The 140,464-nt window shown below is 51.1% G+C and overlaps 4 protein-coding genes and 2 long non-coding RNA genes across 6 annotated transcripts; 3 read left to right on the forward strand and 3 right to left on the reverse strand.

Annotated features, from left to right (window-relative positions):
* Nucleotides 1-11,298: 11,298 nt before the first annotated feature.
* Nucleotides 11,299-23,341, reverse strand: MRPL21 (mitochondrial ribosomal protein L21). Its single transcript, XM_058439042.1, has 7 exons — nt 23,202-23,341; nt 20,050-20,107; nt 17,481-17,566; nt 16,085-16,248; nt 12,942-12,994; nt 12,429-12,532; nt 11,299-11,416 (listed from the first exon to the last, which is right to left on the reverse strand). Exons 1-7 carry the CDS (start codon nt 23,299-23,301, stop codon nt 11,352-11,354), a joined length of 630 nt encoding a protein of 209 aa, XP_058295025.1. The 5' UTR covers nt 23,302-23,341; the 3' UTR covers nt 11,299-11,351.
* A 22-nt stretch (nt 23,342-23,363) lies between these two features.
* On the forward strand, nt 23,364-61,912 carry IGHMBP2 (immunoglobulin mu DNA binding protein 2). The gene is made up of 15 exons (XM_032153727.2): nt 23,364-23,532; nt 25,550-25,719; nt 29,259-29,451; nt 29,636-29,733; nt 32,538-32,701; nt 35,882-36,082; nt 38,814-38,961; nt 50,608-50,782; nt 54,559-54,741; nt 55,056-55,174; nt 55,731-55,825; nt 56,556-56,679; nt 57,494-58,375; nt 59,483-59,655; nt 60,835-61,912. The coding sequence occupies exons 1-15, from the start codon at nt 23,447-23,449 to the stop codon at nt 61,030-61,032; spliced, it is 3,009 nt and encodes a 1,002-aa protein (XP_032009618.2). The 5' UTR covers nt 23,364-23,446; the 3' UTR covers nt 61,033-61,912.
* A 39,218-nt stretch (nt 61,913-101,130) lies between these two features.
* Nucleotides 101,131-102,610, reverse strand: MRGPRD (MAS related GPR family member D). Its single transcript, XM_032153728.2, has one exon. It carries the CDS (start codon nt 102,598-102,600, stop codon nt 101,635-101,637), a length of 966 nt encoding a protein of 321 aa, XP_032009619.1. The 5' UTR covers nt 102,601-102,610; the 3' UTR covers nt 101,131-101,634.
* Nucleotides 102,611-123,891: 21,281 nt separating this feature from the next.
* MRGPRF (MAS related GPR family member F) lies at nt 123,892-135,522 on the reverse strand. The gene is made up of 3 exons (XM_032153729.2): nt 134,936-135,522; nt 131,714-131,817; nt 123,892-128,147 (listed from the first exon to the last, which is right to left on the reverse strand). The coding sequence occupies exons 2-3, from the start codon at nt 131,759-131,761 to the stop codon at nt 127,164-127,166; spliced, it is 1,032 nt and encodes a 343-aa protein (XP_032009620.1). The 5' UTR covers nt 131,762-131,817; nt 134,936-135,522; the 3' UTR covers nt 123,892-127,163.
* Nucleotides 133,082-134,942, forward strand: LOC116469111 (uncharacterized). The gene is made up of 3 exons (XR_004248197.2): nt 133,082-133,535; nt 133,872-133,947; nt 134,272-134,942. It is a non-coding gene; the product is annotated as an uncharacterized LOC116469111 (long non-coding RNA).
* A 62-nt stretch (nt 135,523-135,584) lies between the features above and the next one.
* LOC131383502 (uncharacterized) lies at nt 135,585-139,765 on the forward strand. Its single transcript, XR_009213579.1, has 2 exons — nt 135,585-137,544; nt 138,965-139,765. It is a non-coding gene; the product is annotated as an uncharacterized LOC131383502 (long non-coding RNA).
* The last annotated feature ends 699 nt before the right edge of the window (nt 139,766-140,464 follow it).

Raw genomic sequence — 140,464 nt, forward strand, 5'->3', positions numbered from 1 at the left:
ACAGATGGAGAGAGCTGCATGTGCAAAGGTCTTAAGGTGGGAGGAAGCTTGGCTGATTCCCAGAACAGCAAGGCCAGTGCGGCTGTAGATGCTGGGGAAGCAATGAGGACAGGGATGGGTTCCTAGAGGGGCCAGGCCATGTAGGCCTGGTAGGTAACTGTGGAGTCTGGCTTGGATTTGGGCTCTAATGGTACCGAGGAGCTGCAGGTAAGATCTTTAAAACTGTTCACTTGATAAGATAAGACCCAGAAACTGGGGGGCCTAAGGGTACGGACAGTTCACATTTTGCTGCAAATTGGCTGGGCATGGTGGCTCACACCTATAATCCCAGCACTTTGGGAGGCCAAGGCATGTGGATCACTTGAGGTCAGGAGTTTAAGACCAGCCTGACCAACACGGTGAAACCCCGTCTCTACTAAAAATACAAAAATTAGCCGGGCGTGGTGGCGGGTGCCTGTAATCCCAGCTACGTGGGAGGCTGAGGCAGGAGAATCACTTGAACCCAGGTGGTGCAGGTTGCAGTGAGCCAGTATCGTGGGACTGTACTCCAGCCTGGTGACAGAGTGAAACTCCATCTCAAAAAAAAAAAAAAAAAAAAAAATTTTCTGCAAATTGATGAGTTGTTCTCCAAAAAAGCTATATTATTTTCCCTCACCTTTCACTTTATGTAATTTCTGTATCATTTGCTATTTTGTTAAATATTTCTGAAGCATGGTTTTTAATAACTGCATGGTTGCTTAAAAAACATATTTATTGAGATATAGTTGATATATAGTAAACTATACATATTTAGAGTGTACAGTTTGATAAGTTTTGACATCTGTATATACCTGGGAAACCATGACCACAATCAACATAGTGAACACATCCATCACCCCCAAAAGTTCCTTGTACCCCATTGGGGTGTTTCCCTCCTGCCACCCCCCTCCCCAGGCAGCAGCCCATCTGCTTTTTGGTAATGATTGCCTGGTGCTTCTCACTATATGGCTGCCTTGTAATTATTTGAGCATTCCTCTACCATTAGACATCCATGTTTATCCCATTTTTGCTATTTCAGCTAGGAAGAGCATTCTCATACATACAGATATCTTCATATACTTGATTATTCTGTTATGACAAATTCTAGAACTGGTATCTCCAGACCAAAGGTTATGAATGTTAAGAATTTGGAAGCAATTTGCCCAATCTTGTTCACAAGGCTTGCTAGGTATGACATGCACTTTCCACTTGATTTTCTTTCTGAAAAGTTGAATCATTGTAATGCTTAAAAAAAAAATACTAACCCTCCAAGCATGGCTCAGATGTTTCTGCTTGGACCTAAGAGGTGGCCATTTTTGGAAAGGTCCTTTTGTGGCTGTGAAGGAAACAAATATTCCCTCTTCCTTCAGATCCTAAAGTACTCAGTACCTTGGTGGAGTTTGCTGTGGGAGCACCCAATAGCCTGCCCTCAGCCATGTCCCTTTCTACAGAATTCAGGAGGCTTCTGCGACAAGGATAGTTCAACCCCCTTCAACTCTGCAGGCTTCTCTGATGGAGGCAGGGACCTCCAGAGTGACTGACAGTAGTTTCAAGGCAGGGGGAGTGGGAGAACTGGCCTCTCAGTAATATTACCTGCCAGGGGCCCTCCACTTCCCAGTTGTGGAAACTGAGGTTTAGAGAAGGGCGAGGACTGGCTGAAAAATCCCATAGCAGATGAGCAACAGAACTGGAACGAAACCCAGCTCTGCTCCACTCTGACGGCCACAATGGCCCAGCAGGTGGTCTGAGTGGTGATGGGGACACCGGATGTGACTCAGGTGAGATGTGAACACATGGGTTTTATATCCACAGCCAGGTATTTATTTAATGTGTATCAATAAGTAGCTGTGACATCAAGGCTAGGATTTCACAGCTCCAGTGATGTATGACAAGGTTAAAGGAGGGATTTAAGCTAAAAAGTGGCTGGGTTCACGCCTGTAATCCCAGCACTTTGGGATGCCAAGGCGGGTGGATCCCCTGAAGTCAGGAGTTAGAGACCAGTCTGGCCAACATGGTGCAACCCTGTCTCTACTAAAAAAATACAAAGGCCAGGTGCGGTGGCTCACACCTGTAATCCCAGCACTTTGGGAGACCAAGGCAGGAGGATCATAACGTCAGGAGATGGAGACCATCCTGGCCAACATGGTGAAACTCTGTCTCTACTAAAATACAAAAAATTAGCTGGGCGTGGTGGCACATGCCTATAGTCCCAGCTACTTGGGAGGCTGAGGCAGGGGAATCACTTGAACCTGGGAGGCGGAGGTTGCAGTGAGCCGAGATTGCGCTACTGCACTCTAGCCTGGCAACAGAGCAAGACTCCGTCTAAAAACACACACACACACACACACACACACACACACACACACACACACACAAATTAGCTGGGCATACAGTAATCCCAGCTACTCGGAAGCCTGAGGCAGGTGAATCGCTTGAACCCGGGTGGCGAAGGTTGCAGCGAGCCGAGATCGCACCACTGCACTCCAGCCTGGGGCACAGAGTGAGACTCCGTCTCAAAAAAAAAAAAAAAAAAAAAAGTGAAAAGAATGAAAGAAGTGTGAAGTGATCACACCCATGGTCATAGGCTGCCGCAGAAGAGTCTGGAAATAGTGAAAATAGGCAGGGGCCTCACTGCTCCACCTTGACTCGGGCAAGCCCCTTCCCCCTGCAAAGACACCAGGTAAGATGAGTGGCTGCAGGTGGCAGTCCTGGGCTTGCAGGTGCCCCATCCTCACACACACGCATACACACGCAGGGGCACACACTGCAGAGGCCGCAAGACAGGCCTCCTCTCCAGCCCTACACCCGAACTGAGCTTCTCCCCACGCTCCAGGGAAAGACAATGACCACTGGTCCTAGGTGCCAGGTGCATGTGGCCACGTGGAAGGCTGGGGACGTGACAAGAAGGAGGCAGGGCTGGAGAGGAGTCTCTGGGGGTGACAGGGTGTTTAGAGGCCCTTAGGTGCTCTGTCCCCCACATCCAGTTGGGTCAACACTGGTGGGCTTTGTCTTGACAGGATGCCAGGATGAGGGACAGGACTCTGGGACCATGCCTTGTCACAGCAACACCAGCAGGCCCTCCTCGGCCCCAGCCTTCTGATCGCCCTGGTCTGTGGGAGCTCTGGGCCTTCCCGAAAACCTCCCTCTGCTACCTGCACTGGCACTGCCAACAGCCCACCAGGCTGCTTTACCTGTAAACCGCTCTGGACGATTACCAATACGCTAGTTTCCTTTTATCTGTTCTATACCGTACATCCTGTACCGCCATTCCCATACTTTTTGCTTCTTTCTTTCCCTCCTTTCCTATCTTCCCTCTTTTCCTACCTTCCCTCCCTCCCTCCCTCCCCTTTTCCCTCCCTCCCTCCCTTCCTCCCTCCCTCCCTCCCTTCCTTCCTTCCTTCCCTTCCTCCCTCCCTCCCTCCCTTCTGTCTGCATTTGGTCAGTTACTCTCTACCTTTTTGTTGCTGTTCTCACACCGTTGGGCCCTACTTTCATTTTGATTTCTTACTCTTTAAAAGAAAAAAAGTAGCCGGGCGCAGTGGCTTACGCCTGTAATCCCAGCACTTTGGGAGGCTGAGGTGGGTGGATCACCTGAGGTTCAGAGTTCGAGACCAGCCTGACCAACATGGAGAAACCCCGTCTCTACTAAAAATACAAAATTAGCTGGGCGTGGTGGCGCATGCCTGTAATCCCAGTTACTCTGGAGGCTGAGGCAGGAGAATGGCTTGAACCCGGGAGGCGGAGGTTGCTGTGAGCCGAGATCGTGCCACTGCACTCCAGCCTGGGCAACAAGGGCAAAACTTTGTCTCAAAAAAAAAAAAAATATATATATATATATATAAAGAGAGAGTCATCATTCCAGCATCCGCCCCTGTCTTCTCCTCCCCAGATTCCACTAGAGGAATGTCTAGTGGGGTCTCTCCTCTAGCCCCATTCATGTTGAGTGTGAGCACACGCATGCACACATATGCACACACAAGCACACACACACACAGGCACACACACACCCATGAAGGCATGTAGGCCAGCCCTTGAGGGCTTTATCTCCCTGTGTGGTTTTTTTTTGAGATGGAGTCTCGTTCTGTCACCCAGGCTGGAGTGTAGTGGCGCGATCTCGGCTCACTGCAAGCTCTGCCTCCTGGGTTCATGCCATTCTCCTGCCTCAGCCTCCCGAGCAGCTGGGACTACAGGCGCCCACCACCACGCCCAGCTAATTTGTTTTTTGTATTTTTAGTAGAGAAGGGGTTTCACTGCATTAACCAAGATGGTCTCAATCTCCTGACCTCATGATCTGCCCACCTTGGCCTCCCAAAGTGCTGGGATTACAGGCTTGAGCCACCGCACCCAGCCTATCTCCCCATGTTTTAGACAACCAGTGCTTCAGTTCAATTGCTCATTCCAATTTTTTGCCCAACTATTCCCCTGAGGATAACTCTCTGCCCATCGTTGGACATGATGGGGTGCACAGGATGTTCCTCGGGCTGAGGAAATGTGACTCCACCATCCAAATTGGTGCAGTATCTTCTGTTCTCCTTCTTTTACGCACTCTGAACATTTGCGTCCACCACCAGGCAAGTCAAGCGCAGTCCCGAGTTGACACCCAGGGCTCCCACATCAGCCTGACTTATAGCTGTGTCCAGGGCCTACCCCACGGAATTGGCCACACAGCCAGCAACAATGTCTGTCTCTGTTGCTGGCTGACAGCACTGTCCTTATTGGCATTTTATGTCTCAGACGGTGCAAGAGGGACACTGACTAGGGGCATTTACTCACGTGCTATCATGAGGCAGAAATTTAAATAATAATAATAATAATCAGTACTGCATTTATTCACTCCCAGAAAAGTAAAAGCTAAGGCCCAGAATATGGCAAGGCAAAGGCTAAATTTTACTGTTACTCTTTTCCCAGGCTTCTTAAGCATGATTAGCATGACTATGTTTTACAAATGTCTGTATTTAGCCAGTTCTTATTTTTCTTTTAATGCAGCTACAAGGCCACTGGCTAGGTCACAAATTATGTTATGCTATAGATTACGTGACCTGTTACTGTATGATTAACTGCTTTTATTTTGCTACTGTTTTTATTTTGCTTCTGTAAGGCCGCTTATAAAAACCCTGCTCTGTCTTTGTTCAGGGCTCAGCTTTTGGATGTGAATCCTCTGAGCCGGTGCGTACCTAAAATAAACAAATCCTCCTGTACTCTGTATCAGTTTCCCTGTTCCTCAGATTACCGCAACAGCCATACATTGATTGAAGCTACCCCATGACTGAAGGACATAAAATCGTCTTGAAACCTGAAATACCTACCAATATCTTGGGTGCCATCAGAGAAACCCTCTAGTGGGGATGGCAGTGCCAAGAAGAGTTTCCTAACAACATGGAAATGGTTCGTACAGGATGGTGCCACCTGGGGAAGGAAACCTACTCATGAGCAGGGTTCAGTTCAGCCCATCCCTGCACGGCGGCAGTTCCCCCCACACCCATTCATTTCGCGGTCCCAAGTGGTGGCCATGTTAAGCCAGTACGCGCGAGTTCTTCTGTTGGGCATCGATGTGTCCTACTTGAAGGAACCCCCACATTTCCACAGGGCCATGCCCCAAATGGCTACCCCTTCAATAAGCCAGGTTTCCACCACCCTCCTGCCTGACCATGTGGCCGCTGCCCAGGAGCCAGTAAATGCCCAAACACAGGGGCTCCCACCACTGTTCGATTTTATTCTATGTTATGTTATTTTATTTATTTTATTTTTGAGATGGAGTCTTGCTCTGTCACCCAGGCTAGGGTGGAGTGGCGAAATCTCGGCTCACTGCAACCTCCGCTTCCCGAGTTCAAGCGATTCTCCTGCCTCAGCCTCCTGAGTAGCTGGGATTACAGGCACCTGCCACCACGTGTGCCTAATTTTTGTATTTTTTAGTAGAGATGGGGTTTTGCCGTGTTGCCCAGGCTGCTATCAAACTCCTGACCTCCAGTGATCTGCCCACTTTGGCCTCTCAAAGTGCTGGGATTACAGGCGTGAGCCACTGCACCCGGCCCACCTTTCAATTCTTCCACCACTGCTAGGAAAACAGTGTGCAGTTCAGCCCACCAGCTGATTTGTTTCCACTCTTCTTTGATCAGAGTGGCATCCCTCCAGACCGGATGTTTTCTATTCACCACTAACCAGGCAGCTCTTTCTTGGCCAGTTGACAGCTGTGTATGGGGCATTCCCCAAGCGATGATCCGGCAGCTCAAATGAGAATTTATGAACACAAAGAAGCAAACAACGGACACTGGGGCCTACTTGAGGGTGGCGGGTGGGAGGAGGGAGAGGTGCAGAAAAGATAACTATTGGGTTAATGTGGTTTGGCTGTGTCCCCACCCAAATCTCATCTTGAATTGTAGTTCCCACAATCCCCACATGTTGTGGAAAGGACCCAGTGGGAGGTCATTGAATCATGGGGCAGGTTACCCCCATGCTGCTGTTCTCATGGTAGTGAGTGAGTTCTCACAAGATCTGATGGCTTTATAAAAAGCTTTTCTCCCTTTTGCTTGGCACTTCTCCTATCTGATGCCATATGAAGAAGAACATGCTTGCTTCCCCTTCTGCCATGATTGTAAGTTTCCTGAGGCCTCCCCAGCCATGCTGAAATGTGACTCAATTAAACCTCTTTTTAAAATAAACTACACAGTCTCCTGGGGCACGGTGGCTGAAGCCTGTAATCCCAGCACTTTGGGAGGCTGAGGCAGGTGGATCACATGAGATCAGGAGTTCAAGACTAGCCGGTCCAACATGGTGAAACCCCATCTCTACTAAAAATACAAAAAGTAGCCAGGTGTGGTGGCACATGCCCATAATCCCAGCTACTTGGTAGGCTGAGGCATGAGACTCACTTGACCCTAGGAGGTAGAGGTTGCAGTGAGCTGAGATCATGTCACTGCACTCCAGCTTGGGTGACAAGAGTGAGACTTTGTCTCAAAATAAATAAATAAATAAATAAATAAATAAATAAATAAATAAATAACCCAGTCTCAGATATGTCTTTATTAGAAGTATGAGATACGTGGGTACTGGGCTTAATACCTGGGTGATAAAATAATCCGTACAACAGGCTGGATGTGGTGGCTCAAGCCTGTAATCCCAGCACTTTTGAGAGGCTGAGGTGGGAGGATCACCTGAGGTCAGGAGTTCTAGACCAGTCTGGCCAACATGGCAAAACCCCATCTCTACTAAAAATACAAAAATTAGCTGGGCGCAGTGAGAGGTGCCTGTAATTCCAGCTACCTGGGAGGCTGAGGCAGGAGAATCACTTGAACCCAGGAGGCGGAGATTGCAGTGAACCAAGATCATGCCACTGAACTCTAGCCTGGGGGACAGAACGAGACTCTGTCTCAAAAAAAAAAAAAAATCTGTGCAACAAACGCCTGCGACATGAGTTTATCTACGTAACAAACCTTCACATGTATCCCTGAACCTAAAATAAAAGTTAGAAAAAAATCCAGCAGCTCCTCACACAGTTCCAGAGTCAGTCCTAAGGCATTCTTCCTGCTTGTGAGTCTCCTCCTTGCCTCCCCCAGGTGGCACCATCCTATATGAACCATTTTCGTGTTGTTATGGAACTTTTCTTGGCGCTGTCATCTCCATTAGAAGGTTTCTGTGATGTCACCCAAGGTATTGTAGGTATTTCAGGTTTCAAGATTATTTTATGTCCTTCAGTCATGAGGTAGCTTCAATTAATATCTAACAGCAAGTTAGTAAATGCCCCTCCAATGGAAATTCTCTAGTCCAAAGTCCCAGGTGGACCGGGTGTGATGGCTCATGCCTGTAATCCCAGCACTTTGGGAGGCCATAGTGAGAGGATTGCCTGAGTCTAGGAGTTTGAGACCAGCCTGGGCAATATGATGAAGCCCTATCTCTACTAAAAATACAAAAATTAGCTGGGCATGGTGGTGTGTGCCTGTAGTCCCAGCTCCTTGGGAGGCTGGGGCAGGAGAGTCACTTGAACCCAGGAGGTGAAGGTTGCAGTGAGCCGAGATTGCACCACTGGACTCCAGCCTGGACAACAGAGCGAGACTCCGCCTCGAAAAAGAGAAAGGAAGCAAATGGTTGTAGTTCAGGGCTTCCCTTTCAGCAATTTTTTTTTTTTTTTTTTGAGAAGGAGTTTTGCTCTTGTTGCCCAAGCTGGAGTGCAGTGGTGCAATCTTGGCTCACCGCAACCTCCATCTCCCGGGTTCAAGTGATTCTGCTGCCTCAGCCTCCTGAGTAGCTGGGATTACAGGCATGCGCCACCACACCCAGCTAATTTTGCATTTTTAGTAGAGAAGGAGTTTCACCATGTTGGCCAGGCTGGTCTCGAACTCCTGACCTCAGGTGATCCGCCCACCTCGGCCTCCCAAAGTGCTGGGATTACAGGCGTGAGCCACAGCACTTGGCCTGCTCTGTCCCCATTAAACACTCACCTCCTACTCCTCCCTCCTCCAGCTCCTGGCACCCACCATCCTACTACTTTCTGTTGCTAGGAATTCGACTACTCTAGAGACCTCATGTAAGCGGAAACATAAAAATGCTTGTCTTTTTGTGTCTGGCTTCTCTCACTGAGCACAATGTCTTCAAGGTTCATCGGTGTTGTGACATGCATCAGAATTTCCTTCCTTTTTATGGCTGAATGATATTCCATTGTGTGGATAGACCACATTTTGTTGACCCTTCCATCCATGGATGGACACTTGGGTTGCTTCCACCTTTTGTCCATTGTGAACAGTGCTGCTACGAACATGGTTGTACAAATGTCTCTTTAAGACCTTGCTGTTGGCCGGGTGTCATGGTTTACGCCTGTAATCCCAGCACTTTGGGAGGCTGAGGTGGTGGATCACCTGAGGTCAGGAGTTCAAGACCAGCCTGGCCAACATGGTGAAAACCCATCTCTACTAAAAATACAAAAAATTAGCCGGGTGTGGTGGTGCACGCCTGTAATCCCAGCTACTCAGGAGGCTGAGGCACGAGAATCACTTGAACCCAGGAGGTGGAGGTTGCAGTGGGTCAAGATCGCACCACTGCACTCCAGCCTGGGCAGCAAGAGCGAAATTCCATCTTAAAAAAAAAAAAAGCCCTGTTGTCAATTCCTTTGGGTATAGCCCCAGAAGTGGAACTGCTGGATCCGATGACAATTTGAGGAAACTTGTCTAGTTTTTAAAAGGAGTTAACTTTCACCAGTTTGATATTGATAAGATTTTATTTATTTATTTATTTATTTATTTATTTATTTATTTATTTATTTATTTTTGAGACAGAGTCTCACTCTATCGCCCAGGCTGGAGTGCAGTGGCGTAATCTCTGCTCACTGCAGCCTCTGCCTCTGGGGTTCAAGCGATTCTCTTGCCTCAGCCTCCCCAGTAGCTGGGATTTCAGGTGTGTGCCACCATACCTGGCTAATTTTTGTATTTTTAGTAGAGACAGGGTCTCACCATGTTGGCCAGGCTGGTCTCGAACTCCTGACTTCAAGTGATCTGCCCACGTCAGCCTCCCAAAGTGCTGGGATTACAGGCGTGAGCCACCACACCCGGCCAATATTGGTAATATTTTATAGGCATGTCACCAAACAGTTCCCCAGATGGCAGTGGCTGTAGATAATACAAATAGTGAACACTGACTGAGCACTTGCTGTGGGTGGCTTGCTAACTGCTGGATTCCTCACAGCAATGCATTAGGTTTGGTGCCAGGATGACTCCCATTTGACAGACGAGACAGGGGCTGTGTAACTTACTCAAGATCACACCCAGCTCACTGGGGTGGGTCTGGGATTCACACTCAGCTCTCTAGCTGCAGAACCCATACATACACCGCACCCCACCAACAAGCTGAACTGCCTGACTGCAGCGGGTGTCTCCAGAACCTGTTTTTTATTTCAAGCATAGTAAGAAACGGAGATGTGTTTATGTCAAAGAATATGGAATAGGCCAACGATTCCCGTCTTAAACATCCTATATCCTGCACATAGAACAGAGACCACACGAGACGCTGCTGGGCTGGCTGGGAGAGAACCCAGAGAGGGGTGGGTAAGGGGAAAGGATGCGAGGCCTCATGATTCTAGAGACATCACTTTCAGATGGAGAGAACATGAGCTACCGTGTTTAGAAATTTACTACTTCCAGATGCGGCTGCATTAAAGACGCAAGCACACCACAGCCCCACCCACCCACCACCCCCAGCTTCGCTGCAACCCACGTGGAGCCCTGGAGGCCTGACTCTCTGGGGATTCTCACGTCTCCAAATTCAGGCTGCCCGGGATGGGCGGGACCGGGAGCGCTCAGCCCGCTGGGCTGGCGCCCCCTGCTGCACACGGAGGACACGACGGGGGAGCCAGGCCAGCACTCACCAGGGCGCGGGGCACCTGAGGGGTTTTCTCATCTCCAGATCTCAGAGCGACTCCCTGTGGGACTCTTGGGGGAAATACTTAGCCTGGTCAGATTACAGGTTTGTATCTGTCACTTGAAGCCCTAACTCTTCTTTTGGAGGATGGCTCTATCTCTGTGAACGAACCAAACCAGGGGCCTGGCATCATCTGAGAGCCCCTCATCCCCACGCCCAGGCCCTTCCCTTTGCTGGTTCCTTCGCCACTCTGGCTCGAGCACCCTGTCCTTTCTCACCTGGGTAGCTCCCAGCAGCCCCTGCTGCCTGCCTCAGCCACCCCTATTGATTCCAGCAGCCCAAGCCATCTAGGACTGCCTGCTACTTCCAAGACTGAGTTCAGCACAGCCTGGGCCTCTGCTCGGTCCCTGCTGTTGTCAGTTCCCAGAATGTGCTGTGCCCACTCCCCAGCTGTCCCTCCTCCTGTCCTGCCCAGCACTCCTGGGTCCCTGCTGCGCTGTGTCACTACCCCTGCAATGTGATCCCTGCCCCCTGCTCAACTGTGTGAGGCGGAAGGGCCAGGAGCAGGGACCCAAGGCCACCTGCTGTGAACCCCAGCCTTACAAAAGCTCCGCTGGCGACAGGTCCGTTTCGATTACTCAGATGGAATTTGCTGTTCTTGTCCATCTCGTGGAATCTAGGTTGCACCTCTCTTGATGTCAGCTCCAAGTCCCAGCTGCGTCCCCACCCTGCTCCCCTGGGCCCTGCCGCCGCCGCATGGGGTGGAGGGCTGCCAAGAATACTATTTATCCAGCCCTGGGAGGGCCATGCTTGTCATTCTCCCCGAGTTCCTATTTTCTCTGGCTTAGGGGGGCTGGTGCTTACAGACATGCTGCTCCAGTTAAACTATCTACAACAGGCATGCATGGCTTTAAACCAGAACACAGAAACCTGGTCTCCTTGGGAAGCAGGAGTTTATTTTTATCCTTTTGTAAGTATTAACTCGGTAATCACAACAAACACGGAGCAATCTCAATGCTGTTTATCCGGAGGACGGTCTGCGGGGTCGTGATGACTGAAAGAAAGGATGTCACAGGCTTGACCACAGACTCTGACTGTTGTCATCAGTTACAGCAGGGGCTCTGCACACAGCCCTCCCCAGCCAGCGTGACCCCGGCAACGTCCCCTGCTGCACATGGCCGTGTTTATCTCCAGGTGTGCACTGACTGCCTCGCTAGCTTGTTCGTTCACTCTGTTGGCAGGTGCAGAGGCTGGGACACCAGACGCCTCGTGGCCAGGAATGCCCTGCGCTGGCACCTTACCTCTCCTCCCACACTGTCTATGCTGTGATCTCTGGAGTGCGTGGGAGGATGGCCCCATCTGAGTGACCTTGAGGCTACCTGGACGTGTCAGAAGGTACACGAGAGGCTCCCCTACCCAGATGACTCTAAGGTGACAGCCAATACCAGTATTCTGGGTATGTTTAACTATGCCCACTGTTGGTTTAGGCTGGCAACTGCAGTTGTAACAAGAGCTGTGAGGAACAGAATTCTGCAGCCGCTCAGCTGTGTGGCCCATGCCCCGTGGGTGCCATCCCTCAGGATGCCCACTGTGGGGGCTGTCCTCAGTGCCGACCTGCTAGGACAGCCCTAGGCCTGCTCGCGGATTCACTGCTGCTTTGGGGGCAGTGCTAGGCGTCATGGGTTGCAACAAAGTGGGGTCATGCGTGGAGGGTGGAGGAGGGGAGTGAGGTGGGTTCACGCATGGAGGGTGGAGGAGAAGGGGAGCAAGGTGGGTTCACGCGTGGAGGGTGGAGGAGAAGGCGAGGGAGGTGAGGTCACGCGCGGAGGGTGGAGGAGAAGGGGAGAGAGGTGGGGTCATGCGTGGAGCGTGGAGGAGAAGGGGAGCGAGGCTGGACCCTCTGGGTGCTCCCTCTAGGATGAGGGTGGCAAGTGGGCAGTGGCAGCCAGATTGAGACCTGCCTGGGCTTCCTGTCCCGAGACCCGCGTGCCCCACACCCTCCGTCTGCATGTGCCTGGACAACCAGCACCATGCAACAGGGCCCAGCGGTACTTTCTCTTACTTACTTCTTTTCTTCTTGAAGTTTTTCCTTTTCCTGAATCTCATAATGATTCTTGGCCACGATTCTGTCTTTTCAATGACTGTGGCTTCTACTCGAACAAGATCCTTTCTAGAAGGAAGCAAAATCAACAGTAATGTGCCTTTTGGATTATTTTTCAAATGCCTTAGGTGAGAATTTCTAAAATGCAGTTATACTTTCTCTTTTGTTGATTATAAAAGTAATATGCCCTCAATGGAAACATTTTGAAAACCATGAAAAAGAACCACAAAGAACAGTTCCAAGGAGTCTGAACAAATCTTAAGAGGACCACACTGTCATGAAATAGCAAGAGATCAATAATTTGGTCTGGATGTTCGTATGGGCCCTAAATGTCCACTATTATTAAGTATAAATGTTGTGTTTGGTGTCAACAAAGAATACGAATGCAACCCCCCACCCGGCCTAATTGCACTGTGACCACTATCTGCATGTCCAGCCCTGGAGCCCCAGACAAAGCCCAGCACTTCACAGCCATTACCCGAGGAGTGGCTTGCCAAGCAGCGTGAAGTTGTCTGCCCCAACCAGCAGGACCTGAAAAAATTCAACAGGTGTGTTTAATCAGTGGCTCATTACAATGAGTAAGAGAACAGTCGCTAATAACAGGCAGTGACGTGAACACCACACAAAATGAGAAAGACTGAAAACATTGTGACATGAATTTCATCTGCTGTCTAATGATCTCTTTAATATCTACAACCGGGGCTGTGAGCTGACAAGTGGCAGCACTGCACAGCCGTGCGGCTGCCTGAGGGAAACGCTCCAACCCTCAGAGGCAGGAGACGCATAATTTGATTATTAGATACCATGGATATGCATCCAGATAGCTGCTATAATCCTCATACCAACGGTGACTTCAAAAACCCTTCCTATCTCCGGCCAGGCGCCGTGGCTCACGCCTATAATCCCAGAACTTTGGGAGGCTAAGGCGGGCGGATCACAAGGTCAGGAGATGGAGACCATCCTGGCTAACATGGTGAAATCCTGTCTGTACTAAAAAAATACAAAAAATTAGCCGGGCGTGGCAGCGTGCACCTGTAGTCCCAGCTACTCGGGAGGCTGAGGCAGGAGAATGGCATGAACCCAGGAGGCGGAGCTCGCAGTGAGCCGGGATTGCTCCACTGCACTCCAGCCTGGGTGACAGAGCGAGACTCCGTCTCAAAGGAAAAAAAACCCTTTCTATCAAAGCATAACATAGAAAAAGCACAAATTATACCATCGTGTCCCTTGGCGCAGTTTACAGTTCTGCTAATATTGCAATGATTGAGGCTCTCCCATATTCTTTTAACGACTGCAAACTTCTCAAGAGCCAGGCAACCATTCTCAATGCTGGGAAATCAGGACACCAAATGTGGCTGGAGATGAAGACATCCTTGCCTTCCAAATGCAACAGCGTTCTTTCTTCTTTTTGAGAGCCGGAGTCTCGCTCTGTTGCCCAGGCTGGAGCGCAGTGGCGTGGTCTCGGCTCACTGCAACCTCTGCCTCCCAGGTTCAAGTAATTCTCCTGCCTCAGCCCCCTGAGTAGCTGGGACTACAGGCGCCCACCACCAACTGCGGCTAATTTTTTCTGGTATTTTTATTAGAGACGGGGTTTCACCATGTTGGCTAGGCTGGTCTCAAAATGACCTCAGGTGATCTGCCCGCCTCGGCTTCCCAAAGTGCTGGGATTACAGGCGTGAGCCACCACGTGTGGCCTACAGTGTTTTTATTAGATGTTGGAGATCATCTTAAATTTTACTTGTAAGAAAAAATCCAATCATACTCAACTTAAATGTCTAGAGACAAAGTATATCATATAACAAACTCAGCGGACACGCATATTAGATGGTGACAAATAATAAAATAAGTATTTTTAGAGTTTGTTTCAGCATGACATGCGCACTCCCACTGGGTTTCCTGTTATAAAAAACAATCTGCTTAGGAGGGGCTTTCTAGAATTTTTTGTTAATGTGAAATGTTTCAAATATGCAAAGGTCTGCCTTAAAAGGAGGAGCTTTAATTCATAAAGAAAACCATGTAACTTATATTGATAATTAAGCATCCCAGAAAAATTACCTGTTGCAGAGGTAATTATAATTTTATAAAAAGAGTGGGCAGGCCGGGCGTGGTGGCTCACGCCTGTAATCCCAACACTGTGGGAGGCTGAGGCGGGCAGACTGCCTGAGGTTGGGAGTTCAAGACCAGCCTGACCAACATGGAGAAACCCCATCTCTACTAAAAATACAAAATTAGCCAGGCGTGGTGGTACATGCCTGTAATCCCAGCTACTCAGGAGGCTGAGGCAGGAGAATCACTTGAACCCGGGAGGCAGAGGTTGCAGTGAGCCGAGATCGTGCCACTGTACTCCAGCCTGGACAAAAAGAGCAAAACTACTTCTCAAAAAAAAAAAAAAAAAAGGAGTAGGCATAAATCAAATAGACGCCCCCAGCAAACAGAATCATAGCTGAAGGCTAGAAATGCCTAGCTAAGTAAACAGACTGGCCAGGCACGTTGGCTCACGCCTGTAATCCCAGCGCTTTGGGAGGCCGAGGCGGGTGGATCACCTGAGGTCAGGAGCTCAAGACCAGCCTGACCAATATGGTGAAACCCCATCTCAACTAAAAATATAAAAATTAGCAGGGCGTGGTGGCATGTGCCTGTAATCCTAGCTACTCAGGAGTCTGAGGCAGGAGAATCGCTTGAACCCAGGAGGTGGGGGTTGCAGTGAGCCAAGACTGCGCCACTGCACTCCAGCCTAGGTGACAGAGCGAGACTGAGTCTGAAAAATAATACTAAACAGACAAACCACGCAGTTTTTTTTGAGACAGGGTCTCGCTGTGTTGCCCAGGCTCGAGTGCAGTGGCCAATCACGGCTCACTGCAGCCTCAACTTCCCAGGCTCAAATGATCCTCCTACTTCAGCCCCACAAATAGCTGGGACTCCATGTGTGTGCCACCACGCCCAGCTAATTGTTTGGAATTTTAGTAGATTAGGTCTCTCAGGTCTCGCTATGTTGCCCAGGCTAGTCTTGAACTCCTGAATTCAAGCAATCCCCCACCTTGGCCTCCCAATGTGGTGGGTCACCAGTGTGAGCCACCATGCCTGGCCTAGACCATGCAGTTTGGAATGGTCTGTGAGGTAAATTAGCACCCAGGGAAATGCCTGTCAACCAGTGTTTACTATTTAAAAACAGCAGCAGCTGTCAAAGCTAATGGCAGAGTAGTGTCTTAGCAGAAACTTAACAGTGTTTTCCTCATAGACAGGGGCTAGAAAGTGCACTACATCCTTAGCCGGGATTTTTATTATCTCTGCAATCAAGCATTTTTCTATGGGAATACATTAATAAGACTGGAACACAATAAAGACATGTTTCTGCCCTCAGCACTGTTTAATGTGCTGTCTCCCTTTCTCCAGGGAGCAGACCTGCTGGGCCAGGCGCTGCCCTCAGAGCAGCGGAAGCCTGCCCTGCCCTTGGACCCCAGCCCCGCTGTGGGCGCCCCCCAACGTCCCTTCTGAGCCTCAGCTTTGTTGGCCTCCACCTGAGACGGGATCGGCGGGGGTCCCTCCTCCGTGTGAGCTGGGGCGTGGGGATTACATACTTGGTGGCTGAGCCCCTGAATATCCAGAGAAGCTCGGTGGTCTCACCTTCTCTAGTCGAATTCTCTCTCCACACGCAAGGTCTAGTTCATTTCCAATTAAGATCAGGTCTTCAGAGGTCACCTTCCACTGGCGGCTGGCAAAGTGCACCACGGCAAAGAGCCTGCCATACTGCCCCGTGGCGATCAGCTCATTCACCTTCTTCACGACCTCTGCAGGGGAAGGCGGGTGGGTGGGCAGTCACCCTCACCTGCTCCCCCATGCACTGCAGTGTGATGTGCAGCTCCTGGTGGTGGGGCCCTAGGGTGGACCTGACAGCCAGCACCGCTTGTGAGCACCTCACTGCTGGCGGCTCAGCCCCTGCTATACCCCCTGCAGGCACAGGGTCAATCTACTGCTTCAGGAGCACCAGCACCGTGGCATGTGGGGCTTTCACAGACGGAAGCTCCCCAAGACTGCAGAGAACGCCCAAACCGCCTCATGCAACTCCCTCGCCTAAGCACTCGGCACGCCTGGCTAGGTTTCTACAACTCTAGGGTGGGCGAAACCCTCCACCTGGTTCATTCTCATGAGAATGAGAAGCCAGCAGACCAGAAGTGTGCAAACCCTGAGAAGCGAAAGGAGAGGACTTTGCAATGAGGAGCCCCCCGTATCCCAACCCCATATCCCACCCCCAGGGCAGGACACATTCCCCCTGCATGCCTGTGCCCACAGGGACTCCACGCTCAGTTCCTGTAATCTCTGCTCTGACTCAGGTCAAAGTCCCTTCTCTCCTGCACTGTTTACTCTGAACAAGCATTTAATGGGCACCAACCCCCTGGCTTGAATGAGGGCAAGACACACAGAAGGGACGACAGAGTGCCTGCCCTGGAAACACTGTCAACACCAGAAGCACCAGCACCGAGGGCGAGACTCTCGGCGGACTTGTTTCACTCCCATGGAATCTGAAACAGTATTTAACATATAAGAAGATTCCACTCGAGGATCTTGATTTCCAGTGTTCTGGAAAGCGAGGATCATGGCAAGAGTCCTAATGATCCTGTCCCTTCTGACACGGGCTCCAGGTCGACATGAGTCCTGATACCCCTGAATGTTTCTCCAACAACCCGGGTGGCACCGGCTTCCAGTAACTGTGCTTAACTGTGCTAACTGGGGAGAGCTGTCCCTGCGCCCACCAACAGTGGGAGACGAGATAGAGCAGGGGCCCCCTGCTCTCACTTATGCCACCTGCCTGCAGTGTGGCAGGTGTTCAAGTAGTTAATGAAAAACTTCTGAAATTCTGGTGTTAGCTGGTGAAAATGGACATGAGTGCTGGCACTGTGCTGTGTCTGGGAGCATCTGGAAACATGAAGCCTCGTTCTGTGGCCTGGTGACAACCTCTGTGGGTGACTGGAGCAGGGAATGGGTAGTGCCCTCTAGCTTCTGTCTCCCAGGGAGGTCTTACCTGCATGGTGTCTGGTCTCCTCAACTGGGTCTGGCAGAACAACTTCTGGCCAAGGTGGTGAACTCAGGGATGTTTTAGGAACATATCTGTAAAACACATTTCATAGACAAATGTCACAAGCACCTGAAAAGGCAGCTCAAATCCTCTAAGAAATGGCCATGCACAAATGTTAGGAAGGGATCCTGGGTAACAAAAGTCTCGCTCTTTAGGACAGGCCCCGCCCCTCTGGGATAACCCTGAGGACAGGCTCCCTGTATCCTTTTAGAGCCACAGGGAACAATGGCTTCTCATTCAATAATCAAAGCAGGAACTCTCAGCGTTCTGCAAAAGAGCCCTCACTTGGGTGCTTCTCAGTGCTGGAAGGGTGCCCATCCAAGAAGGCTGGGCTTGTGGTGTCTTGGGGCACATTTATCTTGGAGGCACAGGCCAAAATGCCCAGCCCTCTACTTTCCCCACAACCTCTACTGTCCCACAACCCGGGACACAGGGCCAGCAGCTCTCCCGCCTCCCTTGGCATCCAGTGGCCCTGGAATGGCAGCTCCAATGACCCTTCACCACATCCTGCTCAAACAGGACCATGACGTTCCCTGCTCCACCTCCACCTCCTCCCAGGTAGGTGCCTGCTCTTCCTTCACACCCAGGTGAGTGCCAGGCAGAACTGGCTCGGAACCCCAGACAATTCTGTGTCCTGGTGTCTGTAACTGAGCAAATAGGAAAACAAGCACCCGCCTGAAAGGGCTGTGTTAGGATTAGATGGCTACTGTTCACAGCCGGCCCCAGCACAGCCAGTGAGGGTCGGGTGTTAGGAGTGCTCAGTCCCAGCAGCTATAGCACTGTGGTCCCCAGCCACTTCCCCTCCCCACTCTCAGGATGCCAAGCTTGGTGTGGGAAATGCCTTTTTTTTTTTTTTGAGACGGAGTCTCGCTCTCTCACCCAGGCTGGAGAGCGGTGGCATGATCTCAGCTCACTGTAACCTCTGCCTCCAGGGTTCCAGTGATTCTCCTGCCTCAGTCTCCTTAGTAGCTGGGATTACAGGCACATGCCACCACACCTGGCTAATTTTTGTATTTTTAGTAGAGATGGGGTTTCGCCACATTGGCCAGGCTGGTCTCGAACTCCTGGCCTCAAGTGACCTCGGCCTCCCAAAGTTCTGGGATTACAGGCATGAGCCACCGTGCCCAGCCCAAGATCTTCTTCATTTCCTAACTCTCCCCTGCCTGCTCAGCCTCAGGTAGGCTGGGGGAAGAAGAAGGCAGGAAAGAAAGGGGGGACCTAGATTCAAAAGGAGGTGGGGTCTTTCTGTAGTCTACAAAGAGGGTGGGTAGGTAGATCCCAAACTGAATTATTCAGAACGGTTTTTAAGCTTTTATTGCTGCTGTCACTGCAAAGTAAAATTTCAGTCTTTCTACTCCAGGGTTGCATTAGGAGGAAGAAAACGACTTGCTCTATATGCAAAACGCGCCGGCCTCCACACGAGTCTGGGAGAGGAATGAATGCTTTCCCAGTGGGGTAGGGCTTGGTGCTCCTAGAGACATGAACTCCATGGTCTGTGGTTGGTCAAAGACCTTGAGAGACAAGGACAAGGAAGGTGCTGCTCTCTACAAAACATCTTTGACCTGTTTGATGTCTAGTCTCCCCATATGGGTCCAGCAGTGCCCAGTGTGAGAAGAACACGCTGGCAGGAAGGTGCTAACCTCTCACACAGGACACAGGGGTAGTAAGTACAACCTACCCACATGCTCACTTACAACTTCTTCCTATGCTCAGACTGTTTTGCCACTTCTTTGAGAAGGAAAAAGACTCCCATATCTCCCCACTGCGGAGGATCCCCGGAGTCCCAGCAGCAGTTACAGCAGCCAACGTTTTGTGAGTGCTGACTGTATGCCAGGCACTGTTCTAAGTGCTTTAAATGTATACATTTACTTAATCCTCTCCAACACCCACGCAGACAGAAATGAACACTACTTCCATCTTGCAGAAGCCTGGTGTCCCAGGCTGTGAGGGGCAGCCGGAACTGCACCCCGGGGGGTCCCTACAGTAACTGCTATCCCTGCACTGCTCCTGTGTCTCCCACCAGTGAATGGAACTTTGTCACATGTTTTCTGTAGTTTATGATACCTAAAAATGTTTTCTCAAGTAACACTGAATGGGCTTTTTCAAATAATCAGTTTCTCTTAGAGACTCTGATACAACCTTCCTCATCAGAAATCTTGAGTTAAGACTTCAAGCTCCTCCATAATAAAAGAGCAAACACATACGGAATTGCTCTTTGGTCTCTTGCAGTTACGTCTTCTTTTAAGGGTCTGAGAAAAATACAGTCAAAAAAGTTAAAGCCGAAAGTGGTGGTGCATGCCTGTAATCCCAGCTACTCAGGAGGCTGAGGTGGGAGGACCACTTTAGGCCAGGAGTTCAAAACCAGTCTGGGAAACATAGTGAAACTCTGTCTCTTAAAAACAAAAGAGGAAATTTAAATATTATTGAGAACCAAAAGGTAGGAAGTTTTGACTTTAGAAAGACGGTTCTACAAATGAAAGGAAAAGAGGCACCAAAACCCACATTTTGATATTACCCTGGTAGATATGAAGTGCTCTGTGAATTGAACCTTCGAGAAGCAGACCAAAGGGAGGCTGAGGGAAGAAGAGAAACACAGATCATTACTATTAATACTACAAATGCAAACCGCCCTTTATGATGCTAAATGCACAGCTGTTGCTCCTGGTACGTGGTATGAACCACTGCATGACAGCCTGCCCACAGAAACACCTAGGTGAGCAAAACCACAACAACGTCACTTACAGCTACTGGTTATATGTGTTGAGATCAGTTTGCCACACCATCTACAAGCGCCTGAGACCAGAACCACCCGCCCACTAACTCATGCCTTGACTAAGTGCCCGGTAGGTTCAAACCCTGATCTGTGCCCAAGTGTGGGAGCAGCCTCCAAGATGGCCCTGCTGGGCCCCGCCTCCTGCTATTCTTACCCCTGTCAGCCCCCTGGGAGTGGTCTGCGTGTCCGACAGCTAGTGACAGTCATGCTAGCATGTGGTTTCTGGGATTAGGTGATAACCAACTGGGACTTCCATCTTGGATGCCTGTGCTCACCCTTTCTGATCTGTGGCCTTAGGGCTGCCCTGCTGTGAGCAGCCCTTCCTAGAGGTCCACATGGCAGGGAACTGGGCCTATCGCCAACACCCACGGGAACGACCTTGCAGGTAGATTCCCCAGCTGCTGGCGCAGCAGGGTCTTGAGATAACTGCAGCCCCTGCAGACTTGCTTGCTGCAAGCTAAGACCCTGAGCCAGAACCAGCCACTTAAGCTGCTTCTGTGTTCTTGACTCGCAGAACTGGTGTGAGTTAATAAATATTTTAAGCTGCTAAGTTTTGGGGTAATTTCTGATGTAACCGTAGATAACGAATACACCAGGAAACAAAGACATTCAATCTACTGAGAAGACAGGGGATCAAAATAAGTGCTTAGGTGTAAAAAGCAGAGAGCAATTTCTCAATAACCACTTTTAAAGAAACTCAGCTATAATTTACACACCATAAAAACCACCCTTTTAAAGTTCACCCATTAGCACTGGCTCCCCATTTGCATCACCTCGGCTGCTTTCTCCTCTCCTCTCCCATTTGGGTGCCTGGGGCTCAACCCTTGCCCTTGACCTCTTCTCCACCCATGGCCATTCCTCTGGTGACTGCATCCAGTCCGATGGATTTAAATGCCCCCAGTGTGCTGGTGACTCCCAAGTTTACACCTCCAGCCAGGGCTTCTCTCCTGGATTTGCATACCCACCTGTCTATGCCTTAGCCACTCATGTCTGACGAGCACCTCACACCTCCAGAGGCTCCTCATTTCTTCCCATGCCTGCTTCTCCCACACTCCTCCCTCTCACATGAGGGCAACTTCATCTTCCCAGTTGCTCAGGCCCCAAACCTACATCAGTTTTGACCCTTCTCTCGCACACTACTCAGCCAATGCATCGGCAAATCCATCCCATTTTAGCAGGCTTCGGTACCTAATTTGCTTCTAGCTTTGTTTTTGGGTCCACAGGGAACAAACACTCTCCCTTCCTCTCCCACAGGATTTCCTTTGGATCGTCCTGGAGACTGTGACTGTGTACTTCCATCCTGTCTCCTTTGCTCACTCTTCAAGGCCCCAGCTGCTCACTGTTTTGGTCACCTTGTCTCTACTCACTTCACTGTGTGTCTTTCTCTCTTAACGCGTGAGTCTGTACTTGAACATAGCATTGGAGGGGTGGTTCCATGTAGGTAGGTAGAATGGAGTAAGTCCCACTGCTTTCGTAAAAACTTTCCTGCCTACTTAAACCTAAGTTTTATTATAGAAAATGTCAAGCATACAAAAGAGACCAGAATAGTGAACTCTCTCTCAATTATCCCTTTCCAGGTTCAACAGTTACCAACTCATGGCCAATTTTGGCATCTACATTGCCTCTGGCCCAACTCTGTGATTATTATTAATTTCTTAATAGACTTTATTTTTTAGTGCAGTTTTAGTTTCATACCAAAGTTGAGTGGAAGGTACAGAGAGTTCCCATATGTCCCCTATCCATGTGTCCACAGCTTCCTATCAACATCCCCCACCAGAGTGGTACAATCCTTACAATTGATGAACCTACATTGACACATCATTGTTATCCAAAGTCCATAGTTTACATTAGGGGTTCATCTTTGGTAGTGCACATTCTATGGATTTGGACAAACTTATAATGACATGTATCTACCATTATATCATACAGAATAGTTTCACTGCCCTAAAAATCCTCTGAACGCCACCTATTCATCCTTTTCTCCCCCAATCCTTTTATCCCCCATCTATCTTTTTACTGTCTCCTTAGATTTGCCTTTTCCAGAATGTCATAGTGGGAAACATACAAGATGTAGCCTTTTCAGGTTGGCTTCTTTTACTTAGTAACGTGTATGTAAGTTTCCTCCATGTCTCTTCATGACTCATTTATTTTTATTGCTGAATAATATTCTACTGTGTGGATGTGCTACAGTTTATGTAACCATTCATCTCCTGAAGGACATCTGGGTTGCTTCCAAGTTTTGGGAATTATGGTACAATTCTTTTAATATCGTCCAATATAGAGTTAGAACCAGTTTTCCATTTTTTGGGGTCATGGTGAGACATGAGACCCAGGTTTAAAACATACGTAAACACTCGTGCACACAAATACACACTCCAACCATTTTCAGGCAGAGATTTATAGAGTTTTTAACGAACATAACCTTTTTGGAGCCTCGTATCAGCTCAGCACCTTAAATACGGCTGTTTCTTTTGCTAAATGAGTTCAGATTAGGCGAGGATAATCCATCATCATTTTTCAGACCGGCTCGCAGCCTGGGGGCAGTGATTGAAGCACAGGCTTCGGAGCCGAAATGACTGCGCCTGAAGCACTCTTCTTCCACCTCCCCGCTGTGTGACCCTGGGCACGTTACCTAGCTCCTCTGAGCCTCACTCTGCTCCCCCGTAACATGGGGCCTATACCAAAGTTCAAGGGCTATTGTCAGTATTCGGGCTACTAATTGAAGGAATCAAAATCTGAACCCGGGTTCCCCCGACTCCAAAACCCGTGCTATATTCACCACAAATGCGATCAACACACAAGGCACCAGGTCGGACCCAGGCACATACGTTGCGAGACCGCAGGTAGCAGCGCTCGCTCTGCGTCCTCCCCTCCTCCCATATCCCGGGTCTCACCTGCTCCGGGCCCCGAAGGTCTCAGGATGCTGTGGCTGCACGCGGACGCCAGCCGCCCTAAGATGACCGTCAGGGGAGATGCTGCCATGGCCGCCGCCATCTTCCCGCAGCCTCGGCCGGAAACGGAAACGACGCGAACCGCGTGCGTAACGCACGGGCCCGGCGGGGAACACCGGTCCCGCTGTAACACCGGCCCGGCGCAGAAGCGGGAGGTCGCCGGCTCGGTGCCCAGGTCGGCGGTGGCGATGGCCTCGGCAGCTGTGGAGAGCTTCGTGACCAAGCAGCTGGACCTGCTGGAGCTCGAGAGAGACGCGGAGGTGGAGGAGCGCAGGTACGGGCGGCCGCCGGCGCCGCTCTTTCGCGGTCGGTCCCGCAGTGCCCCGGGCAGAGTCTCCGAGGGACTCGGCCTCATAGCCTGGGGCGGGGATTTCGTCTCCGACCCTTCGAGTCCGGGCCAGGGACCGTCCTTTCCCTGCTTGGCCACCTCCCGAGTTGTCAGTCTCATCACTTCCTCGGCAGCGCGTTCCGTTTGGGGACCCTTAAGAAGCACTTTGATTTTCCTACCCGAGACCCCCCTAAGCTTACACTCCTGGGCCCTGACCCCGACCCCAGTTCCACCCGCAGCGGGTTAGCAGCCCTTTCCCTTATTCATTCAGTAAACATGGTTTGCGCCCATCCTGTGCCAGGCCCCGGCAGCATGAGTCAGGTGCACTGGCTGCCCCCGATCCGGCCAGCGGCGGGCTGGGCATGAGCAGAGTCGCTTCCCCTCCAGCGCGTCCAGTTCCGGCTACGTGCGTGTCGTGGGGAAAGAGCCTGGAGGAGGAACGCCCTTCCCTGGGGAGGGTCATGGTGGCTTCAAGGAGGGAGTGGTGCCTGAAGGAAAATTGGAGTTAAGCTGGTGGGTGCGGGGTGGGGTGGGGAGCCGTCCTGAGAGGTGTGGGGAGCCATGTGAGAGCCGGGCTTGTTTCCGAATGGGACTATTTACTTGTCCAGAACAATCAGAACTAACACTTACGTACTTTCCATGCGTTAATTCTTTTACACCTCATCCCATGCCAACCCTACAATGTAGGTTTCTTTTTTTTCTTTTTCTTTTTTTTTTAGACAGAGTCTCTCTCTGTCGCCCAGGCTGGAGTGCAGTGGCACGATCTCGGCTCACTGCAGCTTCTATCTCCCAGGTTCAAGCGATTCTCCTGCCTCAGCCTCCTGAGTAGCTGGGACTACAGGAGCGCGCCACCACGCCCGGCTAATTTTTTGTATTTTTAGTAGAGGCAGGGTTTCACCATGTTGGCCAGGATGGTCTCGATCTCCTGACCTCGTGGTGTGCCCGCCTTGGCCTCCTAAAGTGTTGGGATCATAGGCGTGAGCCACCATGTCCGGCCACAGTGTCTATTGCTGTCATTTTCCGTCTAAGGAGATGGAGACAGAGAGGGGTTAAGTAACTTGCCCCAGGGTGACACACTATAGCCCGATTTGCTGTCAGGCAGTCTGCTTCCAGAGTTTGCAGTCAGTCATATGTCGGTAGGATTTGTCTGAGATGCTTTTGATCATGGCAATGGAGAGCTTTTGCAGTTATGTTGACTTTGTTAGAATCCCAGCTGCTTCATTTATGGCCATATGACTTTGCAGGTTCTGTCTGTGAGCCTTACTTACTTCATCTGTAAAACTGGGATGATTCCCACCTCACAGGCTTGCTCTGAGAATGAAACGACCCCCTGTCAGTCAGGTGCTCAGCACGGTGCCAAGGACAGAGTCAGCCCCCATGGCAGTGGCTCTTTCTGAGGATGCTGAGCAGACTGGCAGGGTGAGCCTGGGAAGGGCCTGGCTAAGGAGCTAGCCTTCTGTTCTGTGTGTGAAGGATGGGCCATCAGCGGGGTTAAGCAGGTGAGGGAGGCGAATAGATTTGCATTTTAGGAGGATCTCTTGGGTCTCCTGCTTTTGATTGGACGTGGAGAGGCCAGAGGTAAGGTAGTTGAGAGGCTCTGTTTAGCCCAGGTGAGCAGTGATGTGGATTTGAACCGGGGCTGTGGCGGCCAGGATGAGAGGCAGAGAAGTCCAGGTAGAAATGGGAGGGGCCTGATAGGACTTAGTGACAGATGGGAGGAGAGAGGGGAATGCCGATTGAAAGATCTGTCTCAGGTAACTGAGAGAAGGGTTGTGGCATTAACTGCCCTAGGGGGATGTAGGAGGAGTGGGATTGGGAGTGGAGTGATTCAGAGTTCCACTGGGACGTATTTAGTGCCTGTGAGTAGATCTTTATCTATGTTTCTTTCTCTTTTACTTTTCCTGGGTGGGTGGAAGTAGAAACTGGTAAAAATCCTGAAGCATCAATACCGGGTGTCTTCCAGGTCCTGGCAGGAGAACATCTGTCTGAAAGAGCTCCAGAGCCGAGGCGTGTGTTTGCTGAAGCTGCAGGTATCCAGCCAGCGCACTGGGCTGTACGGACGGCTGCTGGTCACCTTTGAGCCCAGGCGATGCGGGTCCGCAGCAGCTCTTCCCAGTAACAGCTTTACTTCTGGTGTGTGCGTATTGACCTAGACAGACATTGAAATTTACTGGCATTCAGATTGCGACTTGTACCCTCATACAGACTGGATTACAATGACCAGTTGGAGAATAAAGCATTGCGATGAAAGCTCTTAATCAGAAGTCCAACAATTGATGTGGGTTTTAGTTGTCTAGATCAGCATTGTCCAAAATGGTAGTAGCCATTAGCCACGTGTGGTCATCAAATGTTGGAAGTTTGGCTCGTAATTGCCGCAGATACAGAATACACACCAGATTTGGAAGATTATGTTAAAAAACGATTGGGAATATCTTCAGTAATTTTTCTGAATACTGATTACATGTTGAAATAATATTTTTCATATATTGGGTTAAATAAAAAATATCTTATTAAAATAATTTACCCATTTCTTTTTTTTCTTTTTTTTTGAGACAGAGTTTCGCTCTTGTTGCCCAGTCTGGAGTGCAATGGCACGATCTCAGCTCACCGCAACCTCCACCTCCCGGGTTCAAGTGATTCTCCTGCCTCAGCCTCCCGAGTAGCTGGGATTAGAGGCATACACCACCATGCCTGGCTAATTTTGTATTTTTAGTAGAGACGGGGGTTTCTCTATGTTGGTCAGGCTGGTCTCGAACTCCCAACCTCAGGTGACCCGCCTGCTTTGGCCTCCCAAAGTGCTGGGATTGCAGGCGTGAGCCAGTGCACCCAGCCTCTTTTAAATTTTTTAATATGGCTACTAGAAAACTTAAAACTACACGTGACTGGGTGCCTGTAATCCTAGCACTTTGGGAGGCCGAGGTGGGTGGATCACTTGATCTCAGGAGTTCGAGACCAGCCTGGGCAACATGGCAAAACCCCATCTCTGCAAAAAAATAGAAAAATTAGCCAGACATGGTGGTGTGCACCTGTAGTTCCTGCTACTTGATGGGCTGAGGCAGGAGGATCGCTTGAACCTGGGAGGTTGAGGCTGCAGTGAGCTGAAATCACGCCACTGCACTCTAGCTTGGGGGCAAAGTGAGACCCTGTCTCAAAACAAACAAAAACAAAAGAAAAACTACACGTGACTCTTGTTATGTTTCTATGTAATGGGCAGCCTTGATCCAGCTGGTAAACAGGCAGTATGTGTACTTCTGTATTCCCAACCCCTTCTTGTGCCAAGCATGCTTTGGCTAAACTTGTGCCAGCCTGGTTGGAAAGGAGAGGCAGTTAGAAGAAGCTTCTTAACCACACGCCTGGGATGCTTGTGTTAGACAACCACAGCCCTAGAAGCCTGGAGGAAGCAGCGTTGCCAGGGCTGTACTTTTTACTATGAAAGTGTCTCTGCCTTGTTTTGGTGGTGACGGAGTTTTAAATTTCATATTTTGATTTCTTAGACTTTAGCCCCAACAATTACTGGAATACCGGCTGGATTTGGAGAAGATGAGATGAGGGTATTGAGAGAGGAGAGGGCCAGGAGGGGAACCTGCAGGTTGCAGTCAGACCTGAGCAGAGTTTGAGATTTTTTTTTTTTTTGAGATAGAGTCTCACTCTGTTGCCCAGGCTGGAGTGCAGTGGTGCAATCTTGGCTCACTGCAACCTCCACCTCCTGGATTCAAGTGATTCTCCTGCATCCGCCACCCGAGTAGCTGGGACTACAGGCGCCTGCCACCATGCCTGGCTAATTTTTGTATTTTTTTAGTAGAGACAGGGTTTCACCATATTGGCCAGGCTGGTCTGGAACTCCTGACCTGTGATCTGCCCGCCTTGGCCTCCGAAAGTGCTAGGATTACAGGCGTGAGCCACCGCACCTGGCCAAGTTTGAGATCTTACACTTTGTTATGTGACCTAGAGTTAGTTATTCACCCTCCAAAGACTGGGAACAGCAGTACCTTGTGGCTTTGCCATCAGGATTGAAGGTGTGTGCAGGTGGTTTAAAAACTCCGAAATGCAAAGGTAAATATGTGTAATTATTCAGTAAGTGTTGTGGAGTGCATGACCTAAGAGATTAATAATAGTTCATAAACAGGAAGTCAGAAGAAGTAGCGTTTATATAGAAAAGTAGCAAGCTGAAATTTTGGTTGTTGATAAAGCTGTTGATCAGATTGAGGTAGAGTGGTTATCTGTTCCTTTTCTGAGTTTTGGTAGCTCAGAAATATACACCCGGAAATGTGGGGTTCTATATAAGGCAGCTTGTGGAAAAGTTGCTTTAGGGATGGGATCCTCTGTCTAGCCCCGTGGTGGCCCCTGTGCACAGAGCCAAACCTCTGACCCGTGAGCTTGTTGCCACCTACTCTTCGTCTTTGTAAAGTTAGGAAAGGAAACATGATTGGAAGTGCAGATGAAGCTCTAGATTTCAGACATGGGGAGTACATGGAAGTGTAAACAGGTGTGGGTGGCCCGTGCTTTTATCTCAGAGTGGATTCTGTTTCAGTCATAACTGCCTATGTTCCGAGTGATGAAAGTCTGAGTCAAACTGGCTTAAGCAAGAAGGGAATGCATCAGTTGTTGTAACTTAAAGGCTGGCCTCAGGACCCAGAGGAGCATGCCACGACTTAGTTTCTCTCCATTTCTTGGCTCTGCCGTCTTCTGAGTTTTGGGGTTTTTTTTCCTTCTTAGAGTCCCAAGTCTTGCTCTGCAGCTCAGGCTGCAGTGCAGTGGCACAATCTTGGCTCACTGCAGCCTTGAACTCCTGGGCTCAAGTGATCCTCCTGCCTTAGTCTCCTGAGTGGCTGGGATTACAGGTGTGAGCCTCGGTGCTTGGCTTGGGTTGATTTTTGTCTCAGGTGCCACGTGGTAGCAGTTCTAGCCCCTCATCCTCTCAGGTCTCCAGTCTCGCTGGAGAGACTGAGTGTCTCTATCCAGATGGCCAAGCACAAGTCTCAATACATCTCAGGCCTCTGACTTGGCCACATTCCCATCCTGAAGAAGCAGTCACTGTGGCCAGGGGGCATGTGAAGCACTGAACGGCTGAAGCGTGGATTAGGGGAAACCCCGTGACTCACCTGACAGGCGGGAGACATGAGACATTGTCATAGACAGTAGGAAGGGCTGTGCTGTGTGGCCATTTTTGCATGGAATGTTCTTTTCCAGATGTGCTTGTGGCCCTTGCTTCTTCCCACGTCCACCCTGCTCCCCACAGAGGCCCTTGCTGCACAATCTTTCTGGAATAGTGTCCTCATCCCTCTCCATCCCCTTCCTGTGTTTTATTTTTCCTTAGAGCACTTAGCACTGATAGAGATACTTATGTTTGTTCTTTCTGTCCTCCCTGACATGAGGGCAGGGACTGTCCTTACTTGTAGCACTGACCAGAGCCAAAACAGTGCTTGGTACAGAGTAGGCACTTGAAATATTTCCCTGGGTGTCATGCTTGTTTTGAATAGTTCATTGATCTCAAGTCGATTTTCTTATATGATTTAGGTGTTAGTTAAACTTTTTTTTTTAACTGTTACCGATTGCATTTACTAAAGAAAGTAACAAAGGTAAAATATTTGAAGTATAGTGGATTTTATTACATAAAATGATATTGAACCTTTCCCCAGTGTCTTGCATAACTGAGTCTTTGTTTTTTGCAGGTGATATAGTGGGCCTATACGATGCTGCTAGTGAGAGCAGTCAGCTGGCCACCGGGATCCTGACCCGGGTCACCCAGAAGTCGGTCACAGTGGCCTTTGATGAGTCCCATGATTTCCAGTTGAGCTTGGACCGAGAGAATTCCTACAGACTGTTAAAACTTGCCAATGATGTCACTTACAGGCGACTGAAAAAGTAAGTGGATGGGACTGGAAATCCTAAGTACCATCTTCCTTCAGCACCTACCATGCCTGTCGCACAAAAGAGAGCAACAAGTCACGGTGTGGGTGTGGCCCTCATGGGAGTTGGTGGCAGCATTGGGGCAGAGGCTTGGGCACTGAATTGCAGGTGTTCTAATTTTAGTTTTCTCCCTTGGCAGAGCCCTGATTGCTCTAAAGAAGTATCATTCTGGCCCAGCCTCCTCACTCATAGAAGTGCTCTTTGGCAGATCTGCTCCCAGTCCTGCTAGTGAAATACGTAAGAACTTCTGAGTTTTCTTTTTTGGTTGAAATCAATACTGAAAGTATAGAGAATAGTGTGACCTTGAGCTGTTTTAATAAGAGTTTGAGAAAGTATGACTAGAAGAAATCTCCCTGAACATCTTTGTAGGAATGTCTCGGAAGGCCTTGCATGAACTGGACCGTCCTGCTTGTACTCAGTCCTAATGAACTGGCTCATTCCATTGAGGTTTTTTTTTTTATTGAGACGGAGTCTTGCTCTGTTGCCCAGGCTGGAGTGCAGTGGCACGATCTCAGCTCATTGCAACCTCTGCCTCCCGGGTTCAAGTGATTCTTCTGCCTCAGCCTCCCAAGTAGTTGGGACTACAGGCACGCACCACCACACCTGGCTAATTTCTGTACTTTTAGTAGAGACGGGGTTTCACCATATTGACCAGGCTGGTCTCGAACTCCCGACCTCATGATCCACCCGCCTTGGCTTCCCAAAGTGCTGAGATTACAGGCATGAGCCACTGCATGCCTGGCCCCATTGAGTTTTTAGTTAAAAAAATTTTTTTTTGGCGGGGGCGGATGGATTCTTGCTCTGTCACCCAGACTGGAGTATAGTGGCACGATCTTGGCTCATTGCAACCTCCGCCTCCTGGGCTCAAGTGATTCTCATGCCTCAGCCTCCTGAATAGCTGGGATTACAGGCACACACCACCATGCCTGGCTAATTTTTGTATTTTTAGTGGAGACAGGGTTTTGTCATGTTGGCCAGGCTGTTCTCAAACTCCTGATCTCAAGTGATCTACTCACCTCAGCCTCCCAAAGTGTTGGGATTACAGGCATGAGCTACCGTGCCCAGCCTCCATCGAGTTTTAAAATAATGTTCTTTTTAGTGTATATAAATCTTTTATTTTGAAATGTAAGGATATTTCTTTTAGCTTAGTACTTTGTGAAAATAGAGGAAAGCTGATCATACTTTATGCTTGATAGCAATTTTAGGTTGGAAAAATCTTATTTTTTTATTTTTTATTTTTTATTTTTTTGAGATGGAGGCTTGCTCTGTCACCCAGAGTGGAGTGCAGTGGTGTGATCTCGGCTCACTGCAACCTCCGCCTTCCGGGTTCAAGTGACTCTCCTGCCTCAGCCTCCCAAGTAGTTGGGATTACAGGTGCCCGCCACCATGCCCGGCTAATTTTTGTATTTTTTAGTAGAGACGGGGTTTCACCATGTTGGTCAGGCCGGTCTTGAACTCCTGACCTCAGGTGATCTACCTGCCTCGGCCTCCCAAAGTACTGGGATTACAGGCATGAACCACCGTGCCTGGTCTGTGCACTTCTTATGTCCTTCGCTGTTCTTGGAGAACATCATTTTTGAGAGGAGTTTGTTGTCTTATCCAGTTACTGCCCGTGATTTAACAGTCCTGTGAGTACTGGACTTGGCCCATTTGTAAAGCAGTGGCTTTGGCCAAGCCTCATGCAAGGATTACCCCACAGCTATTTTCTATCGTACCGTGCTAGGCAAGCCAGTGTTGTGTTAGCTTCAAACACACAGGACGACTTTGTAGCACTCTTTCAGTGTGCAGTCCCTCAAGATGTGTTATTTTTAAATACTCATTTTCTTTCTGCATTTTCCTTTGGAAATTCTAAATGCACTCACATTTCAGTAATTCTTTATTTCTATGAAATATTTACTGAAGGGCTCCTATGCATCAGAAACTGAATTAGAAATGTATTTACTGTGTCTTAGGGACTCTGGAATGGCTTGGCTATAGCACGGGAATGTGGGGTTCGATGGCCTGTTACTAGCTCCACACCCTGCCGTCTTCCATGTTGGCTACAGTCTCACAAGTCAGGGTCAGCAAACACCCTTTGCTTATGAGCTGCTCATTATCCGATAGGCATCTCTGTGTGGTGGGCACCATGTAGCGAATGCCATGGCTGCGGGGCTGAGCACAACACCACCTGCTCTCAAGAGCACAGCCTAAGAAGCAGGTCTTGGCCAGGCATGGTGGGTGGCTCACGCCTGTAATCCTAGCACTTTGGAAGGCTGAGGCAGGCATATCATGAGGTCAGGAGATCGAGACCATCCTGGCCAACACGGTGAAACCCCATCTCTACTAACAATACAAAAAATTAGCTGGGCATGGTGGCGGGCACCTGTAGTCCCAGCTACTCTGGAGGCTGAGGCAGGAGAATTGCTTGAACCCGGGAGGCAGATGTTGCAATGAGCCGAGATCGTGCCATTGCACTCCAGCCTGGGCGACACAGCAAGACTCCGTCTCAAAAAAAAAAAAAAGGAGCAGGTCTTTAGTCTTGGTCGTGGAAGATTCAAAATAGAAACACGATCCTAGAATTTGTTAATCTTTTTTTTGTCATTTGTCTTTATCATTTTATGGGCACTTAAAAGAGGGACAATATGTTAGAAATGAATATGCTCTAGGAAACATTTCCTTCATTCCTGTTAACTCTAGAGCAGGGCTTTTTCCCATAAAGGGATGGATTGTGGATGTTTAGACTTTGTGGGCCATATCATACATACCGTCTACAGCAGGCAGCTGTAGACGGTATGTAAATGAATGGGCGTGGCTGTGCTCCAGTGAAACTCACCAAAACCGGCAGCTGACTGGATGTGGCCCACAGTTTGCCGATTCCTGTTCAAGGAGAAACCTTGTGAAAATAAAGCAGACTTACTTTTGTGTTGATTGGGTTGCCCCTGGGGAGGTCCGGTGTGTTCCTGACAGGCATCACTCATCCCCGGGGGCACACACTCTGTGAGGAGGAACACCCACAGAGCTCCCCAGAGCACCTGAGTCTCACGCTACTGCTGCTTCTACAGACCCGCTGACATTCTTCAACACCTGCCTGGACACCTCCCAGAAAGAAGCGGTTTCATTTGCGCTGTCGCAGAAAGAACTTGCCATCATCCATGGACCTCCTGGCACTGGGAAAACTACGACTGTGGTTGAGATAATTCTTCAAGCTGTGAAACAAGGCTTAAAGGTGGGCAGTGCACGCCACTTCCCTGTCAGAGCCTGTCAGCTCCTGGTCTGTTGTGTTCAGTGGGTGCTCAGCGGCCTTCTAGCCTCAGTTCTGGCGGGATGGGTTAGGAACATTACTGAGCATTTATTGATTGAGCCTTGGACTGCCCCTGTTTGATTTCCAGCATCCCCATGAGTCTTGGGGAGCACGTGCAGGAACCGTGGCCTGGGTTGTTGAGAAAGGCTCCTGGAGCCCTCTGAGACGTGGCAGCCTTCATGTCGGCCAGGCCCTGGGTCAGGGTTTATTTGCTCATCACGCTTGCTGTGCTCGTGCTCCATCATGTGCACGCCCATGCAGGGGCCTGGAGTTGGCCCGGGCCCGGTCTGTGCCCGTCAGGAGCTCAGCGTCTGGTTGAGGTGTTAACGGCTAATCAGATAGTCTGGTTAATGGATACGATGCACTTGTCCAGTGCACAGATGACTGATTTTCTGAGATGTAGAATATAACATTGTACATTATTATTCACTTACATTTTTAATTTTTTTTAATTTTTATTTTTTTGAAACGGAGCCTCACTGTGTCACCCAGGCTAGAGTGTGGAGTGCAAGGGCGGGATCTTGGCTCCCTGCAACCTCCGCCTCCCGGGTTCAAGTGATTCTCCTACCTCAGCCTCCTGAATAGCTGGGATTATAGTCGTGCGCCACCATGCCTGGCTAATTTTTGTATTTTTAGTAGAGATGGAGTTTCACCACATTGGCCAGTCTGGTCTCAAACTCCTGACTTCAGTTGATCCGCTTGCTTCGGCCTCCCAAAGTGCTACGATTACAGGCATGAGCCACCGTGCCCGGCCCAGTTACATTTTTAGTGGCTGAGAAAGGATCTTTTATCATCATCTGCATCAGCTTGAGTCATTATGGATCTTGGCACATGGAGAGTTTTTTTTATACTTTAAGTTCGAGAGCTTTTTCAAAAACCTTTCTGGTTTATAAAAATGTTGGATAATGATGAGGATTGGAATAATGGCCAGTTTTGTAGGTTGATGTTTACTGGGTGCTGCCTACCACCAGGCATCGTTCTGAGCACCCGTTTAATCCTCACTGAAACCCTGTGCCAAGGCAGGTGGTTAGTGGCCGTAGTTTGTAGCCGAGGAGGCCGGGTGTGGTGGCTCACACCTGTATTCTCAGTACTTTGGGAGGCCGAGGTGGGTGGGTCACCTGAGGTCAGGAGTTCGAGACCAGCCTGGCTAACATGGTGAAACCCCGTCTCTACTAAAAATACAGAACAATTAGCTGGGTGTGGTGGCACACACCTGTAATCCCAGCTACTTGGGAGGCTGAGGCAGGAGAATCGCTTGAACCTGGGAGGTAGAGGTTGCAGTGAACTGAGATCACGTCATTACACTCCAGCCTGGGCAATAAGAGCAAAACTCCATCTCCAAAAAAAAAAAAAAAGACGAGGAAACTGAGAAACAAGGTCAAGTGCCCAGCACTCAGAGTGGCAGAGCCAGCAATGGAACTCAGGGAGAGCTGCAGGGAAGCCTGTCACTTGGTTAAAAGATTACATCCAGTGGTTTTCCTATGAGTGAGTGTCTTTGCACATGTTTGAAAACTGGTAAGAAAAGATGACTTATTGGAAGGGAGCAGATTGGTGGTTTTAATTGGGTGCCGACTATTCACTAAAAATGAGCCAAGACACACCTGTGTGCATGCTTTGGTGGAGATGTGCCTTGGGACATGTCAGTGGGGTTGGAAGCGATGCCGGGCGTGGAGAGTGGGTGGCTGAGCCTCCTTCCTGAGCCGCTGTTTGTTTTGAGCTTAAGGGCCTGCAGAGACTCTCTGCCTCCTCTGCTGGTTGCCACCTACTCTTTTTTTTTCCCCCCCAAGAGATGGGGTCTCACTATGTTGTCCAGAGTGGTCTTGAACTCCTGACCTCACACCTTGGCCTCCCAAAGTTTTGGGATTACAGGCATGAGCCACCGTATTTGGCCAGCGTCTCACTTTTAATAGTGGAGCTGTGGCTGGGTGTGGTGGCTCATGTTTATCCTAGCACTTTGGGAGCCCAAGGCAGGAGGATCACTTGAACCCAGGAGTTTGAGGTCAGTCTGGGCAACATAGCAAGACCCAGTCTCTACAAAAAATAGAAAAAATTAGCTGGGCATGGTGATGCATGCCTGCAGTCTCAGCTACTTGGGAGGCTGAGCCAGGAAGATAGCTTGAGCCTGGGAAGTCATGAAACACCAGGAATGTGGTCTAGATCTTGCTGCTCACCACACAGAAAGCCAGTTACTGAGGACAAGTATTGCCAAGGAAGAGGCTTTATAATCAGATGGTGCAGCCGAGGAGATGGGAGCTCATCCTCAAACCCATCTCCCTGACTAAAACTAGGGGTTTATATAGCAGGGAAGAAATGTAGCAATGTGTAAAAAACAGGAACTAGGGAGGGAAAGGAGGCACCTATAGTGGTCTGGTGATTTTCAGATCTTTGATACTTTTTTGAGGGGCCTAAATGTCCTTTTCTGAGGAAGGAACTCACATAAATAAGTTTGAAGCATAAACAGCAGATGGTCAATTTCTCTTTATCCAAAAACAACTGCCCATGGGACTATTGAGCCGGTTTCTCCATGATCCTGTCACTGCACTCCAGCCTGGGCCATAGAGCAAGACCTTGTCTCAAAAAAAAAAAAAAAAGAAAGAAAAATATAGTGGAGCTACAGTTTTCGGGAGACAACTCTGAGTCCATTTGAAACGGGAAGGGTTCCCTTGTCCCCCTCGCAGGGCGTGTGATGGGGCTGTGACTCGCTTCTTCAGTGCCCTGCTGCTCAGACCTGCAGGGGAGCATACAGATGGGCAGGCTGTGGGCTCCGACCTCATGGCAGTGTCTAGGGGTGGATGTTTACACCTCTGTGTGTTATAGGGTGCTCTCTTAGTTTGCCGTCTATAGGCAGCTTATATTAACCAGCTCAATTAGATCCCCTTCCTTATCACAAGGACAGAGGGCTTTCTGTATCCCGGGTTCTTGCCTTGGGGTACCGGAAGAATCGGATCACACGTGGGCTTGGAAAATGAGTGCAAGGTTTGATTGAGAGCATGTGTGTACATGCCTTGTGCTTCTCTGTATCTTTAAGGCTTTTTATTGTTCTAGTGTCAACTTCAGTGGTTTGATTACAAAGTAAATGACCAGATCCTAACTTGCGGTTCCCAGGTTCTGTGCTGCGCCCCCTCCAACATCGCCGTGGACAATCTGGTGGAGCGCCTGGCTCTGTGTAAGCAGCGGATTCTGCGCCTGGGGCACCCCGCCCGTCTCCTGGAGTCCATTCAGCAGCACTCCCTGGATGCGGTTTTAGCGCGGAGCGACAGTGCCCAGATTGTTGCAGATATCAGGAAGGACATCGACCAGGTCTTTGTAGGTGTCATGGCCAGTGTCCATGCAGGGTGTGGGCTTCTGATCTACAGTCTTTTTAAGGAGCAAATTTATCTGTCTGCATTCCTCTTCATCTTCTCTTGCTTCCGTCGATTCCTTTAATAGTTTTAAAAATTGGGCTGCCCTTTTTTTTTTTTTTTATGACGGAGTTTTGCTCTCATTGCCCAGGCTGGAGTGCCCCAGCCTCCCTAGTAGCTAGGACTACAGATGCGTATCACCACGCCTGGCTAATTTTTCTATTTTTAGTTGAGATGCGGTTTCATCCTATTGGTCACGCTGGTCTTGAACTCCTGACCTCAGGTGCTCTGCCCGCCTTGGCCTCTCAAAGTGCTGGGATTACAGGCATGAGCCACCATGCCTCGCCTTTGTTGTTTTTTTTTTGAGATGGAGTCTCGCTGTCTCACCCAGGCTGGAGTGCAGTGGCGCTGTCTTGGTTCACTGCAGCTTCCGCCTCCCGGGTTCAAATGATTCTTGTGCCTCACCCTCCCAAGTAGCTGGGACTAAAGGCATGTGCCACCACACCCAGCTAATTTTTTTTATTTTTAGTAGAGATGGGGTTTCACCATGTGGGCCAGGCTGGTCTCGAACTCCTGACCTCAAGTGATCCAGCCGCCTCAGCCTCCCAAAGTGCTGGATTACAGGTGTGAGCCGCTGCACCCAGCCAGGGCTGCCCATTTTTGGTAGAGAACTATACTTAGCATTTAACAGAGTCTCAGCTGTCTTCACAGCACTTAGTAGGTGTGAGGAATTGTAAAGAAAACATTTTCCAGCCGGATGCAGTGGCTCAGGCCTGCAATCCCAGCACTTTGGGAGGCCGAAGAGGGCGGATCAGTTGAGGTTAGGAGTTCGAGACCAGCCTGGCCCACATGGTGAAACCCCGTCTCTATTAAAAATACAAAAATTAGCTGAGCGTGATAGCGGACACCTGTAATCCCAGCTACTTGAGAGGCTGAGGCAGGAGAATCTCTTGAACCTGGGAGGCGGAGGTTGCAGTGAGCCATGGTCACTCCACTGCACTCCAGCCTCAGTGACAGAGCAAGACTCCGTCTCAAAAAAAACCCCAAAATTTTCCTGGGTGTCTTTCTATCTGGTCCTGTTGTCTTGCTAGTAGTGGCAATGGGAGAAAAGTAGCCTGAAAATAAACATTGAAAAAACTGGCATCCTCCTAGAGCTTTCTGTCCATTCCACCTTCTCCTTGTGAAAGAGGCCACCAGTCGGCTGGAGAAGTAGGGCGGTGGTAGGTTCATTCCATCTGAGAGGGCCTTTCCCCCAAGCCCGACACTCCGACACTTTTGAGCTCTTTGGTTCTCCCATGTACACTTTGCTGTAGTGTCTGTGCTCACGTCCAGTCCTTTGTGCTCACTGTTGGCACTGGTACTCCTCGGTGTCTTAGTCTCAAAGGAGTAATGGCAGCAGAGAGGGTGCTGGAGCCAGTCTTTGCTCTAACATCTGTGCTCACTTCTTGTCCTCTGTGCTCACTGTTGGCACCTACACCCCTCGGTATCTTAGCCCCAGAGGAGTGGTGGCAGCAGGGAGGGTGCTGGGCGCCAGTCTTTGCTCTAATGTCTGTGCTCACATCTTATCCTGTGTGCTCACTGTCGGCACCTGCACCCTCAGTGCCCTAACCTTGGAGGAGTGGTGGCAGCAGAGAGGGTGCTGAGAGCCAGTCTTTGCTATGGGCCCGTGGCGTCCAGGCTGCTTGCGTGGCAGCATGGGGATGGGCCGCCTGCTGGGAGGTGGAGGAAGGATAGATGCATGTCACGCAGGTCCGAGGTGGCGGAGGAATATGCGTGATGTTGTTTGCTCATCACAAATGTGGGTGATTTCATTTCTTGTTGAAATTGGTGCTTTTGGGGATTTTCTTTCTCTGTAAATTATGCACAGTAAAACACCTCCTATCACCGCTGCTAAAACTCCATCCCCCAAAGTAGAAATCACAAATAAGGAAAGGTTACATCTTTTTTTTTTTTTTTTTAAAGAATCTTGCTCTGTTGCCCAGGCTAGAGTGCAGTGGTACAATCTCAGCTCACTGCAACCTCCGCCTCCTGGGTTCATGCAATTTTCCTGCCTCAGCCTCCTGAGTAGCTGGGATTACAGGCGCACACCATGCCCAGCTAATTTTTTGTATTTTTAGTAGAGACAGCGTTTCACTGTTAGCCAGGATGGTTTCGATCTCCTGACCTCGTGATCTGCCTGCCTCGGCCTCCCAAAGTGCTGGGATTACAGGCATCAGCCACCGCGCCTGGCCAGTTCCATCTTTTTGAGATATTAAAGTAAGTTGAGGTTTTGATTATGGGTTGAAAAAAATTTTTTTAATCTCTTGAAAAATGTAGAATAATATGTGAAGCTCAGTCTCTGCATTCGTAAGCTCCTACAACCCAAATCCTGAGGCGGGCAAGCGCTTTTTCTTCCCCAAGATCAAATGCCTGTGCGCAGGGCAGGGCTGGTCCAATTTCTGGTCTCCTCTGAGTTAAAAACGTGGTCTCTTTCCAGGATTGAAAATGTCCCTTCCTGTGACTTCAAGGCAAGTGAGGATGTAAGGTGCTTAGTTGCGTGTATGTATCTGTGTCTCTTTCAAGGAAGATTTCTGAGTGTTTTTTAAGGAGCTTATTGAACTGGACCAAATGATATAAATAGAAGCACTTCATAAATAGAGTTGAAGAAGTACAAAGTTGGACTGAATTAAGTGTATCTCCTTTGTTTTTCTTTATAGATGAAAAACAAAAAGACCGAGGATAAGAGAGAGAAAAGTAATTTTCGAAATGAAATTAAGCTATTAAGAAAAGAACTGAAGGAGAGGGAAGAAGCAGCTATGCTCGAGAGCCTCACTTCGGCAAACGTGGTCCTTGCAACAAACACAGGTGAGGTGGCATCTCCATCCTGCCTGTGTGGCCTCGAAGAAGGAGTTGGGGTGTGTTCCCTCTTCTGTTTTCTGGAAGAGTTTGTTTAGAATTCGTATTTCTTTCTTAAAAGTTGGGTAGAGTTCACTAGGGAAGGCCTCCATACCTACAGTTTTCTTCATAGAGAGGTTTTGAACTACAGATTCAACTTCTTCAATAGATAAAGGGCTGTTCAGGTTATCTCTTCTTCCGTGAGCTTGTAGCTTTCAAGAAGTTTGTCCATTTCATCTGAGTTGTTGAATTTAGAGTTATGAAGTGGTTCCTAATATGCCCTTATTCTTCTTTTACTATCTGCAGAATCTGTCATGATATAACCTGTATTATTCCTGATATTGGTTTGTGTGTTGTTTTTTTTCCTGCTCTTCTGACTGGAGGTTTTTTTTTTAATTTAGACTTTATATATACATATATATATATTTTAAGAGACAGGGTCTCTGCCAGGCACAGTGGCTCACACCTGTAATCCCAGCACTTTGGGATGCCAACGCGGGTGGATCACCTGAGGTCAGGAGTTTGAGACCTGCCTAGCCAACATGGCGAAACCCCGTCTCTACTAAAAATACAAAAATTAGAGTTGTGGTATGCACCTGTAATTCCAGCTACTCGGGAAGCTGAGGCAGGAGAATTGCTTGAATCCTGGAGGCGGAGGTTGCAGTGAACTAAGATCACACCACTGCACTCCAGCCTGGGCGACAGAGCAAGACTCTGCCTCAAAAAAATAAAAACCCCAAAACCAAAAAAACAAAGCAAAACAAAAAAAGAGACAGGGTCTCATTATGTTGCCCAGGCTGGTCTCAAACTCCTGGGCTCAAGGGATCCCCCTGCCTCAGCCTCCTAAAGTGCTGGGATTACAGGTGTGACTCACCGTGCCTGGCCTGGCTGGAGGTTTCAGTTGATCTTCCCAAAGAACCGGCTTTTGCTTTTTCTCTATTGTTTTTCTGTTTCATTTATTTCCACATTGATCTTCATTGTTTTCTGTTTTCTTGGGCTTGTTCTTTTTCTTGCTTCTTAATGTAGAAGCTGAGATCATTGATTTGAGACCTTTCTTTTTTTCTGATATGAGCATTTAGCTCCATAAATGTCTCCCGAAGTACTGCTTTTGTGGCATCCCACAAATGCTGATATATTTCATTCATTTCAAAATGCTATCTCATTTGGCTTTTGGTTTTTTAGAAGTGTTATATAGTTTCCAAATAGTTGGGAAATGTCCAGATATCTTTCTGTTGTTGATCTCCTCTCCTCTCCACTCCCCTCCCCTCCCCGTCCCCATCCCATGTGGGATCTCACTATGTTGCTCCTCTCCTCTCTTCTCTTCTCCTCTCCTCTCCTTGTCCCCGTCCCCGTTGCCGTCCCCATCCCCATCCCCATATGGGATCTCACTATGTTGCCCAGGCTGGACTCAAACTCCTGGGCTCAAGTGATTCTCCCAGCTCAGCCTCCTGAGGAGCTGGGGCTCCCAGCATGTGCCACTGCACGTGGCTTACTTTCTGTTGTTGATTTCTAATTTAGTTCCATGTGGTCAGAGGACATACTCTCATGACTTGGATAGTGCATCGAGACTTACTTTATGGTCCAGAATCTGGTCTCTGTCTTTGTGAGTGTTCCATGCACACTTGACAGAATGTGTGTTCTGATTTTATTGAGCGTTCTGTAAGTAGTCAGATCATGATGGTTGATGATGTGGTTCAAGTCTACTATATTGAGAGAGAGATGTTGAAATCTCTGAATATAACTGGACATGTCTGTTTTTCCCAGCAGTTCTATTGGTTTTTGCTTCATATCTTTGGAAGCTCTTTTATTGGGGTCATAAATGTGGGGCTATGTTTTCTTGATTAATTAACAAATTTATCATTATGAAATGATCTGCTTTATCCCTGGTAATATTCTTTTTTTGAAATCTACCTTGTCTGATATTAAAATAATCATTTCAGCATTTCAGCTTGCTTTTCTTTTCATTATGATCAAAAACATGTAAAATTTACCATCATAACCCTTTTTAAGTCTGTAGTACAGTAGCATTAATTGTATGCATGTTGTTATACAGCAGATCTCTAGAACATTTTCATCTTGCAGACCTGAAGCTCTGTATCTGTTGAACAGCAGTTCCCTTTTTCCCTGTCCCCAGGTCCTGGCAGTCACCATTCTACTGTCGGTTTCTAAGAGTTTTATTATTTTAGATACCTCGAGTAAGTGGATTTGTCTTCTTGTGACTGGCTCGTTTTATTTAGCGTAATGCCCTCAAGGTTCATCCATGTTGTCCAGCTTTCTTTTTATTTTTAAGAGACAGAGTCCCAATCTGTCACCTAGGCTGGAGCACAGTGGTGTGGTCAAAGCTGTACTCCAGCCTTAACTATGAACGTGTGACCTCAAGCAATCCTCCCACACTGACCTCCTGAGTTGCTGGGATTACAGGCGTGAGCCATTGCACCTGGCCCCCAGCTTTCTTTTAACTAGTGTTAGTGTGGTCTATCTTTTTCTATCCTTTTTCTTAGAACCTATTTGTGTCTTTATGTTTAAAGTGATCTTTTAAAAAATATTTGAGACACGGTCTCACTGTGTCACCCTAACTAGAGTGCAGTGGTGCAGTCACGGCTCCCTGCAGCCTCAACTCCTGGGCTGAAGTGATTCTCCCACCTCAGCCTCCCAAGTAGCTGGGACGACAGACACATGCTATCACACCCTGCTCATTTTTTTGATTTTTAGTAGAGACAAGATCTCACCGTGTTACCTAGGCTGGTCTCGAGCTCCTGGGCTCAAACAGTCCTCCCACCTCTGCCTCCCAAAGTGCTAGGATTACAAGTGTAAGCCACTGTGCCTGGACTGTTTATTTCTTTTTAAAGAGAGAGTCTTGCTCTGTTGCTCAGACTGGAGTGCAGAGGCGTGATCATAACTTGCTGTAGCCTTGCACTCTTTGGCTCAAGTAATCCTCCCACCTCAGCCTCCCGAGTAGCTAGTACTGTAGGCATGAGCCACTACACCTGGCTAATTTTAAAAATGTTGTTTTCTTTTTTTCTTTTAGAGATGGGGTCTTGTGATGTTGCCCAGGCTGGTCTCAAACTCCTGGCCTCAAGTGATCCTCCCACTTTGGCCTAAAGTGAATTTTTTTGTAGGTAGCATATAGCTGGGCCTTGCTTTATTATCCAGTTTGACAGTTTCTGCCGTTTGTTCTTTGTTATATTTTCTTCCTCTTCTGCTTTCTTTTAATTAATTAATTGAACATTTCTTTCTTTTTTTTTTTTTTTTTTTAACCTAAGTTCTCACTATGCCCCATGAGTGAAGATTTCTTAGGATTTTATTTTTATTTATTTATTTATTTTTAAAAGATGATTTGTAGAGACAAGGTCTTGCTGTGTTGCCCAGGCTGGTCTTGAACTCCTGGACTCAGGGCATCCTCCCACCTTGGCCACCTTGGTGCTGGGATTATAGGCATGAACCATCATGCCTGGCCTATTTTTGTTTTTGTTGGCTTGTTAGCTATATATCTGTATTTGATTGTTTTAGTGGTTACTTTAGGCCTTACAGTATGTGTCTTTAACCCGTCATAGTCTATTCATATGCCACCTCACATACAGCATAAGGGCTTTATGATTGCAAACTAACATTTCTCTCCACTTAGCATTTATGCTTTTGTCATATATTTTTCTTATACGTATATTCTAAGCCTTACAATACTTGTTCTTGTTTTAATGGTGAGTTATCTTTAAAGAGCTTTAAATAATAAGAAAAACATCTTCGTATTTGCCCACGTAGTTACTGCTTTTGGCGCTTTGTTTTCTTTTGGTTTAGGTCGTGTATTTCCATGTAGCATCATTTTCCTTCCACCTGAAGGGCGTCCATGATCACTTCTTGTAGTGTGGGTCAGCTGGTGATGCAGTCTAATAGCTTTTGTATGTCTGAAAATGTCTTTTTCACCTGCAGTTTTGAAAGATATTTTTGCTGTGTGAGAATTCTAGATTAACAGTTTTCCTTGCAATATTTTAAAGATGTTGTCCGCTGTCATCTCCTTGAGTATTTCTGAAGAGAAATCAGTCATCCTTATCCTTGTTCCTTTGTATGTAACGTGTCTTTTTTCTTCTGTCTGCATTTAAGATTTTTTCAGCCAGATGTGGTGGCTCATGCCTGTAATCTCAGCACTTTGGGAGGCTAAGGCACGCAGATCACCTGAGGTCAGGAGCCCAAGACCGGCCTGGCCCACATGTACTAAAAATACAAAAAAATTAGCCGGGTGTGGTGGTGGGCGCCTATAATCCCACATGCTAAGGAGGCTGAGGCAGGAGACTCTCTTGAACCTGGAAGCAGAGATTGCAGTGAGCCGAGATTGCACCACTGTACTCCAGCCTGGATGACAGAGCCAGACTCCGTCTCAAAAAAAAAAAAAGAAAGAAAATGATGCTTTCTTTATCACTGGTTTTAAGTAATTTGACTATGATTTGCCCTGGAGCTGTTTGCTTCATGTTTTTTTGTTTTTTTGTTGTTGTTGTTGTTGAGACGGAGTCTCGCTCTGCCGCCCAGGCTGGAGTGCAGTGGTGCAATCTCGGCTCACTGCAAGCTCCGCCTCCCAGGTTCAAGCGATTCTTCTGCCTCAGCCTCCAGAATGAATAGCTGGGAGTACAGATGCACACCACCACGCCTGGCTAATTTTTGTATTTTTAGTAGAGACGGGGTTTCACCACGTTGGCCAGGCTGCTCTCGAACTCCTGACCTCGTGATCCGCCTGCCTTGGCCTTCCAGAGTGGTGGGATTACAGGGGTGAGCCACCGCACCCGGCCTCATGTTTTTTAACATTGTGGTGAGAACACAACATGAGATTTATCCTCTTAAATGTTTAAGTGTACTATATAATATTGTTAACTATAGGCATCATGTTGTGCAGCGGATCTATAGAATTTATCTTGCACAGCTGAACCTTTATACTTGCTTATTGCTGTTTCTGAGTTCACTAATTTCCTTCTTTCATGCCTAATCTAACATCTGTCCCATCCAGTGTAACTTTCATCTGACATCCAGAAATAAGAGTCTTTTTATATCTTTGATGTTCTTACTTAATTTTTTTAACATTTGGAATACAACTATAATAACTATTTTGAATGTTCTAGACTATTATTTCTATCACCTGTGTCATTTTTGGTCTCTTTCGATGAACTGTCCCCTTGAGTGGTTGTGTTTTCCTACCTTTTTGCGGGCCTGCTAATGTTTGGATACCGGCCATTGAGGATTTTACGTTGTTGCATGCTGAATATTGAATATTTTTGTATTCCTATAATCTTTTTTTTGTTTTTTTTTGTTTTGTTTTTTGAGACAGCGTCTTGCTCTGTCACCCATGCTGGAGTGCAGTGGTGTGATCTTGGCTCACTGCAACCTCTGCCTCCTGGATTCAAGTGATTCTCTTGACCCAGTATCCTGCGTAGCTGGGACTACAGGCACGCGCTACCATGCCCAGCTAATTTTTGTATTTTTAGTAGAGGTGAGGTTTCACCATGGTGGCCAGGCTGGTCTCAAACTCCTGACCTCAAGTGATCTGCCTGCCTCGGCCTCCCAAAGTGCTGGGATTGGTGTGAGCCACCACGCCCAGTCTCCTATAATATTCTTGTGCTTGGTTTTGGGAAGCAGTAAAGTTACTTGTGCTTGGTTTTGGGAAGCAGTAAAGTTACTTGTAAACAGTTTAATCCTTTTGAGTCTTACTTTTGCGATGTGTTAGGGTCTGGATCAGTGCTTAGTCCAGGGTTAATATTCCCCTGTACTGAGGTAAGACCTTTTGAGCTTCCTACCCAATGCACCCTGCATCATGAGATTTTTGAGTTTGACTGGTGGGATTAGGGGCTGTTCCTGGCCTTGTGTGAGCACTGGGCACTTTTCTCTCATTGTTTTGGATGGTATTTTTCCTAGGCCTGGAGTAATTTTCTCGTAAGCATGTGCTAATCACAATACCCAAGGGAATCTCGCAGCCAATCTCTGGGGTGTTTTCTCTCTGTGTAGCAGTCTCTTTGGCATTTTGTCCTGGAAACGCTGCCTGCATTGGTCTCCACAGATTCTCAACCTTGTCTTCTCAACTCAGGGAGCCTTCTAGGTTCTACCTGGCTGCCCCTTCTCTGTACTCTTTCCTGGAAACTCCCAAGGCAGAAAGCTGGGGCAACCCCAGGGCTCACCTCCTTTGTCTCTCGTTACTCAGGGGTTACTTTTCTTTGTTACCTGTTGTCTAGTGTCCTGAAGAGTGTGGTTTTGGTTATTTAAACAAAATTTTAAATAACTGGCTGGGGTGGGGGGTGTTACTTGAGATGGGAGAGTAAATACAGTCCCTGCTATTCCGTCTTGGGCAGAGGTGGAGGACGCACATTCTCTCTTGTAGCCAGGGGAGAGCACTCCCGTTCCAGAGCTATGTACCTTGTGACTGTTGTGGGAATCTTGTCAACCACCCTTTTGGGGTTTAGGAATGTTTGTGAGACCTCTGGGTTGTTCCTGTGTGATAATAGTACCACAAAGGTAGCAGCTGAAAACAACCCATGTTTATTATTCTACAGTTTATCTGGGCGGAGAGCCCAGGCCCAGCTGAACAAGGTGCTCTGCTCAGGATCTCATGAGACTGCGATCGAGGTGTCAGTGGGGGCTACAGTCTCATCTGAAACTTGCCTGGAAAGGATCTGCCTTCAGGCTCATGTGGTTGTTGGCAGCATTCAGTTCCCTGTGGGTTCTTGCTGGGTGTTGGCTGGACGCCACTCTTAGCTGCCTGCCCCATAGGCCTTGCCAACATGGCTGCTTGCTTCCTAAGAGCCAGCAAGAGACACAGTCTCCTAGCACAATGGGTTGTCTTATGTAATGTTATCGAGGATGTCACATCTCATCACCTTTGCCCTATTCTGTGGATTAGAAGCAAGTCTCAGGCCCCACCCACACTCGAGGGGAAGGGATTATGCAAGATGTGAATACCAGTGGCCAGGATCCTGGGGCATACCTTAAAGCAAGCTTGTCTAACTGAAGGCCTGCAGGCTGCATGCAGCCCAGGATACTTTGAATGTGGCCCAACACAAATTTGTAAACTTTCTTAAAACATTATGAGATTTTTGTGTGTGTGATTTTTTTCTTTTAAGCTCATCAGCTATTGTTAATGTTAGCGTATTTTATGTGTGGCCCAAGACAATTATTCTATTTTCAATATGGCCCTGGGAAGCCAAAAGATTGCACATCCCTGCCTTAGAGTCTGTTTGCCACAACCTCTCAGCTGTTGGGCTGCTCTAAGGAACAGAGTCTAGGTTCTGTTTTTTTTTTTTTTATGAGACAGTGTCTCGCTCTGTTGCCCAGGCTGGAGTGCAATGGCACAATCTTGGTTCACTCTAGCCTCCTCCTCCCTGGTTCAAGTGATTCTTGTGCCTCAGCCTCCTGAGTAGCTGGGATTGCAGGCGCATGCCACCATGCCCAGCTAATTTTTTTTGTATTTTTTGCAGAGACTGGATTTCACCATGTTGGCCAGGCTGGTCTCGAACTTCTGACCTCAAATGATCTGCCCACCTTGGCCTCCCAAAGTTCTAGGATTACAGGAGTGAGCCACCACACCTGGCTAGATTCTAATTGGCTTTATAGTTATTGCTTTATCCAGTTGTGTTTTAAATCAGACAGGAGAAAAAAAGGGTCACAAGCAGAAAATACATTTATGGGGTCTTTTATGTTTACCCATGTATTTGCCTTTATTTCTTCATGTAGATTTGAGTTACTGTCTCCAAAGGACTCCCTTTGGTATTTCTTGAAGGGCAGGTTTGCTGTGACAGATTCTCTAAGCTCATCTTTATCTGGACATGTCTTAGTTTCTCCTTCATTTTTGAAGGATAGTCTTGCTGGGTATAGAATTCTTGGTTGACAGTCTTTCAGCCCTTTGAACGTGTCATTCCACTGCCTGCATAGTTTCTGGTGGGAAAGCAGCTATTGATCTCATTGAGGGCTCCTTATGTGTGACGAGTTGCTACCCTATTGCTGCTTTCAAGTGTCGTCTTTTGTCTTTTGAGTGTGTGATTATCATGTGTTAGGTGTGGATCTCTGTGAGTAAATTACATGGAGTTTGTGGAGCTTCTTGGATGTTTAGATTCATGTTTTTCATCAAATTTGGGGAGTTTTCAGCCATTATTTTTTCAGGTATTCTTTCTGCCCTTATTCTACTCTCCTCTCCGTCTACAACTCCCATTATAAATCAGTTGATTCACTTGATAATGCCCCACAGATCTCTGAAGCTCTGTTCATTTTCCTCCATTTTTTTCTTTCTGATCTTCAGGCTGGATCTTCTCAATGGACCTCTCTTTAAATTTGCTGATCATTCTCTCCTGTTGAATCCTTCTAGTGAATTTCAGTTATTATTTCAGTTATTGTACTTTTCAACTCCAGAATTTCTGTGTGGTGCTTTTTTTTTTTTTTTTTTTGAGACGGAGTCTTTCTCTGTCACCAGACTGGAATGGAGTGGCGTGATCTCGGCTCACTGCAACCTCTGCCTCCCAGGTCCAAGCAATTCTCCTGCCTCAGCCTCCCGAGTAGCTGGGTCTACAGGCATGTGCCACCACGCCCAGCTTACTTTTGTATTTTTAGTAGAGACAGGGTTTTACCATGTTGGCCAGGATGGTCTCTATCTCTTGACCTCATGATCTGCGTGCCTCAGCCTCCCAAAGTGCTGGGATTACAGGCGTGAACAACCGTGCTGGCCTCTGTGTGGTATTTTTAAAAAAATTATTCCTGTCTCTTTATTGATATTCTCTTATTTGGTGAGACATTATTCTCATACTTTATTTCTTTAGACTTGTTTCCCTTTTGCTGTTTAAACATACTTAGAATCACTGATATTTCAAGTCTTTGTCTAGTAAGATCAGCATCTGGGCTTTCTCTAGTATCCAGTTTATTTATTTATTTATTTTATTTTTTGGAGATGGAGTCTCGCTCTGTTGCTCAGGCTGGAGTGCCATAGTGTGATCTCGGCCTGCTGCAACCTCCGTCTCCTAGGTTCAACTGATTCTCCTGCCTTAGCCTCCCGAGTAGCTGGGATTACAGGCATCCACCACCACACCTGGCTAATTTTTGTATTTTTAGTAGAGATGGGGTCACCACGTTGGCCAGGCAGGTCTTGAACTCCTGGCTCAGTTGATCCACCAACCTTGGCCTCCCAAAGTGTTGGGATTACAGGTGTAAGCCACCGCTCCCAGCCTCAAGTATCTGTTGATTGCCTTTTTTCCCCTGAATATTGGCCATATTTTCATGACTGTCTATGTGCCTTGTAGTTTTTTTGTTGAAAATGGATGATTTTAAATAATAGAATGTGGCAACTCTGGAAGTCAGGTTCTCTTCCCACCCCGGGGTTTGTTGTTGTTGCCACTTGTTGTTTGTTTAGTGACTTTTCTGGACTAATTCTGTAAAATCTGTATTTTTCGTCTTCTGTGTCCGCTAAAGTCTAATACAACTTAGCGGTCAGCTAGTGATTAGACAGAAATCCCCCTGAACTCCTGGAGCCATAAATGCCCCAGTCTTTGCTGAGTGGCTCTGTGTGTGTGCTTGGGCACACCTCCAACACAGAGCCAGGCTGTTTGTGACTCTCAGCTTTCACTTCCCGTTTGTGCAGTGCCTTGAGCTGAGCCACAGGTGAGAGCTGAGGGCCTCCTGAGGTCTTTCCTGAGCCCTGTACATGTGTGTGGCCTTCTAGATTCCTGGGAATATGTTGGAGCTTTTCAAAGCCCCCTGAGGATATCTCATTCCCCAGCTTAAAACTTTGGTTATCCTATCATTTGCTGCGACCATTATTCTCTGTCTTAGAAAACTGTGATGTTCAACAATTACCTCTGACAGTTTTTGACAAACACCACCAGGGAAAAGACTGTTTGTATTGCATGAGCTCAGATAAAGTCTTTTGAATGTGGTCTACCAGAGGATTCCCAGACAGATAAGATAAGCACAGTTTCTGGAGTGGGGCTTTTCAGGAATGCCAACCCTGTTCTGCATCCCCCGGGGCTGCCAGGTGCTGGTTTTCACCCTGACTTAAGGCTGAGGGTTTCAAGGCTGCCATAGGGATGGCTGGGAATAGGGCAGGTTTCAGTGCCACCGAGCTCCTGTGCTGATGGGGATTCAGATGCTTTTCTGGAATGAACACTTCCCTGATTGCTGCAAGCCTTTGGCGAGTTTCCAGAATTCTGAGAAAGTTGATTCTGACCATTTGCCGATGCCTTGTTGCTTTCATGGAGGAGAGAATTCTCAGAGCTTGTGAGAGTCTCTTTGCTGACATCCTTCTCTGGCTTCAAGGACAGCACTTGCTGGAAATTAGGAGGCACCCGCCGAGCCCCACAAGGTCAGCTTGTGGCCTTTGTGGCCTTTCTGTTCCCTCCTGGTTGTTGGGGAACTAGAGTGAGTTCCTGGAAGTGCTTCTCCATCACGAAGTCTGGTTTCTCTGTACTGTGAAGTCACATCTGTAACCTAAACATGTCTCTTAATTATCCAAAGCCCAGCCAAGGTCTCTCTCCTCTGTGGGTGCTTTTTCTTTTTTTCTTTTTTTTTTTTTTTTTGAGACGGAGTCTCGCTGTCGCCCAGCCTGGAGTGCAGTGGCGCCATCTCGGCTCACTGCAAGCTCCGCCTCCCGGGTTCACACCATTCTCCTGCCTCAGCCTCCCGAGTAGCTGGGACTACAGGCGCCCGCCACCGCGCCCAGCTAATTTTTTTGTATTTTTTTTAGTAGAGACGGGGTTTCACTGTGGTCTCGATCTCCTGACCTCGTGATCCACCCACCTCAGCCTCCTAAAGTGCTGGGATTACAGGCATGAGCCACCGCGCCTGGCCTGTAGGTGCTTTTTCTAGCCATCTCTGAAGAGTCAATCTTGAGAAATTTCTCAGTATGTCTTCATCATGGCATTATGTACATACCATTAGCATAATTCACTCAGATGGAAGGCAGAAAGGGTGGGAACTAACATTGATCACATTTATGGAAACCTGCCTTCTCATGCCGGGCACTTTATATATGTTATCTCCCTTTGTGGTACAATCACATGACATGCAGGCGTTGTCCATGTTTGTGGGTGAGGAAACAGGCTCGGGGGTGGGAGGCTCACCTGAGGCCCCACACTGTTTGCTGGAGACGGCTTGGGGCCCGAGTCTTGCTCACAGCCTGAACACTGCACTCTGCTGCCCCGCATCCCAGGAAGGAAAAGCTGTGGCAGTGGGTTTGTGTTGCCAAATACATGGAGGCTTTTTTCTGGGTGAGTGCCCAGCAGTTGATTGTTCTGTATGTCCAAGAAAGTCACCTTAGAGGAGAATTAGGTTCTAAATTTAGAGAATAATTGAGTTACAATATTTAGAACTCAGAAAACATCACTTGGGCTTGGGGTCACAGCCCCGAAGGGGTGATTAATTTTGCTGATTGAAGGTCAGAGGGGCCTGTGGCCACAGTACCCACTGCTCAAAACACAGGTGAGCTGGAACCATGAGTTTTAAAATGTCTTGGCCAAGTTTTTATTACAAGATACAAATTTATCCCACACAGTTGCAATGCAAGCCTTGATGAAACCCCAGCTTGGTGGTGTCTCCTCTGGTGTGGCTGTGGCTGTTGGGAAGCAGCTGTGCCCCTGGAGACGCTCGGTTCCCTGTTTCCACCAGGTGCGTCTGCTGATGGCCCCCTGAAGTTGCTGCCCGAGAGCCACTTCGACGTGGTGGTCATTGACGAGTGTGCCCAGGCCCTCGAGGCGAGCTGCTGGATCCCCCTGCTGAAGGCCAGAAAGTGCATCCTGGCGGGCGATCACAAGCAGCTGCCCCCCACCACAGTCTCTCACAAGTAAGACCCCTTTTCCGCATATGCCTTTCTCTGCCCCCGCCCTCCACCCCTTGATGTGGTCCTTCCAGGCTCAGCCAGAAGCCCCAGGCTCACCAGGAGCCTCTGCGGTGTCTCCTTGGTGTGTTTCTTGGCACAGCTCCTACCCTGTCTTATAGCATTCATTCATCTCGACGTTGGATCCGTGAGATCATGTACTCCCAGAGGGCAGGGTCGCATCACCTTCATCTTTGTAGCCTCAGAACTGGAGACAGGGCCTGGCATGTTTCTGGTGCTCCGTCCCTGCTTGTTGAGTTGTATATCCCCTCATGAAGCAGGCAGGTTTGATTGTAGGGTGTCTTGAGAGCCGTGGGCTGGGCTGACTGGCCTCTGGATGGATGTGGGTTCTTTAGTCTTCAGTCTGTAGACACATCCCTGGATGGAGGGCACTGAGCAGAGACGCAGCAAACCATGGTTCTGCCCTACGGAGACACCAGAGCCCTGATGCAGTGGCCTGGCCCAGGCTGTCCTGGCGGAGAAAGTGCTGCCCACCCCAGCCCCCCTCTCACCTCTCCGCATACTACCCAGCACTCACTGCTCCAGCCACACAGGCCTCGCTCGCCCCTCTGCCTGGGCCACTCCTGCCTGGATGTGGTGGGCATGCCCTCCCTCCAGATGAACCCTCCGCATGGTATCCCTTGACTGCCCTTACACGAGGCCTGTGAACAGGGCCTGGCACATGGGCTGTCTTTGGACAAGTCCCTGTTCAGAAAGTTGTCCCTGAGGAATGAAAGGCTTCTGAGACTCCTGCATCCTGGCCCTCACTTCCACCGGGGGAAGATTGATTTCTTCTGATTTCTGTTGCCTTTTGAAACACTTCTGTATTTCACTGTGGGTGTGTAGAAGCTATGAACTTGGAACTTTCGTTGTTTTCTGAGGACCAGAAGAAGATGTGCAAGAAAGCCTGTCGAGTAGAATCTCATCAAAGGGGAGTGGGCAGCCCAGGAGTTGGGGGATATGTAGAGAGAGGTGTCAAAAATAGTAATTGAGAGTGAGCTTTGGGAGGAAGATGTTGGAAATAAGGATGGTGGAAGGAAGGGGAGTGCTGGGGAAAGGTGCTCTGAAAGATTGTCCTGGTGGGAGACACATGGGGATCTAGAGTGGAAATGTTACGGGATCTCTGGGGTGTTGATTTTTCTGGCTGGAAACCTCTGTGGCCTCAGCACCTTTGCCCCAATTCTTGTCCTGCATCCTGGAAGAATGAGGTATGCAGATAAGTGAAGGGTGAAGAAGAGTTTTATTTAGTGTTAGAACAGCTCAGAGTAGTGGGTAGCTCCTCTCTGTAGGCAGGTCATCCGTCGAGTGTTCAGCTGTCAGCAGAGGAGGCCCTGGAGAGGGTGGCTTCTCTCTGCAGGCAAGTCACTCGGACATCTCTGCAGGTCTCTGAAGCTCTCAGCAGAGGGCGTAGCTCCTCTCTGCCCTGTTGTCTCTCTGCCTTCTCCATCCTCTGGCCATCCTCTCGCCTTCTCTGGCTGAGTCCAGGGCTTTTATGGACCTCAGAGGGAAGGAAGTATGTGCTGATTGGTCCATGGGTGGCCATGGGTGGGCCTGGAAGAGGCACCATGAGTCCTCACTCTGGTCCACAGGACTGGCAGCCCAGCCCCCAGCCTTCAGGCCCTCCCTGGCCTTCCACTGTCCCCTTCCACCCAGGACTCTGTCTGCCTCCTGCTGCCATTCTTGGCCCTAGTCCCACTCTGAGATCCAAGTGGGTGCTGGGAGCCGAGAGAGGCCAGGCAGTGGAAGCAGACACCCATGAGCCTGCAGGGACAGTGGCGGGGTTGTCCTTCCTGGGGCGCCCAAGGAGGGTGCAGGCTGCAGAGTGGGAGGGCAGCTACAGCTGCACCCAAGAGCTCCTGCCCCCGCCCCCTCAGAAGAGGCCAGGCTCCTGCTTGCTCCCGGCTCCTCCCTGCTTCGTGGAGCGGGAAGCCCAGGTCTGCAGCCACAGGTCTGGCAGCTGCGGCTGCACCCAGAAAGGCAGATCCTGCCTGTTCCCGGCTCCCCTAAGAGCACGGGGAGACTCAGATCCACAGCTGCAGTTTGGGCAGCTGTAGCCCCGCCCTCCTGGAGCAGTGGGCCTGGGTCTGTAGCTGCAACCCTGCGTCTGGGCTGCAGCGGCCACTCCACCTCAGAAAGGGCAGGGCTCCCACTGGCTTCATGGAGTGTTCAGCCACAGCCAGCGTTCCCTGCTGCAGCCAGCATGATGGCAGCAGCCACTGCCATCAGAACCTCCCTGGGAGCAGGGAGGACAAGCATGGGAGGACGCTTGTTCAGTGGCTTCTTCCAGGGAGAGGTTCTCGAGATGTCCTTAAAGGAGGTCTTCGTCCTCTGGAAAGCCTTTGGGTGGAGGAAGTTTGGAACTGTGCCCTTGAGCAGGGACTCCGTTGTGTGCCTGGAGAGAGTAGGATGGTTTTGGGGGAGGATGTTGGGTGGTGTTCCCTGGAGAGAGTAGGATGGTTTCGAGGGAGGACGTTGGGTGGTGTTCCCTGGAGAGAGTAGGATGGTTTCGGGGGAAGACGTTGGGTGGTGTTCCCTGGAGAGAGTAGGATGGTTTTGGGGGAGGACATTGGGTGGTGTTCCCTGGAGAGAGTAGGATGGTTTCGGGGGAAGACGTTGGGTGATGTTCCCTGGAGAGAGTAGGATGGTTTGGGCGGAGGATGTTGGGTGGAGTTGCGCTGGGTGTTTTGGGTTTGCAGTTGGTACTGATCATCACGTCCTGTCCTCACTTTGTTGGAATTAAAAATAGGTTAATCACAGAGATCTCGTAAGTTTCCAGAGGGAAGGTCTCTGAAGTGGAGCTGGGTACTGCCCCAGGGTTTTGGTGGGGTTGATGAGCTGTAGTGGTGCACAGGGTGGGCTCTGGCACCAGGCGGCCCGGGCAGGTCCTGGCTCTGCAGCTCACTAGTGGGGCAGCTGTGGGCTGGCGGCCTTCTCTGTCTCACCCTTCTTACATGTAACATGGGAGTCATAACAGTAGCCACCTCATGAGGTTGTTATAAGGATGAAGGGAGTTAATCCACATCTGGCGCACCCAACAGTGCCTGGCGCCTGGGCAGTGCTCAGCCGCTGCAGCCGTTCTTGGTGGGAGTGGACTTGACTGCTCACAGCTGGAGCATGTTGGAGTGTGTTCGTTCCCTATTGTGGCTGTGACAAATGACCACAAGCTTAGTGGCTGACAACAACTGATTTCCTGACCTCCAGAAACGACAATCTGGGGGTCACATGTCCAAAATCAGACTCACCGGCTTAAAATCAAGGTGTGGGTGGGTTGCTTCTTCTGGAGGGTCCAGGGGAAAAGCCATCTCCTGGTCTTTTCCGGCTCCTAGAGGCCATTGCTTGACTTGTCGCCCTTTCCTCTGTCTGTGAAGCCAGCAGTGTTGTGTCTTCAAATCTCTCCCCTCGGTGGCCTTCTCTGACTCTGACCTTCCTATGCCCCTCTTATAAGACCCTCGGGTTATCACCTGGGTCATCCAGGGTCGCCTCCCCATCCCAGGATCCTTAACTTCGTCTCAGCTGCAGCGTCCCTGTTGTCCTGTAAGGGAACATTCACAGGCCTTGGCGACTGGGTGTAGGTGCCTTTGGGGCTGTGATTCAGCCAACCCCACCCCTTGGTGACTTCTGGGTCAGAACCCAGGGGATAGTTGGGTCCTGAGGTTTGGGGCCTGTCCTCCTCACTTGCCGTGGTTCACACCTGGACTCTGGGGCTCAGGCCTGCCTTCCCTGTTTCTCCCTCCTGGGCGCAGGGCTGCGCTGGCAGGGCTGTCGCTCAGCCTGATGGAGCGCCTGGCCGAGGAGTACGGCGCGAGGGTAGTGCGGACACTGACAGTGCAGTACCGCATGCACCAGGCTATCATGCGCTGGGCCTCGGACACCATGTACCTCGGGCAGCTCACGGCCCACCCTTCTGTGGCGGGGCACCTCCTGAGGTAAGTAGCTCGGCCCCACCCCCTGCCCCATCCTTCTGCCCTGGCTAATCCTCTGCGTCACCTGTTTCTACGCAGCAAGCTAAAGTGAAGCTTTCTGCGTGAAAGTCGACTCTGAGGCTAGCTTTTTGGAAGAGAGGGTGGCCTTGCCCTGGAGAGCTGGGTCAGGCCCGCTCCCTCCCATCTGATGTCCTGATGTTCTCATTGTCTTCCCCTACCTAAGCCTTTTCCTCGTGGGAGGGGTCGGTTCTGTTGGGTGGGGCCTGAGCACTGCACTGTGGCCCCCCTGATGTGCTGCCTCTCTGCCTGTGTGCCAGGGACCTCCCAGGTGTGGCTGCCACAGAAGAGACGGGTGTGCCCCTGCTCCTGGTGGACACCGCCGGCTGCGGGCTGTTTGAGCTGGAGGAGGAGGACGAACAATCGAAAGGGAACCCTGGTGAGCTTGCTTGCAGACGGCCAGCTTTTTTGTTTAAACATACCTCTAGCTCTTTAAAAATAAAAGGCACTTTAATTGCCTAATTCCGGGAGGAGCTGAGAGCAGTTGTTGATGGCCGTGAAAAAACGGAGCGCCACCCTCCAAGAGGTTGAGCAGCATCGTGTTCTCCAGGGTGAGCAGCCCACTCCTGGGTGACATGGGCCTGGCAGCATTTTACGGCCTTCTCCTGAATGGTGGCCCAGTTCTGCCTGGCTGGTCTGGTGATGGGAACTGTCATTGCTCAGCTGACACCACCATCTCCCCAGTTCCACGTTGAACAGGATGCACGGCCATAGGAGTCAAAAGGCCTTCATTGCTGATGTGAAATTCAAGTTAGCTGGGCATGGCTGGTCCTGGGGCCCTGGGACACAGATGATTAGCTCCCAGGAAGCCACCTGGGGCACAGTGGAAGATCAGCTGGCCATGATCGACAGAAACGTGCCCGAAACACGTGTTGGTGGTGGATGCCCGCTCGGGGCGACCTTGTGCTGCTCACCTGTTCTTTCTTTCCCTCCAGGCGAAGTCCGCCTCGTCAGTTTGCACATCCAGGCTCTGGTGGATGCTGGTGTTCCAGCCCGTGACATTGCTGTGGTCTCGCCATACAACCTCCAGGTACGACAGTTTCCTTTTGTCCCTCTACAGAACAGCTGGGGCTCACACAACCTAGAGGGTGAAAGAAAAAGGGTGATTTGTTGGCTGTGGTGATGGAAAAGTTCAGGGGTAGGGCTGACCTTATTGTGACTGGATCCAGGGCCCAAATGATGTTGTCAGGGGCCCCTGTGTGTTCGTCTGCCCGCCTCACCCTGCCCCGCCTGCGCTGCCCGGCGCCCCAGCCTTCTGCACTGGCTTGTGTTCTGGCCAGATTTGCTGGGTGACCCCGGCAGCCTCAGGCTGACACAGTCCTTCCACAGGCAGCCCTGGCGGAACAGCCTGTCCTTTTCTGGCATTTCCCACAGGAGCCTCAGCCTTGAACCTTGCTGGTCTGGCTCAGGTCGTGTTCCCATGCGTGTCTCATTTGGTGGGGAAATGTGCCTTCTGGAGTATGGGGAGGGTCTGTGGAAGAGGCCATCATCGCTTCCTGGTGTGCGGGCATCACACATGAGGCTGGCGGCTGTCATAAGCCAAAAGAAATGATCAAATGCCAGGGACAGGGTGTCGTGTTGGCGTGCATGCGTGCCTGTGAGGAGGGCGGACCGGACGCCTTTCCCCATGGGGCTCCTGCAGGCTCCGCTTCCCAGGTCCTGGCTGTTTCGCAGCGTGAGGCCCTCTGCTGAGCTGAAGGGCAGGGTCTTGCTGCGCTGGCCTGGGGGGTGAGGAAACCACAGCCTGGCTGGTGTTTCAGGTGGACCTGCTCAGACAGAGCCTTGGGCACAGGCACCCTGAGCTTGAAATCAAGTCCGTCGATGGCTTCCAAGGCCGAGAGAAGGAGGCCGTGATACTGTCCTTCGTCAGGTCCAACAGGAAAGGTACGGAGCCCTCGCCAGAGTCCTTTGGGGATAGCACAGAAGTGAATTTATTGATTGAGGGGCATATTGGGTGTCTGCTGCGTGCCACACTGGTTTCTGGCAGTGTGCTCATGGTGCAGCTTCTGTCCTCAGTAAGTTCACGTCAGGCAAAGCACAGGCAAGAGAGTCTGCGGAGGCTCAGAGGCGTGAGTGTGCTGTCGGGGAGCAGATGGCTGGGGTGGCAGCTGGGGGCGCAGGGTGGGCTGGGAATGATCAGGACACCCTGCCGAGGAGGTGGAGCCCCCTGCAGCCCAGAGCTGGCCTTTAGCCTCCGTGCACAGAGCCGCGGAGTGTGGTGGTCATGGCTGTGGTTTCTGTGCTGCTGTGGTTTGTGGGCTTTCTATTTGGGATGAGAGTTGTTCCCAGAAGCAGGTTTAGTGAACGCGCTTTGTGAGACATTCTCAGAAGGCAGAAAGCAGATGAGGCCTGGTTAGAAGCTATGGGGGAAAGAAGGGAAGGTCCTGGAAGGTTTCTTGTGCTTTCTCCCGGGTGCCAGCTGCAGCCACACCCCAGGCGGCCCCTGAGGCTGGGCTTAGACAGAAGGAAAGGAGCGACAGAACCCAGTCGGGTTCCCCAGAGCCCCACTCAGTCAGCTGTGGCAGCCAGATGCCAGGGCAGGTGTGGCATCACGGTGCCATGCGTGGCCGGGCAGCTGTGTGGATGGTGGGCCATGCACAGGGGACCATACTTGTGGTGGTTACTGATAAGGGCATAGGAGCCTGACTCAGTTTCTTAGTCTGAAACCTGCTTCTCACTCCCCTCTGGCCTTTTGTAGGTGAAGTTGGTTTTCTTGCTGAGGACCGGAGGATCAATGTGGCTGTCACTCGTGCCCGGCGCCACGTGGCGGTCATCTGTGACTCCCGTACTGTCAACAACCATGCATTTTTGAAGACCCTGGTGGAGTATTTCACACAGCATGGGGAAGTACGCACGGCCTTTGAGTATCTTGACGATATTGTCCCAGAAAACTATTCCCATGAGAGCTCCCAGGGTTCCAGCCATGCTGCCACCAAGCCCCAGGGCCCTGCTACGTCCACCAGGACCGGAAGCCAGCGGCAGGAGGGAGGCCAGGAGGCCGCAGCACCTGCCAGACAGGGCCGGAAGAAGCCGGCCGGGAAGTCTCTGGCCTCTGAAGCCCCATCTCAGCCCAGCCTCAACGGAGGCAGCCCGGAGGGAGTGGAGAGCCAAGACGGCGTGGACCACTTCCGGGCCATGATAGTGGAGTTCATGGCCAGCAAGAAGATGCAGTTGGAGTTTCCTCCTTCCCTCAATTCCCACGACAGGCTGCGGGTCCACCAGATAGCCGAGGAGCACGGGCTGAGGCACGACAGTTCCGGGGAAGGGAAGAGGAGGTTCATCACTGTGAGCAAGAGGGCCCCGCTGGCCCCGCGACCCCCAGCAGCCCCGGGACCCCCAGCAGCCCTGGGACCCCCAGCAGGGACCGGCGGCCTAGCCCCTCTCCAGCCAGTGCCCCCTAGCCCTGCGCAGACGGAGCAGCCTCCCAGGGAGCAGCGTGGCCCGGACCAGCCTGATCTGAGGACGCTGCACCTGGAGAGACTGCAGAGGGTCAGGAGTGCGCAGGGGCAGCCCACCAGCAAGGAGCAGCAGTCCTCAGGGCAGCAGAAACTTCCAGAAAAGAAAAAGAAAAAAGCCAAAGGTAAGTCAACTAATAAGAACATGGGGCAGTGTCCCCTCACTGGGGTGCTGGCCCTACTTGGAACCCACCTGCCACCATCAACAGAAGGAAGGGCTTCCTCCTGGTGGCACCATGCCTGTGTCATTTTAGCTTTATTTTCAGTCATGCCACTCCCAGCTCCGTCTGGGCTCCCCTAGGTCGGCGATCAGGTCACGGGCACCTTCTTGTCCCAGAGCCAGTGTGTGGGACTTGGCAAGTAGGCAGCGCTCAGAGCATGTCTGTGGCAGCGGGAGGGGCCTGGAAGAGCAAACATGGACGGCTCCCTGGAGCCCCTCGGGAATGGAGCGATCACAGGGTCCCATGCCACATGTGTCCCTGGAGGGTGGAGGTCTTGCACAGCAAAAGGGTGCACTCTGCCTGGAAGTCGTCCTGGGCAAAATGCTCAGAACCACAGGGGCTGGCTGAGCGCAAAACCATTCTTGCCCATGGGCCATGCGGAGTCCCTAGGTGGGCTCTGCTCCGTCTGCCACATCCTGCATTGTGCCCACCCCGCAGGAGCTGGCCAGGCGTGCACTGGGAGTTGGCCAGGCATACGCTGGCAGAGCCTGTAGACCTGGTCGGTCTTGGGGAACTCCTGCTACCGCCATTTTCCTCAGCAAGACCATGCAGGAGTTCCAGCTTGCATTGATTCATTGAATTCCTGAAGTGAAGCTACACCAGCACATGCATGGCTTTGAAAGGGGCCTCCCAGAGCCTGGGGCTCCAGAGGAATTCACTCCCCAAACCTTTCTTGAGCAGCTACTGTATGCCACGCTTTGTGCTAGAGGACAGGACTGGTGCCACCTCTGCCCGAGGGCACCGACAGGTTAGCAGAGGGAAGACACATGAGCTACTTTTTAATTTTTTTTAGAATTAATAGAGACGGGGTCTCACTATGTCACTATGTTGCCCAGGCTAGTTTTGAACTCCTGGCCTCAAGCAATCCTCCTACCTCAGCCTCCCAAAATGCTGGGATTACAGATGTGAGCCACTGTGCTCAGCCATGAATTGCTTTTAAAACCTTAAATGAGGGGCCAGGTGTGGCACTGTTGTCTTTCCATTTGCCTGAGTGATGCGGGTCTTTTCCAGGACATCCAGCCATAGATCTGCCCACGGAGGAGGACTTTGAGGCCCTGGTTTCTGCTGCCATTAAGGCTGATAACACCTGTGGCTTTGCCAAGTGCACAGCCAGCGTCACAACCCTGGGCCAGTTCTGCCAGCTCTGCAGCCGCCGCTACTGCCTCAGCCACCACCTGCCTGAGGTATGTCTGCTTCCCCTCCTGGGATCAGACAGTGGGGAGGGGTGGTGGGTTCCGTCTCCAGGAAGCAGACCCTGGGCAGACTTGTTCCAGTTGGAACAGTTAGCTGGTTACGAGCTCCAGATACCTCCAGAAACAGAAATCAGACACTGACTCATGATCTGTTTTGAGCACATCAGGGCATAAGCAAACAAAATGCCTTATTTGCTGAGCTGCAGCCACGTTAGTGGGAATTCTGGGCAGAGGGAATTTTGTCCCAGTGTCCTTGGGTTCTGTTAGTGGCCTAATCTGGTCTGTTTGGCATAGGGGAGGTGGGAGGCAGAGCCTCCAGCCCGTTGTCTGAGCTGGCCGTGGCCTGGCTGCTGTGTCATTCATTCCTTGAGCCAGAGTTGTTGAGAACCCCTTGGGCCAGGTGTGGGTGCCTGTGGGAAGCTGAGGTCTGAACCAGCCTTGTCTCTACCCTGGAGGATGCTGGGCCTGGTGGGGGATCTGAGTAAGAGACCAGCATATGGTACCAGGTGTTGAGTGCTCCGAGGAAGAAAACCCAGGGCCAAGGTGGCAGCAGGGACACCCACCTAGATGCAACAGTCAGGGTGGGCTTCCTGGAGGAAGTAACACTGGGGCTGAGACCTGTGGGACAGAAGGTGGGAGCTGGGCTGGGGAGGACAGGGCCGATGGCGGGGTGGGTAGGCAGGCTATCCACCCTTAGAACATGCATAAAGCCCTGGGCCCAGTCAGGGATTTGGGAGTAGAGTGTGAGGCAGGATGGCTAGAGTCGAGGCTGGGCATGGCCTGGCGAGCTGCCTGGAGGAATCGGGCCTGATCTGAAGGCAGTGGGGCACCCTCTAGGGTGTCAGCAGGGCTGTGATGTCACTGGTCTTGGCTGCAGTGTGGATTGGGTAGGCGGAGGCTGGGAGGCAGTGGGAAGTGGCTGCAGGGACTGTGTGGTCAGTCAGGGTGGTGCCATTTCCTGTGCACACTCGGGGGCTCCCGCCACACCAGGGTGCAGACCACCCCGCTGCCCTCCCGCCAAGCAGCCTGCAGGGTGAAGGATTGACATGGCGGGAGGAGTGGCCTTCTCTGTTGGGGCGCCTATGACCCCCCAGCTCTTTGATGGGCAGAGCTGCAGGGTCTGCCTCCTGGCCCCTGTGAGCCCAGCAGTGATTCTTGTGTCCTCCCCAGATCCATGGCTGCGGTGAGAGGGCTCGCGCCCATGCCCGGCAGAGAATCAGCCGGGAAGGGGTCCTCTATGCAGGCAGCGGGACCAAGGACAGATCCCTGGACCCAGCCAAGAGGGCCCAGCTGCAGAGGAGGCTGGATAAGAAGCTGAGGGAGCTCAGCAACCAGAGGACCAGCCAGAGGAAGGAGAGGGGGACGTGACCGGCCGCATCCTCGCACGCCCCGCGGAGCTCTCTCCATGCCAGCCCAGGGTGCCACCAGACCATGCTCCGCCTCCACTAGGGTGACAGAGGAGTGGAGGGGCCTATGGGGGAGGAGCAGAGGGCCCTGTGGGGGAAGGTTGGGTTTTTGGAGCCCAGGGATTAGCTTTTCCGATGTCACAATGTGGAGGAAAGCACCTGGGGGACAACAGTGCTTGTGCAGGTGGGGCTCGGGAAATGCACGTCCGTTCCCCTCACTCCCCGCCAAAACCCACATCCCAGCATCTGGATCCTGGGGAAGGTTCCAGTCCCTTGGAGAATATCCAGGGCCTCAAACTATTGAAGTTACTCCTCCAATGTCTGGGACTTGCCAGCTCAGCCCATTAGGATGAGGGTGCTGAGAGGAAACAGGAAACAAGACTCTGAATGGCGCTCAGGCTGGGAGCAGGGAGTGGCGTTTGGCTTGCACGTTCCCATGCGGCCAGATGCTGGGGCCACTTTCCTTCTGTCTGCTGTTTGCTGGTGACTGCAGTGTTCCCCCTCCCCCTCACCACAGGGCTCCCATGAGTCTAGGAGGCACCTCTTTCTGGCCCGTGCACCTCTCTCTGGCTTACAAAGGCGCCTGGCCTGTGCCAGCCCCTCCTTGCTGCGCCTCGCCGTGGGGACCAGGTGAGCCAGCTGTCCCATATAGCTGTCCTGGGAAAGCTGCCCCACAGCCTCAGCATCATCAGCGCTTACCAATCCAGAGCCTCCTGGCCTTCTCTGGTGCCCTGTACCAACTCTTCTATTTAAGAGAACCTCAGGTGATGCACCTGAGCCTCAGGGTTTTGTTTCAGAGGGGTATAAATTACTTAAAAATTAAATGAAAACGTTGCACACTACCCCAGTGTGTCTGCTGTGGGTCTAAGGGGCGCGCCCTTTGCCTGTTCTGCTCAGCTGCTGTGCCCTGCCTGCCGCGTCTCTCAAGCCCCCTCTCCCTCTGACCTCCCTGCGGCAGACTCTCCCGGCGCAGGCTCCTCTGTCCTTAAATCCCATTCATGTCCTTTTATGTCCCCGACGGTTCTGAGTGAGGTTGAGCTTCCCTGACCTGCACCTAGGGTGGCTGTCCCCCAGAGGCCACTTACGCAGTGCATTCGGCTAGTGTGTCCTTAGGCCAGGCCTGCACGCTTTGACTGCCCTGTTCTTGCTGGTCCTCGGCCACTCTCCCCTCCTACCCGGGCTGACGCCCCACCTTTGGCCACTAGGGCCCCTCCTCTTCCCCCTGCCCTGGACACCTTCCTTGTCTATTCCCGTCAAGTGGCTTTTGGACTGAATTGTTTGGGAAGGGGACCAGGACTCTACTGCATTTTGTGTCAAGTGTGGCAGAGTTAATCCGGTTGCTTCCATAAGCGCTGAGCAGCGCGCACAGAAGGCTGCAGTTCTCATGCTCCTTGAGGACCCGTGGCTGTGGGAGGCATTTGTGTAATGATGCTCATGGGGGATGAGGGCACCATCGGAAGCGTCTCCCGGTTGACACAGCACACAGGGACAGGTGTTCTTCCTGCAGGGGCGGGCGTGGGGGTGCCTGCTTAAGCTCCCTAACTTCCCAGAATCCAAACAGCTGATAAGAGTCCTGCCCCGGGGTTGACATGGATGCTGAAAGATGTTGGCTCTTGTGTGGGAGATAGCTGACAGCCACACTCCCTGCCTCCTAGGTAGCCTGTCTGAAGAAGAGAAGGAGGCCAAAGAGAAACAGACCCAAAAATGGGGGTGGGAGAGTGACCTGATGACACTGTTTGAGCACCTGGATGTAGCCATGCCTGACCTCCACCCCATTCTTCCTGGTATCCTGAGCTAGTAAATCCCCTTTTTTAGCTGAAGAAATCTGCCTTGGGTTTTTGTCACTTGCTGCCAAAGAATCTTTGCTAACCCAGTCATGCCCACATCTGTCTTATCGGGCATACCCCTCCCAGCATGGAGGCGGTACGGAATTAGTGTCGCCCCACTCATTAGAGAAGGCACGATTGGAATCCAAGCCCTGTACCTTTATCCAGGTGTTCTTCTGTGGGCCGTCCCACCAGGAGGAGCTTGAAGTAGAGGAGGGCAGCCAGTGCCAACGGTGGGCGGGGCGGGTGGGGGGTGAAGGCTTCTGGAATCGGAGGGACCTGAGTCTGAACGCCAGCCAGCACCACCATCCACTGAGGTGTGGCCTCAGCAAGTCACCTCTCCTCTCTGAGCCTGTTTGTCATCTGTGAAGCAGGACGGGAACAGTTGCTGGCGCGCCAGCTGTGCTAAGTGGAAGAAATGAAGTGCAGCATCACGTCCTTGCGGGACCTGGCTCCGGGTTCGTCATCTCCCTGGCTGTGCCCCCCAGCCTCCTGCATGGAGCCTTCTCCCCTTCACCGCTGACCACCACAGCCCTTGGTGATGCATTGTTAAAATGCCAAAACCCAAGGTTGCAACATAAAAAGTTTCCATTTCTCATCCCAGAGAGGCCTTGTTAGGAAAATGTTTGTAGCTAGTTGTTTGAAAAGTACCCTACAGTTTGGCCTGGATAGGGTAACCCAAAAAAGGAAAAAAATATCCCAAGCCAAACATCTCCCTGGCCAGCCAGAGTGTGGTCTTGCTGACAGTAGCTGCAGGCTATAGCCCACCCGCGCCGGAACCGCCCGGAGTAGAGGACCCCCTTCCAAGGAGAACTGCCCACCTCCACCTGTGCGGCTCCCCTGAGGCAGCCCCGCCATGTGCTCCTTTCCGGGGGTGTCGGGCAGGGCAGTGGGCACAGGCGGGAGCCCCTGCCAGCCCTGGGTGTTGCTCCTGAGTTTACTTGGGATGTGCTGCATGCCTTGGGGCCTCAGTTTCCTCTGTAACATGGGGTGTCTCAGGGTAGCTGTGAAGGTGAAATGATCAAACACACAAGGCCTTGGGCACGGCGCCTGGCGTCTGATAAATGTGCTGCCCTCCTCCTCCTCATCTGGCAAAGCAGCAGTGGAGAGGAACGAGAGGGCACGTGCTGCTCATAGAAGGGGTTCAGCAAATGGCTTTTCCTACCAGAGACAGAGGCGAGAGTGCCCAGGTCCCAAGGGCCCGCTCGTCAGCTGCTGGTGGAAGTCGCAGGTCCCCCAGTGTGGGTCTGCCTGGCTTCCTTGCACCCAACACAGCTCGCCCCTGCCCTGTGCCGAGCAGGCCAAGGGCGGGCCTAGGGCAGGCCTGCTCTGTTTGTTTACCTTGGTTTGTTTGGAGCTGCCCAGAGGGATCCCGGAGTGGGCTGATGGGCACCACACTGCTTTGGTAGGTTTTAGGCCCACGTTATAGCCCTGGCACTTAAAAGGAATTGTGGTCACTGCTGGGAGCATAGCAAAAGCTGCAGCCTTATTTGGTCTGGAAACTTCTTTGCTTGCAGGAAAAGCGGAGTGGGGAAGCAGCCTCTCGTGTGGGTGGGCAGATTGGGGCCAGTTCTTCATTACCCCGGGATATGAATTACTTCGCTGCCTCGCTTGGCTCTGGTTTTGGCTTCTGGCCTTCTCCACTGAAGCCGCAGCTCACGATCTCCCCCGGCCCTCAGCTGCCAATGAGCTGTTCTGTTGTGCAGCTTTATTGAGGTGTAATTGTCATGCCATAGAATGCACTCGTAAAATTGTCATGCCATAGAATGCACTCGTAAGTATACGATTCAGATTTGATGATGTTAGTAAACATGGGGCTGGGCCACCCACCCCCACCCGTCCCTACTGCTGGGTGCTAGTCTGCAGTTAATCTCTACTCCTGCCCTCAGCCCCAGGCAGTCACCAGTCAGCTTTTCGTCCCTATAAATTCACCTTTTCTGGAAACTTCCTATTAATTTAGACCGTCCCCAACTCCCCGTGGTTTTGATGTAACGATTTTTTGACTTTACAATGGTGCAAAGGCTTGTATGCATTCAGTAGAAAACACCATTCTTTGTTCACATTCAGTACAGTATTCAGTAAATGACATGAGAAATTCAACACTTTATATTATCAGATAGGTTCTGTGTTAGATGAGTGTGCTCAGTAAGCGTTCTGAGCATGTGTAGGGCAGGCTAGGCTAAGCTATGATGCCCAGGAGGTCAGGTGTCTTGAAAGCATTTTCAATCTGCAATGTTTTCAGTTCCCCATGGATTTGTGGGGAACATACTCCCATCATTAGTCAAGGAACATCCATATCCAGCCCTGTGCATCTGCGTTCTTTTACTTCACTTGATGTTTTTGAGGTTCGCCCATGTGGTGGCGTGTACCAGTGTTTCATTTCTTTTTATTGTCAAACAGTGTCCCATTGTATGAATACACCCATTTAGTGTATCCACTCATCTATCGGATATTCAGACTGCTTCCACTTTTTGGCCGTTTTGACCCATGAGGCTGCTATGAATATTCATCGTTCAAGTCCTTCTGTGAAAACATGCATTTTCGTTTTTCTTGGGTAGATTCTTAGAAGTGGAATTGCTGGGTCGTAAGATAAGTTAGTTTATTTAAGAAACTACCAAGCTTTTCCAGAGAGGTTATATCATTTTACATTCCTACCAGCTATGTATGCAGGTTCTAGTTTCTCTGCTCTTGCCAACACTTGGTATTGTCTGATAATTATTACTATTACCGCCATGTTAGCGTGTATATACTATGATCTCATTGTAGTTTTAATTTGCATTTTCTTAAAGACTAAGGATGCTGAGCACCCTTTTCATGTGCATATGGGACATTTAGATATCTCCTTTGGTAAATTTTTCTTTTTCTTTTTTTTCTTTTTTTTTTGAGACAGGTCTTAGTTTGTAGCTCAGTCTGGAGTGCAGTGGCACAAACAGGGCTCACTACAATCTCGACCTCCTGGGCTCAAGGGATCTCCAGGCTCAAGGGATCCTCCAACCTCAGCCTCCCCGAGTAACTGGGACTACAGGCGCATGCCACCACACCTGGCTTTTTTTTTTTTTTTTTGTAAAGATGGGGTTTCGCCATGTTGCCCAGGCTGATCTCAAACTCCTGGGCTCAAGTGATTTGCCCACCTTGGCCTCCCAAAGTGCTGGGATTACAGGCGTGAGCCACCACACCTGGCCTCTTTTATTATTATTATTTTCATAGAGACAGGATCTTGCTTTTTTGCCCGGGTTGGTCTTGAACTTGTGGGCTTAAGCCATCCTCCTGTCTCAGCCTTCCAAAATACTGGGATTATAGGTGTGAGTTACCGTGCCTGGCCCTTTGATGAAATTTCTGTTCAAATCATGTTTGAGATAAATTGAAGTATCCTATTATTGAGATATAAGATATCTTTAGGCCGGGCATGGTGGCTCATGCCTGTAATCCCAGCACTTTGGGAGGCCAAGGCAGGCGGATCACGAGGTCAGGAGATCAAGACCATCCTGGCCGACATGGTGAAAGCCCATCTCTACTAAATATACAAAAATTAGCAGGGCGCGGTAGTGCGCACCTGTAATCCCAGCTACTCAGGAGGCTGAGGCAGGAGAATCGCTTGAACCTGGGAGGCAGAGGTTGTAGTGAGCCCAGATCATGCCACTGCACTCCAGCCTGGGCTACAGAGGGAGACCCTGTCTCAAAAAAAACAAAACAAACAAAAAAAACTTTATATAGCCTGGATAGAAGTCTTTTATCAGATGTATGATATGCAAATATTATCTCCCAGTCTTTGGATTCTGTTTTCATTTCCTTAATACTGTCTTTGGAAGTGCAAAAGTTTTAATTTTTTAAAGTCCAATTTATCGATTTTTTTTCTTTTATGGCTGTGCTTTTGGTGTCATGTCTAACCTCTTTATGTAAATTAAGATCACAGAGGTTTTTCCTATGTTTTCTTTTAGACATTGTACAGATTTAGTTCTTCTGTTCAGGTCTGTGATCCGTCTTGAGTTCATTTTCGTGTATGGTATTGGTATAAGGCAAGGGCCTAAGGTTGGTTGGTTTGGTTGCTTGGTTATTGCATGCGGATCTCCAGTTGTCCCAGCAATTGTTGAAAAACTCCTGTTTCTTCATGGAATTGCCTTGGCATCATGTTAAATATTGTTTGAGCATAAATGGAGGCGTTCGTTTCTGGGTTCTCAATTCTGTGCCATTCATCTGTCCATCCTTACGCCAATACCACAGGCTCCTCCCATCCCCATCATGAGGGCAGCCTTCTGGTCATGGCAACATTGCAAGTTTACACTTAGAGGCATGGCCCCCCAACCCGTCTCTGACTCAGCGAAAATGGAAAGAGTTTTGAAAACCTATAGCCACACTCAAGATAAACACCCCCATATTCCAGACCACAGAGAGAAACAGGGCCGGCCGGGTGCTTTGAGAGGCCGAGACTGGCGGATCACCTGAGGTCAGGAATTTGAGACCAGCCTGGCCCAACATGGTGAAACCCCGTCTCTACTAAAAATACAAAATTAGCCGGGCATGGTGGCACATGCCTGTAATCCCAGCTACTTGGGAGGCTGAGGCAGGAGAATTGCTTGAACCCGGGAGGCAGAGGTTGCAGTGAGCCCAGATCGCGCCACTGCACTCCAACCTGGGCGACAGAGCAAGACTGTGTCTTAAAAAAACAAAAACAAAAACAAAAACAAACAAAAAAAAAACCAAAAAGAAAAAGAAACAGAGCTGGCCGAGGAAGGGATGCTGTGGACCTACTAGGGTCCTCATCTGGTCAGGAGCAGGGGCGGCCTGGAGCCTTTTTTCCTGTGGGCAAAAGGAACAAAAACGGCCAGTTACGAAGTGGGATCTGAGCCAGGCTCTCACTATGAAGCTAGATGGTAAGGCAGGGCTTTCTGATTCATCAGAGGAAAAAAAAAAAAAAAAGCTGTTCCAGTTACTATGGCTGCATAACACATCTACCCAAAACAGCCATTTATCGCATTCGTGAGTTCTGTGGCTCAAGAATTTGGATGGAGCACAGTGAACATGGAGATTCAAGAGGCCGGTGCTTGCCTCAAGGTGGCACCGACCCTGAGGTGAAATTTGGCCCTGGGGCTGCAGTAGGGTCAGGCCGACCTTGTCCCCTGCTGAGACCCCATGTTTGCTTAGCTCCCCAGCACCCACCCTGAGAGTTGCCCAGTGAGTCGCATGCCCTCAGCTCAGGCTGTCTTCTGGGCACCAGACTTGAGTGTCAGTCCCCAGCCTCACAGCCCTAGGTGCCAGTCATGTGCTGATTATCTCCAGCTTTGATCCCTCCCCACACTCCAAATACCACTCACATTCCCCCTGGGATGTTTAGTAGGCAGGTGAGTGCAGCGCCTCCAGAATCTAGCCCCTGGTCTGCCCCGGGGAGTGGACCGAGTGCTTCCCTCCCCACAGGTAAGTCCATATCCTAATCCCTGAACCTGCGAATATGACCTTATCTGGGAAAAGAGTCTTTGCAGATGTAACTAAGTAAAGGTTCTTGAGAGGAGATCATCCTGGGTTACCTGGATGGGCCCTAAATCCAATGACAGGCGTCCTTCTAAGAGACATGTGAGAAGAGCAGGAGGCTCCCTGCAAACATAGGCAGAGGCTGGCGTGGTGCAGCCACAGGCCAAGGAACGTGGAGCCCCCAGAAGCTGGAAGTGGCAGGACAGGGCCGCCCCTCGAGATTTTATCTTGAAGAGAGATAATCAGTTTCTGGGTTTGTTGTTGTTGTTGCTGTTTTTTGAGATGGAGTTTTGCTCTTGTTGCCCAGGCTGGAGTGCAGTGGCGCTCACTGCAACCTCCGTCTCCCAGGTTCAAGCGATTCTCCTGCCTCAGCCTCCCGAGTAGCTGGAATTACACCTGGAATTACAGGTGCCCGCCATTACATCCAGCTAATTTTTTTATATTTTTAGTAGAGACGGGTTTTCGCCATGTTGGCCAGGCTAGTTTCGAACTGACCTCAAGTGATCCACCCGCCTCGGCCTCCCAAACTGCTAGGATTACAGGTGTGAGCCACCGCACCTGGCCGTCGCTGCTTTTGAGTCAGAGTCTCAGTGTGTGGCCCAGGCTGGAGTGCACTGGTGTGATTACAGCTCACTGAAGCTTCAGCCTCCTGGGTTCAAGTGATTCTCCTGCCTCAGCCTTCCAAAGGGCTGGGATTACAGGCGTGCACCACTGCCTCTGGCCTTCTTACATCTTTTCTCCCGTTTTCTATCTCTCTATCTCTTACTTTTTTAAACAATGAGATGTTCCTCAGCCTTATTTTCCAACCATTTTATTTTTGTTTAGGTTTTAAAAATTCACACCATTTTCCTTTCGGCATCCAAGAGCCCTTCCCTCATGTCCCTTTTTGCAGCACTCTCCCTGCAGGGATGCGTCTTCTCTTTTCTGTCTGCGGGTGTGGTTTTGTATTGTTTGATGCTTTCTTTTTCCTGCAGCGCTTTGATTCCAAATGGCTTCCCTCTGCCTTTCGCATCGTGGCTTTCTGCAGATTCTGGTAGTTGTCCCCTCCTATCAGCCAGGGACTGACTCTCCAAGACCGTGCGGAGGGCTTGCTGACCGTGGGCTTCGCTGAGGCATCAGCTGCCTGGCCGTTGAGCCAGGGACCAGAAGTCTTTCCCCCGGGATGTGCCAGGTTGCAATCACAGTCTCTGTTCATACACCTGCTTAATTGCCCTCCACTCAGTACGGGGTCCCCCCGCCCAGCTGTGCCTTGGGACCCTCAAACAGACTTACTCTGTTTTATCCTCTGCAGAGCCTAGTCGGGTATTTGGTCTTTTCTCAGAGTAGAGGAGGAGGCGTCTCTGAGTAGCTGATGGGATTAGAAGATCTGATTGCTGCTGCTTTTATAAAAATTGTGAAATATATATAACATGAAATTTAACATTTTAACCATTGTGTAACCAAGCGTACAACTCAGTGGCATCCCTTACGTTCCCAGCATTGTGCAACCATCACCACCATCTGTCTCCAGAACTTTCTCATCTTCCCACATGGAAACTCCGTCCCCATCAAATACCAACTCCCCAGCCCGGCCCCCCAGCCCCTGGAATCTCTATTCATTTTCTGTCTGCATGACTGATTGCTTCTTTTAAAGACTTTCATCCACCCCCCTTATTTTAGCTCCTTCCCACCCCACTTCTTGGGCTCCCAAGGCCCCCAGTTCCTGAGCCTTTAGGTGATTCTGTGGCATCAGTTTATTTAGTGGCCATGGTGGAGTAGACGTGTGTGTTCAATCCGCCAACTTTACATGGACGTTTCTGTATATCGGGGGTCCCAGGGGTACTGGTCCATGACCTGTTAGGAGTTGGGCCGCACAGCAGGAGGTGAGTGGTGGATGAGCCCGTGAAGCTTCAACTGTATTTACAGCCACTCCTCACTGCTCGCATCACCGCCCGAGCTCTGCCTCCTGTCAGATCAGCGGTGCCGTTAGATTCTCATAGGAGCGTGAACCCTATTGTGAACTGTGCATGCGAGGGATCCAGGCTGCACGCTCCTTTATGAGACTCTGATGTCTGATGATCTGTCACCGTCTACCATCACCCTAAGTTGGGACTGTCTAGTTGCAGGAAAACAAGCTCAGGGCTCCCACTGATTCTACATTATGGTGAATTGTAGAATTATTATATATTACAATGTCACAATAATAGAAATAAAGTGTGCAATAAATGTCATGTGCTTGGGTCATCCTGAAATCATTCCCCCTGCCGCCCCACAGCCTGGTCCATGGAGAAATTGTCTTCCACGAAACCAGTCCCTGGTGCCAAAAAGGCTGGGGACTGTTGCTCTATAATATTTAAGTTATCTTTTGCAGAGACTTTGTTTTTTGAGACAGGGTCTCGCTCTGTTGGCCAGGCTGGAGTGCAGTGGCACAATCACGGTTCACTGTAGCCTCGACCTCCTGGGTTCCAGAGATCCTCCCACCTCAGCTTCCTGAGTAGCTGGGACTACAGACACACACCACCATGCCCAGCTAATTAAAACAAATTTTTTTTTGGTAGAGACAGGGTCTCGCTATGTTGCCCAGGCTGGTCTGCTGAGCTAAGTGATTCTCTCGCCTCAGCCTCCCAAAGTGTTAGGGTTACAGGCATGAGTCACCACGCCTGGCCCTTTGCAGATATTTTGTAAACCACCAGTAGAATCATGTTATAATCACATTATATTACATAGTCATTTAATGTTAGTGCTTAGTGACAAAAGTTGGATATGAAACTACATAATCAGCATGCTCAAACTTACGCCAAACACGCATATATGCGTAGAAAAGATGGAGCCGGGTGTGGTGGTGTGCACCTGTAGTCCCAGCTACTCAGGAAGCCAAGGGGGGAGGATCGCTTGAGCCCAGGAGTCCCAGGCCAGCCTGGGTAAACATAGTGAGACCTCAGCTCTAAAATTAAAAAAAAAGAAAAAGAAAAGATACGAAGGCGTATGGCCATTGTAAACACCTCTGATGTTTGGGATTTGGTGTGATTCTTGGTCTCTCGTTTATAGCTGAAAAAAAAAAGTTTCTCCAATGATGAATGTTGGTTCTATAATCAGAACAGGACAATTCCTGCTGGTTTTCCAGTTAGGCAGCCGATGGGGTCGCAGCTGCTCCCATTTTTCAGCAAATGCCAAGGAAAGGCCAGATTTCCAGTGGGTCTGGGGTCCTCCACGTTCTTTCTCCATCCCAGGCCTGTGTGGTCTCGGTGGCTGTGGGCTGGGGTGAGCCAGAGGTGGGTAGTGAGGGAGGGAAATTGGCCCAGTTTGTGTCTTAGAAAAGTCCCTCTGGTGGCTGCCTTGAGGAGGTGTCTGAGGTGGAAAACCTGCCAGCAGCTATAGTCTGGAGAGGTCAGGGTCAGGTGGGGTACAGAGGGGCGCATCTGCTGACTATGCATGGGCTCAGTCATCAGAACTTGCAGACTGGCCTCTTGCAGGGGTGAGGGGCTGGAAAGATCCCCACGCTTCTGGCTTGGGGGATGAGTGACTTAATGGCTCAGGAAGCACTGTCCAAATGTTCTTAATAATAATAATTGTATTTCTTTCTTGTTTAATGCACATATGCTACCCAGAAGTCCCACACTCCTGGAAATGCATGTGTATGCAGAATTCCGGGTTTTCTAGTGATGTCAGGCTGATTGGCATCTGCCAGACAGTTCTACTGAGCCCTGGGGCCCCTCGCCATGAGCAGAAGCAGGGAAGATTGCAGCCCCCCGGGGTAGGAGCTCTTTGTCCTCATTGTAGCAGCGGTGGATGCAGCTCTGGGCCTAGCCCTTTTCAAGTCAGCCGGATAGGGTCCGAGCTCCTCCTGTCACTTGGGTCAGCCGGACAGGGGCCGAGCTCCTCCTCTCACAGGCCCGCTCTGTCTCATGACAGGTGTCAGTACCTGCTTGTCTGCTGGGAGTACTGTGTGATTCTCTGACAGAGGTCATGACACCTTGGTACATTCTGCACCTTGGTTGCTGGGGGAGACATCTGACATCAGCCCGGCCAGGAGAACCCAGCTGTGGTTCCAGGTGTGGTGTGTGGCTCCAGGTGCGGTGTGTGGCTCCAGGGGATGGGTTTTGGGGGTTTCAGCCAGTCACGGCAAGCCTGTCCCCTTGACCTGTGCCTATTCTAGGTGGACCTGGGAGCCTGATTCCAGGGGGACCTGGGAACCTGGTTCTGTTTAATGAACAGAGGAGAGGAGGACAGAGGAGAGAGGCCCCCATAGGCTGGAGGCCTCTGGGAAAGATCCAATTTACATTTTCTTTCTTTCTTGAGACAGGGTCTCACTCTGTTGCCCAGGCTGGAGTACAGTGGTGCAATCATGGCTCACTGCAGCTTCAACCTTCCAGACTCAAGCGATCTTCCTACCTCATCATCCCCTGTAGCTGAGACTACAGGCATGTGCCACCAACATCTAGCTAATTTTTGTATTTTTTGTAGAAATGGGGTTTCACCATGTTGCCCAGGCTGCTCAAACTCCTGGGCTGAAGCAATTTACCTGCCTTGGCCTCCCGAAGGGCTGGGATTACAGGTGTGAGCCACCGTGCTGGCTCTGTTTTTAAGGTTTCACTCTGTCACCCAGGCTGGAGTGCAGTGGCACAATCACAGCTGACTGCATGCAGCCTCCGCCTCCTGGCTTGAAGTGATCCTCCTGCCTCACCCTCCTGAGTGGCTGGGACTGCAGGCATGCGCCACCCAGCTAAAAAATACGCCCGGCTAATTTTTGTATTTGTTGTAGAGATGTGGTTTCGCTGTGTTGCCCAGGCCGGTCTCAAACTCCTGAGCTCAAGCAACCCACCCGCCTTGGTCTCCCAAAGTGCTGGGATTACAGGCATGAACCACCACGCCTGGCCTGATTTACTTTATCTCAGTGGATTTGCCACTTCTGGACATTTCGTGTCATAGAGTTGTACAACATGTGGCCTTTTGTGACTAGCTTCCTTCACTGAGCATGTCTTTCAGCTTCATCGGTGCTGCAGCGTGCCAGCTCACCATTCTTTTTTTTTTTTTTTTTTTTAAATAGAGTTTCACTCTATTGCCCAGGCTGGAGTGCAGTGGTGTGACCTCGGTTCACTGCAACCTCCACCTCCCAGGTTCAAGTGATTCTTCTGCCTCAGCCTCCCAAGTAGCTGGGACTACAGGTGTGCACCACCACGCCCGGCTAATTGTTTTGTATTTTTAGTAGAGACGGGGTTTCACCATATTGGCCAGGCTGCTTTTGAACGCCTGAACTCTGGTGATCCACCCACCTCAGCCTCCCAAAGTGCTGGGATCACAGGCGTGAGCCACGGCACCCGGCCTCGCCATTTCTTTTTAAGACAGAATAACATTCCGCTGTGTGGGCACACTACGTTTTGTTGATCCATTCATCAGGATAGGCCTTTTGATTTTTCCACTTTCTGGCTATTGTGAATAATGCTGCTATGAACATTTGTGTTCAAGTTTTAATGTGGATGTCTTTTTCCTTCTCCTGGTTACTTACTAAGGAGTGCAAATGTGGGGTTTCATGGTAGTCTGTCCTCCGGATGTCTTGAAAAGCCAGCAGTGGTTTGGGCCTTTGCAGCCAGCCTCTGAACCAGATTCTTTATAACTGTCTCCTTTGGCCCTCACTCTCCCCCTGGGAGGGAGGTGTGGACGTTCTGTCCATTTTTTCAGGTGAGGAAACAGAGGTACAGGGCAGTGGGGAGACTTGCCGGCACTCACTGCAACCTCCGCCTCCTGGGTTCAAGTGATTCTCCTGTCTCAGCCTCCTGAATAGTTGAGATTATAGGCATGAGCCACCACGCCTGGCTAATTTTTGTATTTTTAGTAGAGACAGGGTTTCACCATGTTGGCCAGGCTGTTCTTGAACCCTGATCTCAGGTGATCTGCCTGCCTCAGCCTGCCAAAGTGCTGGGATTATAGGCATGAGCTACTGCGTCCGGCCAGACTCTCTCTTTTTTTTTTTTTTTTTTTGAGACGAAGTCTTGCTCTGTCACCAGGCTAGAGTACAGTGGTGTGATCTTGGCTCACTGCAGCCTCTGCTTCCCGGGTTCAAGCGATTTTCCTGCCTCAGCCTCCCGAGTAGCTGGGACTACAGGTGAACACCACCATGCCCAGCTAATTTTTGTATTTTTAGTAGAGACAGGGTTTCACCATGTTGACCAGGATCGTCTCGATCTCTTGACCTCGTGATCTGCTCACCTTGGCCTCACAAAATGCTGGGATTACAGGCGTGAGCCACCACGCCCAACCGACTCTCTTTTTATTTAAGAGCATAGCACTAATAGCTCACAGAAAGCTCTAGGTGTGCAGATGGGGGAAGGGTGAGTTGATTAGTGGTTTCATTGTCAGCTTACAAGGAGATCAGTGATTTCGTTGGGGAAAACCTTTCATATCACTGCCTGGAGTTCTTGCCTCCTGGGTAGGCCGTTTTCCCCAGTGTGGTAGAATAATAGCTCCCCAGCGTTGTCTGTCCATGTCATAATCCCTAGGATCTGTGAATATGTTACCTTAAATGGCAAAGGAGACTTTGCAGGTGTGATTAAGAATCTTGAGACTCAGAAACTCTTATGAGGCCAGATGTGGTGGCTGATGCCTGTAATCCCAGTACTGAAGCTGCAGCAGGAGAATTGAGAACAACCAGGGCAACACAGTGAGACCCCCGTCTCTACAAAAAATAAAACATTATCTGGGTGTGGTGGTGCATGCCTGTAGTCTCAGTTACTTGGGAGGATGAGGTGGGAGGATCACTTGAGCCCAGGAGGTGGAGGCTGCAGTGAGCCATGCTTGCACCACTGCACTCCAGCCTGGGTGACAGAACAAGACCCTGTCTCAAAAAACAGAAAAGAAAGAAAAGAAATTGTTCTGAATTATCGTGGTGGGCCCAGTGTAATCACAAGAGTCCTGAAAAGAGAGAGGCGTGAATGTAAGAGACAGACACGGCGATGTGGTGATGGAAGAGAGAGATTGGAGATGCTACCCTGCTGGCTTTGACGATGGGGAAGGGCCCACCAACCAAGGATGACAGGTGGCCTCTAGAAGCTAGAAAAGGCAAGGAACAGGCGAGGTGCAGTGGCTCACATCTATAATCCCAGCACTTTGGGAGGCCAAGGCAGGCGGATCACCTGAGGTCAGGAGTTAGAGACCAGCCTGGCCCACATGGTGAAACACCATCTCTACTAAAAATACAAAAATCAGCTGGGTGTGGTGGTGTGTGCTTGTAATCCCAGCTACTCGGGAGGCTGAGGCAGGAGAATTGCTTGAACCCCGGAGGTGGAGGTTGCAGTGAGCCGAGGTCGCGCCATTTCACTCCAGCCTGGGCATCAGAGTGAGACTCTGTCTCAAAAAAAAAAAAAAAGAAGAAAGAAAAGGCAAGGAACAGATTCTGTCCTACAGGCTACAGAAAGAACACAGCCCTGCCCACCTGTGTTAGATTTCTTTGGGCCTCCAGAACTGTAAGATAACACATTTGTGTTGTTTTAAGCCGTGAAATTGGCAGTCATTTGTTCCAGCAGCCATAGTTACTCTCCAGGTAACTAATGCACCCAGTAAAGAATCCTCTAACTTTCTGCCCAGGGAGCTGGGGTCTCCCCTGGCCAGTGTGCACTTTGATTTTTCCTCCAGTGTTCAGAATGGCACCTCATCCCTGTCCTGGTCCCACCTGGTGCCCTGGGTGCAGGCCTGAGCTTTGTTGGAGATGGAGGATACTAAGCATTCACCCGTGTATTTGAATGCAGGCTCCATGCTGGGTTTGGGGTTGGCTGGAGAGCGTGAGACGGGGGAGGAGACGCACTTTCCCCTGAGTACCCACCCCTGAGAGCGAGAAGAGCACGTTGGTTACGCTCGATCACGGCTCTGGAGCCCCAACGTCTGGCTGCAGAGTCCACTTCTGCTGCCTCCTGGCTTTGTGACAAGCCACTCAACCCCTCCAGACCTTGGTGGCCTCGCCTGTAAAACGAGGATAGTGCTGGGAACAGTAGTATCCGGCGCTGTGGGGGCCTGAGTGATTAACTTCCTTATGATGCCAGGAACCGTCCTGGCCTGAGGGAGGGCGGCACACAAGTTGTTATTAGCGAAGTCACGTTCGAGTTTGTGTTGCGTGCTGGGCGTTACGCCGAGTCCTGCACCTGCACTGTGTCCTTTCATCTTCATGGCAGCTCTATTGGGTCGTTTCAGTGGAATCTTTCCCTGGGAGAAATTCCTGGGAACAAGGAGTGCCAGCTCACTTCTGCAGCTTTCAATGGCCCGGGGTCCCCAGTTGCCTACTGCAGTGGGGTCCTCACCCAGCAGGGGCCTCCCTGTCCAGGCTGGATGGTGGAGGCCCCCAGTCTCAGGCCACTCTGGGGCTGCGGGAGCCCGTTGGGTGGGGACATGATGGCTGGAAGGAATTTGCATGAGGGAGACCTGAGATTGGAGCAGGGGGTCTCGTGGGAGGCTTTTGAGCTCCAGGGCCCTCAGTACATGGTCCTCTCCTCCCCAGCCATGCACAGCCCTTCTGCACAGGGCCTCGCTGGGGAGCAATTCTTTGGGAATTGGTGAGGGTGGGGGTGGGGCGGAGGCAGGGTGGGGGCCGGGGCGGGGGTAGGGTGGGGGGTAGGGGGTGTGGGATGGGGTGGGGCAGGGTGGGGGTGGAGCAGTGGGCAGGTGGTCTGTGGGGGCAGGGTGGGGGCAGAATGGGGGGCAGGATGGGGCGGGATAGATGGGAGGGGGGGGAGTGGGGTCTGGGGTGGGGGGGGGCAGGGGGGGTGGGGTGGGGGTAGGGTTGAGGGGGCTGGGGTGGGGCAGGGTGAGGGCAGGATGGAGGGGTTGGGGAGGAGGTAGGGTGGGGGTGCTGGGGGCAGGGTGGGGCAGGATCGGGGGCTGGGGGTTGGGGGCAGGGTGGGGGGCTGGGGGTTGGGGGGCAGGGTGGGGGCCTGGGGGTGGGGTGGGGGCAGGGTAGGGGCCTGGGGGTGAGGTGGGGGCCTGGGGGTGGGGTGGGGGCAGGGTGGGGGTGGTGTATCCCGAGGTCCTGCTTTGCTGCCTATTCCGGATGGCCCATTTTGTTTACGAGCTGGAGGAGCTGCCTGCCCGGTTGAGGGCCAGCCTCGAGTCACTCTTAGAGCCCCTGGCACGCCACTGGGGGTTGCTGTGGTGGGGGCTGGTGGGGTGGCCTGTGCACCTGCTCCGTGAGCGGGAGGGAGGCGCAGCCAGCTTATCCATCCCGATGGTGGTGTCTCTTGGGCTCTTAGTGGCTCCCCACCTTCCCCTCCTCTATGTCTGCTTGAAGAAGAATTTCGGGGTGGAGGAAGGCTCGGTGAGGTGACAGCCACTTCTATTTCCTCTCTGTGCTTCCCTCTCCTGTGTGCTCCTGGCTCCCCAGGTCAGACTGCAGCGAGTGGGTCTGGAAAAGGCCAGCACCCCCCTTGGCAGAGGGGCCAAGAGGGGCTGCTGGGGTGGGGGTGGAGGTGGGCGGTCTTGCAGAAGAGCAGGGGAGACTGCCAGGCCAGGGCCATTGTCACCCTAGCCTCCTCCATCACCCCAGCCTCCCCCGGTCACCGGGACCTCCCTTGGCTCCTGTGCCTGGTTGTCTCTGGCACGTGGTGACCCGGACGCTCCAAGTTTGATGTGGACTCTAGGAGTAGTCCTGCTATGGAAAATGAAATGTAGTTAGGTTCGAGAGCCAAATACACCATGGCCTTATTTGGGATGAAGGCTTATCCTCTGAGAGCCTGCAGTACCTAGTGGGGTTGACATCTTTCAGCTGACCCTCGGTGGGCCCAGGGACAAGACAGAGGGGGCCCACTTAGGCTGGGCTGGACTGGGTCCCGAAAGGGTGGCTGTGGCCACATGCTGACCTGCAGGGTGTGGCCAGATAGCTCTCACCTACAGCAAGCCCTCTTGCTCAAAGGGCCCAGGGTTCCACCTTAGGGATAACACTGCCCAGTGACAGTGACAGATGGACCCAGGACCTGCACATCCCTTCCTCACAGCAGCTGGAGGTGGGAGGGGGATGGAATTGTCCCCGTTGCACAGATGAGAAAACAGAGGCTCAAGGAGGGCACCTGATGGGAGGCAGTGGTGGAGCTGGAGCCAGTCCTGAGCTGGTCCTTTCCCTCAATCACTGTGGCCCCTCAGGGAGGGCTGACCCTCCCCCTGCCCACCTGCGCAGCCAGAGGGCAGACTCCAGGATGCAACGGGGTAATCAGCAAAGACTCGCTTACTGCCATGATGGGTTTAATTTTTGAAGTCACAGCTCAACCCAATTCCAAATTGTGTACAAGTGACGTGTCTAACAGATAAGGATAAAGAAAGAGCAAAGTCAAAGGAAGTGAGCAGATGAACCATGCAAGTACCAGACAGTTGAAAGCTGGTGAGCTCTGCGAATACCAGACAAAACAGACTGTTGGCTGTGTGCGGTGACTCACGCCTGTAATCCCAGCACTTTGGGAGGCCGAGGTGGGTGGATCATGAGGTCAGGTGTTCAAGACCAGCCTGGCCGAGATGGTGAAACCCCATCTCTACTAAAAATACAAAAATTAGCTGGGCATGGTGGCGGGTGCCTGTAATCCCAGTTGCTTGGGAGCCTGAGGTAGGAGAATCACTTGAACCTGGGACGTGGAGGTTGCAATGAGCCGAGATTATGCCACTGCACTCCAGCCTGGGCCACAGAGCGAGACTCCATCTCAAAAACAAACAAATAAACAAAAACAGACTGTTAGGAAAATAGCATGACTAGGATTAAGGAGGATAACACCATAAGTTATCAAGAAAGGTCCAGTTCCCAGGAAGATATGACACTCGTGCATTTGTATGCTGCTAATAACATAGCCTCAAAATAAATAAAGCAAAGCAGCAGCTCCTGCACAGCCTGGCTTTTTTTATTCCAAAGTCAGATTTTGTTGACTGACTGTCAGCTTTGCCATCAGCCTTGGGCAAAGTCAGAGAGTCAGGCCTTCCTCTCAGGGAGTTTTCCCTGCAGCGGGAAGAGAAAACCACACATGCAGGAAACAGCTAGTGGGGACCCAGTGGCCAGCACCAGCCGAAGAGGGTGTGGGTCGGGTATTGTAGACGCTCACACTGGCAGGCAGGCGCCTATCACCTGCCTTCATTCATACAGTCACACACATGCGTGTCCACACGAACACCGGTGCTCCCATCTTGGTTGGTGGGAGAGTCACCATGGGGTTATGTTGTTCAGAGGGGGCCCTCTTGGAGATGAGTGTGAGCTTCAGCTGCCTGGGTTACCACCCCCACTCCACCCTCAAGGCTGCCACGCCCTTCTTTGCCCAGATGCCCAGGGCTGGCCTGCCAAGTGGGAGCCTTCCCCAAATGTATCCTTCCGCAAATGTCTCTGTGCCAGGCAAGGCCCCAGGCCTGGGGCACAGCAGTGACCAAAGCAGACATGGTCCCCGTCCTCCTGGTGGACGTGTATGCATGTCACATATCAGACAGTGATAACTGCACCAGGGAGAAATGAAGTGAGATGGGGGGATTGTGTGCTGTATTCTTTCTTTCTTTTTTTTTTTTTTTTTTTTTAAGATGGAGTCTTGCTCTGTCACCCAGGCTGGAGTGCAGCGGCGCGATTTCGGATCTCTGCGACCTCTGCCTCCCGGGTTCACACCATTCTCCTGCCCCAGCCTCCCGAGTAGCTGGGACTACAGGCGCCCGCCACCACGCCCGGCTAATTTTTTGTACTTTTAGTAGAGACGGGGTTTCACTGTGTTAGCCAGGATGGGCTTGATCTCCTGACCTCGTGATCCACCCGCCTCGGCCTCCCAAAGTGCTGACATTACAGGCGTGGGCCACCGCGCCCGGCCATGCTGTATTATTTCATAAAAGGTAGTTGGCAAAGGCCTCTCTGAAGAGGTGGCATTGAGCAGTGACCTGAAGAAAGGAAGCGGTAGAGGCCGGGTGCGGTGGCTCATGCCTGTAATCCCAGCACTTTGGGAGGCTGAGGCGGGTGGATCACCTGATGTCAGGAGTTTGAGACCATCGTGGCCAACATGGTGAAACCCCGTCTAAACTAAAAATACAAAAATTAGCCGGGCGTGGTGGCAGGCATCTGTAGTCCCAGCTACTAGGGAGGCTGAGGCAGGAGAATCGCTTGAACATGGGAGGTGGAGGTTGCCGTGAGCTGAGATCGCACCACTGCCCTCCACCCTGGGGAGACAGAGTGAGCCTCTGTCTTGGGGAAAAAAAAGAAAGTGAGGGGTAGAGCCCTGCACACAGCGGGAGCAGGGTGCTCGGCAGAGGGAAGAGCAAGTGTGGAGGCCCTGAGGCTCGGCGGCCGGAGTGAGGGTGCGGAGTGGTTGGGAGATGAGGCCCGGCGGGCAGGAGGCGCTGATGACATGGCTCGACCGCTGCTGTCCCAGATCCATGCAGGAGGCAAAGGGTGCAAAGGCAAGGGCGACCTGACAGCCTGCTGCGTGTGCAAGTGTGCGGAGAGCCGTTGGACCCCACACGAGGGAGCGCTGTCCTTACTCCATCAAGCATGTGTTAAAGGCCTGCTGTACGCATGCTCTGTGCAGGGTGCTAGAGGCTGACTGGGGTTAGGGCATGTCTCCTGGCGGGGGCACTGAGCCAATGGGCTGACAGTAACCTGGGGGGGTGGGTGTGCCCACCCCAGCTGCTCTGTTCCTGGTCTGCAGGCCTCTGGGTGAACAGGGCTGGCAGAGACCTGTGGTCCCGATGGATCCCATGGCTCCTGAGTGCCCCTCTGCTATCAACCTCCCCCACCTCGTGGCCAGGTCTCCTAGATCTCGACCTGTCTCCCCGGCTGCCATTCAAGGCCGGGAGAGTCAGCTGGTACAGCTTTGCTTGTTGCCCGCAGCCCCCCACAGGCCTCTCCAACATGCCCCCTGTCCAGGGCCATCTGTGCTGCTCAGATGGCTGAGCACAGGCTGCCAGCTCTGGACTCTTCACCCACACTGCTGTTCAGTGGCTACACGTAAGGAAGGCCCTGCAGACCATTAGAATAGGGACCATCTCTGTACTGGCTGATAACTAACCCTTTCCTGAGCTCCCTGAATCCCCCTTCCCATAGCCCTCGTTGCCCCAGCCTCTTCCCCAGGACCCCTGGGACCTCTCTTTCAGTGACTTGGGAAATAAAGGGTGGGCACCTGGCACAGCAGGGCCCCAGCAGCTGCCCGAGGCCATGGGTGTCTGTGCTGGCTGCTCAGTCCCTGTGCCTTGCTGGTGGTTAGAATTTTCATATGGCCAGGCCTGCATAGCTCATTCTCCTCACTGGGTCTTGCTGTCATCCACCTCCGTGCCTGGCCCACACTAACTCCCTGCCAGTTAAGTGACCGCTGGACGCTGGGGTCAGGAAAAGCAGGGAGCCAGGGGCAGGGCTGTGCATGGCTGGCCACGGCCTCAGGCCTGGGCAGGAGGCAGAGGTGGGCGGCTCAGGGCTGGGGTTTTGGAGGTACCGCTCACAGACCCCCATCTTCTTGGTGCCAGTGGGGGGTGTTTCTCTCCCCTCTAGCTTGGACTCCTCCTGCCCCGCCTGGCAGATCCCGGCCCCCAGGGGCTCCCGCAGCCTCTGCCTGCTCTGACTGCCCAGGGGAAAGCAGGTGACTGGCTGGTGCTGCTGCTGGCCGACGAGGTGAGGTGCCCAGCCTTGCTGAAATGCGTCTGCGTCTGCTAGGGCAAGTCCACCCAGCAGAGGACAAACCTGGAGATGCTGAGGGTCAGGGCACCTGTGAGGAGCACCGGCCTCTGTCTCCTGCATCCTGCACGCTCAAGGCTCACAGGGTGACAACGCCAGGATGGAAAGGCTCAGGCACAGCCTTGTGTGGTGAGAGAGTGAAGACGCCTCTAGGTAGCTGGTGTGTGCAGATTTGCCTCCTCCTCCACCCGAGTCAGGCTGGATCCTTTTAATCCCGAGGTGATGACAAACAGCAAAACCTGTCATGCTGCCCTCTGCTCTGAGTGGCCCCTACCCCTTCTTGCCGTAACTAAGCCAGTCCCTCTGCTGAGGACCCTTCTGGAACGTTGCTTAGTTTTCTGACCACAGTCCTCCTAGCCCAGGTGCGAGGTCAGAGGTTCCCTGCTCCTTGTCCAGACCACTCCCTGACGTCACCCCATGCCATCAGGTTCTACCCCTCATCTCTTCTTGGAGCTGTCACTGGCCACCCCCGGCCACTCCCTTCACTCCCAGGCCTTTGGAGCAGGCCAGGCCCATTTCCCTTCCTGGCCACAGGGGTGGCCAAGTGCCAAGGCTCCCCGGACTGCTGTCTCCAGTTGGAGCCCACTCCTTTTTTTGTTTGTTTGTTTGAGATGGAGTCTTGCTCTGTCGCCCAGGCTGGAGTGCGGTGGCACAATCTTAGCTCACTGCAACCTCTGCCTCCCAGGTTCAAGTGATTCTCCTGTCTCAGCCTCCTGAGTAGCTGGGATTACAGCCACGTGCCACCACACCCGGCTAATTTTTGTATTTTTAGTAGAGATGCGGTTTCACTAGGTTGGCCAGGCTGGTCTTGAACTCCTGACCTCAGGTGATCCATCCACCTCTGCCTCCCAAAGTGCCGAGATTACAGGTGTGTACCACCGCACCCTGCCGAAATGTCTGCTTCTTTAAGCCAAGGAGATTGTAGGACTTTGTTATGGCCGCCCTAGGCAACGAATACAATGCCCTGATTTCTAATTCCTTACGTGGTAAAAGGTTCTCTGCGGATGTGATTGAGTAAAGGATCCTGAGCTGGGAGGTGATCTGGATGGGCCCTGCATGTACTCACAGCGTCCTTATAAGGGGAAGCAGGAGGGGCCGCATCAAAGTGGTGATAGAGTGGAGGTTGGAAGGATGCAGGGCCCTGAGCCACGGAACAGGGGCTGCCTCTGGAAGCTGGGAAAGACAGGGAAGTGGGTTCCCTCCTACAGCCTCTGGAAGGAGCACGGCCTTTGATTGTAGCCCCGAAGACCCACTTGAGACCTCTGACCTCCAGAACTGTAAGATGAACAATTGTGTGGGCCGGGTGCAGTGGCTCACGCCTATAATCCCGGCACTTTGGGAGGCTGAGGTGGGTGGATCACCTCAGGTTAGGAGTTCGAGACCAACCCGACCAACATGGTGAAACCTCGTCTCTACTAAAAATACAAAAATTAGACAGGCATGGTGGCAGGTGCCTGTAATCCCAGCTACTCAGGAGGCTGAGACAGGAGAATCGCTTGAACCCGGGAGGTGGAGGTTGCAGTGAGCTGAGATCGCACCACTGTACTCCAGCCTGGGTGACAGAGAGAGACTCCGTCTCAAAAAAAAAAAAAAAAAAAAGAAATTGTGTTTTTCTTAGCCACTAAGCATGTCATCAATTTGTTCCAGCAGCCACAGGAAATGAATAAAAGGCTCAAAGTCCTGATGTCGTGGGCTGGCTGGTGTTGGAGAATCTTGAAGGCTGTGGATATGAGTTCTCATGGTCCTGGGCCGCAGCTAGAGAAGGGCAGGCACGGGAGAGCAGGGAGCATGCTGGCACGAGGTGGCAGAAAAGGGAAGAGCCAGGACTCCAGATACTGAGATACCGGTAGTCCAGGTGCTTGGAGACTGATATGATTTGGATCTGTGTCCCTGCCTAAATCTCATGTTGAATTGTAATCCCCATTGCAGGACGTGAGGCCTGGTGGAAGGTGATTGGATCCTGGGGGTGGATTTCCCTGGTGGTGCTGTTCTCGTGATAGAGTTCTCATGGAATCGGGTTGACAGTGTGAGGCACCGCCCCTGTCTCTCTCTTCCTCCTGCTCCCACCATATGAGATGTACCTGCTCCCCCTTTGCCTTCCACCATAACTGTTTCTGGAGGCCTCCCCAGAAGCTGAGCAGACGCCGCCATGCTTCCTGTGCAGCCTGCAGAACTGTGAGCCAATGCAACCTTTTTCTTTATCAATTACCCAGTCCCAGGTGTTGCTGCTTTTTCTTTTTCTTTCTTTCTTTCTTTTTTTTTTTTGAGACAGTGCCTGGGCTCTTTTGTTACCCAAGGTAGAGTGTGGTGCCATGATCACAGTTCACTGTAACCTCCACCTCCCAGGCTCAAGCCATCCTTCCACCTCAGCCTCCTGAGTAGCTGGGACTACAGGCACACGCCACCACACTTGGCTAATTTAAAACAAATTTTTTGATTTTTGGAGAGATGGAGTTTCACCATGTTGTCCAGGCTGGGGTTGAACTCCTGAGCTCCAGCAGTCCACCTGCCTCGGCCTCCCAAAGTGCTGGGATTACAGGCATGAGCCACTGTGCCCCACTGGGTATTCCTTTATAGCAGTGTGAGGATGAACTAATACAGAGACTGACGTGCTTCAGTCAACCCCAGACACTGTAGGGAAATATGGTTACTTTTCCTGCACAGAACAAATTTGCTCTTCCTCTGTGGAGACCTGTTGGGTTTCCCCTGTCTCTGGGTTCCAGGTGGGGTTCTGTGGGTTGACACTTGGCCCAGGCCAGCCACAGCATAGTCTACCTCCTGACCAAGGTCATTGTTTCAGGAATAGGCACGGGGCTCCAGCTGGTCTAATTGTCGTCACTCCTGGCCCACCTTCTTCTGGGGTTTTGGAGAAGTGTTGGGCTCTCAGCTGGAGAGGAGAGGACCAGCAGGTCTTGCTGGTGGCACACTTGCCCTCACAGGCTGGAGCTGGCCTGAAAAGGACTTAACAAAGGAAGCCAAACCTGGGAGCTAGGGAGAGCCAGGCTGCTGATCACACCAGGATCCAGGTATTCCTGATGCAGGATTACACCAGGATCCAGCCATGCCTGATGCAGGATCACACCAGGATCCAGCCATGCCTGAAAGGATCACACCAGGATCCAGCCATGCCTGAGGTGAGATCACATCAGGATCCAGCCATGCCTGAGGTGAGCTCACTTCAGGATCCAGCCATGCCTGAGGTGAGATCACTTCAGGATCCAGCTATGCCTGAGGCAGGATCACACCAGGATCCAGCCGTGTCTGAGGCAGGATCACACCAGGATCCAGCTATGTCTGATGCAACATCACACCAGGATCCAGCCATGCCTGATGCAAGACCGTGCCATGGATGTTCTAATTGTGGGTGCCATAACCTCTGAGAAGGAGCATGCTTAATGTAGGTTACACGGTTTCCATCTCTCAAAACTGTAGGATTCCTAGCTGATGGGGAAACTGCAACCCGGGAGTGGGGTGTTGCATATGGCAAACTAATGTTGGGATTGGTGGGGTCTGCGTGGGGTGTGGAGGGGGACAGTGAGCTTCTTCTCAATGCCCAGCTGTGCCATTCGTGATGCTGGTGAAGGTGGCGAGTTGTTATGCAAGTTCTACTTTGTGTAAACTCTGATGTTATGCTCAGACTGTGTGTGTCTACTAAGGAAGGCCTGATATGCATTTGCTAGGACTGCTATTACAAAGCCGCAGGCCAGGCGGCTTACACAACAGACATTGATTCTCCCACAGTCCTGGAGGGTGGAGGTCTGAGATCAAGGTGTCAGCAGGGCTGGTTCCTCCTGAGGCCTCTCTCCTTGGCTGGCAGACTCTGCTACCTTCTCCCTGCATCACAAGGTTGTCCTTCTGTGTGTATCTGTGTCCTCATCTCCACTTCTTATAAGGACACCAATTGATATCATTTGGCTGTGTACAATTCATCTTGAATTGTAGTTCCCATAGGAGGAACCCAGTAGGAGGTAATTGAATCATGGGGGTGGTTACACTCATGCTGTTCTCATGATAGTGCGTGCGTACTCGTGTAATCTGATGGTTTTATAAGGGGCTTCCCCCTTTGCTTGGCACACACTTCTCTTGCCTGCCACCATGTAAGACGTGCCTGTTTTGCGTTCCATGATTGTAAGTTTCCTGATGCCTCCCTAGCCATGCAGAACTGCGAGTCAATTAAACCTCTTTTCTTTATAAATTACCCAATCTGGGGTATGTATTCATAGCAACATGAAAACAGACTAATACACCAGTCATGTGGGATTAGGGTCTACCCTGATGACCTCATGTTAACTTAATCACCCCCTAAAGAATGTAGGGGGTCCTATCCAACAAAATCAGTATTCTGGGAGCTGAATTACCTGAAAATGGGAGTAACTGATCTGTGCAGAGAGGTCCCTTTCAACAGGGATTAGCAATTCAAGGAGGTTGAGAGTTGTCGTAGTTAGTTCCTGCTGCTATAACAAAATATCTTATACCTGGTACTTATGATGAGTAGAAATTTCTTTCTAGGCAAGAGGATTGCTTGAGCCCAGGGCTTTAAGATCAGCCTGGGCAACATACCAAGACCCCATCTCTACAAAAAATAAAAAAATAGCTAGGTGTGGTGGCTTGCACCTGTGGTCCCAGCTACTCAGGAGGCTGAGGCAGGAGGATCACTTGAGCCCAGGAGTTCAAGTCTGCAGTGAGCTATGATTGTGCCACTGCACTCCAGCTTGGGCAACATAGTGAGACCCTGTCTCAAAAAATAAAAATAAAAATAAAAAAGAAAGAAAAAAGAAATTTATTTCTCTCAGTTCTGGAGGCTGGGAAGTCCAAGATCAAGGTGCCAGCAGACTTGGTATCTGGTGAAGACCCAGTCTTGCCTTCATAGTGCCACCTTTTCCTATGTCCTCACATGGCTGAAGGGCAAAAGGGCTGGCTGCTTTCCCCGATCCCTCTCATAAGCACACCAGTCACCTCCTAAAGTCCTCACCTCTTAATACTATCACACTGGTGATTAAATTTCAACATATGAATTTTGAAAAGACACATATACTCAAACTATAGCAAGAGTCAAGTGACCTAAACTTGTAGGCAGCAATGAATGCCCCACTCCACACTGAAGTCCCGGCAAAGGCAGGGGTCCTGCCAGCCAACCTGAGAAAGTCCCTCCAGGGCATGCTTCCTGCCTGAGAAGCTGGATGTCATCCCAACTGTGAGAGCCATCTGTCCCCTCAGCTGTGACCTGGGGATGGGGGCAGAGCAGATGAGCCCTGTTGGGGAAATAGAAATCAAGACCTAAAGGAACACACGGACTCATAAACACAAAAGTAGCAGATTTTATCAGTGAGCAGCAACAGCAAACAACAGCCCAGCCCAGGATGTGGGGAGGTGGCCCCACATGGCTACAAAGCTAGAGTGGATCTGTGCTCTGTTTCTATGGAATGAAAGCTACAGTTGGCTGTTATTCCAGCTTGTGTTGGTAGTTACATTGACGCAGGGTGATGTCCTGATTTTCCTACCTGTTTTATCAGTTCCTCCCGTGGCTATCCTGGCAGTGCCCCTATAGTCACAGTTTTTGACATTCTTCAGGAGGATTAAATTCAGTTCAGTTCCCTGCAGTGTCCCACCAACCCCGCAAATATTGCACGACTGACAGAGCCAGGTTGCAGACCAGGAAGAGCTGGGGAAAATCAGAGGAACATCTTGGCCCTGGTGCCAATTGAAGGACCGTGACTCTGCAAGGCCTTAGCTTTGATTATGGGAGTTGATGGGACGCACATATTCCACAAGACAACCGTGCTTTTAAGAGAGTTGAAGGCCAGCCAAATCCCAAACCTGGCCAGCCAATGGCCATGACGTCCATGGCCCTGATGTTGTTCGGTGGGGGATTGTGACCTCACTTCTGGCTTCACATGAGTTTAACATGCTCCAGACTTAGACAATCAGCCTATTCCACCCCATGGGTTCTATAATTCGTTTTTGGAAAAGTACATCAGTCCAAGAAGACTCAATTGCGATTTATCCAACAAGAGTCAGTCCCAGGAGTTTTCTGGGAAATACTGTGGAAAAGGAACTCTCTTCCTTCTGGAGCCACGGAGCTGGTGGGATGAAAGGAAGTCTGCACACTGGGAACCCATTATACCAACTAAGGGGGAGCGCCTGCCTGAGAAAAAGTTCACAGTGGAGAGCAGAGGTGATGAAGAGAAACAGGTTCCTGATGACACTGTTAGATCATCTGGATCAACCCATGCCTGAAGCCGTGATATTTTGGAGCTTTTAGTTACTAAAGCAAATACATTCCTTTCCCTTTGATCCAGTTTGACCTCAGTTTCATTCTCTTGCTGCCCAAAACATTGCCACTTATGCAGTTACGCAAATGACAATAATGTGTGTCTGGGTTCCTTGGTTGAGACAGCTATCATCAGCCCTGTCTGACTTAAAGAAAAAATAAAAAGGAAGATAGACATTCATTGGAAGCCTGTGAAGGAGCTGCTGAATTGACTGGTGCCTAGAGAACAGGCTGGAGAAGTAGAGGAGCTACTCAAGGGCCAGATAGCGGCCAGGGCGCCTTCTCTTGTTGGCTTACTTGTGTCAAGCTTCATTTCTCTGGGAGTGTAGGTGTCAGTGGGCAGCCCTAGGCCATGTATTGGTTTCCCGTGGCTGCCATAACAAGTACCAGAAACTTGGTGGCTTAACACAACTGGAATTCATTCTCTCACAGTGTTGGAGGCCAGAAGTCTGAGACGAAAGTAGGGTCGGGTTGGCTCCCCCTGGATGCTCTAGGGGAGGATCCACTCTTTGCCCCTCTCGCAGCTTCTAGTGCCTCCTGCAACCCTGGCGTTGTAACTGTCTCACTCCAGCCTCTGCCTCCTTCATCAGGCAGTGTTCTCCTTTCCGTCTCTGTCTGCTCGCATGGCTTTCTGATAAGGACACCTGTCATATTGGATTGGGGCCCTCACTATTCCATATGACCTCATCCTAGCTAAGTACATCTGCAAAGACCCCATTTCCAAATCAGGCCACATTCTGAGATTCTGGTGAGCGTGGCATTTTGGGATACACCCTTTCACCCAGTGCAGGCCACGCCTATCCCCTGGTTGTATGAGATGATGAGGAGGATTTTCAGCAAGGGGTTCCTTACACTTCCAGGGCACAAGGTACTTGACTCTCATCAAGTCAGGGTGGCCGTTCCTACCAAGGGTGTTCTGGATGCTTTAGAAAGGGGATTGGACGTTGGACCTACCGCAGGCAACAGGGCCACCTATCTGTACACGTCCTTTCTCTAGTGCATGCATTTCCAAAATATCCCTCTCGCCATGGCCAGAGCATCTGAGAATGTCCTGGCACATCCTTCGCCACGTATGTCCCCAGTCCCTGGGGGACAGCGTCCTCTGGGTCCTCTGTGGGGTGTGGTGAGTGGCAGTGTGGCTGCCGTGGGAGAGTCACCTGTTTTTTTCTGACGTATTTGAGTTCTTCCCTCTACATTCTATGCAGCGGGCTTTCCGTCATCTGGCTTCCCTGGCCTGGGTGAGTTTCAGATCCATGCTAACCAGATTCTTAGGCCACATCCAACCCTGCGGGCCTGGCTGTGGGACGCAGGAGCTCTGTAAATGCACGCATATCCATGCATTCCATTTGATCTTCAATAACGGACTCCCTCCTCTGTTAAGCACTCCCAAAATGTCATTCCCACAGAAATCACCCAGATGTTGAACAACAGAGTATGAAATTCCTGCATTCCTCTCCAGCCACCCTGGGTCAGGCAGGGATCTGATCCAAGGTAAGGATGACTGTGAGGGTAGGGCGGGGGGAATCTTGTTTCCTGTAATGCAGCTCCCTGGAGAGGGCAGCAACTCTTCTAGGAAGGCTGGGACCGCCTCCTCAGATCGGGGAGGAGACCTCCTTCAGGCAGAAGGCGGCCCTGGGTGGTTCTTCACAGTTTGGCTGGTTGGGGTCAGGATCTGTCCTGTGTCTTCCGGGAATTTCCGAATATCTCCTTTTCCACGGATGGATGTGCAACCTCTTACGAGGAATGCCTGGCTCATGGTGAGTGCTCAGAAATGTTTGTGGAATAAATAACAGACCCATGAAGCTGTGAATTCCACAGGCGTCTGATCTAGCAAACTGCAGAAGCGCATCGTGAGAGTTGCTTTTCCCAAATCAATCAGTGCCCAGGCTACAAAAACAGGCAGAGGAGGTGGTTCTTCCAGCACTGCATAGAAAGTCTTCGGTTTCGGCCGGGCGCGGTGGCTCATGCCTGTAATCCTAGCACTTCAGGAGGCCGAGGCGGGTGGATCAAGAATTCAGGAGTTCAAGAACAGCCTGGCCAAAATGGTGAAACCCCATCTCTACTAAAAATAAAAAAAAATTAGCCGGGCGTGGTGGCAGGTGCCTGTAATCCCAGCTACTTGGGAGGCTGAGGCAGATAATTGCTTGAACCTGGGAGGCGGAGGTTGCAGTGAGCCAAGATCATGCCATTGCACTCCAGCCTGGGCGACAGAACGAGACTCTCTCTCTCTCTCTCTCTCTCTCTAAAAAAAAAAGAGTCTTCAGTTTCAGTCTAAATCTCAAAATAGGAAGCTAGAGGCTGACTTGTCACTATGTTGAGTAAGGTATGCAGGGCTGTCAGAAGCTGCCACCCTGGCCCAGGGCCTGGGGATTCTCCTGCTTTTCACTAACGTGTATGGCAGCAGCTGCAAGCCCAGTGGCGACCCTCAAGCTGTCCCCGGTTAACCCCTGACCATCTGGCATTGGAAGGGAACTCCTCTGCCTTCCATCCAGGGGGCACATTATTTCGTGGGGCCCAAAGCTTATCCATCCAAAGAGTGGCGCTTATTAAGAAAAAGAATACAGGCTGGGTGTGGTGACTCATGCCTGTAACCCCAGTACTTTGGGAGGCTGAGGCGGGAGGATTGCTTGAGTCCAGGAGTTCAAGACCAGTCTGGGCAACATGGCAAAACCCCATCTCTACAAAAAATACAAAAATTAGCCCAGCATGGTGGCACATGCCTGTATTGTAGTCCCAGCTACTCAGGAGGCTTGAGGTGGAAGGATCACGAGAGGCCAGGAGGTCAAGGCTGCAGTGAGCCGTAATCGTGCCACTGTACTGCAGCCTGGGCGACAGAGTGAGACCCCGTTTCAAAAAGAAAAAAAGAATATGAAATTATAAATACAAAATTAGGGACAACATTGAACACTTATTTAAAATGAGAAAAGAAATCATGGCAAATTACAGATTTTAAAAAGCTGACAAATATCACAAGTAATAAAGCAATACATAATACAGAAAAACAGTTCTGATAATTTTTTTACCTTTTTTGGCTGACGCTCTTTGATATCCTTTTCAGATGTCAATGGTTTTGAATATTTTCCATAGTGAGAATCCAAAGCTAATTCAATCTTGTTTTAGCATGGTTGATCGAAATGTGTTTTGTGTTGTTTTTAGATGTTTCTTAACTTCACAACTTATTATTGATAATGTCCTGTACATTTTTAGGATGGTTGTCAAATTTTGAAGACCGCTATCAAGTTTTTTTTCATACGTGATTGGTGAGATTTCAGGGCATTTCAACTTTTCTTGTACAGTGATTAATCTGAAATAGTCTTTGAACCGATGACACTCATTAATTCATTTATTATCAATGTCCATGCTGCAGTGGTTTTTCAAGATTTTAAGTTGTCTTCCTTGATGTCAAACCAGCAAGAAATTTAAATATTTCCCAATATGTTCATAAAATGTACTCCTCATCATTAATTGGATGATCAAAAATCCAGGAGCCTACTGATTTCTTCTATTCCAAATTGATCTTTTCTTCTTAATGAATTGCTTTTGGTTACAATTCAGTTCTCAGTTTCAAGCTGATTTCTGTTGATTTCAATATTCATCTTTTATCCCATCTGTTTCATATCCCGTTAATTTTTACCTGAACTTTCTCTTAGTTCTTTAAGAAATCGATAAATTTAAAGATAACAAAATAAGGTCCTCTTCATTTCTAAACTTGTCACTCTAATTCTTTCTCCTTGAAATCCAGAATTGGACCTGAGGGGAAAAATGCAGCTTCTGTGGGACTGGACCCGAGGCGGAAGAACTTAGGCTTTGGAACCGGCTACTCCTCCAGGATGCAGGGGCAGAGGTGGCTCGTGTGCAAGACAGAAGGATGGAGCCGATGTACAGAGAGGCAAGTGGTGAGAGCAGGGGGCAGAGCGGTCCTGAGTTCCTGTGCCTCTGCCATTTCTGGAAGGTTCTGGTGCCTTCCAGAGGGAGACCCAGTGGCCAACCTGCCCTGGGGCTCCCTGATTTCATCGGCAAGCTCCCTGAGCCCTGGTGCCCAGTCTCGTAGGCCAGATCAGATACAGGTCTTTGATGATGGCCGGAGAGGGACCCGCAGCATGATCAGGAGGGTGGAGGCTGACTCTGTTGGAGGAAGAGTGGCAATCAGACCACCCCTGAGAGAGGGGCATTTGGGGTACATCTGATTCCCTAATCTGGATGCCTTCTCCTTCCTCTTTGTCCAATGTATCCTTATTATCCTTCAAGGCATAGGCAGTGCTTGCCTCCTCCGGGAAGTCCCCCAGACTTTCAAGCCCTCAATTCCTTCTCCTGAGATCTCCATTCCCCTTATCACATCTACAGCCCTTACTGTTCTTTTCTAATTTTTAAGAAATGGAGTCCCCCTCTGTCACCCAGGCTGGAGTGCATTGGTACACTTATAGCTCACTGGAGCCTTGAACTCCTGGGCTCGAGTGATCTTCCTGACTCAGCCTTCAGGGTAGCTGGAACTACAGGCTTGCACCGACACACCCAGCTCTGTTCTGTCTTTTTAAGTGGATTGGTTTTGTCTGCCCAACTAGTCAGTGAGCTCTTTGACAACTAGGACCATGGTTTCTGTTTCTGTTTCTCACCTTTGCTGCAAATGCAGTGCATCTTTAATAAGCAATGACCTGGCCAGGCGCGGTGGCTCACGCCTGTAATCCCAACACTTTGGGAGGCTGAGGCAGGTAGATCACCTGAGGTCAGGAGTTTGAGACCAGCCTGGCCAACATGGCGAAACCCCATCTCCATTAAAAATAAATCTCCATTAAACATCCTGTATTAAAAATATTTTTAATATAAGAGCTGGAGGCAGGGACAGGGAACAAGGGGTGACAGCCACCCCACCTAAGCCCAGTGGACTGAAAACAGGGAAGAGGCACACTCAAGTTAAAACTGGCAGGCATGGCTGGGCATGGTGGCTCATGTCTGTAATCCCAGCACTCTGGGAGGTCGAGATGGGTGGATCACTTAAGGTCAGGAGTTCGAGACCAGCCTGGCCAACATGGCAAAACCCTTCTCCACTAAAAATACAAAAATTAACTGGGCATGATGGCAGGTGCCTATAATCCCAGCTACTCGGGAGGCTGAGGCAGGAGAATCACTTTAACCCAGGAGGTGGAGGTTGCAGTGAGCCGAGATTGCTCCACTGCACTCTAGCCTGGGCGACAGAGCAAGACTCCATCTCAAAAATAAAAATTAAAAAAAAAAAAAAAAGAAGAAGCAATGACCTGTTGAATGTGCTGGATGGCTTTATTTTAATGCCTCCTCTGAGACACACTTGTGCTGTGCCACATGCCAAGCACATAGTGGACACCTATTATTGACCCTCTCAGCCAGAGATGTAGAAGTCTAACTGCCCAGTGGGTTCACCTTGCCCATTTAGACAAGAGCCCATTTAGACAGAGTCCATGTATCAAGACAGGGGAATTGCAATGGAGAAAGAGTAATTCATGCAGAGCTTGCTGTGCGGGAGACTGGAGTTTTATTATTACTCAAATCAGTCTCTCTGAACATTTGGGGATCAGAGTTTTTAAAGATCATTTGGTGGGTAGGGGCTTGGGAAGTGGGGAATGCTGATTGGTCAGGCTGGAGAGGGAATCATAGGGGGTCAAAGTAAGTTTTTCTTGCCGTCTTTTGTTCCTGGGTGGGATGGCAGAACTGGTTGATCAAGATTACTGGTCTGAGTGGTGTCAACTGGTCCATCGAGTGCAGGGTCTGCAAAATATCTCAAGCACTGATCTCAGGTGTTACAATAGTGATGTCATCCTCAGGAGCAATTTGGGGAGGTTCAGACCCTTGGAGCCAGAGACTGCATGACCCCTAAACTGTAATTTCTAATCTTGTAGCTAATTTGTTAGTCCTGCAAAGGCAGACTGGTTCCCAGGCAAGAAGGGGGTCTTTTTGGGAAAGGGCTGTTATCAATTTTTTTTCAGAGTCAAACCATGAACTGAATTCCTTCTCAAAGTTAGTTGGGCCTACGCCCAGCAATGAACAAGGACAGCTTAAAGGTTCGAAGCAAGACAGAGTTGGTTAGGTCTGATTTCTTTCACTGTCATAATTTCCTCAGTTATAATTTTTGCAAAGCCGGCTTCAATCAGAAGGAGCTGGAGCCAACAGTCGAGGAGTGGCCAGAGGAATTTGATTCCAGGGCTGGTTCTGCCACTTGGCAGCTGTCACTATCTAAGGGAGACAATGTTCCCACCTACCTCAGGGAGTGACCTGAAGGTTAAATCAGACCATGATGTTCTGTCTCATGTGCACGGATGAGGGAGAGGAGGCCTCAGGTTGTGACAACTGGCCAGTGTGCCCCAAAGATTGGATAGGAAGTAAAAGCTCAGACATTCACCTGGGGTCCACAACAGAGACAGGCACATAATAGGGGTCTGAGAAACGTTTATTCGGTACATGAATAAGTTACGTTAACATCCTGTTAATTTCAGAGCATCAGTTCCTAGACAATATCACAAATGGCAAACATGACAAGTTAGGGAAAAAGAAAACAGCATGAATTTGCATCGTGGGACAATGCTTTGGCGTATTGATTGTGCCTTGCTTTTCCTGCAGTCCTTTTCTGCCCCTTTCTTTCCTTTCTTGCAAACAAGGCAGGAGCTGCTCTGGTTGAGACAGTGAGAACTTGCCTACACCACCTCTCCTGGTCCACCAGAGTGCATGGCTATGTGTCCGGAATTGGTGGGTTCTTGGTCTCACTGACTTCAAGAATGAAGCCGCGGACCCTTGCGGTGATTGTTACAGCTCTTAAGGTGGCGCGTCTGGAGTTTGTTCCTTCTGATGTTCGGATGTGTTCAGAGTTTCTTCCTTCTGGTGGGTTCGTGGTCTCACTGGCTCAGGAGTGAAGCTGCGGACCTTTGTGGTGAGTGTTACAGCTCATAAGGCATCATGTCTGGAGTTGTTCGTTCCTCCCCGTGAGTTCGTGGTCTCACTGGCTTCAGGAGTGAAGCTGCAGACCTTTGTGGTGAGTGTTACAGCTCATAAAGGCAATATGGACCCAAAGAGTGAGCAGTAGCAAGATTTATTGCAAAGAGCGAAAGAACAAAGCTTCCACAGTGTGGAAGGGGACCCCGAGCAGGTTGCCACTGCTGGCTCAGGCAGCCTGCTTTTATTCTCTTATCTGGCCCCACCCACATCCTGCTGATTGGTAGAGCCAAGTGGTCTGTTTTGACAGGGCGCTGATTGGTGCGTTTACAATCCCTGAGCTAGACACAAAGGTTCTCCACGTCCCCACCAGATTAGCTAGATACAGTGCCGATTGGTGTATTTACAATCCCTGAGCTAAGCATAAAGGTTCTCCAAGGCCCCACCAGAGTAGCTAGATACAGAGTGTCGATTGGTGCATTCACAGACCCTGAGCTAGACACAGGGTGCTGATTGGTGTGTTTACAAACCTTGAGCTAGATACAGAGTGCCGATTGGTGTATTTACAATCCCTGAGTTAGACATTAAGCTTCTCCACGTCCCCACCAGACTCAGGAGCCTAGCTGGCTTCACCCAGTGGATCCCGCATCAGGGCTGCAGATGGAGCTGCCTGCCAGTCCCGCCCCGTGCGCCTGCACTCCTCAGCCCTTGGGTGGTCGATGGGACTGGGTGCCGTGGAGCAGGGGGTGGCGCTCCTCGAGGAGGCTCGGGCCGCACAGGAGCCCACGGAGGGGGTGGGAGGCTCAGGCATGGCGGGCTGCAGGTCCTGAGCCCTGCCTCACTGGAAGGCAGCTAAGGCCCGGGGAGAAATCGAGCGCAGCGCCGGTGGGCTGGCACTGCTGGGGGACCCAGTAAACCCTCCGCAGCCGCTGGCCCGGGTGCTAAGCCCCTTATTGCCCGGGGTCGGCAGGGCCAGCCGGCTGCTCCCAGTGCGGGGCCCGCCAGGCCCACACCCACCCGGAACTCCAGCTGGCCCGCAAGCGCTGCGAGCAGCCCCGGTTCCCGCTCGCGCCTCTCCCTCCACACCTCCCTGCAAGCTGAGGGAGCCGGCTCTGGCCTTGGCCAGCCCAGAAAGGGGCTCCCACAGTGCAGCGGTGGGCTGAAGGGGCTCCTCAAGTGCCGCCAAAGTGGGAGCCCAGGCAGAGGAGGCCCTGAGAGCGAGCAAGGGCTATGAGGACTGCCAGCACGCTGTCACGTCTCAGCTGGACTATATTTCCCAGACTCCTTTGTGGTATGGGTCACATGACTGAACTACAGCCAGTGGAATGCTTCATGGTAGAGGCCTGCGATGTTTCATCTCTCCTCTTTCCTCCCATCCTCTGGCTGAATGAGAGGCTATGAGGATCTGGCAGAGGGCAGAGCCATAAGGTAGAAGTGAGGTAGGAGGTGGACCATGACTCCAGAGGCAGGGTTTGAACTTTTGGCCAGATTGAAGACTTTTGGCCAGATTCAAGACAGGGAAGAGGAGAAAGCACCTGACCTTAAGACATACCCACCAGTGCCATGTCAGTTTGCCATTGCCATGGCAACACCTGGAAGTTACCGCCCCTTTTCCATAACCAGGATCTGATAACCTAGAAGTTACCACCTTATTTCTAGAAATTTCTGCATAATCTACCCCTTAACTTGCATATAGTTAAAAGTGGGTATAGGCCAGGTATGGTGGCTCACACTTGTAATCTCAGCACTGTGGGAGGCTGAGACAGGTGGATTGCTTAAGCCCAGGAGTTCAAGATCAGCCTGGGCAACATAGTGAGACCTCCTTTATATAAAAAATACAAAAATTAGCTGGGCGTGATGGTGTGCGCCTGTAGTCCCAGCTACTATGGAGACTTAGTGGGGAGGATACCTGACTTAGAAGTTACAGTGAGTTGAGATTGCACCACTGCACTCCAGCCTGGGCAACAGAGCAAGATCTGTCTCAAAAAAAAAATTTTTTTTTTAAAGTGGGTGTAAATATGAGTGCAGCACAGCCTCTGAGCTGCTGCTCTGGACACACTGCCTATGGGGTAGCATGCTCTGCAAGGAGCAGTACCTCTGCCACTTCAATGAAAGTTGCTAACACCACTGGCTCACCTTTTTCTTTTTTCTTTTTTTTTTTTTGAGATGGAGTTTCGCTCTTTTTGCCCAGGCTGGAGTGCAATGGCCTGATCTCGGCTCACCACAAACTCCACCTCCCGGGTTCAAGCGATTCTCCTGCCTCAGCCTCCCAAGTAGCTGGGATTACAGGCATGCACCACCATGCCCAGCTAATTTTGCATTTTTAGTAGAGACAGGGTTTCACCTTGTTGGTCAGGCTGGTCTCGAGCTCCCGACCTCAGGTGATCCGCCCACCTCAGCCTCCCAAAGTGCTGGGATTACAGGCATGAGCCACCGCGCCCGGCACCACTGGCTCACCTTGAATTATTTCCTGGGCAAAGCCAAGAACTCTCCTGGCTAAGCCCCAGTTTGGGGGCTCACCTGTCCTACATCATCAGGAGCCTGGGTCTCTGAGTGACAGAGTGGAGCAGAGCCTCCCATTCACCTGCATTGGTCTATGGCATAAGCAAGAAAACTTTCATTACGCTGCACCATGAGATTTGAGAACGCTTTATTTCAGCAATTAGCCAGTGGAGGTGATGGAATTTGCAGATAAATTTGGGACTCTGGGAGCAAAAATCAGGTGACGTGACAATGGCTGCCACAGAAAGTAGATAACCACAAGGATGGAGGAGACAATGTCCAGTCCTGTGAGGCCACGACTGAGAGGCAACTCCTGGGATGGGGAGTGGGGAGCCTAGAGTTGACTGGGCCGTTCCTGAACTGACCGCACCCGAGTCTCTGCCAAGAGTCTTACTGGGGGCTCCAGAGAAAGGAAAGTACCATGATAGAAACTAAAGAACTTGGTACTGTTTGCCTCCTGACGCTGTGGTCTGCAGAATTTATGTATGTTGTGTTCATCTCTATTAAACAAGCAATCTGGAAGCCACCTATTTCCAAACCAAACCAAGCTGTGTTTGTTGGCCTGATCAAGCTGTTCTTGTCAGGAATTCCTTTCTGGAATCACTTTTGATTGTTTAGAACATGTGTTCTTGATCCAGTTCCCTGCGGCAGCCCGCAGGGGCCTCAGGAGGAGTGCAGGGTGAGGTTGATTGTTCCCATTACACAGCTGGGGAAGAAGAGGCCACAGAGGGGAATACCTGGCCTGAGGGAACCCAGAAGGCAGAGGGGAGCCTCCGTCTCCTCATTCCCAGAGCCAGGCCCTGTCCCCATCAGTGAGTAGTGGGAGGACCCTCATCCTCCCTCCGCATCTGGTTCCCACCTGGGACCCCACAGGGCTGAACCTTGGGGTGGGATTGGGGAAATCGGGGCTCAACAAGAAAACTTGTTTCAGCAAAGGATTGAACTATCAGACAGTGTGGACTATGCTATTGGAATTTTATGGTTATTCACAAGGAAATCTCCAGCAGTCTAGCGTGGCCAGAGGGCTCGCTGCTCCTGGATGGATCCAGGGTTTATGGAACCTAAAATTTCTACAGGATTTGGGGCCCTTTTTAAGGGGGAAGAAAAGAAGGAAGGAAAGTTACAAATACAAAATTAGGTATGAAAATGAATACTTATTCAGAATGCGAAAGTAAATCAAACATTGTTTTTTAAGCAAGAGCGGGTAACACAAACTTCATAAAATATTAAAAGCCCTATAATATTTTTAATAGTTAGCTGCTTAACAAACCTTTCTAATATTTGTCCTACATTTTTGGCTGCATACTGTTGCTTGCCTCTTCATAGATCAATTTTGTACACTTTCTGTGGAGAAAAGAGAAAGATAATTGTGTTTTTCCTCATTGATTGGATTTATTTTAAGTGATTGATAGCTGGATACATAAAACATGCAACTTCACACAGAGACGTTTTTGCCATTTGTATTCCTGCTCCAGCATTTTGGATACAAAAACAGAGTGTCTGATGAATGGTACTTTCACATTTCCCAGGAGGAAAGAGGTATGGTATGTGTTCTGATTACACATGCTGCATTAGCAAGGATCTTGCTAACAGGTGAGACCTGCTCTGAGCAGGCACCCATGAGAACAGAACCCCCCACTTAGAATTGTACATCTGGGGATCGGAGGATTCTTCTATAAGCTAGCTTCTGATTCTGTACATTTCAAATCTTGTTTCTTCTCTGTTACCCACTCCCCCACACACTTTCTTCGTCTGTTCATTTTTTCAGGCAGCTCTTTCCACGTTGCCCGGGGAGCTGGCACAGCAGGCAGTGGGAATGTTCCTGGGAGCCATTCCTACCCTGGGGTGCTAGCAATTGCCTAACCACATGTGGAAGTGATCGGAAACCACATAAACGCACCTCACTAAGCCCAAACTGCAGGGACCCCCTAACTCCTCTTCCACTCAGCCCCACCCCCCAAATACCTGTGGGCACACCAGTGCCACCTGACCTAAAGTGGAGTGTGATGGAGGTACCGGAGTAGAAGGTCTAATGGATATATCATTTTATAAGTTTTATCGAAACATAACATCATCGTGTGAACAATTTCTAGGGCTCCTCCCCTTGCAAATGAGGGGCCCTGTGGTAGTCACTGACTGCTAAGAAGCGAGATGGTCCTCCTACCTAACCGTCGGCTTTAGACTGGGCCACCTTGTGGCTGCCCAGGTTGGAGAAGGGTCGTGAAGTATGGAGTTTGTAGTCAGAAGATATGGGTTGGATCCTGGACAAAACATGAGCTGTAAAGCACTGTACAGGCATTAGTTACTCTTATTGGCCAAATGAGCACTTGTTAAGTGCATCTGGCATTCGAGGCCAGTGTTGGTACTAAGCGCTCCGCTAAATGCTGGAATGACTAATAAAGAGCTGCCACTCTGCCTCACATGCCTCTCCGGGACACACAGACCTGGGGGCCTGAGCCCTACATGGGAAAGCAGGTGACTCAGAAAATGAAATCACTCAGAGGTAATTTCTCCTTCTGGGAGGGCTGCACAGCCCCCAGCCCAGGGCAGTGAACACCCAGGGGGAGCCCACGAAGGGGAGTCCTGTCCAGGTGCACAGTCTTCGAGTCCCCAGAACACCATCACCTGCCACGGCACAGAACCGCAGGCTGTGAGAGTTGATTCCAGGGGTGTATCTTGATGAGCTGTCCTCTCCTGTCTCAGGATCTGACCTGTGCCCTGGCTGGCTCGAAGGCTCCATCTTTTGGGAGGAGACTGAGAATTGCTTCAGAAAGATACCAAGAGAAAGAACAAGAGCACTTTCACCTTCTGACCTGAAAAACAGGATGACGCAGCCAGGTGCCAGGCTTGCAGGCCAGGCTGTGGTCTGGAGACAGGATCTTTCCACTTCTGTCTTTCCTCCTCCCTCACCTCTTTAAGTCCGAGACTGACTCTGCAGGGACCTCCTGTCTTGCAGCCCCTCCATGCAAGCCCCGAGCCTCGAGGCTGGATGCTGGGTGGTAGGAAAGGGCTGTGATCTGTGGAAAGTGCAGGGAACATCCACCTTGTTCTGGCCCCAGGGGACTGTGGGAAGGAAAGCAGGAGGGAGGAGAGTGGAGCCAGCTGATGTGTGTCCCAGATGTTCCCTCTTTGGGCTTTTGGGCAAAGTGAGGGGGCCCTGGGAGGGACAGTCAGTCAGGTACGAGACTCTGGCTGTGGGGAACATTGCCTGGCAGGCTGCCCTCCACTGCCTGGGGCACTGTCCCATCAGCGTCTGCTGGAGTGACTGCCAGTGAAGCCAGGCAGAGGCTCTTCCCTTCCCAGTGCAGCCTGGAGGAAAGCGAACAGGCCTGCCCTGGGTACGAGGGGGGATGGTAAGGCGACCTCATAGCAAACGCCAGGGGTCAAGGGCTGGTCAGGGGTCAGAGGGATGGTGGGGCAGGGTCTCATGGCCCACAGCCAGCAAGATCTGGGTCAGCGATGGCGACACTGTTTACTTGCAGACTGCAGGCACACCTGGGGAAAGGTGCACGGGGGCACCACCTTGGTGGCCAGTTGGTGCCACCCAAGGACCAGCATAGGGCCAAAGATCACCCGAGGTCACCTGCCTCCTCCACAAAGATGCCTTCTTAGGCAGAGAAGGTGGTTGGGAGAAAGCTTTCATATTCAAATAAGATGTCTGTTATCCACCCATAGGTAACCAGCTTAAAGCAGGGTAGGGCTAAAAGCTAATATTTTCCCCCAACCAGATGATCTACTATAAACAAATAAATTGCATCTTCCAGCGGGGTTGCATTGTGAGATTCAGGACACAGGTGGTGTGGGGAGCTTTGACATGCAGGGAAGGGACCCCCACACGCAGCTGCAAAGTCCTTGGGGCTCCCCCAAGAAGGCCGGCCAGACACTTCGCAGGGACGAGGTGGGAGGCAGCTCACAGCTTGGGAATCTCCAGGGCACGGGCTCGCACAGATGGGATGCACCTGTGGGTGGCTCTCAAGCCCCCATCTCATTGGTGCCCATGGTGGGCGTCTCCCCACCTTCCAGCTCGGGCTCCTCGCGAAGCGCCTGTTGGAGCACAGTCCCCAGGGACCTGGTGGGCAGCCTGTGGCTCCTCCGGCTGCCCACCAGGAAGTAGATGACGGGGTTGGCGCTGCTGCTTATGGACGAGGAGAGGCGTGACAAGCTGAAGCACAGGAGCTGCATCTCGGGCGGCAGGCTCAACCAGTACAGCACAAACCAGTAGATGCTCAGAGGCAGCGAACAGATGAGAAACACCAGGACAGAGGCCAGGATCACCACGAACAGCCGAGTGGGCTGCCGCCGCCACTGCTGGGAGCTCCTCCGCACCCGGACAAAGAGGGTCAGGCTGGACAGAGTCATCACTGGGGTTAACACCCCCATGATGAGGGCGGCCTGGACCATGTCCACCCTGAAGCACCGATCTTGATTGAATTTCAAGAACTTGCTGCAGAAGGAAGAGGTCAACCCGTTCATCAGGAGACACAGCGTCCAGAGTAGGGCACACACCCAGGCTGACAGGTGCCTGGGCCGGTGACACTTGTACCAGATGGGGAAGAGGACGGAGAGACAGCGATGGGTGCTGATGGCCGTCAGCAGGCTCAGGCCCGCTGTGTAGGCGAAGTACTTCAGTCTCTTCATCAGCTCGTGGACCTTGTCAGTGGTATTGACCAGCAGCTGGGTTTCCAGGCTGAGCATGGAAGCCATGCTGAAGAGGAAGAGGAGGTCGGCTGCCGCCAGGTTGAGGATATAGATGCAGAAGGGGGTCCTGCGCATTCGAAAGCCCAGCAGCCAGATCACCGTGCTGTTGCCTGCCATCCCGCACAGGCAGGTGAACATGGCCAGGGAGCTCAGCACCAGGTAGGCCGTGTGCACCATGCTCCCTCTGGAATGGTTTAGGGCCGACTCCGGGGTCCCACTGCTGTTCAAAGTCTGGTTCATCCCTACGAGAGGAAGATGCACCAATGTGAAATTCTGTGGTTGCTGGGACCCAGGGGGACCCCTGGGTTCCCCTCGAATTTCCAGCTTCAGAGCTCTCCCCTCCAGGTTCTTTATGCAACAGACTATGACCGGGACGCTTAACCTTCCCCTGCTCCGGTGACTCACTCAGCCCAGATCTGCCTCCAGGGTCACCTTCATAGCTACAGAGCTGTTATAGATGCCCTCTACCTGGTTAAAAAATTCTCTTCTATCTTGCTTTGAATTATTTTTTAAATCATGGAGAGGTATTGACTTTTATCAAATGCTTTTTCTACGTCTATTATAGAAAAATCATTATTATCAATAGATGTAGAAAAAGTATTTGATAGAAGCATTTGATATCTTTTTTTTCCTCCTGTAATTGTCAAACCTTGTGAGTTAATTAAAAAAAAAAAAAAAAAGACCTTGGGGCTGGGCGTGGTGGTGCATGCCTGTAACCCCAGCACTTTGGGAGGCTTGCTTGAGGCCAGGAGTTTGAGACCAGCCTGGGCAACATAGCAAGATCCCATCTCTACAATTTTTTTTTTTTAAATTAGCCGGGCATGGTGGCACACACCTGTGGTCCCAGCTACTTGAAAGGCCAAGGTGGGAGGATCACTTGAGCCTGGCACATCGAGGTTGTAGTGAGCCATGGTCCCACCACTGCACCCCAGCCTGGAAGACAGAGCAAGATGCTGTCTCTTAAAAAAAAAAAAAAATTAGACCTGGGGCAAAGAGTAGAATTAACTACACTCCTTAGTTTAAGACACACCATGAGCATCAGCCCATTAAAAACCCTCCATTTATTCAAGTTTCCTTCCCCATCCCATCTTAGCTGCCTTTTTCCTCCCGCCACTTGCATCCATCCAACCTGTTTCACACAAGTCCTTGGACACCTCGATATCTTTCAAGATGGAGTGGTTGCCCATTGTGTTTTAAATTTACATAAATGTTGTGATTTAGAATTAATGATTTTTTTATTTTTCACTTGACGATATGTTTGTAGGATCTATCCAGGTGGCTGTATGCAAAAGTTGTGGTTTGAAATGTCATCATGCACATTGATCTGTTATCCATTCCTTACTGTGGATCCTCAGCTTGCTTCAAAATTCCCATTATCACCAAAACACTGTGTTGAACATCCTCATGCATGTACCCATTGGACTTGACTCAGGATTTTTCTGGGATACATTCTTGGAGGAGGATTGCTTGATCATAGAACATATGCACATGTAGTTTCGCTAAATATTTCCTGGTAGTTCTTTTTCTGAGTGGCTGCTTGAGGTTTCACCTGTACCAGCAGAATAGGAGTGTTCACATTTTCCCATTCTCTCACCAACACTTGGTGTTATTTGTTTTTCTAACTTTTGCCAACCTGATGGCTGCAAAGTGATATACTGTAGATGTTTTAACTTGCATTTCTGTGATTACAGTGAGTTTGAGCATCAATTCATGTATCTGTTAGCCATTTGGAGTTCCCCTTCTTCAAATTGCCTGTTCACACCTGTTGTCCATTTTTCAGTTGGGTTTCCCTTCTTTTCCTTCCTAATTTGCAAGAGTTGCTTGTATTTCTAGGTATTAATGCCTTCCTGGATTTAGACATTGCAGATACTTTTCTCTGAGAACTCTCTGTTTTTTATGGCAACTTTATCTATTATGAACTTTGGGTTGGAAGACATCCTAAATTTTGGTATAGCCAACTCTTCAGAATTTTTTTCTCTGAAATTTTGTGTCTTCTAAATCTGAAAGTATTCTGTCCCCCTAGATAAAAAATATAGTCTTTTATATTTTCTTCTATTACTTTTATAGTTTTTCCTGTTCAGATTTTGGTTCTTGGATCCAACTGGAATCTATTTTTTATGAGCTTGATTTTTCCTCCATATTATGGATCAGCTTTCCTAACACTGTCTCCTAAACAGTCTATCCTTTCCCTATTGACTTATTAAGTTCCCATTTACACATGGGACTGGGTTTTTAATTTCATTCTTCATTCTGTGTCATTGGTTTGTCTCTCAGTTCCTACAACGTTAACACAGTGTTTTGCTTTTTTTTAAAATATCTCTTTCTGCTATGTCATTTTATTTTATGAGATGCATCTCCCTTCTTTAACTTTGTTTGCCAAAATTGAATTAGCCATTTGTGAATCTTTATTCTTCCTTAAAATTTTAGAGCAAATTTTTGGAATTCCTAAAAGAAAGAAACTCTCAAGTTTTCAGTAGAAGTTCATAGAACTTGCAGATTATTGTATTAGAGAATTGTCACATTCACAATGTTAAGTCATTATGTCCATAGCCTGAAATGTCTCTCTGTTCTCAAATCCTTTCTTACATCCTGTAAAATAATTAATAATAACATTTAATTTTTTTTTTTTTGAGATGGAGTCTCAGTCTTTTTGCCCACGCTGGAGGGCAGTAGCATGATCTCGGCTCACTGCAACCTCCAACTCCTGGTTTTAAGTGATTCTCCTGCCTCAGCTTCCTGAGTAGAGCAGCTGGGATTACCGGCACCCGCCACCATGCCTGGCTAATTTTTGTATTTTTAGTAGGATGGGGTTTTGCCATGTTGGCCAGGCTGGTCTCGAACTCCTGACCTCAGGTGATCCAGCCTGCCTCGGCCTCCCAAAGTGCTGGGATTACAGGTGTGAGCCACTGCGCCAGGCCATAACATTGAAATTTTACTCATGAAAGTTCTGTACACTTTATTGTGTTAATTTCTAGATATTGTTTTAGTGGTTTTGCTGGCATTGTAAATGGTGTTTTATTACATCTAAAAAATTTTCCTTTTTTTTTTTTTTTTGAGATGGAGTCTCCCTCTGTTGCCAGGCTGGAGTGCAGTGTTGAGATCTCGGCTCACTGCAACCTCCAACTCCCTAGTTCAAGCGATTCTCCTGCTTCAGCCTCCCAAGTAGCTAGGATTATAGGCACACACCACTACGCCCAGCTAATTTTTGCATTTTCAGTAGAGACAGGGTTTCACCATGTTGGCCAGGCTCGTCTTTATCTCCTAACCTCGTGATCCACCTGCCTCAGCCTCCCAAAGTACTGGGATTACAGGCGCAAGCCACTGCGCCTGGTCTACTTACATTTTTATTGGACAGCTGATGTATGGAATTGGATTAATAATAATACTTCTTGTTTCATGACATCCTGTTAACATTGGTTGCCCTCTTTTATTTTTTAGTGTATATATGTTTGTATTCATATTAATGTAGGTACCCACCATCCAACATGAAAACCATGATTTTGACAATAACTTATTTAATTTTTCAGTTTGTTTAGGCTGCTATATGGAGAATAGACTGATAAGGACAAGGGGAGAGGCTGGGAGACAAGTAAGGAGTCTGATGCAGGTGCTGGTGGGAGCTGAACTGGCATGGTGGCTGTGGAGTGTAGGTCATGAGAAACAGCTGGGTTTGGAATAAAATTTAAAAGTAGAGCTCACAAGCCTTGCTGATGAATTGGACACTGGGGGGATTCCATTAGTTTACGCATTCAATTATTAATTCAGTAGTTCATTCATTCAGTATACCCCAGTGAGTTCTTACCTTTGTCCAGGCCCTTTCCATGAATAAAGTAGGTACCTACAATGTATGAGGATTCTGATTTCTCTACACCCTCACCAAAATTTGTTATTAGCTGTCTTTTTTATTGTAGCCATCCTATTGGGTGTGTGAATTGGTATCTCATTGTGATTTTGATTTGCATTTCCCTAATGACTAATGATGTAGAACATTTTAACATTTTTTCACATGCTTATTGGTCATTTGTATATCTTTGAGGAAATATCCATTCAGATTCTTTCTCCTTTAAAATTGGATTATTTGTCTTTTTATTGTTGAACTGTTAAAGCTGTTTTTTTGTTTGTTTGTTTTGAGACGAATTCTCGCTCTCTCGCCCAGGCTGGAGTGCAATGGCACAATCTTGGCTCACTGCAACCTCCGCCTCCCGGGTTCAAGTGATTCTTCTGCCTCAGCCTCCCAAGTAGCTGGGATTATAGGCACCCATCATCATGCCTGGCTAATTTTTGTACTTTTGTAGAGACAGGGTTTCACTGTGTTGGCCAGGCTGCTCTTGAACTCCTGACCTCAGGTGATCCACCCGCCTTGGCCTCCCAAAGTGCTGGGATTACAGGTGTGAGCCACTGCGCCCAGCCAAAGTTTTTTAAAAATAAAAATTGTATATATTAGACTCTGATGAGATATGATTTGCAAATATTTTCTCCCACTCTGTAGGTTGCCTTTTCACTCTCTTGACGGTGTCCTTTGAGACACAAAAGTTTTTACTTTGATGAAGTCCAGTTTATCTATTTTTTTCTTTCGTTGCTTGTGTCTTTGGTGCCATGTCTAAGAATCCACTGCCAAATCCAAGTTCATGGAGATTGGAGATTTACCTCTGTGTTCTTTTCTAAGGATTTTGTGGCTTTAGCTCTTATATTTAAGTCATTGATTCATTTTAAGTTAATTTTTGTAGGTAATGTGTCACCTTCATTTTTGAAAGATATTTTCTCTGGATAAAGAATTCTAGGTTGACAGTTTTAAAATTTATCTTTTAAAATGTTAAAGATGTCGTTCTGTGGTCTTTTGCATAACTTCTGAAAAGAGGTCTGTAATAATTCTCATCCTTTTCTCTCTCGCTCTCTCTCTTTTTTTCTTTTTGATACAGGGTCTGGCTCTGTCACCCAGGCTGGAATGCAGTGGCATGATTTCGACTCACTGCAATCTTCATCTCCTGGGCTCGAGCCATCCTCCCACCTCAGCCTCCCAAGTAGCTGGGACTACAGGTGCATGCCACCATGCCCAGCTAATTTTTGTATTTTTTGTAGAGATGGGATTTCACCATGTTGCCCAGACTTGTCTCAAACTTGTGAGCTCAAGCAATCCACCTACCTCAGCCTCCCAAAGTGCTGATATTACAGGCATGAGCCACTGCACCTGTTCATCTCTGGCTGTTTTTTTTTTTTTTTTAATTTAGAATTTCCATTTATTGAGAGAGAAAGAGAGAAATTGAGAGAGATAAAGACAAGCCACAGCAGGGAAGATGGCTGCTGCACAAATAATCAACATGGCATGCTTACCCAGAACACATAAAGAAATACCATGATTAAGTAAGAAAAAGGCAACCAAATAAAAAAAAAGAAATTTCGCAGGAAAGGAAATGTAAGTGGCCTATACACATGTGAAAGTTATTATAAAAATTTCAACTCTTGGAGCAGTTGAGGAGCAGTGGATGCTTTTTTTTTTTTTTTTATACTTAAGGTTTTAGGGTACATGTGCACAATGTGCAGGTTTGTTACATATGTATCCATGTCTCTGGCTGCTTTTAAGGTCTTTTCTTTATCATTGGTTTTCAAAAGTGTAGATATGATATTCTTTGGTATAGTTTATTTTGGTGTTCATTATATTCATTGAGGTTCTTAGATCTGAGGGTTTATAATATTTATTTATTTATTTATTTTATGAGACGGAGTCTTGCTCTGTCGCCCAGGCTGGAGTGCAGTGGCACAATCTCAGCTCACTGCAACCTCTGACTCCCAGGTTCAAGCAATTCTCCTGCCTCAGCCTCCCGAGTAGCTGGGACTACAAGCACGCAGCACCACGCCCAGCTAATTTTTTGTATTTTTAGTAACCTGGGGTTTCACTGTGTTAGCCAGGATGGTCTCAATCTCCTGACCTCGTGATCCGCTCACCTCAGCCTCCCAAAGTGCTGGGATTACACAAATGAGCCACCGCGCCTGGCCTATAATTTTTATTTTATAATTTTATTATGAGTCTGGAAAATTTTGGCCGTTTTCTTTAAATATTTTCTGCTCCCTTTCTTGGAATTCGTATTAGACACATGTTATATTGCTTGATATTGTCTCACAGATTACTAAAGCTCTGAGTTTTTCTCTTCTCTGTGCTTCATTTTAAATAGTTTGCCTTGCTTTCAAGTTGTCTGATCTTTTCTTCTGCAGTGTGTAATCTTGTTCTTAATCCCATTCAGTAAATTTTTTTTTTGTTCCACACACTATATTTTCAGCTCTAGAAGTTGCATTTGGTTCTTATCTATACCTCACATTTTTCTTTTCATTGTCTTCATGTTTTCCTTGAAATCTTTGAGCATTTCTGACAGGCGTTTAAAATTCCTTGCCTGCTAATTTTATCTCTGTCATTTCTTGGTCTCTTTCAATTTACTAATTTTACTCCTGGTTAGGGGTCCCATTTTTCCACTTTGTCACATGTCTAGTAATACTTCCTTAGATGCTGGACATTGTGAGTTTTACATTGTTGAATGTCTGAATTTTTAACTTTTTGTTAAACAGTGGTAGGCCTTCTTCTGGCAGACATTTAATTTACTTACAGATAAATTTGATCCTTTCAAGACTTGTTTTGAACTTTCTTAGAGCAGGTCTAGAGTAGCTATAGGAGTGACCTTTTTGGGCTTTCTACTGAATGTCCCAAGTTTCCAGCAAAGTCACTCTACTTTAGCTTATCAGAACTTGAACCCCTCTCAGCCCTGTGTGTACTCTGAGAATTGTTCAGTGGACAGATAATCAGTAGTTGTTCTTTGCCCAGTTTCGAAGAGTTAGTTTCATCTTGTGCACAACTTAGTTTTCAGCCAAAGACTCAAAGGGTCTATGCAGGATTTTGGAGTTCTTCCCTTCAGTAGTTCACTTCTTTCTCTCTGGTGCTCCATCTCACAAATTCCAACCACTTAATTCTCCTGAGCTCTGACTCAGAGAGAGCACCATAGTCCGCTTGGCTTCCCCCACTTCTGTGCCACTGTCCAGAAAGTATCTGTAGGCAGAAAGCCAGGGTAATCATAGGACTTGCCTCTTATATTTCTCTTCTCTCAAGATCTCAGTCCTGGGCTACCTCTTGTCCAATATATGCCAACAGTTGTTTCATATGTTTTCTACAGTTTTCTAGTTGTTTACAGTGGTAGGGCTGGTCCAATACCAGTTAGTCCATCATGGCCAGAGACAAAAGTGTCTCTGTTATGTTTCCTGTTGATTTTTGCTGATGTATACGAGCATTGTTGATTTTTGTAGTTTTTACCAATCAGGTAAATGTTATGATTTATTTTACCATGTCTATCAGTTTATCTGTTGAATATTTTTATTTTTCTGTGCAACTATCCTTATACCTTTACCTTTTTTTCACGTCTTAGAGCATGGTCCAGATCATCTAGTACTATACTGAACAATGCCTGGAATCAGGTACGCTTATCTTCTGCCTAATATTTTTATTTTTTATTTTATTTATTTATATGTTTTTTTGAGACAGAGTCTCACTCTGTTGCCCAGGCTGGAGTGTACTGGCATGATCTCGGGTCACTGCAACCTCTGCCTCCTAGGTTCAAGCGATTCTCGTGCCTCAGCCTCCCAACTAGCTGGGACTACAGGCATGCATCACCACGCCTGGCTAATTTTTGTGTTTTTAGTAGAAATGGGGTTTCACCATATTGGCCAGGCTGGTCTTGAACTCCTGACCTTGTGATCCGCCCACCTCAGCCTCCCAAAGTGCTGGGATTCCAGGCGTGAGCTACCGTGCCCGGCCATCTTCTGCCTAATTTTAAAGAGCATGTGTCTAAAGTTTCTCCATTACATATGTTTACTCTCGGTTTTTGATATTATCTTTTATAAAGTGAGAAGGTTTCCTTCTTAGTTTTCTGAGAGTTTTTATCATAAATGCATGGTGAAATTTATCATAAACTTTTTTTCTGCATCTACCAAGATAATAATTTTCTTTTTTTCTCCCTCTGTCTACTTATGTGATGAATATATGTTGATAGATTTTCTGGCATTTATTCAACCTTCTATTTTTAAGATAAACCATTTAGTTAGTTCTGAGGGGTTTTTGCTCTGATTTTATTTAGAACATTTTGTTCCATGTTTATAACTGAAATTGGCCCATAATTTTCCCTTCTGGTACTATCCTTGCCTGTTTTTTATTTCAAAGCTAAAAGGTGATACTGGCTTTATAAAATGAGTTGGAGAGATTACCCTTTTTCTCTGTCTTCTAGAACAGTTTGTGTCATGTAAGGATTATCTTTCTTTGAAGGTTTGGCAGAAGGTAAAACCATCTGTTCTGGTAATTTTTATGTAAGCGTGAGTGGATGTGCATGGCTTTAAAAAGAACTACAAATCCAATTTATTTAATGTTTTAAGTCTACTCAGGCATTTAATTTCTTACTGAGTTACAGTAGGCAATATTATTTTTCTAGAAAATTGTTCTTGCTTTTTGGTTTCACATTTATCAGTACAATACTCACAGTAGTTTCTTATATTCATTTAGAATTTTTACAACTTCACTTCTATCTGCCAGTCTTTATTTGTGACTTCACTCCTGTTTTTTCTTGATTAGTTTGCCAGAGGGTTGTTTTTTGAGAACTATTTAAAAATAAAATCATCTCTACTGTTTCTTCGCTTCATGTTTCCTTAATTTATGCTTTTATTTTTTTTCTATTTTCTTTGGATTTACCCTGTGATTCTTTTTCAGCTTCCTTTGTTGAATGCTTAGGTAATTAATTTTTAAACCTTCTCCTTTTGGTAACAGGTATTTAGGACTATAAATGGACCACTAAGTATTTCTTTAGATGTTTCATAAGTTTTGATATCAAGTGTTTTTATTGTTGTCTAAATAGCTTATAATTCAAAACTATTACAAATATGAAATTTAAATATCTAAAAGTTATTTAGAAATATATTTTATAATGCACGACTCTAGCTATCTTTTTGTTGTTAATATTGCAAGAAGGTCAGATAATGTGGTCAGTTTTTTGATATTTATTGAGATGCATTTTGAAGCCTAATGAATGGTTAATTTCTATTTTCTTTCTATATCCATTTGACTGTGTTTTTAAAATTATGTTATTTACATTATCTGTAGCTTTATTAATTTGTCTGCTATAAATATCAACCCATTATGACTGAGGTCTTGTCATTTTGTCTTCCACCTATTTTGAAACTTTGTTAAGTGACTACAAATCCAAGATTATTTGATAACACTGGGGAATTGTGTCCTTTATGTAGTGGTCCTCTTCATCCTTACTAATTTTTTTCTTTTTTGAGACAGAGTCTCACTATGTTGCCCAGACTCCAGTGCAGTGGCCACGATCTTGGCTCACTGCAAACTTTGCCTCCTGGGTTCAAGCGATTCTCCTGCCTCAGCCTCCCAAGTAGCTGAGATTACAAACATGTGCCACCATGCTCGGCTAATCTTTGTATTTTTAGTAGAGATGGGGTTTTGCCATGTTGGCCAGGCTGGTCTTGAACTCCTGACCTCAAGTGATCTGCCCACCTCAGCCTCCCAAAGTGCTGGATTACAGGCGTGAGCCGTCGTGACTGGCTCTTTATTTTTTATTTTTATTTTTTTAAATTTTTATGTCTGCAATTACTGGTTTCCTTCTACAGGGATATAATTACTTTTTCTTGTGAGAGCCCCACGTTGTCATAAAGGTTTTGCTACTCAGGCATTTGGCATTGGCCTCTGTGGATATTCAAAGGATTTCACAGGTCCAAGACCAGGTTTTTGATGGATTTCTTGGCTAGGAGATTTGGCATCATGCAAGTGGTAGTAAATTCAGATTCTACACCTGTGAATGGTGCAAATCTGGGGCTCTAACTACTCAAATTGGTGCACGGCTCTACCCACACACCCACACATCCACATACCTAGTTACAGGCGGGGTGGAGCTCCTAACAGCACCCTGGGCAGAATGCTGCTTTCTCTGGGCAGCTCCCTGGGCCCTGGCCTCATGCAGGTTCCTCTGTTCAAACTCCCTCCCTGACTTTATGCCACTCCAAGACCACCTCCTAACCCCTAGCCCTCCGACCCCTAGCGCCTGGAGCCTGTGTCTCATCTGGTGCGCTATGGGCCCCCGGCATCAGCTCTGGTTGCTGATTCATTTGTGGCACCTGAAGATTTCCCTTCCTGTCTGTCATCTTTCTACTCAGTATTTTATTTGGGTGGGGCGGGAGGGGAATTATGTTTTCTCGAACATTTTTTTGTGTCCACAGTGGGAGCACGGCACCATGTCCCAGAGTTACCAATCTCCATAGGTCACTATAATTGGAAATGTCCCCTTAGGTTCAAAACAGATTTAAACATTTACCAAACATCCTATGTGCCAGACACATACATTCCATGTATATAAAAACACATATACATATATAATAGCACACACATACATATGTACGTAGACATATATACATATCACACATAGCATATATTCATATATACATATATAGCACATATATACACATAGAACACATAGCTCTATACACAGCACATACACATATACACAATAAACACACATATATATGTATACCCATGTACACAGACACACAGAGCACATATATAACGATGACCACGAACTCACAGTTGTGGGTAGGAAACACACAGTTAAAGGCAGTCCCACCCTGCGGCTCAGGGTGTAACTAACAAGGTGAGGGACTCAGGTGGGAAGGAGAGCTGGGGGTGCCAGGTGAGGGAGCTGGCTGCAGGAGAAGTGTGCGTGCACGTGGCTGGGTCCCAGGGTCAGGCCCTTCCCAGGCAGACTTGGGCACTGGCTGCCTGATCCCTCTCCAGCTTGTTGGAGGACCTCCCTCTAATGACATGGAACCTGGCCTCTGCCCCTGGGTCACCTGTGCACCCACATGGCTGCTGCAGGACGACGCGGGTCTACTCCATGTGGGTTCAGGGGTGTTTGGGCAGTGCTCTGTGGGGAAGGGAGACCAGGGGCCCCGCAGCTCTGAGAGGGGACGGTGCAGATGCATGCTGCTGTCCCACAGTCCTTGTACTTATACTTCTGATAGGTCTTCCCAGGCCATTGCCACCTTCCCCATCCCCCACTCTGCTCTGGGTGCCTGAACAGGGTGGTGATGTCCAGTGGGGCTCAGAGGCCCTCAGGGCACCTGGCTTCCTCTTGGGGGTCACCACGGAGCCCCTTGCAGACATTTCCCAAGGGCCCGCAGTGTGTCAGGGGCTATTCCAGGTACTGGGGTGCTGGAGAGAAAAAGACAGGCCCCTCCTTGCACCTGCAGATGCCATCCTGCAGGAGAGATGGTCCCTGAGCAGGGACAGCAAGGTGGCTTCAGCCCGGCACCTGTGAGGGTGCTGGCAAGAGCTGTGATGATAGCCTTTTTTATTGACACAGAATCTTGCTCCATCACCAGGCTGGAGTGCAGTGGCGTGATCTCAGCTCACTGTAACCTCTGTCTCCTGGGTTCAAGTGATTCTCCTGCCTCAGCCTCCCGAGTAGCTGGGATTACAGGTACGCACCACCATGTCCAGCTAATTTTTGTATTTTTAGTAGAGACAGGGTTTCAGTATGTTGGCCCGGCTGGTCTCAAACTCCTGACCTCAGGTGATCCGCCCACCTCGGCCTCCCAAAGTGCTGGGATACAGGTGTGAGCCACTGCGCCTGGCCTTGATGGGGGCCTTTATGCCGAACCCTGATGGGTTGCAAAGGGATAAGGGTTGGGGGACGGGGCGTGTGTTAGGGAGATGGCCCCAGAGGACCCCTCCCGGGGGAGACGCTCAGCTGCAGGGACCCCTGAGAGAGTGCAGGTGACATTTGAAGGAATGTGTGGTCATGGGTGGAGTGGGGGAACAGAGAAATGACAGGGAGGCTGATCTCTGCATTTGTTGGAACGATGTGATTGTGTGCTGTATTCGAAGATAGTGATTCAGTGGAGAGGGGACTCCTGATGCGTGGGAGAGGCCGCAGGTGCAGGAATGATTTCCTGGGGAGGGGGTGAGAGGAGAGGGGACCTAGCCCACAGTGGGGGGGCTTGACCAGCTAGGAGCTGAGACATCAACATCAACATCATCAGGAGGAGGCGCAGAACCAGGCATGGGTCAGCCAGGGACCTGAGGGGGGAAGGTAACACTTCCGGGCATCCTCTTGCTCCTTGATAGCAGGAAGGTGTCAAGTATTGGGGCTGAGGAAAGGAAGAGGGATTTGGGGTGGAGGGGTTGAGAGACAGGAACCCTTATCCCAACCGAAGCAGAATAATGAGCTGTGGCTATTTTCTAGTAAAAGCCAACACATATGTGAAAACTGGCCACATCAGTGGAGATGCCTGGCTTCTCTGCAGTGATGTGAGCTTCAGGATGCAGGAGTGAGTGGGGAGGTGGAGGGTGGGGGAGAGTACGTGTCTCTGCCACCCCTGAATCAGTGGTGCTCAATAAATGTTTGTGGCTTGGCCCCTGGATTAAGTGCTCCACAGCGCTTAATGAACTCCTGAACTCCCGACCCTCCTTCCCTCGTCTCTGCAGATGGAGTGAGTTCAGCCAGCATGTCGGCTGGATGGGTGGGCACCGAGTCGGACTTGATCCCTCTGTCTGTCCACCAGGTCCCTAGTGTGAGTCCCACTGCACCATTTCGTAAGCCCCCCGCCACTGCGCAGACTCTGGTGAAAGTGAAACATTCCATGGGGATTCGGGCCGTGAGAAACAGCCTGCCTCTTATCATATTCTGCTGGGAGAAAGTGCAAGCAACACCCCCATGATCTTATCAATATCCTTCCAGGCAGCAAGCCGTACTGCCCAGACCCCTCCCGCCCGTACCTATAAGTACCCCAGCCTGTAAGCAGTGGTGGGCTCTGGCATCAAGCTGTTTCCCCACCTCCGCAGGTCTTTACGATATACCTGTGTTTCCTGTAGAGCCACCACTCTCTCTCTGTCTCTGTGTGTCTTTCTTTAACCCTCACCTTCCCTTTAAAAAACCTAACACTAGGCCAGGCACAGTGGCCCACACCTGTAATCCCAGCACTTTGGGAGGCCGAGGCAGGTGGATCACGAGGTCAGGAGTTCGAGACCAGCCTGGCCAATATGGTGAAACCGTGTCTCTACTAAAAAATATAAAAATTAGCCAGGCGTGGTGGTGGGTGCCTGTAATCCCAGCTACTCGGGAGACTGAGGCAGGAGAACCACTTGAATCCAGGAGGCAGAGGTTGCATTGAGCCCAGATCACGCCACTGCACTCCAGCGTGAGCAACAGACCAAGACTCCGTCTCAAACAAACAAACAACAAAACAAAACAAAACCTAAAACATAGTACCATGCCTGCAGGTAGTAAATGTTCAACAAAGACTTGCTGACAGATGAATGTGTGTCCAGACCAGCAGCTTATACACTGGCTGTTTCCTGTAGGGGGCTGAATGGTGGCCCCTAAAGATAGGTCCCTGTTCCAGAACCCGTGAATGTGACTTATTTGGAGTTAAGGTCTTTGCAGATGTAATTGAGTTAAGGATCTTGAGATGAGACCATCCTGGATGATGCAGTTGGCCCCTAATCCCAGTTCCTATAAGAGACACGCAGAGGAGTTGCCCCGGGAGAAGAGGAGGCCTCATGAAGACACAGGCAGGGACTGGGTTTCTGCAGCCACATCCCAGGAGCGCCTAGAGCCACTCAGAAGCCAGAAGAGCAAGCAGGGGCTCCCTAGAGCCTCAGGGGGCGCACGGCCCTGCCTACCCTGATTCTGGGCTTCTGGCCTCCCGACCATGAGAGAGGAGCTTTGTGCTTTAAGCTGCCTGGTCTGTGCAGCCACAGGAAACTCCTATGGCCCCTGACGCGGGTGTGCCCACCGTAGAGTGCCATCGCCACACACTGCTCATTGGGGGGTTGATCCTGGACTTGGGAGAGGGCAAGTGGAAGGCCGCCCACAAGACGCCTTCCCAGCTGAGCCCGACACAGCAGGAACAGCTGGGACCCGGCCCCAGGTGGCTCTGCTGTCAGCCTTCTCTTCCTAGGAAGGGTGTGCGGGTATCCAGAGCCAGCCAGGGGGCCCTAAGCCCAGCACATCATGAGCACTCAGAGTTTATTGGCCGAGTGCCTGATGGACTGATGGACAGATGGACCCCTGGTGGGACCCCAGACTGCTCAACCCTCATCAGGGTCCCACGGTTCCCCTGAGTGGCTCTGGGACTCTGTTAGAGGTTCTGAGCTTGAAGCTTGCTCCTGATCCCCATCAGAGCCAAGAGAAGCCCCGATTTACGCCAACTCCTGCCCCCAGCACTAATCAATGCTGAACGAGGCCTCGAGGAGGTACCGCAGTGGGGGGAGGTGATCATCGCTTAGGCCATGCACGGCCGCACAGCGTCAAGGGGTGTTTACAATGTTCTAGCGTGCTCAGCGCTGCTTTACTTGGCCACTGGACACATCAGAGACCGTGGAGACCCCTGGGAAGAGAGGCATTAATAACAGTGACCACCCAGGGTCAGGACCTGTGGAGGTGAACGTGCACGGCCCTGAGACGGAGCACCTCCTGAAATTTGGGGGTCTTGTTCTTATTACCAAAGTTATTCGTGTTTACTATAGAGCACATTGGAGACGCTGGATAGATACTCAAAATACCGAAAAAGAAAAATTGCTCATAATCTCACCACCAGCGATAATTCCTTTGGGAATGGGTCCTTCCAAGCGTTTCCTGTGTGTAAGCTTTCACACTTTGTGGTATGTTCTTGGTATGCTTTGATTCCCTAGTTGTTGGGTTTAAAATATTTCAGATTTTTTGTGTGTGTGTGTGATGGAGTCTCTCTCTGTCACCCAGGCTGGAGTGCAGTGGCTCGATCTTGGCTCACTGCAAGCTCTGCCTCCCGGGTTCATGCCATTCTCCTGCCTCAGCCTCCCAAGTAGCTGGGACTACAGGCGCCCACCACCACATCCAGCTAATTTTTTTGTATTTTTAGTAGAGACGGGGTTTCACCATGTTGGCCAGGATGGTCTCCATCTCCTGACCTTGTGATCCGCCCGCCTCAGCCTCCCAAAGTGCTGAGATTACAGGCGTAAGCCACCGTGCCCGGCCAATATTTCAGATTTTTAAAGTATTTTCTTGTTTCTTTTTTGAGATGGAGTCTTGCCCTGTTGCCCAGGCCAGAGTGCAGTGGCGTGATCTCAGCTCACTGCCACCTCCGCCTCCTGGGTTCAAGCGATCCTCATGCCTCAGCCTCCCGAGTAGCTAGGATTACAGGCATCTGCCACCACCTGGCTAATTTTTGTATTTTTAGTAGAGACAGAGTTTCACCATGTTGGCCAGGCTGGTCTCAAACTCCTGACCTCAGGTGATCCGCCTGCCTCAGCCTCCCAAAGTGCTGGGATTACAGGTGTGAGCCGCCACACCTGGCCTTTAAAAGTATTTTCTATTTCCACTGCCTTATGGCCAATAATGGAGCCTGATTTTTAGAATGTGTTGAGGATTGTGTGTGTGTGTGTGTGTGTGTGTGTGTGTTGGGGAAGGCACTAGGTTGGAAACTGTCCTCTCGTATTCAATGTCAAGTAAGGTTTCCAATAGAGAATCTCTCACGTTAACTTTTAGGAGTCCTGTCCTCAAAAGCCTCACTTGACCTTTTGTCCATTCCGTGTTCTTTCCCACGGCTAGTATCCCATTGTCCCTTTTTCCTTGTGCCTTAAACATCTTTAAAAATGACACAGATAAGATGCAAATACAGTCTTATTTTGAAAGGTTCCATCGCTTCTCGGCCTTTTGGCTAAGATCAAGTGTGTTGAAAGGTTCCAATGCTAAAGAAGAAAGATCTACCCTTGTCTTCACCCCCGGGTATCACTATAAATCCTTGCAGATTTTTTTTCTGTGCATTTACCTATCAATATATGTTTTTTACATAAATGAAAATATAGGGCCTGGTTGTCTCATAAGCTTGTTTTCTCAAAAACAAACTATGTCTTCTTGAATTTAGCTTGTCCAACGCTTCTCTGTGCTCTGTTGTCACACTGAGGTGGCAGGTCCCAGGGTTGGTGACATGAGCTCATCTGCGCTTTGAATGTTTGCAAGGTGGGTTTCATTATCTCTGCTTTATTTGGGCTCAGAGAAGCTGAGATGCTTGCTGGGTTACCCGGCTACCCTGGCCGAGCGGGAACTCCCCCCAGGTCCCACCGGGTGCAAAGCATCACTTCTGTCCCCCGCGCTCTCCTGCCTTCACCCAGATTGCAAAAAACAGGCCTCTCACCTGTCCTGGACGCAGTGTGTGGTCCCTCGGTGAAGGTGGCTGGTGCCTGCCCACTCCAGTGCTGGAGGCCTCAGCAGCCACCTAGGCCCAGGCCCCTGAGCTGCTCGCCCTGTTCTGGTCTGGCCTGAGCTGCCTGCTTCTCTCCCACTGGGCAGGGCTGCCCCCAGGCTCAGAGGAGCCTGTCCCCGGGATCCCCTGATGATCTTTGTTAGGTTCCCTCTGAGCAGTGGGAAGCCGGGCCTGAGGTATAAATGCAGGATGGGTGCCTGCCCCGCCTGCCAGGGCCTCTGCACGTGGGTGCCACGGTGCTGGCCCGGAAGAGCCAGCTCAAGTCTAATGGACCTGAGCACGGCCCCCCTGGCCCCCGCAGGAGACAGCTTGGCGGCAGTGAAATGGAGGATGAGGCCGGGGCCTTCAAGGAAAGGTGATACCTCCCTTCCTGAATGCCACCAGGGATGGCCGAGGAGACCTCACGGCATTAGTGAGGCCCACCGTGGGGGGTTCAGGTGAAGCTGTGGGGGTTCTTGTGGGCTGGGAAAGGCTATTACAGCCACCCCCAACTGCCTGCCTGGGGAGATGCTCTGGCTAATGGACTCACTAAGGATGCTGCCTACGGAGGGATGGGGAGGAAGCCAAGCTGGGCCCGGAGCCCAGGATCTTATTTCCAGTCTGAGTTCCACCGCTTGTGAGTTGGGGAACCACACCATTCAGGTGACCTCTCTGAGCCTCAAAGTCCTCACCAAAATGCCTGTAGTCCCTCAGGGCCTCCCTCAATTCCTAGAAAGAAGGAGAGCTCACACACATGCCACACAGGCAGATGGGAGAGCAGGCCTTTCCCCACACCGGCCGAGGCCCCCTTCCTGCCTGGCGAGTGAAGAGTTCTGATGTGTCAGTCCCCTCAAGGGCGGGATGGAGGCCGGCATCTTACCCGTGTCACCTGGCCTGTGAGGGTGCTGGCCTGGAGCAGGTGCTGGGTGGGCCGTACGGGTGGTGCAGCAGATGGCTGAGTCTCTAGGAGGGTCCCCAGCTAGCATGGTGTTCATTCTCACTGCCCCGCCCTGCAGCGGAAGGAGGAATAGGCACGGGAGATGCTGGGCATCTGCTTTGAACAAATGTGCATGAGGAAAGAAAAAGCGGGACCCCAGACGTTGAGGCTGATCACATAAGTGACCCTAGGCAACTGACTTGGGGACGGTCTTAGGGGCGTGCGCTGTGCTGACTCTGCAGTGACAGTGAGGACTTCCCTGGCCTCTTTATTCTGTGTTTGCTCTGCTGGAGCTATGGTGCCTGTCTCTTCTCCAGGAGGGGAGATCCTGCCTGAGAATGGGCCAAGACCCAACGGACAGAGACAGGCTGCTCAGAAAGACATAAGTTTCCAGAAGGTGGCAGTTCTCACATTTTTGTACCTTCTGTGCCTAGAACATTGCCTGGCATGTAGAGATGCTCACATTTCTTGACTAATTGCTAGTTGATTGACAGAGTCCCCAGATCCAGGCACCTGGATCCAGCTGTTCTTGAAGCCCATCTGTGCCTGGACTTTTTAGTAATAGGAGCCAGTGCATTGTGTGTGTGTGTGTGTGTGCACACGTGTGCATGCATGTGTGTTTCAATGGGGTTTTTGTCATTTGCAACAAAGATTCCTGACCAGTGGAGAAACTAATACCTGAAAGAGGCAAAGAGGTTTGTTGCAAATACCTGCCTTTACATGTGCAATTGGCTGGGTCCTGGTGGGATGACACTGTGAGGTTGGTAAAGCCCCACTTTCTGCGTTGGGCCACGCGTGTCAGGAGGCAGCTCAGCTCTGCTTCCCCAGGCCTTTAAAGAACATGTGGCATCAGGAGTGGTCCCTGCAGATGTCTTATCTGAAGGCTCCCTCCGGGAAGAATCTGCTTTCAAGCTCATGTGGTTGTTGACAGGGCTGGTTTCCTTGCCGGCTGCCAGGCTGGGAGCCTCTGTTTGTTGCTGGCTGGTGGCCAAAAGCTGCCTTCAATGGCTTGCCACGGGGGCCTCTCTAATATGGCAGCTTACAGCATGGCAGCTGGCTTCATTGAAGCCAGTCTGCTAGCAAGATTCAAGTCACAGTGCCATGCAGCCTAATCAGCTTTGCTGTGTTCCATCGGTTAGAAGCAAGCCACTTGGTACAGCCCATACGCACAGGGAGGGGATGACACGAGGGTGAGGCGGCATCGCTGGGGGCCATCTTGGATTCTGGCCGCCACACCGGTGGGCTGACTGAGACCCCCCTTGCACTGCTGGTTTCCTGCCTAGCAGAGAATATGCCGCAGACCAAGAACCATTGTGTGTTTTTGTTCTTTCCTTTTCCTTTCCAAGTGGGAATTCTAAAAAAAAAAATGTTATTTCTTTTTTCTTTTCCATTGTGTGTTGTGTGTCTGGAGAGTGACCATCATTTGGCCAAAGGGCACTATTGTGGCCTGAACGGGGGTCTCCCCAAAATTTGTATGTTGGACCCCCAAGCCCCCTGTACCTTAAAATGTAACCATATTTGGAGAAAGGATCTTTAAAGGGTTAATGAAGTTAAGATGAGGTCACTAGGATGGGCCCCGAATCCAATCTGATTGGAGTCCTGATAAGAGGAGGTGAGGACACAGACAGGCACAGAGGGACCACCCTCTGAGAACGCAGGGAGAAGGCAGCCATCTGCAAGCCAAGGAGAGACGCCTCAGGAGGAACTGGCCCTGCCACCCCTTGATTTTGGATTTCTGGACTCCAGGACTGAGAGAAACTAAATTTCTGTTGTTGAAGTACCCCCGCCAGTCTGTGGTATTGGTGAATTGGTGATAGCATCCCCAGAAAGTACTACAAGTACCTTTCAAAGAGGAGGTGTTTGTGGCTCTGACGGAGGGTGGCGTGAATAGCACCCAGGGCATGGGCTCGGAGCCGGGGAGGCAGGCCCTGCGGTTGACGGGAGGCATTTTATGTTGTAAATTACACAGCTACAGATTTTGGGTGGGACCATTTAAAAATCATACATAGGAAAGAAGTGGGCACGTAGAGGGTGGACTGAGGGGAGGAACGTGGCCAACATCTGCTGTTTGCCTGCCAATTTATTTATTTATTTATTTATTTATTTATTTATTTATTTGAGACAGAGTCTCACTCTGTCGCCCAGGCTGGAGTGCAGTGGCGTGATCTCAGCTCACTGCATCCTCCGTCTCCCGGGTTCAAGTGATTCTCCTGCTTCAGCCTTCTGAGTAGTGGGGATTACAGGCACCCGCCACCACGCCTGGCTAATTTTTGTATTTTTAGTAGAGATGGGGTTTCTCCATATTGGCCAGGCTGGTCTCGAACTCCTGACCTTAAGTGATCCACCCACCTCGGCCTCCCAGAATACTAGGATTACAGACGTGAGCCACTGCGCCCGGCCATGCCTGCCAGTTTTACCTTGGGTGCACCTCTTCCCAGTTTTCAGTCCACTGGACTTAGATGGGGTGACTGTCACCCCCTGTCCCCCGTCCCTGCCTCCAGCTCCTGGGAGGGGGCATGCTCCTGGCCTGGCCAGTGTGCTTGATATCAGGACTTCAGCTGGAATCCCAGGAAGGGGGTGCTCCTTCTGCTGGGATTGCAGAAGTTGTAGAAGATAAACCGAGAACTGCTGCTTACCTGCCATTTAGTTTTTCCATTGAGAATAAATGGAACACAGACCAAAGCGGGGATGAAAACAGGGAAAAGAGAAGTCGCCTAGCGAACATCATTTGTGGCCCTGGATCCAGCTGTGTCTGAAGCCAGAATCACTCCTGGAATTTTCTAGTATGTGAGTCAGTAAACTCCCTTAAATACACACATACCTCCCACCTACCCCACATGCCAAAGCTAGATTAACCCGGGGTTTCTGTTACTTGCCACCCAGCACCCTGTCTGATATGGTGTAAAAGTCTGCCTGGGACACTAATCTACAGTGGCATAAAAGCAGAGATGGGTGGTCCACCCAGGTGGGGGCAGGGGTGTGCCCGAGGCTGGACCGACTGCCCAGTGGTGCCAGGGAACTTTGGGGGGATGATGGAAGCGTTTTTTCTGCAGGGATGGAAACATTCTGATGACATGGGCACATAAACATTTGTCCAAGATAATTAAACTGTATATTAAATGGGTCAGCTTTATTTTATGTAAATTAGATCTCAATTCAATTAATTAAAAAGATGTTTTAAAAAATCTGCCTAAGCGGGGGAGCCTCCTCTTGCATGCCAGGAGACTTGGCACTGGCACTCTGACTCACCCGCGCAGAGTTTTCCATGAGTTTTGATTTTGTGAACTGTGCCCTGTTGTTTTCAAGTTCTCCAGCTGTCAAGCCCCTACTGGCTTAAAAGGGAATGTTTTTGCACTTGTACTCTCAGTGGTTTTGGTTTGGGACGATCTCTGCAATGTGTTTGCCCAGCTTTTTGGCCTTGTCACCAGCCCATCTAAGGGCACATTTCCCAGGCCTGGTCATCTCCCTGTATACCGAGGGGCCGGACCATATGTGGACCCTCATTTCCCTGCCCTACCTTCTAGATGAGGCCCTGGTTCTTGGGGAGGAAGGATGGTCCTGGCTGAGGATTCTGAGCCAAGCTGTGTAGATGTGACAAGATCCTGGGGGCTTAAAAATCCTGGCATAAAATATAAAATTCAAGTTATCTGAAAATGACAACTGGCAGGGGATCCGGGAAAGCTGGGTGGATGCTGGAGAGGCGTTCCGTTTTCCTTTTGTGAAGACGGGAGACAGAGACGGGAGAGGCGTCGGCGTTCAGGCCGTTTGCTGAGTGTCCGCTGAGCACCTCGTTCCCAGTCCCCACTTTGATTCAGGCGCCCACAGCCTGAAACTGAGCTGTTTCTTCCATTGGTCTCCACAGAGTGTGGACGGGTCTCGATGGCCCGTCTGGGTTATCCTAGGGCTGTGATGGGCACGTCCAGGCCACTCCATGCGTCTCCCCGGAACCCCAGCTTCCAGTGCTTTGCAGATGGGAGATGGAAGGTCAGAGACCTGAGCCCCCAGGGCAACAGGAAGGCCATTGTGGGGAGTCCCTGGATGGTGATGTAGGCCTCCAGCCAGGGCCGTCCACCAGCGTGACTGACCTTGGATGAGAAACTCCATTCATGAGCCCCCACTTCCACAGCTGGGGCTGACAGTATGGGCCGTGTAGCCCTGCATGGACAGTCAACAGAAAACCCACATGCAGCTCTTGGCCAGCACCCACTGCCCATAGTATGTCCGCGAACAGCGGATCGGTGCTGGGGACAAACCACCACAGGCACATCCCTTCTGCAGTGGCCACTCTGCTCCCTGCCCTGAATGCCTGACCAGGGCAATCAGGCACACTGGCTGCCACCCCAGGCCACTGCACCAACTCCTGGAGGTCAGTGCTGTAGCTGACTTATCCAAGGAAACTGAGGCACAGCAAGACTGAGGTCCCATGGCCTTATAGGTGGCAGCCCTCTGCCTCCCTGAGGCTTGCTCTTGATTTTCCAAATTTGGCCTTGCTTATCCCTTGTATAATCTAAAAGAGCAGTTTATTTTTATAGAAATAGTGGGTGGCAGGAAGCATGGAAAAGTGGAGAGTTCTGCCCTGCCTGATGCGCCCACCCCTGCCCCTTCACCCCACCCTTCCCACATACCACATGGTTGTTACTAAGTCGGCTTTGTAACATCCAGGGCAGCCCAGACGCTCTGGTCCCACGCCTCACTCTCCATTCTGTGACTTGCTGTGGATCCTTTTCCCAGAGCTGTGGGATGGAAATCTCCCCCACAGCCCCCGGCTCCTCCCAAGCCCACTTTAATAATTAAATACCAAAGGAAGGAGGAGGAAAGTGGTGGACAGCGGGCAGTTCCCGCTCATCTAATCATCGGTGCAGTCTCACTCCATTAGCACAGAGAACGAGGTGGTCCACGGAGGTGCGGGAATCCTCCTGGGGCTTTGCAGGGGGATGGAGGGAAAGAAAGCTTGTCCCCTAGCAAGACTGCAAAGACCTGCACCTGAGAAGGGCCACAGGTTGGGGGAGGCTCAGTTCCTGGGGTTCACCTCTGCCCCTCCCGCCTTAGGATCCATCAGGGCAGATGCCTCCTCCTAGAGTTGGACCCAGCCTGTTCTTGACCTCCAGGCCCTGCTACTGGGTGAGGCTGTCCACCCCCTCACAGGCCCTGGGCTCTGAGCTGTTGCAGCTGTACCCAGGCAAGGAGGCCCCTTCCTTCTAGGTCAGCAGCTCCCCACGAGGGCTCAGGGCTGGAGTCCTGGGGTGGGGACTCCTAAGGAAGAGGTGAATTCCCAGGAACTGGGATGCTCTGGGCCCTGAGGAGGAGCCAGGACACCAGATGGATCCCCCCGGCTGCCTTCAGGACAGGGACGTGCTTCTGCCCACTTGGGTAGCTAGGATGACCATGCTGGTGGGAGCTTTCGCCACTGGACGAGGTCCCAGCCCTGCCTCCTGGTGTGTCTGCTCAAGGCCCCACCTGGCTTCTCTGAGTAGCTGGAAATGACCTGTTGGACGTGGTGGTCTCCAGCTCTGCTCTTCTGGGATCCTCTGACCAGCGCTGGGGAGGGCGGGACTTGGAGGATGGCAGGGCTCGTTCTGGGCACTGGGAGGGAGCGGGTGGGGATATGCAACCTTCATCACCTAGAGGTCCTGGAACCACGACATCTGGGCCACATGAGATCCCCTCTTTTCATAGAATGGTGGCCTTGCTGAGAGGACCCGACCAGGATTGTTAGAAAGAGGAGCATGGAGGAGCAGTGGGCTGAGTGGGCGGGAGGGCAGTGGAGGTCAGGTTGGCTGGGCGGTGGATCATCAGGGACACAGAACTGGGGGGTCAACCCACCGAGGGTTGGACCACTTCACCAGGGGCAGGCCGAGCAGGCTCCAGAGCCTGCAGTTAGAAGGCCAGGTTCCAGGCGGCTGGGTGGGTAAGCCTGGCGGTACTGCCCACGCCTCTACCCATTCCCAGCTGGAGCTCGGCGTGCTGCCCACCTGCCTGCTCCTGGCACTGCTCTGCAGACGAGGGGCCCAGCTCTGTCCGCCACGTTTCCTGACTGGGGGCACCAACACCTCTGCCCTGATCTCTCTCCACGGGTGAGATCAGGGTGAGCAGGCTTACCTTAAGGCTTGTCTCAAAGGAGCCAGGGTCCTAGGCTGCACACCAGGAACCCAGGATGGGGCCCTTCTGGGGGCTGACCAGAGGCAAAAGGGCCAGGCAGGAACCCTTCTAGCATGGCCCTGGCTGGGCTGTCATCTGGGAGGGCTCCCAGCCTATTGCTGGGCTATAGAGAGGTGTCTGCGCACGGGGAGGCTGGCTCAGGGAGCTCAAGGCAGAGAGGGGCATCCTGAATGGGGGCAACAGGAGAGGCAGCAACCCACTTCACAGAGCCTCCGGCGGACACAGGCAGGACTACGGTGGCCAGCCCAGGGCCTGGCATGGAGGAGGTGAGAACTGTGGCTCCCAGAGGCCGTGGGGGCCTCTGAGCTGAGAAGGGGCACTGGGATACGCTGGCACAGGACAGCCTGGCTGGCCACGGCTTCCTCTGGCAGGGAGTGGACAAGCCACAGAAGCAGGAACACGGGTGTGTGCAGACTCAGCCCCAGGAGGAGGCCTGAGAGCAGAGGCAAAGAGCAAAGTGTGTGGGAGAGCTCGTGGGGGGGTGCCACCCGTCCCGGGACTCTGTGCCCTTGGGCGTCCTCACTGTGGGAAACAGAGACCCAGGGTAGGACCGTGGGCATGAAGCCTTCCTGGCTGCAAGTTATAAAATGTTTATTGATATACATTTTGTCTTTTATAAAACTTCCGTTGGCTACATTGGGCCACTGTGCACCACAGTGCCAGTCCCCAGGTGGCCAGGGTGGAGCCAGTGTCCACTTTCAGGTGGGGGCTGGAGCCAAGAGGCTGTCCAGGAGCTGCCCAGCGGGTCCTCATGGCCTGTGGGATACCTCGAGTGCTCCCGGAGGCAGCCTAGGACTGGCTCGTCCCGGAGTCAGAAAAGGCAGGTCAACTACCCAAGGCGGCCAAAGGTCCTTCCTGTCTCCAGAGCCTTGACATAACCAGAAATCCCCCCATCAAAGTCACCAAATGACTTGACCGGGGGAAGGGAAGTTGTTTGCAGGAAGACTTAGCTACAAGGCATGCGAACCAGAACCTTCTTCCAGACACCATTTCCTTCAAATTTGCTCACCGATAATGCCTTGAGAGGATCAAATTTCCAGAACAGCCCTGAATGGCAGGGATGAGGCTGCTGGCCTGGTGCTGGCCGGGACACGGTTAAGGAGGGCTGACCCAAGAGGCAGAGGTGGCTGGGTGACGACCCCCTCTCCTTTACCGACCAGCCTGGGGCAAGGAGGGGCCCCACCACCTGGGGACAACTTCTGTACAAGGGGTCTCTAGGGGAGCAGAATGGGTGGGGGAGCCGGGCAGGTGCCACAGGGTCTGTTTGCAGGTGGCTGCCCAGTCTCCCAGCCACCCCTGAAGCCCCCAGCCCAGGGAGAAGGAGGCCCGAGGAGAGGAAACAGATCTTTTCTTCTCCTGTATGGACTCAGAGGCAGGTGCCCATTCCTGTCCCAAGGCGAAGGGTCTTGGAGGCTGCTTCCTGCCCCTGCCTCCTCCAGGCGCTGGGGTCTCAGGAGGCGTTCCCCGGGGGACACTGCATCTCCATGGTGACTGTGTTGGGCGTGCTGCCCCCGGCCTCCCCCAGCTCAGCGCCGTCCCGCAGGGCCCGCTGGAAGACCACCCTGAGCGGCTCCCACAGCCGCTGCGACTTGTCTCTCCCGGCCAGGAAGTAGACGACGGGCTTGGCGCTGCTGTTGATGCAGATGCACAGGTCAGTGACGTACTCGGGGAAGGGGGCCGGGATCTGAAAGACCCAGAAGAGGAACCAGTCGATCCCTAAGTAGATGGAGGACACCAGGAAGACGGACACCATGGCCAGGATGACGTGGTTGAGCTTGGCAGAGCGCTGGCGGCGGCGGGCCCGGCACTCCACGTGCAGGATGAGGGCCAGGCAGGGCAGCACCATAAGCGGGCAGCAAAGCAGGAACAGGAGGATGCCCAGGAAGATGTCCATGTGCCTGCAGGCCGCGCCGGGGGCGCCGCGGCCCAGGAACACGCAGAAGTAGTTGTGCAGGCAGGTGACCAGGAGGGACAGGACCCACAGCAGGGCGCACACCACGGCCGACAGGCGCTTGGGCCGCCGGCGCCAGTACCAGGCGGGGAAGATGACCGAGGCGCAGCGCTCGGTGCTGACGGCCGGCAGGAGGCTCACGCCGGTGAGGAACATGCAGAGCCCCAGGACCCGGCACACGCTGCGGATGTAGTCGGCAAACGTGCCCAGGAAGCCCCCCGTGTTCAGGATGGAGAACACCGCCTTGCTGAAGAGGTAGCCCACATCGGCGCTGGCCAGGTGCAGGAAGTAGATGGAGAAGGGGTTCCTCTTGATGGAGAAGCCGAAAAACCAGAGGACCAGCCCGTTGCCCACCAGGCCACACAGGCAGAGGAGCAGGAAGATGTAGTTCATGACGGCCGGAGGCGGCAGCATCGTGATCTGCTCGATGGTCAGGAAGCCCCGGCTGTAGAGTTCCGGGGCCTCGCTCATGCCGGGGCACATCTGCGCAGGTGCAGAGGGGGACACCTGTGATGCCGGCTGGCCCCCACCCACAGACCTGCACCTGGGTCCCTGCGTAGGGGGGGGTCCCAATTACGGACTTGGGGCAGGGAGGGGGTCTGTAGGGCAGTGGCTGTGGAGCAGCTAACTGGCTGCAACTCTATCCTCAAACGCCCCTGACCCCACCTGATGTTAACTCTCTGTCCCAGAGTCTAGAGCTAGCAGCACAGAATGGCGCCTATAGGAGTGGAGGTAGCACCAGTGCCCAGGAAGGGTGCCAGGCTGCCCACCGGTCAGAGTAGACTGTCCAAAAAATGTCAAGTCGCACAACAAACTGCAGAGCCTTTCCTTTTTTTTTTTTTGAGACGGAGTCTCACTCTGTTGCTCAGACTGGAGTGCAGTGGCGTGATCTCGGCTCACTGCAACCTCTGCCTCCCGCGTTCAAGCGATTCTCCTGCCTCAGCCTCCTGAGCAGCTGGGGCTACAGGCTTGTGCCACCACACCCGGCTAATTTTTGTATTTTCAGTAGAGATGGGGCTTCGCCATGTTGGCCAGGATGGTCTCGAACTCCTGACCTCAAGTGATCCACCTGCCTCCCAAAGTGCTGGGATTATAGGCGTGAGTCACCACGCCCCGCTGAGCCTTTCCATTTTTAAGAAGAGCAAAGAGACATGACTCCTAAACATAGTGTTAGAATCCTGGATTATATGCTGGATCTCAACAACTGCTGGAAAGGATATTGTTGGGACCACTGGGGAAATGTGAGTATGGACGGTGCAGAGATAATGGCATTGCATCGCCGTTGCAGCTTTTGAATGTGACAATGTACCGTGGCTATGCACATTTTCACTATGTGGCTACGGGAATGTCCTTGTTCTTAGAAGATACAGACTATTTCAGCATCAAGGACTTGGTGTCTGCAATTTACTTTCATTTGTTTGTTTGTTTTTGAGACAGAGTCTCGCTTTGTCAGGCTAGAGTGCAGTGGCGCGATCTTGGCTCGCTACAGCCTCCGCCTCCCAGGTTCAAGCAATTCTCCTGCCTCAGGCTCCCACGTAGCTGGGACTACAGGCACGCACCGCCATGCCCGGCTAATTTTTGTATTTTTAGTAGAGATGGGGTTTCACCATGTTGGCCAGACTGGTCTCGATCTCTTGACCTCAGGTGATCCGCCCATCTTGGCCTCCCAAAGTGCTGGGATTATAGGCGTGAGCCACCGCGCCCAGCCTTGCAATTTGCTTTCAAATCGTTCTGGGAAAAAAAGTCTGCCAAGAGATAGAGAGAAAGCACTTGTGGTGAAGGGTTAACGATGACTTGAGCTGAGTGAAGTATTGGTGGGCATTGTACTATTCTTGCAAAATCTTGCAATGTTTCAAAAAACATGAAACTATTTGAAGAAATAAAATCACTTGTAAGTTACATTAAAAAAAAAAAAAAAAAAGAGTGGATCTCGGCCTTCCCTGGAGCCGAACCCTGTCCTCTAGTGGGATGGGAGGTGGCTCCCTGATGAGCCAGGGTTGCCCCTGGGGTTTCCAGATTGTGGGAAAGTCCAGGGGCGTCCCTGGGGTGGAGGAGAGGCAGCAGCTATTTATCAAGCTGCAGGGAAGCATTTCACTGCTTTAACTGTTGGTGTGGCTGTAAGAGTGCATCCCAGCTGAGTATCGGTCCTGCCCTCAGGGTCTAGGCTTGTGTATAAATGCATGCAGGTGGGCCAGGTGCAAGGAACAGGTGAGAGGGAGCACAGCGGCAAACCCGAGAGCCCCTCTCTTGAGCGAAGCAGGCAGCCTGCTGTGCTCCAGCCAGTGGGGACCAGGGGTTGGGTGGGCTGGAGTGGCTGATCGTCCTCCCCTGCTCCCTGGAGAAGCCTGAACTCTAGACTGGAATGTGGAACACCCGATCTTTAAATGTTAACATTTAAACACGCTATGCGGGCCAAACAACCCATCTATCTATAGGCTGGCTTCAGCCCTCCGGCAGTCCTCTCCGACCTCTCCTCCCAGGGGAAAGGCTGCCTGCCTGGAGAATGGTCACTTCCCTTCCCACATCCAGCATCTCCCCCCAAAGGCTGGTTTCTGTTCCCACTGCTCAGGGCTCCCTAACAAACAAAAGACAAGGTTATGAAGGCAGGATCCATTCTGCCACCTTCAGATGACTCCCAGCTTTGGTGGAACGCTGGGTCCTGAGAGACTCTTCTCTGGGTTGGACACCTCGTTGCAAAGGGAGGGACCTCCTAGCCTGCTCAGGTCAAGGGGAATCTGAAAACAGGACTGAAGGTGTTGGCAAAACTGGAGAGACTCTGTGAGGTCAGGGCAAGCACTGTAAGGGGGCCCTGCTCCCTCCCTGCCATTCTCTAAATACATTTATCGGCTCAACCCCTCTGTCTGCCAGTCTGTTTGCCCCGAATCCCACTCCTTAGCTTCTCTTTCCTGTGGGGGACCTGGACACTCTTCTGGGCTGGGGAACTAGACTGTAGGATCTGGTGCCCAAACAGGCCCAAGAGGACCAGCTCAGGTGCTGGGAAAGAGCTGGGCTTCAGGGGGCTGGATGGAGGCAGTCAGCTTACTCAGTGCCTCTTGCATGCATGCACGCTGGAAAAAGTCTGCAATCCCCTCCTCGGAGTCAGAGGGGGAGGCCGGGTGAGTCACTGGGCGTGTAGCTGCCGTGACCAGCCGCATACCGCCTTGTAAAATGCCTGCTCTGGAGCCCGGCCCCACCCTGAGCTCTGCCTTTGCGCTGGGAGTTTCTGCAGACTGCCCCACCCCACTCACCAGTCCAACCTCTGCCTCCTGCGGCCGCCACTCCACAGCGGTCACTACGGGGAGGAGGGAGAGGGCCCAAGGGCGTGGGGGCGAGATCCCAGGGGCTGGGCTGGAGTCCCCACTCTGCTCCTGACCTAGGGGCTGATCCCAGTCAAGTTACTACCTGGGTGTAAGCCTCAGTTTCCTCAAATGCAGAAGAGGATGGATAGGAATTCAAGAGATCCTTCCAAGTTGAGAGCGAAGGAAATCCCAGACTTTTCAAGGGATTCAGAGAAGTAGGGGACTAGGTTGGCTGAGGGCAGGAGGAGGGTCAGCCTGGAGGTGTTGTCAGAGTCTCAGGATGGGTGACTCATGACTAATGGACCCTGGCCTGGGGCAACACTCTCGGGGTGGCCCAGGACCCCCAAGGCTCCATGGAGCACATGACATCAGGGCCACCTTGGAGTCAGCGTCCCAGGGCTTCCTGGCCCGCCTGGCTGTAGTGAGTAGCTGACTGCCCCACCTCTGCAGGGAAGAGATGAAACGAGACCTTGCAAGGATGCTACAAGGCGACCGCAGTGTCAGCACAGAGAGGGACCTTGAGGGTGTCCAGTCCTGGTGCTTGTCTTACTGATGAGGACAGGAGGGTAGGAGGGTCCAGGGAACTTGTGCCCGGCCACATAGCCCCGAGGAGCCCACTGCCCACTGTGGGTCCAGAGCTGGAAAGTGGGGCCAGGAACGGGGAATGGGGGACGAGATGCTGGGCTGGGTCTGCCCCTCCCACCCACACCCATCTGGGCAGGACCAGGGCCCTCCGCCTGTGGCACTTACCTTGTTCCTGTTGCCGGGATGGGCCTCCCAGGAGCAGTTTCCAGCCATCTCCAGGCCTGGCACGTCTGGGCCCCTGCTGGCAGCTCACCAGTCTGCACACCCACCTGGCAGAAGCCCAGAGAGAGGGTGGATGAGGGCAGCAGGGACCACTCCCCTTCCTGGACCCCCGTGCGTAGGCCCCCAAGGCCTGTGGCTCACAGCCGTCACCTTAGAGGAAAGGCAATCACCTCATACCCTCAGCGGCAGGAGCATTGTGGGACTGTCCCGGTGAGATTCTGAAGGTCACCCCTGGGGCACAGCCCCCTTTTGCCTGTGGACTCCACGTCAGCCTCACCACAGCTCACTGGAAAAGAAGCCCTCTCCTTTCCTTCTTCTTGTGAGAGTTCTGGAGCCAGGCTGCTTTTGCAGACATACATTTATTTACCCACACACATTTTTGGGGCACTTCCTTTGTGCCCTGCCTGGTGTAGGACAGGGGTTTCCCAGCAATCGGTCCCAGAAGGAGGAGCAGGGGAAGAGGGATCATTTCTGGCAGGGGGGACCTGCTGGAGGAGGGGGCTCTGGCTGAGCCGGGGTATGTAACATGCTAAGGCATCTGGCCTTTCCCCTACATGTGCCTGGGAGGCAGGACAGCCCGGTCATCAGCATCACTGTCAATACCACTTATCCTGCCAGCCCGCCTACACCCATCATCTGGTTTGGTCCTCATGACCAGCTATGGGCCAGGTATCCTCATGCCCCTTTGATGGGCGCTCCTGGGCTTAGAGGGCGAGGTCATCTGCCCAAAGGCCCACCCATAGCCACGCCGTGCCCTGCAGCCTTGCAGATTTGTGTTTCGAGCAGCTGCCGTAGGGAGGGGCTGCTGGCATAGGGAGGGGAAGTTGTACCCACCCTAAGGCTGCCAATGGGAGGCCTGGGGAGGGGGAGACCCTGCTGGAGGCTGGTCCACCCTGGCCGGCCAGACCTCATGGGTCTGCCTACCTTGGGTCCTCTGGAATTGATCTCTGTTCCCCAACCTGAGCTTCCCCCCTTGGAGGAAGCTTCTCCCCGTGGAGCCCTGTCTCCCTTCCCCGCAGGGAAGCACCTATTACTACTCCCTGCTGTCCTGGGGGGTAAACTGAGGCTGTGAGCGGAGAAGGGCCTTGCTGGGCATAGCCCGGGTCGCAGGCTGCCGGGCCCCTCCTCTCCCAAGAGGAGAACTAGGCAGCCCGCTCGGCTCAGCTCCCCGGAAATTCTTTTCTCTGCGCCGCGCGGGTCCGCCCGGCCTCAGCCAGCCACGTGCCCCCGCCCGCCGCCCACTCCTCCCGCCCGGGGGCGGGCCGTACCCCTGGCCTCCGCGCCCACCATTGGCTGGAAGAGGTGGCCGTCTGCGTGTGTGGCCCGCCCCCTCTTTAACCCTTGGCCTTCCGGAGCTGGTGGCGCAAGTGTGGCCCCAGGGGCCGCTCCCAGGACCCTTCCCACCAGTGGCCTGGCTCCCCTCGGCCCCGCGCAGCCAGACCGCGCCGCTCTGCGCCTTCAAACGGCGTTTGCGGGCACCTGTGCCTGGTCTACGGGTGACTCAGCCTGGGGTCTTCGGGCTGTCCCAGGGTGGGGGCACCTTGTGTGCCGGAGTGAGCCAGTGCGTTGTGATGTGTGTGCAGTGGGCTTGCAGATGGCTGGTGCTGCGACCTGTGTGTCTTTAATTTCCCTCCTTGGACTCCAGTTGGGCCATTGTCCCATTGCCACAGACAGGCCGTACCTTCTCCACGCTCTGGGGCCTGTCCGAGCTTTCCTGTCTTGCAACCCCAGATCCATCACCTGCCCTCATCCTTCCAGGCGCCTGGTAAGAGCCCCCCAAGCTCTCTCCATTGCCCCTACTCTTTTTGGTGGCCCTTCTGGACACCCACCACCCCTAGGTCTGGGCCCCCAGCCTTATTTCCAGAGATGTCCTGACTTACAGGAGCCTCACCCATTCACCCTGGCCAGGCTAGACCCCAGCCACACCAACTAGTGCCCCAAAGGCAGTGGGCTGGGCCCCCCCTATGCTGCAGGTGGGCATGCAGTGGGGTCCCCCAGCTCCCCTCTCTACCATCTGCATCCCTCCATTATGTGGGTGTCCCTGTGCATTTGTCCTTGTCCTGCGAGGGACAACCTGAAAAGCGATTTCACTCATGCACAGAAAGATCTAGAAGCCAGTGGACCCCAGATGGGCCATATTAAAGGACATGTGTGTGACATGTGGATGGGGCGTGCACGTGAGTACATGTGTACGTGTGTTCCTCTGGGTGGGATCTGGGCTATGACAGAACTAGTTTCCACTGAAGCCGACCCAAAAAGCTGCCAGCGCAGCTCACACCTGACCCTCCCCTCGGAGCAAGCCCAAGGGTGGCCTGGCCACCTGTCAGCCTCCTGCAGCCTTGCCCCCAGGAAGCTCCTCCTCTCCCTTCACCTCATCCCACCATGACCCAGCCCCGATGCCACTGGGGCTGTCCCAGCCCCTCTCCTTAGCCGCTTGGGCCGCCATCAGAGGGGCCTGTCTCGCTCCCCCAGACACAGAGCCTCTGTTTTCCTCACTCCAGGCCTGGAGTCCCCTGCTTAACAGCTTGGGTTGAAGAGGCTTGTCTGGGGGGACTGAGACCTTGCAGATCATTCCAGGAGCCGCCTCCATCCAAGGCCAACAGCTTCATCAGGCTGCTGGCCTGGGAGAAGGTGGGACTGCAGTTGCCCAACATCCTGCGGCTGCCCACACAGACACCCCGTGTGCACCCCAAGGCTGAGAGCAGGGGGAGCCATCTCCCTGTGTGTAGGACACTGCCTGCTGGGTGTTCCCTTCCAGCCCCTCTAGAATGCATGCTTGAATGGCCAGTGAGGCTGGGGGAGGGACCAAGGGGGACCCCTCACCCCCGGCAGCACAGAGCAGGAGCTGGACAGTGGGGCTGGGGGTGAGGCCAGCTGGGAGGGGTCAGGTCCTGCCACGGGAGGGGGACTTTTAAAGTTCCTCCATGGTCCCGGAACCCTGGAGCCTCAGGAGTGGCAGGGGAGCTTCTCCGGTGAGTGACAGCCTCTCTGGGGTCTCAGGGCTCCCTGCCTGGGGCCTTAGGATTTCTGGGAGCTGCCTGCCCTGACAGCGTCCACCTCTCTGCCCCGACGGTGCCCGCGTCATTTTCCTTCCCTGCCTGGCCCTCACCCTGCAGCCCCGGTTGTTGGAACACCCTCCCCTGGACCCTGGGCCCCTAGAGCTACCTGCAGCTGTCCTGATCCACGGAGGCCTCCTTTGGTGGAGGGCTCTTCCTGTGACTCCCGCCTCCGGCCGGCCGACCCGCCGGGGCAGCAGGCCAGCGCCGAGCGCGGCCCGGAGCCTTGGAAAATGCGAGCTCAGAGTAGAGCCCTCTCCTGCTGGAAGAGATGGCTTTGGAAGCAGAACCCGCCCCAAACCCAATTCCTGGCCCGGCAGGAGGGGGAGGGGGAGGGGAGTAGGAGGAGGGGCTGAGCAGGGATGAGGCTTCAGGAAGGAATGCCCCGCTCAGGAGCCCCCCCAGAGCCCCACCGGGATCTCATCTCTCCGCCTGGTGACGTCACGTTGGCCCGAGCACTGCAGCCCGAGTCCAGCTGTTCATCTCCCTCGCATTCTGCTGCTCGGCAAGGCTGTCCAGGAGAGGGAGCACCGGCTGTACACTTGCCTGGTGCCTTTGGTCTGCCCCCAGTGGGCATTTCGGGGCAGGCTGGCCCAGGAGGGGCTAGTCCCCACCCCGTTGTTTTAATTTACTCAGGGGCTGATACAGAGCAGTGGGTGGCAGCAGGGCGAGGGCTCCATGGAGGGGCAGCGCAGAACTGGCAGAGGTGGTCAGCACCACCCAAGCGGCACCCCTCCCCCTTCCCACCCCGGACTCGGCCTGGGACCTCTGGGGGCTTATGGAACCAGGAATTCCCTTTTCCCCAGCCCTAATAGCAATCAGATGGCGCAAGTGGAAAATCACGGTGCTCGGCGAGCAAGCTGGAAATTGGCGGGCTGTGGTGCCTGGTGCCTGTGCTGCTTGGCGGGAGGATGAGTCAGGCCCCCCTTCCCCACTGAGCCCCTGGAGGCGGGGCGGGGGGGTCCTGGAACACATTCATGCCTGGGGCACTGAGCATTGGTAGGGGTGGGGGTGCAGAGTGGGGGGTGCAGGAGCCAGCAGGGTGGCCAGGAGGAGGGGGTGATGAGAGGGCTCCCCTCCTGCCTTGGGCCAACTTTCTCAGAGTCCAGGAAGCCCGAGGGAATTCTGAGCTTTCCCTGCAGGAGCGTAGTGCCCAGACTGGGAGAGACGTGCCTCTGTGGGCATCTTGAAGGGAAACGAGAAGCGGAGCTGCCCCTGCACCTGCACTGGGAGCTGCCTGCCTCCTGCTTGTCCTGCCCATGTGTGAACCTCAGTGTGGAAGAGGGAGTCTCGCACTGCTCCCTGCACGGCCCATCTGGCCTCCTGGGGTCCGTTTTTCAGGGATGGGGTGAGGACAGGACTCTGGGATCCTGGAGGCTCACGGGCCATGCCTGAGGCTGAGAGAGAGGCTGGAGGCAGCAGGCAGGGTGGTAACCCATCCCCTCCTCTCCAGGGCAGCCAGCTGGGGCCCAGCTGGAATGCTTGTTTACATGGGGAGGCCGGGGGAGGCTGAATCCCGGCGAGTTCCAAGTGTAATTGCGTTTGGACACTTAAAAGGAATTGTGTGAAGCGGGCAGAGGCTCTGAAGTCCACCGCCTTATTTGGTATGGAAATTTGTTTCTCTCAAAATAAGCGAGGGGCGCTTGTAAACGGGAAGGTCGTCCTGGCCTGGGTTTGTGGAGTCTCGTTACCGTGGGCTTGGTGTGTCCGGCTGCTCTGGCGCAGTACCGCAGACTAGGGGCTTATCGGCGCAGGCGTTTGTTTCCCACGGCTCCAGGGGCTGGAAGGCCAAGATCAAGGCACCCACAGATTCAGCGTCTGGTGAGGACCCAGCCTCTCACTGAGTCCCCATGTGGTGACTCCTTTCAGGCAGGCGAAGGCCTCTTTTACTCGGGCATTAATGCCATTATGAGGCCCCACCCTCATAACCTGCTCATCTCCCAAACGCCCCACCTCACACAGGAGATTAGATGTCAACATATGAATTCAGGGCAGTGGGGCAGCAGGGCAGGGGCCAGGGAGTGAGGCCACAAACGTGCAGTCTCTAGCAGCCACCCTGGGGGTCTCTCCCCACCCCCTGGGGAAGTGGTGGGCTGTGTGTGTTGGGGGGATGCCCAGAGGCCCAGTGCAAGGAGTTCCCGTGCTGCCTCCAGGCTTGGGTGACCTTGGACAGTTTCCTTCCCACCGGAAACCTTGGTTTCCTCAGCTGTCAGATGGGAAAAGATAATGACCCACAGGGTTACAGCAAGGAGGGATCGGATGCCAGGAGGAAGAGCTCTTCATGCACCTCAGCAACGCCGCTCCCTGCTCCAGGTGTCCTGCTGGTGCCATTCCCTCCCTGTAAGGCTCAGGGCTCTGGCTGATGCTGAGAATGGGGCATGGTCACTGCTCATCCAGCCTTCACTTTCTAAACAGCCACCACTTGCCGTCAGGAGTCCTCCCCTGCCCCTCCCAGTAGAACCTTGTTTTTAATCATCCCTTGCCAAGGGCCTTGTGGTCCTACGCCTCTCCCCATGTCCCCTCCTGAGGGTGCAGGCCCGGACCCTCCTCTGTTGGGGGGATCCTTGGGGGAAGGAGGCCGGTTCTGGACAGAGATGTCTCCCTGCCAGGTGCTTCTGTGGCTTATGGTTGCCTTGCTGCTCCCTGGACAAGGGGGTGGGTGTGGACCAGCCCTCGTGGCCCCTCTGCAGCCAGCACCATCCTCAGTAAAGACTACAGGTATTTCCTGAGCACGTGCTGGGTGCCAGGCACTGTGCTCTGTGCTGATGAATAGGACAGGCAAGGTCCCTGCCCTCCAGGAGCTGATGTCCAACAGAGAGGCAGACTAGGTCAAAGGAAACACAGTAAAATGCACCTGTGATGAAGAAGGCGTGCAGGACCATTCGGCTGGTGTGGTAGCTCACGCCTGTAATCCTAGCACTTTGGGAGGTTGAGGCAGGTGGATTGACTGAGCTCAGGAGTTCGAGACCAGCCTGGCCAACATCATGAAACCCCGCTTATACTAAAAATACAAAAAATTAGCTGGGCATGGTGGCACACACCTGTAGTCCCAGCTACTTGGGAGGCTGAGGCATAAGAATCACTTGAACCCAGGAGGTGGAGGTTGCAGTGAGCCGAGATCATGCCACTGCAGCACCCCAGCCTGGGTGAGAGAGTGAGACTCTGTCTAAATAAAAGGTTGAACCAAGGCCTAGCTGTCTTTCCTAATAGTGAAAGGGACCCCTCTCCTTCTGCTCTGTTCCCCTGCTCCACTAGGCTGGGCCTTTCTGTGCTGGAAGGTGCATCTTGGGAATCTCAGCAAAAGTCCACATTATCCTCTGTCCTGCATGTGGTAGACCATTCGTTTGTTAATTTGTCCATCTGTCCATCTATCCACTTACTCATCTACCCACCCAACTACCCATCTACCTGCTCATCCATCCATCCATCCATCCATCCTCCATCCATCCATCCATCCATCCATCCATCCAATCCATCAGCCATCCACCATCCATCCACCCATCCATTCATTCTTACCTTAATTCAACACATTTTTACTGAACACCAGCAATGTTGGTGCTAGGAAAAGAATTGTGGAAGAACCAGACATGGGGCATGGGGAGCAGGTGATAAATAGAAAAAACTGAACACAAGAACTGCAACCTGTGATTAGTGCATTGAGAAAACCAAACAGGCGTAGTGGCAGAAACTTAGGTGGTAGGCAGGGAGGGATGGGAGGTGGGCTGAATAATGGCCCCTAAAGATGTTGACGTCCTAATCGCCAGATCCTGAGAACATGTGACTTTACACATGGCCAAAGGGTAAACTTTGCAGTTGGGATGGAGTGAAGGGTCTTGAGATGGGAGCATCATTGTGGATTATCCAGGTGGGCCCCATGTCATCGCAAGGGTCCTTGTAAGAAGGAGACAGGAGATCAGAATGAGTAGTGGGCCACGTGTTGATGTGAGGAAGGGGCCACCAGCCAAAGAATGCAGGCTGCCTCTAGAAACTGGAGAGGACAAGGGAACAAGCTGTCCCCTAGAGCCTCCAGAAGGAACCAGCCCTGCCAACACCTTGACTTTAGGCCTCTGATTTCTGGAACTCTTACTAAAATACGCTTGTGTTGTTTAAGCCACTAAGTTTGTGTCATTTGTTACAGCAGCCACAAGAAACTAATCCATGGGGATGGCCAGGTCTGATTAGCTGGGGTGGGGCTGGAGGCTCCTCTACAGAGGTGATGCTTACACTGAGACCTGAAGGAGAAGGAGGAGGCGGCTGCTCACGCAACCCACAGGAAAGTGTTCCAGGATCAAGAACAGCAGGTGCAAAGGCCCCATGATGGAAAGGATTGGTGCACTAGGAGAACAAAGGGGGTGGCTGGAGGGCAGGAGGGGAGGGTGCATGTGCAGGCTGGGGAGGAGGGTAGGGCCTTGAGGCACCCTACAGGCCCCTGTAAGTCCAGGCACAGAGCCGCTGCCAAGGTCCGGACATTCCAGTTTCCCATCTTTCCAGTGTGGGACTCTCTGCCTTTTCCAATTCCCCACTTCCTGATGCCAGATACTGCCTGACTGTGTCCATCTCTCCCCCGTCCCCTGGGCCACCTCCCTGCTGAGACCCCTCGCTGGTGCCTCCCAGGTGCATTCTCCTCCCTGCCCCCAGCAGAGTCCTTCCCACACAGCCAGCCCCTCGGTGTGGTTCCCACCCATGGGGGGGTGGTGCACCCCACCAGCATCCCTCGTCTGCCCTGTCCACCTCAACTTCCAGGGCATTCTGGACACCAGGTTTGGTCCACCTCGTCCATACTCGCCTGCTTCTGTCCCGCCTAAAGCGGATCCATGATGTCCCGTCATCAGACCTTCAATTTCAGCACAGAACTGAATAACCAACCTTCAAAAAGTTTGCAGTAGCCTTGTCACTCCTAAAAATAACAGATAATTCCTTAAACACATTCAACATCCAATCAGTGTTTGCAACTCTTTTTTACAGCTCTGCGTGTGTGTCACAAGCTAAACAAGGCCCATGAGTGGATGTGCTTCTTTTTGGGGTTGGGGAGAGACGGTGTCTCACTCTGTTGCCCAGGCTGGAGTGCAGTGGCAAGATCTTGGCTCACTCTGTCTCCTGGGTTCAAGCGATTCTTCTGCCTCAGACTCTTGAGTAGCTGGGACTACAGGCAGTGCCACCACGCCTGGCTAATGTTTGTATTTTTAGTAGAGATGGAGTTTCATCATGTTGATGAAGCTGGTCTCAAACTCTTGACCTCATGTGATCCCCCCACCTCAGCCTCTCAAAGTGCTGGGATTACAGGTATGAGCCACTGTGCCCGGCTTGATGTGCTCCTTTTAATGACAGGTTCCCCGCAGCATCTCCCTGTCCCTCTTCCTCAGTCTCTCGCCCTCCTGCCCTCCTCATCCCCCCGCCCTGACTTGGGTCAAGAAACAGACACATCACACTATCAGGGAATTAGGGGCTCACACACGGCACGGGCAGGGCCAAGGCTTGTGAGTCTGGAAGGCTGTAGTCAGAGAATCAGAGGAACGCTCACTGGGACTTTGGCCAGCCCCTGCGTGGGTACTGGAGCTGGAAGAGCTTGGGAAGCTGCCCCGTGTGGCTGCCACAAGCCTGAAGGAAGAGCTCGTGGAGACGTCTGTGAAGCCACTGC

Source organism: Hylobates moloch, unplaced genomic scaffold (assembly GCF_009828535.3).
Source record: "Hylobates moloch isolate HMO894 unplaced genomic scaffold, HMol_V3 SCAFFOLD_5, whole genome shotgun sequence".
NCBI lineage: Eukaryota > Metazoa > Chordata > Mammalia > Primates > Hylobatidae > Hylobates > Hylobates moloch.

Coding starts and splice junctions, on each gene's coding strand:
- MRPL21 (XM_058439042.1), bottom strand. CDS start 23,301: ATGGCGGCGGCCATGGCAGCATCTCCCCTGACGGTCATCTTAGGGCGG. Junction 16,249..17,480: donor GGAGACCAGACACCATGCAG/GTAAGACCTCCC, acceptor CTTCCCCTGCAG/AGGTCGTGAAGAAGGTGAAT. Junction 12,533..12,941: donor CTTGGCAAGCCACTCCTCGG/GTAATGGCTGTG, acceptor GCTTCCTTCTAG/AAAGGATCTTGTTCGAGTAG.
- IGHMBP2 (XM_032153727.2), top strand. CDS start 23,447: ATGGCCTCGGCAGCTGTGGAGAGCTTCGTGACCAAGCAGCTGGACCTG. Junction 29,452..29,635: donor ACTTACAGGCGACTGAAAAA/GTAAGTGGATGG, acceptor CTCCCTTGGCAG/AGCCCTGATTGCTCTAAAGA. Junction 38,962..50,607: donor GGTCCTTGCAACAAACACAG/GTGAGGTGGCAT, acceptor TGTTTCCACCAG/GTGCGTCTGCTGATGGCCCC.
- MRGPRD (XM_032153728.2), bottom strand. CDS start 102,600: ATGAACCAGACTTTGAACAGCAGTGGGACCCCGGAGTCGGCCCTAAAC.
- MRGPRF (XM_032153729.2), bottom strand. CDS start 131,761: ATGGCTGGAAACTGCTCCTGGGAGGCCCATCCCGGCAACAGGAACAAG. Junction 128,148..131,713: donor ATCCCGGCAACAGGAACAAG/GTAAGTGCCACA, acceptor GCACCTGCGCAG/ATGTGCCCCGGCATGAGCGA.